Raw genomic sequence first — 129,781 nt, forward strand, 5'->3', positions numbered from 1 at the left:
ACTGAAAAGCCTCTCTCCTTCTCTGAACTCCCTGCTATTCTTCATTATTGCCACTAGAGGGCAGCAGAGACCCTGAGTTATCTACTCTCTGATGTTTATGCTGGGAAACCTCCAGAAAACTTTGCCAAATAGCAGACGCGAGTTTATCAGGAATTTCAGGAAAATGTCCAGGTTTACAAAATCTTTCTTCTCCTTGTTCCTGAAGTCTTCTCTGCTCTGTACCATTTATAGAATTTTATTTTTATTTTTAAATTTCAGGCTGACAACACTTCTCAGGAAATGAAAGCAGATGTATTGCCTAAGCCAAAAAGAAACCCAGTGGCCTGGAGCCTGTCCCTTCCTGCCTGACAAGTTAGTGTGGGATAAAAAGACACGCCGATCCTGACTGGCAGCTGTTTGGGACTTAAGGATTTACAGCTCTCCCTTATGGTGTGTGGGGAGGAGCAGGTACCAGCTAGGCAGCTGCTGCTTGTGTTTTGAGCACTTGCAAGTGCTGTGTGTGTGTGTGTGTGTGTGTGTGTGTGTTTATGGTTCTGCCTTCTGCTTGTATGTCTCCTCTTTTTGTTTAACAATCCCCCCACCCAGGGCAAGAACCTCACAGTCTTTGTGGGCTTTGTGGGCTCCTTCACTAAGAATGCCCACTGAACCCAGGTAATCAGCAGCAGAAATGGCATCCACACACCCTTAGAACAGTGTTTTCATTCACTGTCTGTCCAACAAATACTGAGTCCTATTCCGTTCTCTGTGGGTACAGGTACTCCATTTGATTGAAAGAACAGTCACTAGAATCAAAAGGGAGGCAGGGGTTCTCAATCTCAGCAATATTGACATTTGGGACTAGATAATTTTTTGTTGTGGGAGTATCCTAGGGTGTTTAACCACATCCCTAGCCTCTGCCCATTAGATGCAGGTAACACCGACCCCCTAAATTGTGATAACCAAAAATGTTTCCTGACATTGCTAAATGTCCTCCTGGGGGGCCAATCTTCACCGAAACCTTGCAAACCACTATCTTGAAGATCATGACGGATAACTTTGGGGATATCTTTCCAGCCTGGGTCAATGACCCCTTTCTCCTAGCACTGTTCCTCCTCCCTGTCCCATGCTTGCAAGTGCTGTGACCTGAAGCTTAGAGACTTGGTATATTGGTCATCTGACCCAACTTAGGCCTCTCAGCTTCTCTCCTCTGGGAATTTGAAACTAGGACCTAGGTACTGACTACCGCCTGGGTTCTTTGTGGGGCCAAAACTTTAGGGCAAATTTAGAAGGTGTGGGTGAATGTTTGATAACATAGGGCCAGCAAGCAGAGACATTCTACTGCAGAGATAAGAATGAAATCGACTCCACAGAAACACAGAGGAAGAGTCAGAGACAAGCCACCTAGTTCTAGCATTTTCCAGACAGGCCAAACTTCCTACCTTGGGTAGTTTAAGAAATTCCTGTACATTTATAAGTAATTGCTCTTTCATGCTGGGACAGTTTCTTGTTTGTTTGTTCTGTTACTGGCAAATGAGTCCTAACTGCTATATTCTCCGTGACCTGGAATAGAAATCATAACCAGGAAACGAGGGACCTAGGCAGTTGAAGAGCAGTATTTAGCCCTCAAGGCAGCTCCACTCTCCTCAGCACAGGTGCTGTTTTCTCCTTTCTCTCCCAAATGGCTTCCTCACCCTCTCTAGAGGGTTTTCTCTTGTCTTAACCTTACCTTGTACACAGCCTGCTGTGCCATGGCCTTGACTTAGCTTCTGGTTGTCCATTCATCACCAGCTTGAGTGCTAACAGCAAACCCAGGCCAGGTTTCTTGGCTCAGATTCCTGACCAAGTGAGTCTGATTGGCTCATATGGCAAACATGGTTGGCTGGCCCTCCAACAACCATCACTCTCAATCAGTTTTGTTCAGGTGAACAACCCCAAGTGGCAAACAAAATTAATTTGTAAAGCAAAAGATATAAGAGGAATCTTTAGGAAGGGGAGGCTTATGAGAAAGAATTTTATCCTTGATGTAAGAAGGCAAAGCCAATAGAAGAATTAGCCCATGTCCTTCCTGCTGGGTTTGGACATGTCACGTGAGGACGTGATACTTGAAGCCATGGCAGCCATTTTGCAACCATGAATTAAAGCCAAGAAAACTGCAGAGAAACTGACAGAGGGCTGTAACATCCCTGAGCTGACGAATCAACCAACCCTTGGAGCCATTTACCTTTAGACTTCTTGTTACATGAGATAATTAGATGTCCTTACAGTTTTAGCTACTTTGACTCAGGTATCCTGTTACTTGAAGCCAAAAGGATCCCAACAGATACAGGACAGCTCACCTTTTCAGGCCAGGTCACGCAGGTCCTAGGTCACTAGCTAGCTACCCTGCAGATTTATTGCCTTGCAGTCATGCCCCTACCTCCGGACCGTATGTTTGTCCCTCACCCTAGCCTTTTATGATGAAAATTTAAAAACCGACAGAAAAGTTGAGAAAATAATACAATGAACACTCAAATATGCTTCACCCATATTCATCAGTTGTTAACATTTAGCTCCGTACATTCACGGCACGTAATCCCCTCTATGAGGTTATTTTTTAACTGAATCATTTGAAAGGTGGTTAGAGACTATGAAGCTTCACCCCATAGTATTTCACCATATACCTCGTAAGACACAAGGACATTCTCCTACATAACCAGTAATGTCCTTTGGAGCTTTTTTTGGGTTTGCCTTTGTTTTTATTTTCATTCTTATCCAGGATTTGTCAAGAATCACATGCTGGTTTAGATGAACATAAGGGAACGGAAACAAAAATAATATAAAAACATGGAGGGGGACAAAACATAAGAGACTCATAAATATGGAGGACAAACAGAGGGTTACTGAAGGAGGTGTGGGAGGGGAGATGGGCTAAATGGGTTAGGGGCACTAAGAAATCTATTCCTGAAATCATTGTTGCACTATATGCTAACTAATTTGGATGTAAATTTAAAAAATAAAATTAAATAAAAAAAAAGAATCACATGCTATTTTATTTATTTTTTTATTTTTATTTTTAATGTTTATTTATTTTTGAGACAGAGAGAGACAGAGCATGACCAGGGGAGGGGCAGAGAGAGAGGGAGACACAGAATCTGAAACAGGCTCCAGGCTCTGAGCGGTCAGCACAGAGCCGGACGCGGGGCTCGAACTCAGGGACCGTGAGATCATGACCTGAGCCGACGTCGGACGCTCAACCGACCGAGCCACCCAGGCGCCCCAGCACATGCTATTTTAAAGTCATCTCTCTCTCTTGGGGCGCCTGGGTGGCGCAGTCGGTTAAGCGTCCGACTTCAGCCAGGTCACGATCTCGCGGTCCGTGAGTTCGAGCCCCGCATCGGGCTCTGGGCTGATGGCTCAGAGCCTGGAGCCTGTTTCCGATTCTGTGTCTCCCTCTCTCTCTGCCCCTCGCCCGTTCATGCTCTGTCTCTCTCTGTCCCAAAAATAAATAAACGTTGAAAAAAAAAAAAAATTTAAAAAAAAAAAAAAAATAAAGTCATCTCTCTCTCCCTCTCTCTCTTTCTTGGGATGCCTGGGTGGCTCAGTGTGTTAAGTGTCCACTTCAGATCAGGTCATGATCTCACAGCTCGTGAGTTTGAGCCCCGCATCAGACTCTGTGCTGACAGCTCAGAGCCTGGAGCCTGCTTCAGATTCTGTGTCTCCCTCTCTCTCTGCTCCTCCCCTGCTCGTACTCTGTCTCTCTCTCTCTCTCTCTCTCTCAAAAATAAACATTCAAAAAATAATAATAAAGTCATCTCTCTCTCAAAAGCCTCTCCTTTATTCTAAAAAAATTCTCCTGCCCTTCCCGTTTTTTGTTTTTTGTTTTTTCTTTTATTGGTCTTTCCTGTCATTGACTTTCAGGCCAGTTCTTTTACACAATGTCCACAATTTGGGTTGTCTGGTTGTTTCTTCTATAATTCTTCACAATTATATCCAGTTAAGATTTTTAGCAAGACTCCACAGAGGTGAGGCTGGGACCATCTCAGCACATCACAACACAAATGCCTGTCTGTCCTTTTATTGGTTACACTAAGCTGAATTAGTCGATTGAGGTGCTATCTGTCTGCTAGCACTCCTCACCGTAAAGGCATCTTTGCCCTTAGTGATGAATGAGTAATCTGCGGGATGGTACTTTGAAAATATGAGAGTATCTGGTGTCCCCAACATTTTCAGCGACTGTTTTAACAATCATTAATAAGGCTTGCCTGAATCAACTATGATATTAGTGATTGCAAAAATCACAATTAAAAAAGCTTTATCATTTTTCCATGTGTTTTAGCTGTCGTTCCACTGTTGAAGAAGAGCTTTCTCTTCCGTCACACACACTTCTGCAATTCTCTTGAATATCATGATGAACTCAGAATATTCATTACCACTGATTTTCTTTTTAATTTTCACTTTGTCCCAAATTTGTCCTCTCCCAAATGGGAGCCCCTTCAAATTGGTTTCTGGGTCCTTCTGACACATCCCTATCTGTTTTTGAGCACTTCCTTGCTCTTCCATCGGTGAAAGTCCCAAGCTCATCTTCTACTTTCCTTGACCCAGACCTGGAATCAGACCTGGGTCCTTTCAGTGAGAAAAGTTTGCTAGAAACCAAGAACTGAGTGATAAGAGTGCTCATTGTAAGTGCGATGTCACTGCTTCTAGGCCCTTTCAGTAGACACAGACAGGAGGTGTATTTTATTTTAGATCATTAATTTATCTCAATCCCCTCAATTCTAATAGAACATCACAGGGTTCTTCCTCCTTTCCCCACGTCCCTATTTTATCTCCTTTCTCTCACATTGAAAACTCTAATTTTCACCAACATCAGTATAGCTATTCATTTACTGCTCGTTATAATACACCCAATAGTATCAGAATTATTATGTCGATACCATTACCAACAAACTTACTAATGAAGTACAAGATTGTTTGAAGCTTTTATTTTATCCTTAGAGTCTAGCCCCCTAAAAGTAACGGTGTGTCTAAAGACCTTTAACCTTGACATAAGTTCATTTGTTTATCTTCAAATTAGGATTTTCCTGTCCATGTTGATTTCTTTTAATTTTTTTCTTTGTGGTAGTGGGTTTTTTATTATCTTTATTTTTAAAGATTTTATTATTTTTATTTTTAAAAATTTTATTGAGACATAACTGATATATAGCATTGTGTAAGTTTCAGGTGAATCACATAGTGATTTGATATATGTATGTATTGCAACATAAGTACAACAGTAAGTTTAGTTAACATCCATCATTAAAATATGGAATACCTCATGAATTTGCGGATCATGTTTGTATAAGGGCCCTGCTAATCTTCTGTGTATCATTCCAGTTTTAGTGTGTGTGCTGCTAAAGGTAGCGGTCAAATAACTTTATGAATATGTAAAATGTTCTGTAGTTCAAAAGTTAAAATCATACGAAAAGGTAACCCAGAGAAGTTTTCTTCAATCCCCATATGCATGAATTTTATTAGTTTCTGGTTTATCCTCTCTTATTTGCAAAAAAAGAAACATATATACATGTATGTGTATACATATGTATGTCCTTATTTTGCCTTTCTTTTAATTCAAATGGTAGTATTTGGTATACACTCCTTTGCACTGTATTCTTTTCACTCATATTGCTCTCTGTTATGTATACACCAGTCTTTCATAACACTAATTTTTCACTATACGGTCTATTTTATTTGCCCTATGAAATATATTTGTACTCACTTTATTTTAAGGGTTAGTTTTATATTAAAGCTAAAATAACCTTAGTCCCCCCCTCTTACTTTGTTATTTTCTATTGGTTTCCTAACAATATTTAAATTAGTTAATAATTTCTTTTCTCTTATCCCAATGCACCAGTTTCCCATGTGAATAAATATCCTTTTACCCTCACCAGTAACTATAAAATAATCAACAAGTATATTCTGTTTTATATCTCCGTTACCCTTCTGGCCCTTCAATTATTGTATAATATCTGCTGGGTATGTACTCTTCTCATAACCATCATAGTTTTATGGGTGATTACATAGTTATGCTCATCATTAGTCCTCTTGTCAAAGCCCTTCCCTTTTGGTGGTCTAAAACAACTTTCCTTAGGAAATTCCTCAGGAAGGGCACATGGAAGCAACAGTCTCTGGTTCCATCATGTTCATAACTTTTGACATATTGGCTAGATGCAAAACCTTTGCCTTAGGATTTCTTTCTTTGAATCTTTCCAGTATGCTACTTTATGTATTCAGGGATAAAGCCAAAGACACACTTAAGTCATTTGGTATTTTGACTAAACGCCCAAATCATTTTTTTTTTTTTTTGTAAACTTCAGACATCTCTTAGAATATACCTTGACAATCTTCATTCAGGATTGATTTTCTAGGTACTAGTGTCAGATCTCTTTATTTCAGGAAAGTTTTCTTAAATGTTACCTTTTTAAATTTCCATTGCTTTTTATTTTCTTCTTCGTGCATCTTCTAATAGATTATTCAACCTATGTATGTGTGTGTTGATTTTTTTTTTTTAACTTTCTTACATTTATTTATTTTTGAGAGACAGAGTGAGACAGAGCATGAGTGGAGGAGGGGCAGAGACAGAGGAGACACAGAATCTGAAGCAGGCTCCAGGCTCTGAGCAAGTGTTCAGCATAGAACCCGATGTGGGGCTTGAACCCACGAACCGTGAGATCATGACCTGAGCCAAAGTTGGACACTTAACTGAGTGAGCCACCCAGGTGCTCTAAGAAATCTTTTTAAATTGCCTTGTGCTTTCTGAGATGTGATTCCTCTGCTCTTTTATTTAGGCTTTCTTTTTCCTTTCCTCTACTCTTTTTCCTTTCTTTTGAATTGAATACTACTCTCAGAACTCCACCCTTTTTGCCTGAAAAGGAGCTTGTAATTTTGAAAGCTCTCACACCCCAGGCTATACTAGCTCCTTTAGACTCTATCTCGAACCCCACAGAGCCACAGCTTTGTTGGAGGGTGCAAGAGTCTTTCTGGTTCCAGTTGGTCTCAAATTGCTTTGCTCTGAATTTCACTGAGTCGTGTTGTCAGTTCTAGAATTGTGTTCTCATGTCGGTCAGATACCTCCCTGCTCCCTCCTGCCCTGACACGGATATGCAGAGCAGTGCATGTTTAGTAGTTGGTGGTGTTCCTCCACTTGCTCGTGTTTGGGGGTTCATGAAGATACCATGTTCATCTAGATTTTTGAAGGTGTTGACCTTGGGCCTTGGATTTTCCCGTTAGAGTTTATCTGTCTTTTTTTATGGGGGCAGGAGGATTTCAGAAGATTTAAAAACCTCGCTGCCCCTGCTACCGTCTTCCCACCACACCCATTGATTTATTCGTTCATTCATTTATTCAACAAATAATTTTGAGCCCTGAATTGTAATCTTATGCCTTTTCGTATTCTCTTGGTACCCTTAACTTTCAGGCCCCTGCTGCTTGTTCTGGCCTGACTGCCATTGTAATTACCTGTCCATTTAGGCGCATACGTATCTGCCACCTAGGGCTAATCATCCATTACTGGGAGAAGCCAAGGGCCCTCCCCCCATTACCTCTGCGCAACCATACTGAAGAGCTACATGCCCTATGTCTCTTGCTTCTCTTGCCACATCTGGACTTATAAAATAATACAACATAGCGCATTTAATCTGGCTTCCCAAATGGCTGCTAAAAGGGCATGAAGATACTTGAGGCATAAGAGAGTTAACTTCCTTGGGGCAACCATACCAGTGGGAAACAGAAAAAAGGTTGGACCTGGCCAGATAGATTCCCTCTACCTTCTTCCTACCTGAGACTATTACAAGGCACCTCTTCTTTGTTCTGCCTATCCTGAGACATCCATGAAGTTCACTAAGGCACCATCCGCCAGCCAAGGAGTGCTGCATAGCTCTGCACCTTCTCTAGGTGGAGGTGCCTGTTCTCATTCACACAAGAGTCAGGTACAGGCTAATAGCTGCCCCCTGAAGCGCAGACATATGTGAACAATGATGGGCACCTAGAAAAAGGAACAGGAACCTCAGAAATCATCAAATCATCACCTACCACCCAGTTCCTTCCATTACATCTTTGCCAGATGGTCTACACTCTGCTGGACTAACCTCTATGAGGAGGTGTTCACAATCTCATTTTCAGCTTTAATTGTTTGAACTTCTCTTTTCCTTTCTGTTTATTAATTTTAAGTTATACTTATTGATCTGTAATTTATATAATTAACAATATATATTGTTACCTTAAAATATAACTATAATTATATATAAAGCATATATAATTATACAAACTACAAGTAGAAATACAAACTCTAAATTATAGTTTACATTATAATAACATCAAATTGTAGTATATAATTCAGTACATTATGGATAACATAATTATAAATTATCATATATAATTTAAAATTATTAATATATGCTATAGAGTTATATATTATGTAGTATATAATATGTAATTATAATTATACTTAATTGTATTTATTAGTTATAATTATATATTATATACTATATTATATATAATTATAATATAAACTCTAATTTATAACTTAATCTATAATTTCAATTTTATTATTTAATCTATGATTAACCTTTTTTGGTATAAAGTGAGTTTTGATGAATGCACGTACCCCTGTGTGACCACCAACGCAATCAAGTAAGAATATTTGCATCACTCTAAAAAGATCCTTTGTGCTACTATATAATCATTTCCCTCCTCTCACCTCCAGCAACCACTGATCTGATTTCTGTCCCTATATTTTTCCCTTTTAGTGCATGTCATATAAATACAATCGTGTGTAACCTCTTGTGTCAGACTTCTTTCACTTGATCCAGCCATGTCGTTTCACCTATCAATAGTTTGTTGCTTTTTATTACAGAGTTGTATCCCCTTGTAAGGATGGACCACAGCTGTTCATCTGCTCACCTGTAGATGGACATATGGATTGTTTCCAGCCTTTAGTGATTACGAATAAAGCTGTTATAAACATTTGTATACAGACTTTTTTTGCGAACATAGGCTTTCCTTTTTATTGGGTGGATAAGAATGCAGTTGCTAGGTCACATGCTAAGCATATGTTTAACTTAATAAACAACTCCCAAACTATTTTCAAAAGTGGCTGTATTGTTTGATATTCCTAGCCGCTATGTATAAGATTATCTTTCAATAATTTTTACAATTTGACAAGTACTACACGAACCCATGCTCATTATTTAAATAAGTCAATCAATACAGACAGGCAAAATTCCCATTTGTCTTCTTAGCAACCCCTCTCCGCTCCCTAAATGCAGCCACTGTGACTGATTGGTGTGTGCAAAAAGTATTTCTTATTTTGAGAAAAATTAAAAACTCTTTGAAGCACCACATCCAAATTCTAATCCCTCCTAGAAGGCATGGCAGTGTAGCAAGACTGCTGTCACTGGTGTCAGCCACACCTGGAATTTAGTCCTGGGTCTGCCACTCTCTAGCTCCAAACAAAGTGTGGAAATAGCAGCATGCGTATAATTAAGATGGAGATATAAATATCTCCTTATAATTCATATATGAAAATAAAATATTTAAATATACATTATATATATTTGAGTTTCCATTTGCCATTCCTAATTAATATAGATTTCTAATTTCTCTGCCATTACTGGACAGTAAAGGTTAACACATTAATAATAGCAGATTGCCTTGGACCCTACACAAGGCACATTAGTGTAAAATATTCATCTGGAACTTAGTTGTCCAGAAAAGTCTGCAGGAAAGCCTTAGGAAGACGAATAACGAGAGCAGCGACTATATATAGCCCATTTCTAATATTTATAAATTCGCTGTGACTGACCAAATGCAATCATGAGCTTAAAAGTAGTGAAAACTTAGAATGGTGAGTGCCAGGGGCTTGGAGGGAGGGGGAAACGGGGGAGGTGCTGTTCAACAGGTATAAAGTCTCAGTCACGCAAGATGAGAAAGTTCTAGATCTGCTGTATGACATCGCGTTTATAGTTAACAACACTATACACTCAAAAAGCTAAGAGGGTAGATCTCAAAGTATGTTTTCTTAAGACAATAATCAAAAAGGGAGGGATGTTAGTGGAAAATTTGGTAAAATCCTAGTGAAATCTGTAATGTAGTCAATAATATTGTATTAATGTTAATTTCTTAGTTTTGACAAATAGATAATGGTTATGTAAGATGTTAACATTCAGGGAAGCTGGCTGAAAGGTATACACTAATTCTCTGTACTATCTTTGCCATACTTCTGTAAGTCTAAAATTATTCCAAAGTAAAAAGTGTTTTTTTTTTAAGTAACGAAAACCAAGTCACCCACACAAGGGTATTTGCTGTATGATTTTTATAATGACAAAAATTGGGGGGGGGGGGGCGGGGAGAAATCATTTAAGAAGGACTTGACAAAAAAAAATAGTATGTATCATATAGTTATTAATAAGATAAAGTTAATGGTGAATATTATGTAACAACATGGAAAGCAGTGAATAATATATTATTAAGTAGGAAAAGAAGCTTACCAAAGTTCATTTGTGTATGTATGTATGTGTATATATATATATACACATATATATGTGTATATATATACACATATATATGTGTATATATATATACATATATATAAATATATAAATTTTATGTAAAAGATATGTATGTGTGTGTAGGTTAGTATAAAAGATGCCTAGAAAATTAAACCCCAAACTGTTTACATGGTAATTTATTCAGGTACTGGTTGAGGGAAAAGCTATGTCCATTTTTTATATATGGGTTGTACATATAAGTTGTGTTGAATATTTTATTGAGCTCAGGACAGCCCTTGGTCAAGAGAGGCTCCCACCTCAGAACTCAAGAGTCTGAAAATCACAAGTGCACAATGCAAAGGTAAATTTATTAAGGGATCCGGTACCCTCTGCTGACACGGAGCAGCCACGGTCCTAGAGTCCACACTGGTGACTTACACCATTCAGGCCACAGGAAACGTTTCTCTGCATCTCTTGCCCTCTGTTCTAAAAACAGTAGGTGACTTTATCCAAACGTCATGAGGAATCGTGGGTTGTTCTGCAAACATCATGGAAGGACATCGCTTAGGACTGTCAGGAAAATCTGAGCTGTGGAAGCACTCCGGTAAGAGAAAAGACAAATTAATTAACTTGTCAAATCCTTCCTCTCACATATCATTGATGTTATAGATTCTTGCATAATAAAGTACCAATTCCCCACGAGTGTTTAGCATCTATTTTCTTGCTTTCTTGAAGTTCCAGTTTGCAGACCTATAAGTACTCACAAATCACTGCAGAATTTGCAATAGTCACATACAGCAGCCAAAGAACAGTATGCAATAATAAACCAAACATCCCTAATTCTTTTTTTTATACATAGTCTAGACACAGCATGCTTAAGCATGAAGCATAATCCCAATTTTTTGCATTAACAGCTGATGGTCACAGGACACAGGAATTGCCAATCATTTTATATTTATAAAAATATCTTCTAAGATATAATTAAATTTTAAAACAAGTAACTAAGCTTTATTTGAATAGTTTTCATTTAAATTTTACTGTTCATTAAATATTATTTCATTTTTGCTCCTTAATAATTTTTTGAGACATTATAGGAAAAATAATTTTAGCTTTTCAATATTTTAACATTTACTTTAATTACATTTTGATGAAATACAGGCAAACTTGGAATCTTTTGAATATGATTGCATTTAATCTTTTAATCCTATAGATCATGGAGAGTGAGAACATGCTGGCATTGGGAGAGAACCACACATAATGAACGTGGAGCTCAGAAAAGGAAGGGTTGAAAAGAAAACAGAAAAAAAGCAGTTTGCTTCAATTTTTTTAAATTGCAGGCAATGAAAGTGAGCAGACTTCTGCTAAGCATGACCCACATACAATTTACAAACATTATAAGTTATTTACTTAATGAAGACTTAGTGGCTGAGCAAAACAACAAAATGGGCAAGGAAAGTATTCCTAGCAAATCTACAACCTGAACAGATCAGATCAAACACTTGTGGCTTTATGTACTTGAGTAATGCACTGTTTTTTCCTGATCAAAGTTGATAATGAAAAAGATAATATAAAATTCACAACTTAGAAAAAAATAAATGTGATTCTGGCCTGCCCATCAGACAATAAAGAAATTACCAAAAAAAAAAAAAAGAAAGAAAGAAAGAAAAAGGCAAATTGGATCAGAAAACTAAAAACTTTGAATTTTTACTGTTTATTGGAAAGTCACCCTAGAAAATGTCTGTCGTGACCTTTTAAAATCATGAGAATGCATCCAGAACAACATAAGTAACTTCAAATTATTGGTTATGAATTCTCCATTGGATAAAGATGGGGGAAAATGTTATATTTCGTATTATAATAAAATGTTTTTTTCAAATGGAGAAACTATAGAAATTTTGTTGTATTTTTTTTTTTTTAATTTTTTTTTTTTCAACGTTTATTTATTTTTGGGACAGAGAGAGACAGAGCATGAACGGGGGAGGGGCAGAGAGAGAGGGAGACACAGAATCGGAAACAGGCTCCAGGCTCTGAGCCATCAGCCCAGAGCCTGACGCGGGGCTCGAACTCCCGGACCGCGAGATCGTGACCTGGCTGAAGTCGGACGCTTAACCGACTGCGCCACCCAGGCGCCCCAATTTTGTTGTATTTTAAGTTGAAAGACAAAATATTATGTTACAATTACCACACATTTCCCAGCCAATCTTCACAAGTCTAGCTAAGGAAAATGTTTGTGAGTGGAAATACTTAGTTTCTCAATTAAAAGAACACTCAGTGTTACTTGCAACCAAAAATAAACAAAACCAAACAAAAAACCTGTTATGCAAACACAAGAACTGTTAAAAAAAAAAAGTCTAAAGTAACAGTAAGTGAACAATAGTAATCTACAAAGAAACTACTAAACACAGATATAAAATACTGCTGTGATATTATTAAGAGAATAGTAATAGATGTTCCATATTTAGCCAACCTTGTGTGACAACAGCGACAAAATAGTCACAGATGACAATAGAAATGTTCGTTTAGTAGAAAAAAATGACTTTAAAATTTGACGCCAGAATAGCCAAGTCTGTAAGATAGATAAAAACTAACCTCTTAAAATCACATAAAAGGAAGAGAATGCAAAATAGTATTAACTGATGAAAGGAATTACGCATAAAAGTCTAAAAATTAATAACTTCTTTAACTAGATTATATTAGGACAGATCATACTCAACAACATTCATTATACCTACTGTCAAACTATCAGAAGATTAAAATAGAAGAAATCAAAATTAATGAGTATTTTATTGGTGATACCATTGTAAAAAAATAGAATTGCAAAAATAACTTTGAGTTTTAGTCACTGGTTTAAAAGAATAACGAGGGCTAGCTACTGAGAATAGCAGTTGGTAAAGAACAAGCATTTTTTGTGAGCCACGGACAAAGCACCAGTTGAATTTCTTATTAAGACATGTTCTTGAGGCACCTGGGTAGCTCCGTTGGTTAAGTGTCTGACTTCGGCTGAGGTCATCATCTCAGAGTTCTGGGAGTTTGAGCCCCGCGTTGGGCTCTCTACTGTCAGAGCAGAGCCTACTCCAGATCTTCTGTCCCCCTCTCTTTCTGCCCCTCCCCACACTCTCTCTCTCTGTCTCTCTCTCTCTCTCAAAAATCAATAAACTTTGAAAAAATATAAAAAAAAGAAACATGTTCTCATCTGTGCCAATAAGGGAGTGCATCTTTGAACAATTCAATAACTGCAAAGATATTCTCTGGATCTGTCCAAATAGGAGGCATCGTGAGGAAAACCATGTCATCTCTGCCATGACAACTACTTTTGGACACACAAAGGCAATCCTGATTAAGCACCATTAACGCAAGATTTAACTTACACATGCTAACAAGATGGGCTAGAATTGTGCAAGAAAGAAAAGATTCTCCTTATGTTAAAAAAAATCGTGATCTTCAACAGGAAATTATCTTTGATTTTGTAGTATCCACAGTTACCTGGTGTGAACTGTTCCTACTATTAATAATGTTAGGCAAAGCTTGCACGAACTCCAAAAGCTTGCACTGACAGGACTTGGGCTATTTTGCCCTTCTAAGATTCATTTGTGTTTCATTTAGAGAAAAATAGTTTAACTAAATTGAAATAAAGTGTATGTGACACATGTGATAAACGTGGCATTCCTAAAAATATTAGAAAATCAGAAATGTAAACAAAAACATTTGCAGCACTATAAAAGAGAATATTCAGAGACAAATAATCTCCAAACTAATTGCTACTGAGATTATTTTGGGGTTATTAGAAATCAACATGTAATGTCAATTCAAGAGAGATTTGAATAAGTCACCTAACATATTGCCATTTTTTTGATGCTCTTTATATTCCAGCTTTCAAGTTTTTTGAGAAAAAGAACTTAAGAAATAATTTATAGGGGTGCCGGGGTGGTTCAGTCAGTTAAGTGTTGGACTTTTGATTTCAACTCAGGTCGTTATCTCATGGTTCATGGGATCAAGCCCCATGCTGGGCTCCGTCCTAACAGTGTGGAGCCTGCTTGGGATTCTGTCTTTTCCCCCGCTCTGTCTGCCCTCTCCTGTGCTCTCTCTTTCTCTCAAAAATAAATATATAAACATTTTAAAAAGAAGTATTTTATAGTTCTAGATATTGCTCTTAGAGAAGTTGAAAATTACAGCAAAAGTGATAGTGATTTATATGATGAAATGAGAATATTTTATAACATTTTCAATGGTAATAACTTGTCATGAGAACCCACCACACTACCTGAACTTTAGTAAAATCCACTACTGATATCTGAACATAAATGTTACTACATAACTTCATTGACAACTATTGGCTTACCAACTTTTCTCAATATTAAATTAATTTAAAAACGAGGGGGCGGCTGTGTGGCTTAGTTGGTTAAGCACCTGACTCTTGATTTGGGCTCAGGTGACGGGCTCTCACACTTTGTGAGATCAAGCCCCGTGTCAGGCTCTGCACTGAGTGTCTGGAGCCTGCTTGGGATCTCTCTCTCTCTCTCTCTCTCTGCTCTTCTTGTGCTTTCTCTCTCAAATAAATAAACTTAAAAAAATGCAGATTTAAACAAATAGATTCTTCAAAAATTAAAAAACTTGTAAAAAGGACAAAAGAGAACTACACCCAATTAATTTTGTTATGAAGGTAGAAGGACAGGAGTGTGTGGGTGGCTCAGTTGGTTACCTGGCCAACTTGATTTCTGCTCAGGTCATGATCTCGCAGTTTGTGAGTTCAAGCCCCACATCGGGCTCTGTGCTGACAGTGTGGAGCCTGCTTTCGATTCTCTCTCCCTCTCTCTCTCTCTCTGCCCCTCTCGAGTGCTCTCTCTCTCAGAATAAGTGAATAAAACTAAAAAGAATGTTAGAAGGACAGAACATATTCTATTGTACTTAACAGTTTGTTAGCATGTTCATATCTTTTAAAGTTTTAGACATCTGGTTCCCCATTTATATCTTTGCACCTGGTCCACAAATTCAGGGATGGCTCTGATTGAGCATGTATTAATTTTATAATTAATACCACTAATAACTACTATTTACTAAGTGCTTATTATGAGCTAGGCACTGAGCTTGTTACTGTTTGTACAAGAGCTCACAACACCTCTGTGAGGTAAATACCGAATTTCACTTTACAGCTAGGGAAACTGAGGCTTGGAGAGGCAAAGACGCTTGCCCAAACACTGTCAAAGCTGAATTAAGTTTACATTCACGGTGCCCATCCTGATGGAGACTAGTGCTAAGGGCTGACGGAACACCAGGGAATGAGCTTTCTAAGTGTGGGGCCTACCTCTGGGAAAGATCTCTCTCTCCCCCAGATCATGCTGCCTGAAATGCCACTATTATGCACTGACTGCTTTTCATTTTCAAGACTTTCCAGTCCGCACCTAGGTGGCTCAGTCAGTTAAGCGTCAGTTCTTGCTTTCCTCTCAGGTCATGATCGGAGGGTTTGTGGGAACGAGCCCTGAGTGGGGCTCCATGCTAAAAAGCACAGGGCCTGCTTGGGATTCTCTCTGTCCCTCTCTCTGCCCTCCCACTCGTGTTCACATACACACTCTAAATAAATAAATAAGTATGTATGTAAGTAAGTAAATGGAGTCTGAATCTTGATTTCGGCTCAGGCCATGATCTCACAGCTTGCAAGATGGAGCCCTGCATTGGGCTTTGTGCTTGGGACTCTCTCTCTCCCCCTCCCTCCTTCACTCACTCTCTCTCTCAAAAATAAATAAACTTTAAAAACAAAACAAAGACTTTCTAGTCTCCGAAAGAAACCAGTGAAACTGGAAATACCCCCCTTCCCAGGGAGCCTTAAGATGATAACATATGAAGCCAGTAGTATTTCTCATATTTTTTCCACCAAAGCAACCTACCAGACCAAGAGTGCATTCCTAACCCCCAGGCATCTAAGGGCTCCACCCAAAAGATTCTTATCAATTTCTTTAAAGTCTGGTGCTGTCTCTTTAAAATCATACATATATTTTCCCCTATACTGTGTGGTGTGTGTGTGTGTGTATGTGTGTGTGTGCGCAGTTTTCCCTCTTCCTGTCTTCATGTATTTCCCGGCTTCAAGTAAAAACAATGCTTCAGAAGAGATTCTATGTTCACCTTAGAGTTCAAGGACTCTGGCATTCTGCCTGCTCCTCTGGTTTGAAAAGCAGAGCCTTAAACTGCTATCTGCGGCTACCTTGGTGGGGTTTACTTGACCCTTAGGGGAGCTCAGGGCCCTGCAGGAAAGGGAGAAGCTAGATTAACTTCTTCCCAATTTAGTCCAGGACCTGTCCCATTTGTCTTTTATTTTAGTCAGCTTCATAGTCTACCTCTGATTGTTTTGAAGGGAAGTGAACACTCTGTCATTACAAATGTGTAAGCAGACTGGGCACCTGTTTGCTTGCAAAGCTCTGGGAGTTGGCAGGGGTGGGGCAGGCAATGAAGGAAGGAAACTTTCAAATTTGATATCCTATGATGCTGAAATTATCTAAGTCCAATGCAGCTGCAAGTTCAAGGAAAATGTACTTGATTCAGTAAATATTTATTTAGCTCTTCTTAAAGTGCCAGATACTATACTAGGCAGTGATGAACAGAACAGTCTTCTTGAAACTCAGTTTCCTAGGAGAGATATAAGCAAGCAGGTAACTGTAGTACAGCCTACAGCCTCATACAGGAGAAGAATGGGAACTCTGGAAGCTCAAAGGAGGGTCAAGCCTGGAACAGTAGACATGGATCCTGGCAGGCTTCTAGGAAAAGGTGACATCTCAACTGAGGTTTGAAGAATGAGTAGGAGTTAGCCCAGGTCCTTCTGAAAGTGAAAACTCCTTCTGGAGTTGGCACTAATTTCAGCTAGCCTCAGGTTGCTTCTCTGCCCTGCTACATTTTGTTTACCCATTCTACTTGTCAACTGGGATATTTAGGAACAGAGATGCTAACTTCTTTTTTTTTAAGTTTACTCATTTTGAGACAGGTGCACGTGTGTGTGTGCATGCACACACACACACACACACACACACACACACACACCTGTGAGGAGGGGAGGAGCAGAGAATCCCAAGCAGGGTCTGCCCTGTCATCATGGAGCCTAATGCAGGGCTTGAACCCATGAACCACAAGATCATGACCTGAGCCAAAATCAAGAGTTCATCGCCTAACCAACTGGCCACCCAGGCGCCCCAGAAGTGCTAACATTTTAATTATCACTTGGAACCATGGAGGTGAAGAGAGAAAAAGGAGTCCATCCCATTACACAAAACTACATCAGAAAGGCAGACCCGACTCCAGGTTTTTGGCATCAAAGTTACGGGGCAGATCCTAAACTCAGTTTAGATATTCACAGCTGTTTAACAAAGGGGAAGGGGGGTGTGATTTGTGCTGTCTTTGCCTCATGGACTGTGAACACAAAGGAAAGAAAATATTATTCAGTGAAGAAGCAAGTTTCTCCCTCTAGTAGTATGTTTTTTGGTCATCACACAGTAGACAGCCAAGCCAATAATCCAGTCTGCAAAATTGCCAGCTAAAAAAACCAAATCCTTTGAAGTGGCTAATGAATACGCTCTTTTTAACTTACTCCGATCTCATTGCTGAGAGCTGTACAGTTGCTCCTGGGCAGAACTTTCACTAATGTAGGGATGTTGACTGGCCACTGCATCAAATATTTATCAAGTCACAGATGGGAATCTACAAAGAGTTTGCAGAGAGGTTTAGTGTCTCCCTTTGGTTCTCAGGGAGGCACGTCAGCACCGCAAAAAGCAAGCCCACAATCACACACCTTTAAGCTGATGCTGATGGCAGCTGACCCATTTTAAACAGGTTAAATGGGGCTCCACTTAAAGAAATCACTGTTTCTTCTTAAAGTAAAAGTAGTACATCTTCACTGTGGTCGTTTTCACAAAATACCTTTACATTAGAAGAAGAAAGCTCACCCTTAATTTCACCATCCAGACATATTGTGCCCATCTTTTAAACAAAACTTAAATCCTACTGTATCCCATGTTCTAAGCAAGTTTCCCAGTTTTGCTTTTCTCACTTAACAATAGATTCTTAACGTCTTTGCCCAACATTAGCACTTCTCTACAGTATATTTTTATATATTTATACAAGATTCTAGTTCATGAATGTGCCATGATTTACCCAACCAATTTGTTGGGGTTGGACATTTAACTTGTTTCCGGCTTTCCACTACTGTAAGTGATGATTTTGCCAAGCATCCTTATAATTAATTATTTGTGCCTAGTGATGGTGTTTTCTCAGGCAAATGAGTGGGAAAGGAATTGCTGGGTCAAAGAGCTAGTCCGATACACCAGTTTACATTTCCCTGATCAGAGTCTGAGAGGGCGTGGGGCTGTTGCTTTGAGTGGGCTGTCTGCTCATCTGTCCCAAGCGGGGTTGGTCTGTGAGGTCACCAAGAGCTACAAATTTCTCCAGGAGTTTGGGGGTGGTTGGTTTGTACATTTGTTTGTTTTTGTAACAGCCTCCTTGAAACTTGAACTTTTTTCCTCTTTAATTTAACAGCTATCTTATTTCGCTAATCTCCCATCTTTATTTGGTGACACTGGAGAGAAAGAAGGATCTCTTCAATGATAAACAGAGCCCTTGGGTTCATAGGGAGTTATGGCTTGCTGTTTGGCATTACCACAGTTATTATGCCGGGCTCTATCAGTATCTTTTTCCTCTAACAATAGAAGGCAAGCTGCCTCCAGCAATTGAAGTCTCCTGCAACAGAGGTTCAGTGATATGTAGAAAAAAGTAGAGGAGGGAGGTGTCAAAATAAGATTGCCAGCTTTTTGTTTTGGGCAAATGAAGACATTAACTAACAGTAAACACTGGTCATTTACTATCATCAAGTAATCACTAAAGAATGTGCATTTAACACACCAGAGAAGAAGGAGGAGGAGAAGCAGGGTGGGGGGGAGGGGGAGTGGGAGGAGGGGGGAGGAGGAGGGGAGGGGAGGAGGAGGGGAGGGGGAGAAGGTAATTCCAGAACAAAGTGCATTCTTACCTAGGAAAGAACAATTGACATTCTTGTGCTGACATACACATTACCCTTATTTTTCTTCTCACAAAGGGTTTGGAGACAAGCCTTTGGATCAGTATCAGTCTGTGGACCCTGGCTTGAGAACCACGGTCTTACAGGCTTGTGACTATGTCTTCCACAAGGAGTGGTATCTGGCCCGGTCCCCTTCCTCCCTGGACAAGAGAGAAGTGAGAGAAACCCTCTATTCCTTCTGGAAGTCTATTCCTACTTGCTTGGTCTCTGTAGTGTTTCCAGACTGCAGTAATCTGGGTATCATTTTTTATAGCTAGCACATCTCCATAAACCACCTATATTGTTATTTATTTAGCATTTGCTTTAAAGCAATACTTTCTTAAACCTCAAAAATATTTTTTAGTATTTATTTTTGAGAGAGAGAGAGCGAGAGACAGAGTGTGAGCGGGGGAGGGGCAGAGAGAGAGACACACACAGAATCTAAAGCAGTCTCCAGGCTCTAGGCTGTCAGCACAGAGCCCGATGTGGGGCTCACCCCCACGGACCGCAAGATCATGACCCAAGCCTAAGTCACACGCTCAACCGACTGAGCCACCCAGGTGTCCCCAAAATACTTTGTTTTTGATAAAGAAACTTGGCAAATGTTAAAAATAATATCATTTGTCATAAATGCAGTGAAATGTGTTATTAGATTCTAGATCTAATTTACTTGCCAAAGATTCCAGGACCGAGTCCTGTACTTTCTTGGTTTCAAAAGAGAAAGAGATAGAGAGAGATTTAATAGCAAGTGAAAGGTGTTAAAGATATATTAGCATGGATATGAGACTCTGCCCTGGGCAGAATTATAGAAATTGAGGGACAGTTGGCATGGAAATAAACTTCTCACTATGCGAGGTCATGTGTTTTAATGCTTTGTATACCACTGGTAGGGGTGCCGCAGTTTGGAAAGGACCCGTAAAGTAGAAAGAGAACCGAGCTTGGTTTCGAGCCCTGGCCTGGCTGTTTTCTGACTATGAATCCTCAGGCAAATCACCTCTTCTTAGAAACCTCAGCTTCCCCTGCTGTAAAATGAGAAGATCAGACTCTCCACCAGGGATATCGCAAGGAATAAACGAGAATAAAGCATTTTATCATGTCTAAAATGCTATACACGTCATGGAGGACTGGCCTCACTTGTGAGAGTATTTTTATTTATGGGTATCTAATCTTTTCTCCAGTGGCCCAGAATATACTTACTTCCAGGCTAAACTCATCACAATAAAATTAGTAAGTGGTAAGCCTAAAATTAGTAGGTGGATTAAAGCCTTTAAAAATGAATTACTGGATCCCCTATCATGTGGGATAGAACCGGGTAGGACTGAACTAAGCATTCCTAGGAATTCTGATCACTTGATCAATGGCTCTAATCAAGATGGCAGGAACCACTCCGGTTGCTTCTAGTCCCTTGCACCTAGTTCACACCTAGTTCACGGTGTGGCACATTGGGGATGCTCAGGAAATGCTGAGTGCGATGAATGAATGAACCTGAACCGATAGGTGAATGAGATAGCATCCCTATGTTACACTTCGGTCTTGGGAGTAGCTATCTGTGGCTTTTTGCCACCTAGTAGCATATTAATCATGTTTTTTAGTTTTCTATATTTTATGATGCTTTGACATCTTGAGACCTTGCAGACCCAGCAAGGGACAGCCCCTCCCAGGGGTAGGTAATTCAACTTGCTAGTGAGCACTCTTTTAATATGCAAACCAATCAATCCTGAGTCCGTACCCCCCATCTGCCTCTTTTCTCAGACTCCTGCAGTGGACGCTATCCTCCTGCCTTAAATCACCCTAAGGCCAGGTATGAGATAGCTAGGGACCACCTCATTAGCCCAGAGACCACTAAAATAGTTCAATTATTCGAACTATCCAATCTTAAACCTGGTCAGCTGGTTACCCTTTCTTGCCCACTCCTTCCCAAGAAAACCACCGCAAAGGCTTTTGCCCTGCCTTTTTTTTTTTAAGTTTATTTATTTATTCTGAGAGAGACAGAGACAGAGAGAGTGGGTCGGGAGGGGGGGAGGGGTGGGCAGAGAGAGAGGGAGAAAGAGAATCCCAAGCAGGCTCTGCATTGTTAGCGCAGAGCCAGACATGGGGTTCGAGCTCACGAACATGTGAGATCATGACCCGAACCAAAACCAACAGTCGGGTTTTTAACCCAGTGAGCCACCCAGGTGCCTGGCCCTTCCTTCTTTTCTTTACTCTTGCCTCCGCCCCCTGATGCTTCTTCCCTGTGGCCCTGCTTGGTGTGGCTCACCCCTTCCTCTTCGGAACTGTGGGTAACAAACTGTCTTTTCAATGGCAATCCTCTCTTGCTGTGTTGACCTGGCCATATCTGAATAACCAACTCCAGGTATACTTTAAAACAAGGATCAACCTTGAGAACACTTCAGTGGCAATTCATGGTTAAAGGAGAGTCGATCCCCACTCCGACTCAGGGAGGAGAGTACAGGGGGGTCAGGTCTGAGCCCACCAACTCACGGAATCACGGTAGTCTCAAAAATGAACACATGAGCATATTAAAGTTGGAACAAGTGTTTTGCTAGGACAAAAACTCTTGATTTTTTTTTTTTTCCTGCTGGATTAGAAATTGGGAAAGCTTTAGGTCTGGAGCTATGCAGCCATTTTGCTAGCTGGAGGCAAAGAGCCTGTTTGAAATGGGGCCAAGCTGAGAAAGCAGTGCCAAAGGAGGAAGAGAAATCAGTTCCTCGAGGCTTCATTTGAGCCAACCCCACCCCCGGACTTTCCTGTTCCCTATTTTTAAGACAATTTAGATTGGGCTTTCTGTTCTTATAAATAAAAGAACCCTAATTTACAGGGTTTTCTTTCCCCCTTTCTTGATGCCCAAAGCCACATTTGGAGACATTTATAATTGCAATTTTAATTAATTCTGTTCCATAGTTAGCGCATGCCAGGCACTGTGCTGGGCCCTAGGGACACAACATCTACCAAAACACTTGAAGAACTTGAGTTTTTATAGGCAGACAGACATGCAGACCACCAGGAGAGGGTGGGATAAGCGCGTTCATAGAGGTTCATACAAAGGCTGTGGAGCAGGGAAAGAACAATCAGATCTGCCTGGCACTTCTCCTTCTTCTGTCCTGGATTAGCCACAGCCTTGACTCAGCCCAGTCTTGTGGGGTGTCTCTCCCACCTGCAGGAGCCTCAGCTCCATTGAGTGCTAGCATTCAATGACGACTGCCTGTGTCACTGTGCCCATGGTCGTGTCATTCTCTTAAGGCGGATATTATCCTCTCCATTTTGGAATGAAGATTCCTCTATTCAGAGACTTAGCTAGGGTAAACTACCCCAGTCAACCCAGTGGTCGACCTTGAACTCAAATGTAGAATATATGACTCCAGAGGCCCCACACTTCATTGTTAAGCCACTCCTCCGTATTTGCTGAGGACTCATGCATGCCACGCTCCACCCCAAAATTGTAGAGGGGCTTTCCAAAAGCATTCACTACTTTACAACAGAATTGGCTATATTCTAGTAGATGGCAAACGGTAGTCAATGGAGAAAAATCTTTTTAACACACGTTATTTTGCGAACCGTGGCTAGTGAGTAAAATGAAGTCCACCTGTGTCTGTGCACATATTTGCTCAAGACCCCAAACTCTCCTTTGAGACGTCTCTCTGCCTGGTGGTCCTCTGAGAGGGGGGCAGCCAGACGCAGCCCTAAGTGGAGAAGAACCCCTCGGGCCCCAAGATCAGGACTGCCTGTGGTCAGAAGGGACAAGGGGAGATTTCCGACTGACACCGGTCAGCAGCGAATGGTGTCTGTGCTTCGAGCAGAGCATGTGGGGCTTTTGAGAATTTCACTGTGCCTGATGGAGGCACCGGAGGCAGCTTGAGCCCCAGGCATATCGGCCACCTTGGCAGATTTCCTTTTTAAGCTTCATGTTGGCTTGTCAGCCTCATCGTCCCAAACCAGTTAAACAAACAATTTATTAGACTGGCAGCCCCTCTGGATGCTGCAACTTTTATATAAGGGACCGTTGGCTTTTCCACTTTCAACTACACTGTAGTGATTTTCTTTCCAGAGGAAACAGCGTGGATCCTTCAACTTGGGTAAGAAGTGTATTACATGGGTGTGGCTATGCAATCCATATACCGGCTATGAATATTCATAGGCTCCCAGAGACATATCACATCAAATCTGTGCAAGGGAAGAAGGATTTCACTTTAAACTCAAAGCTGAATAAGATGCTTTTAAATCATCATTAGGTTTTTATTATAAATGAATGCATTTATATTACATTTGGATTCGAATTAGGAATAACTCACACAACGCATAATTAGACAACTTGCTTTCTTCCCTTAATGGTAGTTCTCAAAGATCTTTTTATGATCATTTAATTTTGAGTCTTCTGAAATACATGTGAACAGACACATTGGATTTTGTAACACATTACCGCCTCCTTTATGTCAAAATCGCTGCTCTAGTTTTCTTGACAACTAAGAATGGTCTTATTTCTTTCTGGCACTTTTTCCAATGATTGGTCAGGATCACTGGGACTTCACTGCTCTGTTTTGCAATCACAGATCTCCTTGGAATTTAGTGTTTGCTCCTACAAATTCCTAATTGTACTGTTCACTTGTCACAAGAGAAATACAAGTCTTAATAATGACAGTTAGTGCCATCTGCTCCAGCTTACTCTGCGCTGCTCACTGTGACCCACTGTGCTGCGTGCATGGTGTCTTGTTTACATCTTGTAACAAACCCAGGGGCAGGGCTGCATTGTTCCTCTCACTTTAGAGTTGAGGAAACTGAAGCTCAGCACATTTAAGGTACCTTGCCCAAGAAACCTCACTCAGGAGAAAAGGATCCAATTTGCCACTCGTCCAAGTCGGCACACTTACCCTGCCCACTGGATCTTTCATTCCACACACACCTGAGCCCCTTCCAGGTCCCAGCCACGGTCTACACATCTACATGCTGGAGATACAGTGGGGAGAGGGGCAGACAAAGCTCCCTGAGAATGGCTGGCAATCTCCCCAGGTTCCAGATTAAGGCTGAATGGTGACTCTGGACTTCCCACCCCGCAGGTGTGGTGTCAGGGCCACACCCCGGCATGACTGCATCCCCTGGCCAGTTGGAACCCACAGCTGAGCATCTCTCGATCTGGGGCTGGGATTTATTTCCATGCTAGTTCTGTGTCTGCACCACTCCAAGTTCTTTAAAAAATTTTTTTTTTCAACGTTTATTTATTTTTGGGACAGAGAGAGACAGAGCATGAACGGGGGAGGGGCAGAGAGAGAGGGAGACACAGAATCGGAAACAGGCTCCAGGCTCTGAGCCATCAGCCCAGAGCCCGACGCGGGGCTCGAACTCACGGACCGCGAGATCGTGACCTGGCTGAAGTCGGACGCTTAACCGACTGCGCCACCCAGGCGCCCCTGCACCACTCCAAGTTCTTAATAAATATTTGTAGTTGTTGCTTGACATCTGGGCCTCCAAAAGATGGGGAGGGAGAGTTGCTTCAGAGGAGAACACCTCATTTAAATACCCCTTTAAAAGAGTTCCCGCTTTGATTTCAGGGGATGACCTGAATTTGCTCTCCTTCCTTCTTCTCTTGCAAGCGCCTGACAAGACTCTGAGGATGGTTCAGAAGGCACCGGCATCTGACGCTGCACACAAGTGTTTCCATCCTTTCCGAGGACCAGGGCTATACTCCCTCTGGCCTGATCCCTCCCCTTCTAAGGCTGCCACTTTCCAGGGGTCCGGCTGGCTTCCCACCCCTTGGGTCTCCAAAAAAACAAGAGGGGAGTTAAGGAGGGAGCTGCTAGAATCTCAGGCCTTGCCATCGGATTCACAGCGCCTGCCTCTTGATCAGCAGAGAGGGGGAGATGAAAAGACTCATCAGCCCCTCCTGCTCTCTCCTGTCTCTGTCAGAACTGCTTCTTCAGCCTCCAAAGCATTTGGAGCTTTCCCACGGCAGGAAACTAAAATGCTTTTTTCCCAGACATGATAGCTCAGGTTCTTCCCAAGCCATGGGACCTGTCTGTCTTCCATTGGAATCTTTCATCTTCATTTACATTCCCTCCTTTCAGAGCTTCTTCAATAATTGATGGAGTTCTGAGTGGCACGTTTGGCTGTGGCATCTGCGTGGCTGAGTCAGGCTGGGGAGGGTGCAGGAGAGGAAGGTGGCGTTGCTGTGGTTCCTGCCCAGCGGTAGACCATGCTCCCTTCTCCACACCCCCTCCTCCAGTTCCCTTGCCCAGCACAGTGTCAGGCCGAAGGGACCTGTATTGGGTCAGGTGGTGTAGACACAGAGGCTGCGATGGGAAGACTTACTGAGGACCACCTTCAGAAGAAACCTGTAATGGAGGGACAAGGGGGAGAGAGAAACAGGGCAGGGCAAGGGGAAGAGTCGGATAGATGGGGCTTAGGAAAAGTCCAGCCCAGACCTAACCTCCCCTGGAGCTCTGCAGGATGAATTGCATCTCAGAGGTTGTCCTGCCCAGGTAAAGGGGCTGGGCTCTTATGCTCCCCTCCAACCCCATCAGTCAGCCAAACACCACACCTGCCCTTCAGCTGGGGTGTAGACTCCCAGGCATGTCCCACCAAGAGGCTCTCTGCAGCCAAGAATGACCCTTTCGAGACAAATACAAGTGTGAAGGACAGTAGCAGCCAACACGTACAGCAGCTGGGGACAGCATGTGGAGGCCTGGTAATGGGACCCAGGCTGGGTGCTAACAGCAGGTGCCATGGTGCTCAAGATCTAGTTTCTGAGAATGTGAGGGTGACTAAGCAGTTCTATTCATGCTGGAGATACTGGGCTCCCTCTTCCCTCCCTCCTTCCTCCCCTCCTCATCTCCCATACTCCTCCCCACTTTTTCCTCCACCCTCCCCCTGACCTTACCTCCCTCCCTCCAACAGATATTTATTGGCAAACCAGTCCTCAGGTAGCTTAGAGTCTATGTAAAGAGACAGGCAGTGGACAGGCAAATGAATAAACACTCAAGATAATTCCAAATTGAGATCATTTCTCTGAAGGAAGTAAATAGAGAATAACAGACAAGGTGGAGAGGGATATATTTTTGGTTAGGTAGTCTAGTCATTTTCTCTGAGTAGGTGACTTGTAAGCTGAACCTTGAAGTTAGAAGAGACCTCGGTAGTGAGAACTCAGGGCCCAGGGGATCCCAGGGAGGGCAGGTGGCCATGCGAGTCCACAGGAAGGAGGTCTGCAAGCTCTTAGAGTTGATGCAAGGTCAGACAGACGCTGGGGGAGTAGGACTTGGCCCAGATGATCCCAAGCCTTGTGGGCCATGGGAAGGGTCCTAGAAGTGATTTACTTGTAGTTGGAAACCTTACTCAGCTGCATTCAGATGTGCCAAGAAAATGCAGTCTGTTTACTTCCTCTCATGGATCCAATCTTAACTGTCTCCTACCTCCAGCAGAAAGTTGACTTGTCAACATTCATCTCTCACTCTGATAGAATGCCAGGACATGCTGGCCCCTTTCCTCCCCAAGATGACCTCCGGGGTATGGGCAGCTTACACATGGATCCTGGTTGTGGCCAGAGGAGGGCATTGGCCCTAACGTGGGTCCTTGTGAGGGTCTCGGAGTCATTTTTAGGCCCTGCAGCAGGACTGCTTGCCCTCCCCTTATTACGTCCCTGCTGCAGAAGGCTATAGCTGGTGAGCATGCCTGTGTTTACCCCCAGTTGTATTCTCTGACCTCCAACACCCCAGCCCAGGTCCCTGGCCCCAGTCTTGATCTTACTGGTGCTGCACACCTGCATCCTGCCTTTGACTCCCATTCTTCCCGGGACTTGGAGGTCAGCCTTGCATCTTCAGCTTTTCTGAGGTCACTGACCTTTCCAAACATCTCTACCACATCCATCCACAGAGCACATGGGAACTGCTGGACACTGTTCGTGCTGTAAGGGGCCTATGCTAAATTTTTTGTGATTTAGCTCTATGCGTGCCATGACATCAGTTCTACCCTGATGTGGCAGTTCCACACATGCCTGGATGGTACCCTGCAAAGTAGAGACACACTCCCCACTCTCCGAGTCCAACTCAGAATCAATTAGCCAGGTGAAAATGCCCCCTCAATCTACCTAACAGAAGAAACCAAGCACACGTGTTTCACCATCTCTGTCCCCTAATCCCTCTGGCGTGGATTTCCTGCCTCACTTTTCCCTTCCTCCAGGAATGGCATCACCATTCACTACCACCAGAGGCAGCAAGTGCAGATTAGTTGTTTGAGACTGTTTTAATGGGCGAAAAAATGATACATTGGTTTAATATTTTCAAATTATTATTCCCATCATAAATGGTATAAAAAGATCATTGTAGTTGCAGTATAGAAATTCAAGGGGCCAAGAATAGAGGCAGGGACCATTGGAAGCTGGTTTGTAGTTCTCCAGGGCAGATGTTTGTAGCTTGAACTGGATTTGCAGTACAGAGGAGGAGAGTGAACAGAAGTGATGCATAGTGTGGGTGTAGATGTGCCCAACAGTCTATGGAACAAGCATTTACTGAGCAGATGCTCTGAGAAAGGGCCTGGAAAGACATAGAGATGAGAAGGACATGGTGCCTGTCCTCAGAATGCTTGCAAAATAACAGATAATAAGAAAAGACATGTAAACAACTAATGTCACACTAGGTTGGCACTGGAATTATGGATACAGGAGATGAGAAATAGGAATCCATAACAGTAAACCTCCTAGGTCCAGTAATGGTTAATGCATCTCAATACCATCATTCCCATAATAGTTACGTGACCTTGAGTAAGTTGCTTAACCTCTCTAATCCTCAATTTCCTCAAAACACAAAAAGACAAAACAAAACAAAGCAAAAAAAAATGGGGGGGATACAATAATAAAGTCTACTTCGTAGGGGTGTATGAGGACTCAATGAGATTGTTTGTAAAGTACTTAGGATATCGACTGGCTCATAATATATATATATTATATATATGTATATATAATATATATAATTATATAATTTATTTTACATTATAATAAATAAATATATATGTATTAATAATTTAGAATAATTATTATTACATAATTTATAACAATATATTTATTAAATATATATATATATATATATATATCACCCAACAACCTAATTGAGCACCTGTATTACTTCACTTCCCTGAAATACACTGCCCTGACTGTACACTCTATTTCCACAGAAGGGCTTCCAGATGGTGCAATCTTCCATGGCAAAGACAATCTTAATCAGCCACTGGTATCCACCCAGCACTGTCTGCCTAACACTTGTACTGAGGATGAGAGCTGAGCCCCACTATAGTAGAATATCACGTCTGATGGGAAACAAAAGGCTTAAGTGTGTTAATAAGGAATAATACAAGGCATCACTTGAGTTAGTGATTCATTCAGCAAATAATTTTTCAATGTATATAGATTGTTAATAGTCGTGTTCAATCCCCCCAGATGCCCTCTCAGAGAGGCATTAGCAATCTGTTTCACAGATGAAGAAACTGAGGCTCAGAGAGAGTACATAATTTACCAGAGATCATGCAGCTAGTAATGCGCAGATGTCTGACTCCATAGCCCAAACTTGTATTTAAGTGTTATCAGGCAGTCTGTAGCTACCTCTTGAACACCAGTTACATACCAAGACATTGTGCTGAGCTCAAGGTGCTCACTTTGGGCTGGTTTCAGACTGTGATATAGACTTGCAGAAAACAGAAAGGTTAAATGTGTGCTAGAGCGGCTAGGAGGAACTCCGGGCATGGAGGAAGCCCAAAAGACCTTCTTCACTGTATGAGACTTTAGGCAGGTCTCATGACTTCTGTGTACTCTTAGGTAGCTTTGGTCACTTTCCTTTATAAAACGTTGCTCCAATTTGATAATCAAAATGGTCAGCCACCATGTTTTAATAAATATGTCTAATATGACTTAAAGTTAAATGTTTGCCTCTCCCCCCTTAGACCTGGAGTTGGGGGTGAGATGGGATAGGCTTCTGTAAGTGCCTCTAATTCTCCACCCCCACCCCAGCTCCTGCAGGGCCAGGCAGGCTGAGGAAGAAACTTTACTTCTGTTCTCACTGGATATAAAGTAAAGTAAAGTAAAGTTCTCACTGGATGATGTTAATGTTAGACTTGGCAGAAGGGTAAGGCTGACTCTCCTGGGGGGCTTTCATGTGTTCTTTGGAGACTCCATCAACATAGATTGCTCTTTCAGTTTCCTTGACATGAATGAATGCATTCCTCTTCTGTTTGAATGCTTATGACTCCATCCATAGCCCTGGGTATCTTGGATTCCACTCCCTGTACCGAACCCCCATTTCCTCTTCTGCTGGTCCTCTTGAGCAGAATCTAAGAAGGTCCCACAGTGATGGTCTCTTATACACGGCCCATATCTGATCATGGAAAACACTCATGCATTCTTTGTTCCACTACGCTCTAAAAGAGCAATTACTTCCCAAGTTTCAGCCCTCCATTCAGCACTAGATGCCACTTCAGCCAACCTCAGGCTCTTGGATTTCTTGGACACAGTTCATACCTCTCCACTGCACATCAGAAGCAGTAAAGCACTCGTTTTAAGCACTTCTAAAAAATTGTTTATTTATTTATCTGGAGAGAGAGTGAGAGAGAGAAGAAAGAGAAAGAGAGAGGATCCCAAGCAAGCTATGTGCTGTCACCACAAAGCCCAATACTGGGCTCGATCTCACAAACTGTGAGATCATGGCCTGAGTTGAATGAAGAGTCCGACGCTTAACAGACTGAGCCACCCAGGCATCCCTCATTTTATGCTCTTTGAGTGGTCTCCTTGAAGTCTTTGTCCTTGTGCTCCCGTGAAGTGTAGCCCCACTCCCCTCCCCTTGGGGTAAAGAAATCCTCTTCAAAAATCCTCTAATCTCCAACTAACAGTGCTCATACACACCCTTGAGGTGAGGGAGGGGGTTCTCAGGCACCTACTTTGAAAATGTTTGGGGGCGCCTGGGTGGCTTGGTCGGTTAAGCGTCCGACTTCAGCTCAGGTCACGATCTCACGGTCCGTGAGTTCGAGCCCCGCGTCGGGCTCTGTGCTGACAGCTCAGAGCCTGGAGCCTGTTTCAGATTCTGTGTCTCCCTCTCTCTCTGCCCCTCCCCTGTTCATGCTCTCTCTCTGTCTCAAAAATAAACGTTAAAAAAAATTAAAAAAAAAATGTTTGTATCTGGTTCCAGCACCTCACTTTAGAATGTGCCTCAGCCAAAAGTTCCCTTTTAATGTCTTACTACACTTACAACTCAGTGAATGAGCTAATGACTCATTCTCCCTCGGGGTGGGTGGGGAGGTGCCCTTAAACAGCCATTACAAGCCCTTGGTTCTTCTCCTGACCTCAGCCCAGTTCCTCCAGGTGACCTTGGAGCAGCCCTTCGTTGCTCTGGGTCTCAGCTTCTCCTCTCAGTGAAATGGAAATCAAATCTCTGTTCTCGCCCTCTCTCGAGGGAGGTATTGTGAGGAATAATAAGGCAATGCCTATAAAGTGCTTTAAGTACTTCGGGGAAAGACGTTGGCTAAATACCAAATGATAATAATAACACCGGCATCATCCTCCACATTATTATTCATGGGTGGAGAGGAGAGAGCGGTTGCTGATGGTGTCTTTGCTCTGTGGGAAGGAGGACTTCAGGCCCCAGGATGCTCTATCAATAAGTCAAAGACAATAAACCCAGAGCACGGGAGGTGGGAGCTATCTAGTCACAAAGGCTGAATGTACACACCCATTTGTATTTGAAATGACAATCACCAGCTCCATTTCTCATTTTTTATTTTTATAGTTAGTGCTCAGAGCAGCTAGAATTGAGGGGAAATTGTATTCCTTTCTGGGAGATGGGGGAGCAAGGAGATGTTTTTTTACATGTTCAATTTTGCTACTCATCCCTCTTCTTAGCATAGCTTTTATATGTGTGTGTATGTGTGTGTATATGTGTGTGTATATATGTGAGATATATATATACTCTCCCCACATTTGCCTCAGCTCTGCTCTCCATCCCACTCATTCCTGAGCCGGAGCTCTGACCAGCAGGCAGGACAGCAGTCTGGTGGGAGGTAAGGAGCAGAGAGGTCCAGAGATGAGCCTGGCAGACAACCAGACGTGTCAGCATGGGCAAGGGGAAGAAGGTGGTTCCCTAAAGCTCCCCTAGAGCTGATCCAAACTCACTCATTCTTTTGTTCCTCAAAAAAAAGAGCATCACAGTGTATCATAGATGTGCTTGGTGCCACAGTTGAACCTAGAACATGGGACAACCCTTGCCAAAATTCAGTCCCTTAAAATCCTACGAAATCTTCATTGGAGGTCCAGTAGGACAGCACAATTCATTGAACATCTTTACCAAGCAGCGCATCTAACAGAGGTCGATAATGCATTACCTTCAGAAGCCTTTGTCCCAGATGATTCCCAAGTTTACACTTTTGGTTTTAAAGGAAAGTTTTTACTCACCACCACCCCAGAGGAGCTGGGAATGGTCAGGAATGCACAAGATTGTACCCAAATGTACACGTATCTTCAAGTCTGTGGCACTTAGTGCTGTGGACTTCGAGTCTGAAGACCAGCTTTCAGTCCAAGTCTACTGCCTACATCCTGTTTCTCTAAGCCTCAGTTTCTTTATATGCAACTGAGGGGAAAAAGTGGCTGTTCCGTGTATCTCCCAGAATTGCTATGGGATCACATGAGAGGACGAAGTCAGTGGTAAACAGCGAAGCTCTGTTCAGAGGAAGCAACTCTTACTGAACTCTTGCTCACAATGTGCCCAGCACACTGCTGAGTGAAGTCCCTCCCTATACAGCTGGAAATGTGAGCAATCAATCCAGCTGCGTAGGCATTTGAGGATCTGCTAGTTTCTTTTCCTTTTTTTTTTAATGTTTTAATTTATTTTTGAGGGAGACAGAGTGTAAGTGGGGAAGGAACAGAGAGAGAGGGGAGACACAGAATCTGAAGCAGGCTCCAGGCTCTGAGCTGTCAGCACAGAGCCCAACATGGGGCTTGAACGCACGAGCCGTGAAATCATGACCTGAGCCAAAGTCAGACGCTTAACAGACTGAGCCACTCGGGTGCCCCAAGGGCTTGCTATTTTCAATTCTAGGAACCTGTGGGCGGTGAGATAACAGGAACCCAGTTTTGTTACCTTCTTAATTTTAAAATTTCACTCAACTTAACATTTTTGTGTTTATAAACTATATAGATCTTTGCAAAAAAAAAAAATCCAGACAACAGAGAAAGATATAAAGAAAAAATTGTAAATATGATACAATCTTACAACTATGAATTTTTGGGGTTATAGCCTTACAAACTTTTTGCTATGCATTCACACACATACTTTTTTCCAAAGACGGTGCCTTTCATACACACTGTTTCACAAACTGTCCTTTTGTCACTGAGCTTTTCACCTAACAGAACTGGACAGCTTTCCACCTGCCTTTGTTTAGAAGGCTCTCTGACCAACTCTGGAGGTGTCTTCTTGAGACACAGCATCCCCTTTGAGCTGTTCTGGCATCCCTTAGGGTCCCTTTGATGGAGTAGAATCACTTTCAGCAGCCACAAAAAGCGAGAAACTTCCCCAGCTTAAAGCAATCCCAAATTGGGTACATTTACAAGCCCTACTTGCTAGGTTCCGAGACACTGACATCTTGTCATTTTCCCCCTCTTTTTCAAATTTCAAGTTGAAGTTTGATGTTGAATTAAAAATGTTGCCAGGGGCTGCCTGCAGGGCCCTCAGGCTAAAACAGTGGCAGCATCTGCCAGGGGAGACCCACAGGTCCTTCTTCGGACCATGGCAACCCACAGCTGGCATCTGAGCCCAGCAGAGGAGGGGAGAGACGTGCATATGAAGGGAAATTCAAGGATCACTACTTTTTTAAAAAAGCCAGACTTGGCACACGCTTCTCCACTTTATTTAGGTTTTATGATTAAATACCTGTGAGACATTTAATGATTTTTCCAAGAGGGTGGAGAAGGAACAGTGGCTTGTAGGACACATGCCAGACCTCGTTAAATGTCTCAGGACCCGGGAGGAAGGCTGTGAAGGGGACATGCATGGAGCTGGTCAACAGATTTCTTTCACACAATTGGGCTGTTTGCATGTGGATGTGCTCTGGAAACAGGAAAACTCTACAGATGGAGGCTTGAATCCACCCACATGCCTGTTTAAGCAGAGAGCTAACTGCTAGGACTCCTACAACGGAAAGGACTGGAGTTGCCTCTGGAAAGAGGAACTGGGAGATTAGAGAGGGATGGAGACTGACTTTTCACTCTAGATCTGCACCCCCCCCCCCCCGCCTTTTTAAATTGCATACCATGTGCATGATTTGCCTTTCAATATCATAGACACACAAACAAATTCAAAGGATTCTTGGCTCCTGGGACCCATCCAGTAGCAAAAATATCCATTGGGAAGGGCACTCTTTCCTTAACTCTCAAATCATGCTAAAGCCCACTGAGTCTTCACTGAACAGAACTGCTAGCCTCATTCTTTCCAAAAGGAAAGAAAATTCAAACCAAAGAACCAGCAAAAATTCTTTAATTATTATTGTCATTATGATTTGGTGTGCTGTATATTTTCTGATTGTGGAAAAAATGGAAAAGAAGTATAATGACCTCAGATGGCATATATAGCTGTCAACTAATGAGAGTGACTTTTGAATGGGTCTGTGACTGTACTATATTACCTACTATCCTTATTATTTATAACTAATATTATATATAATATACTTCTAATAGACTTAAATTAATATACTTACTCTATCATTGCAGCTTGGTCTCAATCCCAGCTGTGCTACCTTAACAAATTACTTAACCTCTCTGAGCCTCAGTTTCTTCATATGGAGAACGGGTGCTAACAACAGAACCTGACTCACAAGGTTGTCATGAATTAGATGACAGTGCATTAGGCCTGGCACAGCAAACATTATTCTTATTATTAATATTTTCTTCGTTACTACTATTTTGGAGAGAACTGGAGGTTAAAACCGATTCATAGGCATATTGAGGCACAAAGACCGCTGCTAAAAAGGAAATGGAAGCAGTGTGGAAAATGCTAAGTCTCCCAAGATCTAGAAATCCTATTAAGAAAATCCACACAGCTCTCATAAGCAATGCCTATCTAGGTGTCGTGCCCCCAGTGTGTCTTTGTTCTGATGTACAATTTTATTTTTACAACCCTTAACTTCACATCTTTCTCCCCCAGATGCCATCTTGCACAACAATAACGGGGCCAGCCATTGCATCCTTTGAGTACCCAAGATTTAGCTTTTCTTGCTCTAGGGTGAAAGCTACTCCTGGTGATGACTATGGTGAAATGAATGCTGGGAAAATCCTTGAGGGAAAGATGGACCTAAAACTCCTCATCCTTTTTTTTTTCTTTCTTTCAACAAATAATTACTAAGAGTGGCAGGCACTCTTCTAGAACTGTTTTTCACAGCTAGGGATGATTTTGCCCCCCACCCCAGGGGACATTTAGCAATGGCTGGGGATATTTTTGGTTGTCACAACTAGGTGCTACTCCTGGCAACTAGTGGGTAGAGGCCATGGATTCTGCTAACCATCCTACAACACACACAGTTATACAGCCCAAAGGTCTTAGTGCTAAGGATGAGAAACTCTGCTCTAGTAGTTTGGGAAAGTTACATCCCAAAACAATGATCCTTGACCTTTAGAATATAAATTCTACAAGGAGTCAGAAAACAGACTATAAAAATAACACATACATTAGAAATAAATAAATTAGAAAATTTATTGATAATAATACAAAAAAGACAAAGTTGAGCAAGGTAAAGAGAATCAAGAAAATTGGGTGTGGGAGTATTGTCCAGGATGATCAGAAGGTGAGTGGTTGGAATTTGAGTAAATATTTGAGGGAGGTGAGGAAGATAGGCAAATAGATATCTCTGGGAAAAGCATTCCAAGCAGAGGTAATACTTACAGCAAAGACCCTAAGTCAGAGTGGACTGGCGGGTTTGCCAGATTGTCAGTGAGCAGGGGATTGTAGTAGGTGAGGATGAGGTCAGAGAGGTAGCAGGAATCTAGACCATGGACCACTGTGAAGACTGATATTTACTCTAAGGGAACAGTTGTGAGCATAAATGTGACATGAGCTGACTTATCATAGCAGTTTTGTTGAGAATGGATGACTGAGGGGCAAGGGAGGAAGCAGGGGGACCCCATTTGTCAGGAGACTATTATAAGATATAATGACAGCCTGGATTGGGGTGGTAGCTGTGGAGGCAGTGAGAAGGGGGCAGATACACTTTGAAGGAAGAGCAAACAGGATTTGCTGATGGGTTAAACTGAAGAATGACACTGAGGCTTTTGGCCTGAGCCCCTGGAAGGACATAATTACAATATACTGAGATGGGGAAAGCAGGGGCTAGAACAGATTTAGTGAGCAAGACAAGGAGTTCAGCCCTGCACATATTAAGTTTCAGGTGTCTATCAGACATCTGAGTGGAGATGTCAAATCAGCAGTTAGACACAGAAGTCTTTATTTTATTTTATTTTATTTAAAAAAAAATTTTTTTTTCAACGTTTATTTATTTTTGGGACAGAGAGAGACAGAGCATGAAGGGGGGAGGGGCAGAGAGAGAGGGAGACACACAGAATCAGAAGCAGGCTCCAGGCTCTGAGCCATCAGCCCAGAGCCTGACGCGGGGCGCGAACTCACGGACCGCGAGATCGTGACCTGGCTGAAGTCGGACGCTTAACCGACTGCGCCACCCAGGCGCCCCGACACAGAAGTCTTTAGTTCAAGACAGAGATGAAGGCTGGAAATGTACATGTGTGCATCAACAGAACTGAGATGGGATTTTTTAAATGTTTCTTTTTGAGGGAGAGACAGACAGAGACAGAGACAGAGACAGAGACAGAGACAGAGTGAAAGCAGGGGAGGGGCAGAGAAAGAGGGAGTCACAGAACTCAAAGCAGGCTCCAGGTTCTGAGCTGTCAGGAGAGAGCCTGACGTGGGGCTTGAACTCACAAACCGCGAGATCATGACCTGAAACAAAGTTGAATGCTTAACTGACTGAGCCACCCAGGCACCCCCTGAGATAGGATAGGATGAGATGACCAGCAGGGTGTGTGTCAGTGGAGAAAAGGTCCAAGGCACTGCAGTTAGGAGCTTGGAGAGAAAAGGAGAAACTTGCAAGGAGAATTGTGAAGGATTAGCCAATGGTACAGGAGAACAACAGAATGTGTCATACTGAAAGCAAAGTGGGAAAGTATCAAAGAGAAGGGAGCAATCAACTGGTCAAATACTGCTGATGGGTTTAAGATGCTGGGAACTGCTTATTAACCATTGGATTTAGCCAAGTGGAGGTTACCGATAAACATGATAAAGCAATTAGAGTGGAACCTGACTGAACTGGGTTCAAGAGAACTTGAGAGAAGAGGAATTGAAGACAGGAAGTATAGACAACTCCAGAAAAGTTTTGATGAAAAGGGAAACAAAGAAATGGGACATTAGTAGCTGGCGAGGGGAATGGGGTCAAGAGCAGATTTTTGTAAGATGCAAATAATCTATAGAGGGCAAAAAACTGATTATGTGGGGAAGCAGGACAGACTCACTGGAGTTATGTCTTGAAGTAAGCAAGAGGAGAAAGGATTTAGTGCAGAAGCAAAGGTATTGGTGTTAGATAAGAGTATAGAAAGTTCATCTATTCTAACAAGAAGGAAGGCACATTAGGCGGTGAAAGTGTTGGGAGGTTTAGGTTTGGTTACAGATTACTTCAGTTTTCTTATTGAAGGATAAAACTGACTTACCAGTTAGAAATGAGGATTGCAGAGGGGGAATGAGAGACTTGGAGAGGACATGTGTGAAATAACTGTCTAGGTTGTTGTAAGAGTATAAATGAACCAAGGTAAGCACTGTGGTTGTCTGGTGGTGGCCCACTTGAGTTTCAAAGTCACCCTTTTAAAGTGAGATTTTAAAGTGTGGTTATGGGATTCTCTCCAGCACATTCAGCTACAAGGATACAGGCTCAGAGTAGGTCAGTGTTAGAACCAAAGTCATGGTTTTCACTGAGTATGATGAAGTAAAAGAATAGCAACGGAGGATATATGAAAAGGAATAATTATCATAATTCCTCTCAGAATTTGAGCTGTTCATCTTTTAATAATACATGGTTTTATAACGTGGGGGTAATCTTGTAACACTTTGTTGAGTCAGCCAGATACCAAATTTGGCAAGCTTTTTGAAATGAATTCTAAGGTCTAGAGATATTATCTAGTCCCTTCTTCTGTCTGCTTCCTAAGCAGGTAAGACTCTTGTATTCTGTGTCTCCCAAGGAGATACAACCATACCCACAGAAAAAGCAAGACTAATGTTTACCAACCCAGCTTACAGAAGTATTTCCCAAATAGCTCAATCAAACTCCCCTTGCTACCATTTAAATATTTTCTCTTCTTGCATTCTTGGTAGTAATAAAGAACTGTTTGCTCACTTTTCTTATTCTCTTTTATGTTATTAATTAATTCGTTGAAGAAATGCTAGTACTATCTACTAGAAGTACTATGAACTAGGTACTCAGTGTAAAATGGTGGGAAGCTGTGATCTTTTATCTCCCAACTATACAGCCATGTGCTGAAAGCAGGTAATTTCAATACATGATAATCAGGGACATGACTGGAGAGAAACAGAACCTTATATGAACACAGAGCACCAAATTAGAGGCACTAGCCCAGTCAATGGGCAGGAGAAGAGGGGAAGCTCATGGAAGGCTTCCAAGAAGAAGAGATGTGAAAGCTGAGTAGAAGTTAAGTGAAAGTAGGAGAGACAAAAACCATTCCAGGCAGTGTGAACATGTGTGAAAGGCTGGTGGAGAGAAAGAACAGGATGTGGGAAGTTCACTGTGCCAGCAGCATAGGGAGGCAGGAGAAATCAAATAAGGCTGGAGAGGCTGGCAAGAGACTATTAGGAAGGGCTAGCCATTTATACCAAGAATCTGGGCTTCATTCTAAGGGAAGTGGAAGCATTGATGGGCTTTAGACAGAGGAGTGAGATCACCAATTTGTACTTTGAAAGGTTTGCTCTGGCTGCCTGGTAAAGAGCTTCTGGATAGGATAACTGTCTAGAAGGCTACTGCAGTCATAGAGTGAGAGATGATGATGGACAGGACTAGGGACATGGCAATGGAGCTAGAGAGAAATGGATGGATTTAAGAGATGTTTTAGTTGGTTGAATTGGTACATCCTGGTGATTTCTTGGCTTTGGAAAGTCAATGAAAGGGAAGAATCAAAGAAGATGCTCTAGTTTCTGACTCTGAAAACTGGATGTCTGGTGATGCCATTTGCCCAAATAGGACACACAAGGCAATAAGTCAGTTTTGGAAATGTTGGGTTTGAAGTGCCCGTGACATATCCAAAAGAATATTCTTGAGGTCTGTTACATATAAAGACCTGGCAGCCAGGGAGGTCTGAAAGACAAAGAGAGAGAGATGCACATTTAAGAATTATCTGCAAATAGACTGTAATTGAAGCCATGGGAGTAGATAAAACAATCAATCATCTGTATGGAATATGAAGAAAGGAAGATCTCAGAAGAACACCTACATTTAAGGAATGGGCAGAGGAAGGGGACTCTCAAAGAAGCTGAGAATAATCAATCAGACAAGCAGGAGAAAAAAAAATCAGGAGAATAGGAAGTCATGGAAGCCAAAGCAAGAGAGTAATTTAAGAAGGAAGGAGTGGTCAACAGTGTCAAATACTGTCAAGAGGCTGGATAAAAGAATATCTGAAAAAGGCCTATTGGATTTGACTATGGCAGCCATGAGGAGAGCAACCAAACTGCAGTGACTTGAAGAGTGAATTGAATAGGAGGTGAGGAATTACAGACAACATATTTAAACAGTTCTTTGAAGAAGTTTGTTATGTCTACATGTAAAAAAAAAATGGAGAAATGGGTGCAAATCTTCACATGAGTTGTCTTTTAAAAGACACATTGGTCCTAGGTGTTAAAATATTTCAGGAGAAATATTTTCACATAAGGTTCCAAGATAATGTCCTCAACTCTCCATCTTATTTAAAAGCATAGAGTCAGTCAAAGACAACGAACCCAAATTTCTTTTCTTGGGGAACAACTATGTTTCTTTAAGAAGGCCCCACAAGGGGCACCTGGCAGGCTCAGTCTGTGGAGCATGGGACTCCTGATCTCCAGGTCATGAGGTCAAGCCCTGTGTTGGGTGTGGAGCCTATTTTAAAAAAAATTGTAAGAAAGTCCACAAACCTATCACCCATTAAACATTCTTATGAGTATCCTCAGAATTCTTTCCAAATCCTTCCAAGTTCTCTTCAGCCCCTGAAGCATCATGAAATGGAAAGTTTATATAGTAGGAACTCATCAGCTAGGTGAAAGAAATTGACTGGTTAACTTAAAAAAATGGAGAGAATTTGCCAGAAGGCCATGGAGGAGCCCACACAACCATACAAAGCTACAGAACCAGGAAGAACAGAAAGCAAAGCAGCTTGGTACGTCTATGTTGCAGGAACGGAAAAGAACTATCTCTCGTAGGCAGCACTCTTAGTGTGCAGCGTGGACTGCTTTGGGCCAGGAGAAGGAGGGATGCCTTGACTGACCATACCATCAAGAGGGAGAATGGATGGCCCCCTTCCCAGCCAAAGAAAACTGAAGTCCCAGAACAGGGAATAGAAGCTAGACATTCACCACAACCTCCAGAGTACCTAGCTGTATGCAGAAGACCTGAATGTTGAGACCTGAATAATCATTTAACCAGAGATCCCTACAGTGTAGCTTTCCCCACCAGCAACCTTACTTCTTTGGCTATGATTTGTATCTGCCTCTCCTTTCTCTATCTCCTTCATAGGCTTAAACACATAGACAAACCTTCATGCACTACAACACAGCACACTGTTGCCATCTTTCTGGCCAATCTTCCTCCTTCCTCTGATTTAGAGTTTCAAATCCCAAAATTCAGGCTAGGACATTGATGGATGGAGCATCTGAGCTCTACACCTCCCTTACCTGGCTCATTTGATTAGTGGCAACAGCTCAAATAGAAAATTCAGACCCCAAAGTATGTTTTGAGTCTAGATGATTCCATTTGGCTGAATCCCCAGACAGAGGAACTGGAGAGCTATCAAATACCCACTTTCCTTTGTGCTGGGCACATGCGGCAGGCTGAGAATCCTAATGCCTTTACAGTAAATAACCTCACACACTTTGTTTTTATCCAGGGCTACAATTGTCCTTTATGCATCCCAGGTATCACTTAATCATGTGTGAAAAGAAATGTCAAGATCTTTCTCTTTTTACCACATTCATGGAGAAATAGCTGCTGAGCAAAAAGGTCATAGGCAAATATGACCTTCCTGAACAGGAGACTTGTTTGCAAAACAGATGTGTTTTTGGAAAGATACATGAAAACTGATTTGGGGGACTTGTTTTATTGTTGTTAGATTAACTATTACCCCTTTTCCCCACTGGCAAATAAGTTCAGAATGGCTTCATTTCAACCTAAGCTTCAGTCTTCAGAAGCATGACAATGTAGCAGTTAAGTGTTCTGGCTTTTGAAGCAGCCAGGCTGAGCGAGTGTGAATTCTAACTTCATGTTTTCAAAATCCATTTGTTATCATTGTTAACCAGAGACTGTCCTTCTCTTAGTGAACAATGCACAACAACACACAGTGCTTGACATAAAGTAAAAACCCAGAAAACTGTAGTAGTTATTATGACTTTGAGCTCTTCTTTAAATTTCTGTGCTCTCCAGCTATGTTAAACTCCACTTAAATACAGTTCTTTAAAAGAAAAAAAATGGGGCGCCTGGGTGGCTCAGTCGGTTAAGCATCCGACTTCAGCTCAGGTCATGATCTCACCGTTCATGAGTTCAAGCCTCGCATCGGGCTCTGTGCTGACAGCTCAGAGCCTGCAGCCTGCTTCAGATTCTGTGTCTCCCTCTCTCTGCCCCTTGCCTGCTCACACTCTGTCTCTCTCTCTCTCAAAAATAAATAAACATTAAAAATAATAAATAAATAAATAAATAAATAAATAATTGTCTACTCTGAAATTAGAAAATTTGTTGTAGAAATTTTGGAAAATATAGAATAAAAATAAAGAAAAATGTATGCACAAAGAATGACCCCTAATCCCTCCTCTGAGAGATAACCATCCCTAATGCTCTGATGTTATCTATGCATATAGATGCCCTTTCTTGTACTCAATTCTTCAAAGTACTAAAAGAACTGTTAATTTAAGGGACCTTGCTCATATAGGTGAATCCTTTTTTAGGAAGTATTTTTGTTTTATTTTTTTAATGTTTGTTTATTTTTGAGAGAGACAGAGGGGGGGGGCAGAAAGTGGAGGAGACACAGAATCCAAAGCAGGCTCTGGGCTCTGAGCCCAATGCGGGGCTCAAACCCTCGAACCGTGAGATCATGACCAAAGGCGGACATTCATGATCATAGGCCAAAGTCTACTTAACTGACTGGGCCACCCAGGTGCCCCAACCCTTCTGACATCTTGATCTAGGACTTCCAGCCTCTAGAATCTGGGTGTTCAAAACACCCAGTGTGTGGTACTTTGTTGTAGGAGCCCCAGGAAACTAATACACATTGGAATGAGTCATCTTGGCACCCAAACTAAATATCAATGACATCAGGTTAATGTATATCTGCTTGACATCAGTTTCTCTTCCTTTCTGTCATCCTAGATGACTGCTTTTTCGTTTTTGTCTTGCTTTGCTTTGTCTTTTTTAGCGCTTTAACTATTGTGGGTTTTTTTTTGTTCTTTAGGCCTAATTCCATCCACTGAGCCCTTCAATTTCCTTTGATCTTAAAACATTTGTACAGCTCTTTTGTGGTTAGCTAATATTCAATATAACTGAGAGCATTTCCCTTTTCCCTGCTTAATACGTAAGATTGGTTTTCTAGTTTTGGTATTCAATGATTTATGTTGCTTATAAGGAATATACATTAGGTTTAAGAGACACCCTGATTCTTTTTTTTTTTTTTTTTTTTTTTTTTGAGAGAGCATGAGTGCGTCAGCACACAGGAGTGGAGAGGGGCAGAGACAGAGGGAGAGAGAGAATCCTAAGCAGGCTCCATACTGTCAGCACAGAGCCTGATGCAGGGCTCCATCTCACAAAACATGAGATCATGACCTCAGCCAAAATCAAAAGTTAGATGCTTAACTGACAGAGCCACCCAGGCGCCCCCTCTTTTATAGTTTAAAAGACACCCTGATTCTGAGGTGATCCTGGATTCAAGGGGAGACTCTTAGAGAAAACTTGCCTGCAGAAAGTGTGTGGGAAGAACGTATTGGTCAAGACTTTTTATTTTATTTTTTTACTTCTCATGCCTAAGACATGTTAATCCAGGAGCAAAGATACTTCCGGGGATGTGGTGTGGGGTCCTTACTAGAAAGTTGACTGGAAAATCCACAAAAGAAAGAGTGGAGGGGAAAAGAAACTGATGGTTACCAGAGGGGAGGGGGTGGGAGGATCCATGGAGAAGGTGATGGGGCTTAAGGAGGGCACTTACTGTGATGAGCATCCAGTGATGTATGGAAGTGGTGAATCACTATATTATGTGCCTGAAACTAATACAACACTGTATACTAACTAACTGGAATTAAGAGAAAATCTTTTTTTTTAAATTTTTTAACATTTATTCATTTTTTGAGAGACAGAGAGAGAGCACAAGCAGGCAAGAGGCAGAGAGAGGGGGAGACACAGAATCCAAAGCAGGCTCCAGGCTCTGAGCTGTCAGCACAGAGTGTGATGCAGGGCTTAAACTCATGAAACATGAGATCATGACCTGAGCTGAAGTCAGACACTTAACCGACTGAGCCATCCAGGCGCCCCTGGAATTAAGAGAAAAATCTTAAAAAAAAAAAAAAAAAAGGAAGTGTGGAGGGAGATTCAGACAGAGTGGGGTCAGTAAAGCAGCAGAATTGGAGTGGCCTACCGAATAGCCAAAGTAATTTTGAAGACGAAGACCAAAGCAGGAGGCATCACAATCCCAGACTTTAGCCTCTACTACAAAGCTGTCATCATCAAGACAGCATGGTATTGGCACAAAAACAGACACATAGACCAATGGAATAGAATAGAAACCCCAGAACTAGACCCACAAACGTATGGCCAACTAATCTTTGACAAAGCAGGAAAGAACATCCAATGGAAAAAAGACAGTCTCTGTAACAAATGGTGCTGGGAGAACTGGACAGCAACATGCAGAAGGTTGAAACTAGACTACTTTCTCATACCATACACAAAAATAAACTCAAAATGGATAAAAGACCTGAATGTGAGACAGGAAACCATCAAAACCCTAGAGGAGAAAGCAGGAAAAGACCTCTCTGACCTCAGCCGTAGCAATCTCTTACTCGACACATCCCCAAAGGCAAGGGAATTAAAAGCAAAAATGGAATTACTGGGACCTTATGAAGATAAAAAGCTTCTGCACAGCAAAGGAAACAACCAACAAAACTAAAAGGCAACCAACGAAATGGGAAAAGATATTTGCAAATGACATATCGGACAAAGGGCTAGTATCCAAAATCTATAAAGAGCTCACCAAACTCCACACCCGAAAAACAAATAACCCAGTGAAGAAATGGGCAGAAAACATGAATAGACACTTCTCTCAAGAAGACATCCAGATGGCCAACAGGCACATGAAAAGATGCTCAACGTCGCTCCTCATCAGGGAAATACAAATCAAAACCACACTCAGATATCACTTCACGCCAGTCAGAGTGGCCAAAATGAACAAATCAGGAGACTATAGATGCTGGAGAGGATGTGGAGAAACGGGAACCCTCTTGCACTGTTGGTAGGAATGCAAATTGGTGCAGCCACTCTGGAAAGCAGTGTGGAGGTTCCTCAGAAAATTAAAAATAGACCTACCCTATGACCCAGCAATAGCACTGTTAGGAATTTACCCAAGGGATACAGGAGTACTGATGCATAGGGGCACTTGTACCCCAATGTTTATAGCAGCACTCTCAACAATAGCCAAATTGTGGAAAGAGCCTAAATGCCCATCAACTGATGAATGGATAAAGAAATTGTGGTTTATATACACAATGGAGTACTACGTGGCAATGAGAAAGAACGAAATATGGCCCTTTGTAGCAACGTGGATGGAACTGGAGAGTGTCATGCTAAGTGAAATAAGCCATAAGACAGATACCATATAGTTTCACTCTTATGTGGATCCTGAGAAACTTAACAGAAACCCACGGGGGAAGGGAAGGAAAAAAAAAAAAAGAGGTTAGAGTGGGAGAGAGCCAAAGCATAAGAGACTCTTAAAAACTGAGAACTGAGGGTTGATGGGGGGTGGGAGGGAGAGGAGGGTGATGGGTATTGAGGAGGGCACCTTTTGGGATGAGCACTGGGTGTTGTATGGAAACCAATTTGACAATAAATTTCATATATTGAAAAAAAAGAATTGGAGTGGCCTAATTATTACCTATTTTGAATAGCAATAGAAGATTGGAAAAATCAGCGGTGGGGTTCTATACAACAGTTCATAAATGAACCAGCACTACCTGTTGCAACATGGACAAATCTCAGAAACATACAGTTGTTCACGGATACTCACAGTCCAGAGCAAAAGCAAGTTTTGTAATGTGCATGGGGAACATACACATACCATGAGCATAAGGGTTACTTCTGGGGGACGTGAACAGCAGACAAAGAAGACTGAGTTTGGAAGAACCCAGAAGGCGTTGACAGCTAGTGCTTACCAACAACCACACGCTCCGTTAGGTGAGCTTATGTGGATTATTCCCAAATATCCCGAGAGTCTCAAGAGGCAGGTGATTTTATCAGCTCCATTTTATAAGTGAGGAAACTGAGGCACAGGAGAGGAAGCAGGTGTCCCAGATCTCACCGCTGCCGAGTGGAACCTCCAGGCCTGTGCTCTTAAAATCCACACTGCCGGGCCCTCTGCAAATGGTACAAATACTAAATTGCTGGTAATGTTAGGACAAGAGAATGGAGCCGTTTTGATTCCTCCGTAGGAAGCTTCAAAAGAGCAGGCAGCTTCTCTGGAAGGATCAGATGCCCACTTGAACCTCAACTATTACACTTGGCTTACAGGATGGCTAAGCTCCTCCACAAAGCTGGGAGAGGAGGGGTAAATGGCAGCATTTAGCTTTTGTGACTGAACTGTGGGGGCCTTGGAACACTTCCATCCACTTGAAAAACGGTCGCCCATCTGACATTAATAGAAAAAGACCATTAAAAAGCTTTATGCTATTCTGTTCTCCTGGTTCTGGTCCCTCTTTGCCTTTGTTGCTGCTGGCATTTTATAAATTATGGATGCGCCTAGGTGCTGCTGTTCCCCCGTTTCCTCTGTAGTGCCGCTCGCTCCCCGCGCCTGCATACATCCTTCCTCTGAGCGAAGGACCGCGCAGCCCAGACCCCACATCAGTGTAATTAGCGCACCGCACACAGCTCGAGTGTCAGGACCGCTTCCACTCACTGCCAGCCCTCCGCCAGCCCCTGTCACTCATGACAAAGTCAGCCAGGCAGCGACAAGGCCAGCAGCGTGGACCCTGGCTGCAGAGAGGGGATGCTCAGGGTGGACACTCAGGGTCCCTTGCCGCCAGCAGGGTCTGGGGATAGTGCTGGGGTTTGACAGCAGCTTCAGACAATATGTGATCACAAAGGCAGACAATGTGGAAAGGAGGGGCATTCGCGTCTGCTTTTGGACGGGCTACAGAGGAGGTTGGGGAGCCGGTGATGGAAGATGGGTGAAAAAAACCTAAGGAACCTACAGCTAGATCGGTTTTGGGGGAACCAACGGACCAGGGTCTTCTCAGATATGCTTCAGGAGAGATGCACAGGGTTGGGGGAAACAGAGAGTATGTGGAGTGGTGTGCTAAGGAGAACTTTTTATTTAATGGCTTTGGAAGGTTTTTTTTTGTTTCTGTTTTGTTTTGTTTTGTTTTTAAAGTAGATAAATAGAAAGAGAGAGATGATAGAGACAGAGACAGAGACAGAGATAGAGATGAGACAGAGATAGGGTTCCACTCCTCAAGCCCACACTCACAATTTCATGGGCATTGTTGTTAAAGTACATATACTCTCACATCCAGCTTTATTTTAGAGAAAAATTATGCACCAGTCAAATGCAGATACAGCAACTATGACAAGGGGCACAAAAATGACAGAGGTGTCATTTGGGAAGAGATGGCAAGAGGGCCAGGGATTCTTAATTGTTTGGAGGGCCATGGATCCCTGACGAAAGCAGAGGACTTATGCCACTTAAACACACACACACACACACACACACACACACACACACTCACAGATTTAAGGGGCAAAGGCAAGGGTTTTTATCCCTTGAAGGGATACACGGACCCCAAGCAGAGACCCTCTCAGCTATACTGTGAACTCCTCAAATGCAGGAACTGGGCCTCTAACCTCACTATATCCCGGGCACAGAAGAGCCACTCAAAAATGGTTGCTTAAGATGTGAGTGAGCTGTAGTTCAAATCCTTCTATTTTCCCCAGAGCCAGAGAGATCAATGGATTTGCCCAAGATCACAAAGCTAAAGGCACAAACTCATGTCTCCTGGCCCCAGCTGCTTCACTACATGTCCCTGTCTCCCACCTGCCTCTATCCTCTCTTTAAGCACCCCACTACTGCTTCTGCCGCTCATCTGTACCCACTCCTGAGAAGCCGGTACTTGGGGATTCCAGACATGGAAGAAACAGGAGAAGAAGGAAAGGAGGAAAGGGTCAAAGATCGTGTCAAGTTTGGCCCTGGGCCCCGCTCCTGGCACTCCCACCCCACCGTCCCTGGCGAGCACCCGAGGAAGGGCGATACAGAGAGGGCAGCAGCCCCAGGGCAGCCCTCTGTGCCATTTGTCAGCGATGGCATGGAGCAAGGAGACAGGCGAATAGATTTAATTTCCTTGGAGTGCTCTACCTAAGCCCCTTTCCCGGATGGTTATGAGATGCACAAAGTTTACATAAGAGACCCGTTAATGCTCCGTCTCTGGGGTTAATATTTAATCAGACAGTTTTAAAAAGTGCACACTATTACCAGGGATACTGCTTTGGTGCTCTTTCCTTTGGGATACAGTGTGCAGACACAGAATTCTGAGCCCCTCATGGTTTCCATGGAAACTCTTGTCACTGGTGACTCCAGGCCAGGCACAGGGGCCGGCAAGGGCCCGGCAAAGACCCCAGATGCAGAAGACTTAAAAAGCTCTTCAGTCTCCTCTAAGGGTTTGGTCAGAGACCATATGGCTGATTGTCTACACCATGTCAGAAATCTCACTATTCCAAAGGCAGCCTATACATTTTGGCAGCCCATTCGGAAGGTGACAGAGGCCTTATGTAGATTAAGATCAAATCAGTACTGAACTAGTGGCCTTAGTTCAGTAATTTGTGGCCACAGAGACCAAGTCTAATTCCCCTTTTATGTAAAGTTCTAATTATCATCATTATGTGAGCACTTCTATGTGGGTAGGTACTATGTTCAGCAATTTACATACACATCTCATTTAATATACATGCAACCATGTGATGTCGGTATCATTAGTGTTTTCATTTTGCAGATGACCTGACCAAGCCTATGTAGTGAGTTAACAGCAAATGGGATTCCAATGAAGGCATGTGTGTCTGGCTCCATATACCATGGTCTCCACCACAATGCCACACCGCCTCCTACTGCTTCACCTCAAGAGCCTTTGAGATATTTGAAGCACTCATGTTCCTCCTCCCCTCCTGCCTCTTTCTTGGCTAAACCTCCTCAGTCCCTCCAGCCCAAAGTATGTAATTTCTGCCTCCCCACCACCGAGGCCAACACTGGTGATTCTCCCATACCCGTGTTCCACTTGGTCTATGCCTCACTTCAACAGAGTGCTCACAACATAGCCCAGCATCCCTGCTGGCTAGCTGAGAGTACATGGGCCTTTTATCCTGCTTATTCAAGCAGAGATTGCCATGCAAGATGGAATGAAATTTCTCTTGGTTCCTATTTTATGTTTAGGCTTAACCCAAACCCACATGTATTCTATTGCATCAAATTTTCTCTGGTCAAGCCATGTTTTCCAGTCCTTTGCCTTTGCATGTTTGAAGCTATGTATACATTTTTAATTTTTCATTTCTCATTATTTATATTCCATCTTTAAATCTAGTGTGTCATTTCAACCTCTTGAGATTTGTAAGAACTCGAAATCTAGCTTGTCATTTTAACCTCTTGAGAGCTGTAAGAACTCAGTACTCATTCCATTTGTTCTCAGCTCCCAATTCTATGCTGTTCCCAACTGTGATAGACCTGCCTTCCAGGTTTCTGAGTTGTTGATACACCCTGAACAGAAGGAGGGAGAAGACCCGGAAGTTGAGACATGTCTGGATATTGCAGGGGTTTTGCGTGCCCTGCCCATGCCTTCTGTGCTCCTGATACCGGTGCAGAGCTGGATTGCTCAATGCTCATGGTCAGTGTCTAGTGAACCCTCTGGTGTCTCTCTGCTATTCTGCCTCCAGACTTTCCCCAAGGCCAAGGATGGCTACTTCACCCAGGCACAGTACAGCCTGAAAATTGAGGACAGTTAGAGCTCCCAAGAGCAACCCACATTTACTGGGGCATAGGAGTCAATGGATAAATGCCCAACTTCCCTCCCACCTTTCAGAGCCACGGTTCAGCTGTGGCACTGATCACAGGGTTCCTCAGAGGACCCCCAGGAAGGCCATGCTTCAATTGCTCCAGTGGTAAACAGCTCACAAGGCCACCCCGTATGTATTGGCTTTTCTTCACTGTGCCTCGTCTTCCCCATTCTTCCATCCAGCCTTCCTAGGATCACCTCCCAAAGAAAATACCTGCACCCAAGCTTGTGTCTTGGTTGTTGCTTTCAGGAAACGTAACCTGAGACAGATATGAAGCTGAAGGTAGCAAAGAGATAGAAGATGGATCATTTCTGTCATATTTCAGGATATCTTTTGAGATGTATTGTGTTTACATTTTACATTAAGAAAATAATATATTTTTAAGATGGAGAAACTTTGGAAACTAGAGAATAGAAAGGGGAAATCTAGCCATAATACCACCACCTTAATAAAATTACAGCTGTTGAGGTGCCTGGCTGGCTCAGTCTGAAAAGCATGGGACTCTTGATCTCAGGGTCATGAGTTTCAAGCCCCACATTGGGTGTAGAGATTACTTACATAAATAAATAATTTTTTAATTGTAGCTGTCATTTTTACATGGTGTATTTCTTTTCAGTCTTTTTCTGGGCATATTTTAATATCAAGAGAATTATACTCTATTTGCCACTTTGTATCATACATTTTTAACTCAGTATCTCTTTATTCTTTCAATGTTATCAAATACTCCTAAAATCCTTACTTTCAATAGTACTACTTAATAATTATCTCTCTTTTGTCAGTGTCCCCAGGGGCCCCTGACCTCTGGAGGGCCGGGTCTATATCTTTTTATCTTCTTCATAAAACTAGCTCAGTGCCTAGCACATGTGAGGTGCTCATCAAGGCTCATTAAACTGATGAGCAGATACACCATAGTCTCCTTTGGCATTTTTGTACGGCAACACATGAATTGTTTTCAAATTTTCAAGATTGTCATTCATGCTATTGTCAACATATGGTATTTAGAACATTTGGATTTTCCATCACCCCTTCTTTCCTTTCATCTATGTTGGCCTTATTCATGCAACAAACTTTGGCCATCCAGTTCACACGAAAAGCGGTAGAGCAAAAACTCAGAACACGTTACCTATTTCATTGGCCCTGCAGCTTACAGGCAGGGGTTCGGTTTGGATAAACAAACCAAGCAAGTAACACTAAACTTACCATCCTTATTGGAAATTTCCATTAAGGTTATTCCATGCTAAGCGGCACTCCAAGGTTTCCTGGAGAGGACACATTTTAATTCCTTCCACTGGTCACAGACTTGAGCATGTCCAATTTATTTATCTGCTGACGTCACCTAGTTTTCAAACAGCTTTTAAACGCTATGCCAATGAATAAACTCTAATTCAATACTAGTAGGAGATTCAATTTATTTTTCACCTCTAATGTACCAGATACTTCACAGATGTCATTAGTCACATACAATTGTCATAGTACAATTCTCTGAGGTGGTTACTACTATCATCCCCATTGATGAAATGAAGAAATGGGGATTCAGAGAGGTTAAGTAATTTGCCAAGGATTACACAGAAGAATAGAGAATAAAATATAATTTCATGTCATAGAACAGAATTATTTTTTTACTAACAATTAAATATTAACTGCTAGAACTGGTTCTATGTATAAGTGGAAAAGTCACCTGCTTGAATGGTATAACCTGAGTGATGTTAAAATATTGTCCTGACCCCAAAACTTTACCTATCACTTTATCCTGCCATGGGGCCCAAAAATGCAATTATAAATTTGTTTTTTGAATTACAGCATTGCCTGAAAAGACCCTAGTGAAAAAAAAAAAAAAGACTCCCCTAGTTGGGGTGGTATATTAAGACATTTGCACCCATTGACATATCAACTCAAGTTAGGCTGTCAAATTAGATAACCCTGTGGTTCTTAACTCTGGCTGCACATTATTCTTTCTGGAGAGCTTTAAAAATTGCTGCTGCTGAGATCTCACCCATACCCCCTGAGATTTTGATTCAGTTGAGGTGAGCTAAGGTCCAGACAGGTTTGAGAATCCCTGAGCTAACTAGCCATTTTATAAGACACTGAAAAAAAATGAGATGTAGAACAAGTAAGGTTTGTAGAGAATGTCTACTATGATCCCAAGTGAGAGGGGAACTGGTAAGCTCAATAAGTAAGTAGAAAACACTTAACAACAACAAAACAGGGGTCAGAAGACAATGAAGATAAATTTTCTCTCTATGTATTTGCCTTAGACCAACCTGCTTGGTTTGAGCTCTATCTTGGAATTCTCAGTACTTTAATCTAGCTTCTACCTAATTATTTATAATTTCTTTGAAGACAAGTGGGGTCTTGGGCCCCATCCTCAGTACAAGGTTCCAAGCCCGGGATCGTTATGAAGTGGGAAGAGTACTGGCCAGAGATGAAATTGAGACCAAGCCAAGCAATTCGTTCTATTCAGGTCTCACTATGAGAGGGCAATCAGAGAAACAGAAATTTGGCATGAAGGAACAAGATGGGAACTGTAGAGTCCAGAACAGAGGGGAGGGGGGGTTTGAACAGAGAACAGGGGGAATAGCCTGGAAAGTTTTTCTCAAGCACTGGCAGATGGGCAAGGAGGGCTTCTAGAGATACTTGTGTTATGACCTCTGGTTGAAAGGGAGCCACTGAGGCCACTGAGCCAGGTAGACAATTCTCCCATTCTCTCAGGAAATTCAGCCTCACATATGAAAAAAGAATGATTCCCTTTGGGTATTTTTAAAAGAGGAAGCAACCAGGGCGCCTTGGTGGCTCAGTCAGTTAAGCGTCTGACTCTTGATTTCAGATCAGGTCATGATCTCACATGTGACATTGAGCCCTGCATTGAACCCTGTGTCAGACTGTGTGCTGACAGCACGAAGCCTGCTTGGGATTCTCTCTCTCCCTCTCTCTCCACCCCCTTCTCTCTCACTCACTCTTTTCCCCTCCCCCCCACTCTCACTTATGCTCGTACTCTCTCTCAAAATAATTAAACTTTAAAAATTTTTTTTAAAAACAGATGAAGCAACGAATCCCACTACAGTAGCATTGTTAGATGTAATTGATTTATTAATTGCCTATTTTTTCTTAGATTGTCTCCAAATCGCTTTATTATCTTACTTCATCCCCACAATAACTCCATAACATAGTTACCATTATTATTTTCTGGGTTGGATACGGTCAATCAGTACTCAACATCAATTCCCATCTTCTTTGAGGTACCATCCTGTTTTTAAGAGGCTAGAAAACTAACAGGGCATTTCCAGACGCCCTTCCAGCTACGGCTCTACAGGTGAGAGAGATTTCACAAAGTAGATTCACTCAAGCAAGATTTGGAAGGCAGGAACGAAGTGAGAGGCAATTCCCTGCTATGTTTGCTGTTTTCAAACGGCAGGAAAAAGTATAGAGATACTAATGTCTGATCTCCAGTTTCCAGAGACAGTTGTAGTGGTAGTGCTTTTCGTGGTCCAGTGTTCAGACTGGACATTGCAGGACATTGGAGACTTTTCTGATCTCTGGATAGCAGCCAAGATGGTGTGGTCCAGACTGCACTTGTTCCAGTGGTGAGCTGCCAATTACTCACTGTCCTGATTGTGATAAAGACCATAGCTCCCAGAATATTCCAGGAGCTATTCCTGCATGTTCAACTACAGCCCAAGCCTTCAGCCCTCACAAGAATTTTGTAAGTACTTAACTCCCAGTATCAAATCCCTGTGCTTCAAAATTGCTAGGGTGATTTTAGTTTGTACTAAAACTTTTTTAATGGATAAGGAAATTGAATGGATAAGAAAATTACACTCTCTTAATAGAATATAAATAGATGCCCAAGATTGCACAGCTAGTAGAAAATAGATCCAGAATTGTATACTTCATTAGACAAAAAATGCTCCAGAATTTAGAATAAGAGCGAGGGAATTCACAGGCTATATTTCTAATAGATCTGACAAAGCAAAGCACTGCAAAGCCAAGTTCACATATACTCTCTTCCCACTTTTAAACCTATGAGTTGCACTTGTGATTGCGGTAAGTGCTTAACTTAATTGGTTTGCATCCATGCCGGGACCTCTGGGATGCCACTTACATAACTCATCCACAGGAATCTGTCTTGCCAATAAGTACTTGCAGAGGCCCTCACTCAATAGCCACATTAAACACAGAGCTCTGTTCCCTGTAACTAGCTACATGCCTACCCCCAATTCTTGGGGGTCAAAGGAAGTAAGGGCAAAGCACTAAGAGTAGTTGACACATATTGAGCACTTACCATGAGCCAGGCATTGTGCTGCTACATGACATTACCACCCTGGGAGGTAAGCATGATTATTATCTGGGTGTTAAAGGGCAGGAAACCGAGATAATGTCACCTGCCCGAGGTTTTAAAGGGCTCGAAACTGAGGCACACCAAGATGATGTCACCTGCCTGAGGTTTTACAGGGCAAGAAACTGAGGCACACCGAGATGACGTCACCTGCCTGAGGTCTTAAAGGGCAGGAAACTGAGACACACAGAGACGATGTCATCTGCCTTAGGTCATGTAGCCAGGGAGCGGCAGAGCCTAAAGACCAGCCCAAGTGCTCTCTTATTTCTAACGCTATTCTGCCTTCTAGTCATGCTCAGAATGCTTTAATTTTAGGTACCACAGCAAACTGCATGAAACCCTCTCTGTACTAGGGAGGCCAGATCTGAATACAGCCACCCCCACACTTGGGAATTAATTCCTTCCTTTGGGATCAGTCCTCTTGCGCCTTGGCTCATCCCATCCCTGCTCTCTCAGGGCGCAGCCTCTTCCAGGTCTTTCCAGCAGCTCCAAATGAGCCAGACCAGGCGTGACCGACCTCACTGTGATTGCTCGGAGGACTACATTTGTTTGCTCCTCCGTTCATCTTTCTGTCAGTATGTCAGTGGTCACGTATGCAATGGCTCCCCTTTCCACGGACATACATGGCACAGATGTGTCTGGTTAGGGTGCAAGTGTGTGGGCACAGGGAAAGAAATCAAAGAGAGTACTAGAAGATGGTCAGACCTTACCCTCCGCAGTCTCATGAAAGTTTAAAATCAGAGTAAACACGAGGCTCTCTAATTAGACAGTCCTCTCTCTCCTGACCAGCATTTCCACCCGACGCTCACTTCTCCTAGAAATAGATCGTCACGAAGGCGAACATCTTTTTAAAATTCTGTGCTACAGAGAGCCAGACTAAGATGGTTCTGTCGAAATTACAAAACACTATACTTTCAAATAGCTGCTGAATTATTTAGTGACTTTACACTGTCCAAATGCTAGGCTCTTTGGGTAGACGATGTCTTGGTTTTCCTCCTATCTCTTTTGTTATGACATTCAGTAAATGGAGAGATATTGCTCTTCTTAATAATTTATAAAATAATAATCCACATTAAGGATCAAGCTCCTCTGATAGATTTGGGGTTTCAAATCGGGTAGTCAAAAGAATGAGAAGCTCAAAATTCTCTTTTAGTGAAGTGTTTGGTCCTGGCATGCTCAAGCTTAACTTTTCAGTATTTGCTTCACTCTCCTGTCAGCTTTTCCCCCTTCCTACAACTTTTACTTCCCCTTATTGTGATGGCTTGGTCTATAAACTGTACTTGCTATCACTGCTTCTTCAGATCTATCTGCCAGGGACTTAGAGTGGAATATGTCCTCTTGGCAGCAGAAAGCAGGACTGTGTGTTTTTGTCATGCACCTCCCATTTCAAAGCTTACCATTTACTTTGGCAAAATCATTTTTTTCCTAACCTGTTCCTAAAGAAAGGACAGAAGGGAGGGAGAAAGAAGGAGGAAAGGAAAGAAGGAAGGAAGGAAGGAAGGAAGGAAGGAAGGAAATAAGAAAGGAAGGAAGAAGGGAGGGAGGGAGGGAAGGAGAGAGGGAGGAAGGAAGGAAGGAAGGAAGGGGAAAGGAAGGGAGGGGGAAGGGAGGAAGAGAGGAAAGGAAGGAGGGAGAGAGGGAAGAAGGAAGGAAGGAAGGAAGGAAGGAAGGAAGGAAGGAAGGAAGGAAGAAGGGAGGGAGGGAAGGAGGGAGAGAGGGAAGAAGGAAGGAAGGAAGGAAGGAAGGAAGGAAGGAAGGAAGAAGGGAGGGAGGGAAGGAGGGAGAGAGGGAAGAAGGAAGGAAGGAAGGAAGGAAGGAAGGAAGGAAGGAAGGAAGGAAGGAAATAAGAAAGGAAGGAAGAAGGGAGGGAGGGAGGGAAGGAGAGAGGGAGGAAGGAAGGAAGGAAGGAAGGAAGGAAGGAAGGAAGGAAGGGGAAAGGAAGGCAGGGGGAAGGGAGGAAGAGAGGAAAGGAAGGAGGGAGAGAGGGAAGAAGGAAGGAAGGAAGGAAGGAAGGAAGGAAGGAAGAAGGGAGGGAGGGAGGGAAGGAGGGAGAGAGGGAAGAAGGAAGGAAGGAAGGAAGGAAGGAAGGAAGGAAGGAAGGGAGGGAGGGAGGGAGGGAAGGAGAGAGGGAGGAAGGAAGGAAGGAAGGAAGGAAGGAAGGAAGGAAATAAGAAAGGAAGGAAGAAGGGAGGGAGGGAGGGAAGGAGAGAGGGAGGAAGGAAGGAAGGAAGGAAGGAAGGAAGGAAGGAAGGGGAAAGGAAGGCAGGGGGAAGGGAGGAAGAGAGGAAAGGAAGGAGGGAGAGAGGGAAGAAGGAAGGAAGGAAGGAAGGAAGGAAGGAAGGAAGGAAGAAGGGAGGGAGGGAGGGAAGGAGGGAGAGAGGGAAGAAGGAAGGAAGGAAGGAAGGAAGGAAGGAAGGAAGGAAGGAAGGGAGGGAGGGAGGGAAGGAGAGAGGGAGGAAGGAAGGAAGGAAGGAAGGAAGGAAATAAGAAAGGAAGGAAGAAGGGAGGGAGGGAGGGAAGGAGAGAGGGAGGAAGGAAGGAAGGAAGGAAGGAAGGAAGGAAGGGGAAAGGAAGGGAGGGGGAAGGGAGGAAGAGAGGAAAGGAAGGAGGGAGAGAGGGAAGAAGGAAGGAAGGAAGGAAGGAAGGAAGGAAGGAAGGAAGGAAGGAAGGAAGGAAGAAGGGAGGGAGGGAGGGAAGGAGGGAGAGAGGGAAGAAGGAAGGAAGGAAGGAAGGAAGGAAGGAAGGAAGGAAGGAAGGAAGGGAGGAAGGAGGGAGGGAGGGAAGGAGGGAGAGAGGGAAGAAGGAAGGAAGGAAGGAAGGAAGGAAGGAAGGAAGGAAGGAAGGGGGAAGGAAGGAAGGGGAAAGGAAGGGAGGGGGGAAGGGAGGAAGCGAAGGAGGGAGAGAGGGAGGAAGGAAGGAAGGAAGGAAAGAGAGAGGCAGGGAGGGAGGAAGGAAGGAAGGGGAAAGGAAGGGAGGGGGGAAGGGAGGGAAACATTTAAGATGGGGATGGGCTTGTGTGTGTATTCTCTTCTCTCTGGGGCACACACACATTCCCTCACCTCTGTCTGCAATTCACTGCAAGGTCCATGTGCATTCTGCGACAGCTATAGAATTTACTAATAGGAGCAAGTGCCCACTTTTCTAGAATCAGAGAATTCTAATAAACTCTGAGAGTTCCTCAAGAGCAGGAATCCTGCTGTTTTTTCTCATTGTTTCCCCCAACAGAGTTTGGTGTGGTATCTTACATGTCCACCCAGTAAATATTAACTGTGAGCTTACAGTTCTCACTGAGGAAACGCAGATGAGTAAGACCTGAGTATAAGTACACAAACAAATATGACATGTGTGGTAAGGGCCCTAAAAATGGTGCGTGGCATGGGAGGATAGAGGAAGAGGCCTGAGTGCACCTAAGGAGGACGGGAAAGCGGCACAAAAGTGGCATCAAGCAAGGACTTGAAGGATAATGGCATTCTGCCAGGCAGAAAGGTGGCATGCGAGAGTCATGGCAGGTGGGAGACGAGATGACATGATGGGAAACACTGATACTTCTGAATGTTGGGGGCAGAGCATCCATGCGGCATCTGAGCACATGGAGCCGTGGTTGAAAATACATGTAGAGGAGCTTGTGGGGGATGCTGAGGATGCCCCGGGGGTGTGGGCCAGAGCGGGGGTAAGAGGCTCATACTACTGCTGGGTACATTCAAGGCACAACCTTTCTGGAGAGCAAACTGCCAATATCTATCAAAAGGAAAAATGCACATCCCCTCTGACCCAGCAATTACACATCTAGTAATTTATCGTAGAGATGTCTTGTGAAATTACATATGTATGAGGTTGCTCATCACAGCATTGCTTATAAAAGCAAAAGTCTGGGGGGCAAGGTGCAGCGCTTGGGTGGCTCAGTCGGTTGAGCATCCGACTTCAGTTCAGGTCATGATCTCATAGCTCCCCAGGGTTCATGGGTTCAAGCCCTGCATTGGACTCTGTGCTGACAGCTCAGAGCCTGGAGCCTGCTTCAGATTCTGTGTCTCCCTCTTCCACTAATGCTCTGTCTCTCTCTTTCAAAAATAAATAAACATTAAAAAAAAAGTCTGGGGGGGAAAACCCAACTGCACCAACAGGGATTGGTTAAGTAAACTATGGTATATCCCTAGAATGGAATACAATCGGCAGCAGTTTGAAAAAAGCAAACTCCTTATGTACTCACAGGGAATAAGCACTAGGATATATTAAGTATAATTTAAAAAGTATAGAACTGTATGCATACATCATCTGCCACCATCTTGAGAAAAAAGAACACATGAAAATACATATGCATAAATACATATTTATGCACACATATACACAAGCAAACACATATGCTTATAATTAATAAAACTTCTCTGGAAAGGTATACAAGACATTGATACTAGTGCTGCGTGGGTGGGAGGAGAAGTGGAAGGAGGAATTGTCACCTCTTCAATTTTGAACCACGCGAACGTACCACCTCGTCAAATAAATTGAATACCAGGCAAACTAACAACAACGTCAAGAAAAAGGAGTGACACTAACCAACATACCTTTGAGAAAGATGACAACTGTGAGGAGCAACAACCAAAGAGCTAAGAGGCCAGAGGCAGGAGGACTAATTAGGAGCTACTGCACACGTCCAGTCATGAGGCTGTGAAGCCCTGAAGTCAGAGGAAGCGAGCATGAGGCACAGATTTCAGGTATCATTGGAGGGTGACTTAACCTGCCTTATTCTAAGCACTTACTATATGCCAGGCATTATACACATCAAGTAGTTTATTCCCTCCTATCGGCTTTAGAGATTTTGCTGGCTCCATTTTACAGATGAGGAAACTGAAGCTCAAGAGGTTAAGTGACTTGCCAAGAATCATACAAATAGAGCAGATGGTAGAACCAGGATTCAAAGCCCTGCCCCCACGCCATTCTGGGGGCTTTGTAGCACCACAGTGAGTGGCCAGATCTGGGGGCAACTTGCTGTGAATAGAAAAAGGGAGGCATCGGGGCGCCTGGGTGGCGCAGTCAGTTAAGCGTCCGACTTCAGCCAGGTCACGATCTCGCGGTCCGTGAGTTCGAGCCCCGCGTCGGGCTCTGGGCTGATGGCTCAGAGCCTGGAGCCTGTTTCCGATTCTGTGTCTCCCTCTCTCTCTGCCCCTCCCCCGTTCATGCTCTGTCTCTCTCTGTCCCAAAAATAAATAAACATTGAAAAAAAAAAAAAAAAGAAAAAGGGAGGCATCTCAAAGGATGGCCACCTTTTGGCATCTCTAAAAGATTTCTGGAGCCCCTGTGGCCAAAGACAACTCAGGAAAAGAACTAGGCATGTATGCTCATCTGTGGGCTGGAAATCAGGGTGATCCTTGAGGGGCAGATGGTCCCAATGTCCTGAGACTGACTCTGGACTTTGAGAGAAGCCCAGACCTCATGAGGACCCACTGAAGCCAGAGGCTCCATGACACACAACACTCCTGGTGCCCTCCGCGGGGACTCAGCTTAAGGCTCCTGGGGCCTGCTAGGGCAAGATATGCCCATCCCTCTCCAGCAGGAAGTGCTAGGAAGGGGTTCCCCGGGGGGCCATTTAGCTGGAACAGCCTCCATATTTTCCTCTCCCATCTCCCTGCGGTATCAAGTGTGTGACTATTGATTTCCTCCCTGCATTTGTTTTTGTTATCCATTATTTATGGGATCATTTTTCCATCCTCCGTGCATGAAGGCAAATTTTGTGTAAAAATCAATTGAGTGAGTGCCGCCGATGGCTTGTTGCATTTTCTTGGCTTTCATCTCTGAGGCACCAGTCCTGGGAGATGCAGAGCGAGATATCAGGGAGCACACCAGACTGGGAAAGAGAGCCGGAGGACGGTGCAGGGTTCAGAAACCCGCTTTGAGGGACCTAGCCCCTCAGTTGCTTTGGGTCTTTGGAACAATACACTCTGTTGAGCTCACCTGGACGTCTTAGGTAGGGATTAAAGTCTTCCTGACCTGACCTGATCTCTAGTCCCCTTGCCCATTCACTGGGTTGAAGACAAGAAAGGGGTAGAGTCCCAGCTGCAGAACATCTTCCATTTCACATAGATTTATTTCCATGTAGAAACCCACAGGACTCTCCAGGAAGAAGGCTTGGGGGGGCCCCAGCCTCTACTGGCTTAACCTGAAGATTCCAGGAAAGTCACCCTGAAGGACTGAACATGGAGGAGTGGGAGTAAGGGCAGGGCTGACATTTAAAAAGCATTCCATTCTATGTCAGGCTGAGCACTTCACATATATTCTCATTTGAGCTTCAGCGTATGTTGTAAGGTGAGTAGGGCATAAAGGAAGGAGCAGGAGATTTGATGTCACAAAGTCCTAAAGTCCCTACTTGGCCCCTTCCTAGCTGTGTGCTTTTAGGGAAGATATTTAACCTCTCTGTGCTACAGTTTTCACACTTGTAAAATGGGGATGACAGATGGCTAACCGACACGTGAAAAAATGCTCAACTTCACTCATCATCAGGGAAATACAAATCAAAACCACCATGAGATACCACCTTACACCTGTCAGAATGGCTAAGATTAACAACTCAGGCAACAACAGTTGTTGGCATGGATGCAGAGAAAGAGGATCTCTTTTGCACTGCTGGTGGGAATGCAAACTGGTGCAGCCACTCTGGAAAACAGTATGGAGGTTCCTCAAAAAACTAAAAATAGAACTACCCTACAACCCAGCAATTGCACTACTAGGCATTTATCCAAGGGATACAGGTGTGCTGTTTCGAAGGGACACATGCACCCCCATGTTTATAGCAGCACTATCAACAATAGCCAAAGTATGGAAAGAGCCCATATGTCCATCGATGGATGAATGGATAAAGAAGATGTGGTATAGATATACAATGGAGTATTACTCGGCAATCAAAAAGAAGGAAATTTTGCCATTTGCAACTATGTGGATGGACCTGGAGGGTATTATGCTAAGTGAAATTAGAGAAAGACAAAAATTGTATGGCTTCACTCATATGAAGACTTTAAGAGACAAACAAATGAACATAAGGGAAGGGAAACAAAAATAATATAAAAACAGGGAGGGGGACAAAACAGAAGAGACTCATAAATATGGAAAACAAACTGAGGGTTACAGGAGGGATTGTGGGAGGGGGGATGGGCTAAAGGGGTAAGGCGCACTAAGGGATCTACTCCTGAAATCATTGTTGCACTATATGCTAACTAATTTGGATGTAAATTTAAAAAAAATTTTAAATTAAATTAAAATTTTAAAAAATGGGGATGAGAGTGCTTATCTCAAAGCAGATCCTACATTTAAAAGAAGGTGACTGGTTCATGGTAAGAAATCAATCAATAAAAATGTCTTCAGGTTAAGTCTTATTCCCACATTTTACCCCAAGTAACTTGATACATCAAACCGTAGCAGTTACTGTCAGTCATACTCTTCGGTCTCCATGAGGGCAGGCACCTCACCTGTCTTTACCCAGAGCCCGGTAGGGTACCTGGCTGGCACATCGTGGATGCTCAATAAATGTTAGTTACTAGTACCATCACTCTCGTTTTTCAGACAGGGGCTGAAGGGCCAAGTCATGGGACCCGCCCAAGTCAAGTTCAAGTTAATGGTTGGCAAAACAAGAAACTGGCAAGGTGTCTCCTGCAATGCCGCTTCCTCTATCCAGCCCACTGCCTGTTGTTGCTTTTTTTTTTTTAATATTTATTTACTTTGGTGAGAGCACAAGCAGGGGAGGGGCAAAGAGAGGGTAACAGAGGATCTGAAGTAGGCTGACAGCAGTGAGCCTGAGGTGGGGCTCGAACTCATGAACCATGAGATCATGACCTGAGCCCAAGTCAGAGGCTCAATCAACTGAGCCACCCAGGTGCCCCTGGCTGCCTGTTTTTATAAACAAAGGTGTCTAAGAACACAGCCATGCCCATTTGTTTATGTATTATCTAGGGCTGCCACTGCCCTATAATGGCAGAGTTAAATAGGGGCAACAGAGACAGTATGACCACAAAACCTAAATTATTTACTTTCTGACCCATCAAGAAAAACTACGCCACATCATTTCCAAACTAGGTTCTAAGGAACACTAGCATCCCTTAAAACATGGAGGCCCGTGAGAAAAAAAAAATGGACAGCCGACATTCCCTGGTCAATTATGTGTGAGAAATGCTACATTCTGGATTTCTGTCTTGGAGATTCACGTTCATTCCAACTTATAATAGACTCTGAAAAGTTCTGCAGCTCAGCAGCAATAACAATAACAACAAAACTCTTTGAAAATTGCCCAAACTTATTTAACTTGTCCATGGGATACTTCTGATGGTGACACGATGTGAGTGACCAGTGGTGTGTAGTCCACAATTCAGTAAATATCTATAAATCTCATTGATTGCCAAATTTCAGTCATTTGTATGACCTTTATAACTGCCATATATACTTTGTAAATGCTATTTATTAGATATGTTTACTAAAAATGACTCCTAAACATTTTTCTTAAATTCGCTCCCTTTTTAAGCTCCGTCTCAGTCAGGTAACAGTAGCCATGAAATCATGGGCTGAATGTGTGTGTGTGTGTGTGTGTGTGTGTGTGTGTGTGTGTGTGTGTAGGGGGTGGGTGTAGCTACAAAGACATGGTTTTCTGTCTTAATTATTCACATGCAACCCATGAAGGAAGACATAATGCATGGTGGGATATAATGATCCAACTGGCACTGCCCCGTTCAGTAGCCAGGAGTCCTTTTGGATTTAAATTAAATGAAGAATTCACTTCTTCGGTTGCATTAGCCTCATTTCAAGTGCTTAGCAGCCACGTGTGGCTACTGGCTACCGTATTGGACAGTGCAGATATAGAAAACATTTTCATAATTATAAAAAGTTTTATTGGACAGCATTGGACATTTCTAAAATATCTTAAAAGTACTCAGCAGTTTTGCCTACCCAACCCTCATTTCCCCCCAGTTTTGTACAACTTTTTAATCAAACTCTGAGAAGTATAGCTATTGGAGCCTAAGCCAACACTGTCTCTTCATCTTATCTCTTCACCAGAATCTTCCCTTCCTTCCCCATATACCCTGCCTCCCTTTCTCTCTCTCTCTCTCTCTCTCTCTCTCTCTCTCTCCCTCTCTCTCTCTCTCATATGCACTCCAATGCCACCAATTTCCACCCTTTTATACAGGAAGGACTCACAGCCGCCCTGTGAGATCCAAAACCCAATCTCTTGGGCCCTTCTTTTGGGCAACACTGACATGGAAGCATCCTCATTCTGGGCCATGGGCTCCAAGAATGCAGAAGAAGACTGGAGCAAATGAGGTATCACAAATTGGTGGTCTGTGAGTTCAATCTGGCCTACATATGTGTGTAGTTTAGCCTACTTGGTTGTTGTTGTTGTTGCTTTAACTTTTATTTTAAGGAAGGAAAGGCAAATAGGTATCACATGGTAGAAATTTAGATTTCCAGGGTCTCTTGAAAAAAAATCACAAGATTTGCTTACCTTGGTTTCATTTCCCCACACAGCAGTCACGGATTGATGCTGGGTAACTTCTGCCTCTTTTAGGGCGGCGACAGACCCTCCGGTTCCCCGCAATTCTGCAACCACTCTGCCACCGACATGTGGCTCACTGTTCTCATCTACTTGCCCTTCTGGCATTTGGATCTGTTGGTCTGCAAGGATCATCTCAAAGGTTACATCACTTACTTTCCACCTGTAATTTCAAACACGTGAGTGCTCTCTCCTCAGGCCTGCTGCATGGTTCTTGGGCCCCAGACAAGAAAGATGTGGCACAATGAATAGGAATGAACTGGTCTTCAAGGGCTGTTCAGTCCCAGTGATTGAACCTTCATCTATTAGCAGGGCTGGAAAGTTTGGGCTGGTCTGCTATTTCCCAAATTTGAGGATCTTTAAGCTTATGCCACTTTCTTCACAATGTAACATAAACTTGGCCTCTGGAGAGACAATACTGAGATTTTGAGGACAGATCACTTTGAGAATTTGATAAAACCTATAGACTTAATAATGGTGGGAATATACATAGAAAGACACTTAATTTTGCATAAAGTTTCAGGGGGGTTATACAAAGACGCCCTTCAAAGTACATCCATGACTCTTCCAGGAATTCCTCAGGCCTTCGTTCAGAATCCCCGCTCTGGAGACTTCCAGTTAGAGTAGGAGACCGAACACATACATCAGCTCCCTTTCTCCCAGAACCTAATTGTAAAATGATAATTAAAGGATATTTAAAGCCTAAGCCTACAGGGACAAAGAGAATTAAAAAAAAAAAAAGACAATTACCAAAAAATGTTTTTTGGAAACTGGACAGCAAGTAAGAGGTAAATGATAGTAGACACACGAAAGCTGAATCCTAAGTCAGCAGGGGGGAATGCTGAGAAGCAACCCCAAAGGCATAGCAAATTCCTGAGACTTGCAAAGTGACAGTACCTCTTATCTCTGGAGGTTGGAGTTAAGAGGCAGCTGCAAACAGGTGACTTGGCCGAGAGCGTGTTTACAAAGCGGTTAGACCTTCAGATGAGGACTCAGACCTACCTCAACCACTTGGTGCAGGTGGGCAACTGTCTGACCCAAACTTGGCAGAACGCTGGCAGTTTATTCACTAGAAAAGTGTACGTGGGGTTTTTGGGGACACCGACCACAGTTAAGGGTGGGAAACTACATTGAAAACAGAGGAATTATATACAATTTTACATTCTAAATGTTGAAAATCACATTCCTTTTCTGTCACTCGGAACCATGAATGTGAACAGCCAGACATACATGCTTAAAACAGGAAACAGAGATTTTTCTCTGGGAATTAACCAATCCAAAGAGGAAAAGCAAAAAAAGTAGCATTAGAGAATCTTCAAGGAAGCCGCCCCTTCAATTTAGCCACCTTGCTAAATTATTTGAACTTTGAAATTATGGACACATACAGCTTTTTTTTTTAAGTTTACTTATTTATTTTGAGACACAGTGAGCAAGCAAGGGAGGGGCAGAGAGAGAGAGAGAGGGAGACGGAGAATCCCAACCAGGCTCCACACTGTCAGCGCAGAGCCCAGTGCAGGGCTGGATCCCACGAACAATGACAACAGCACTGCGCCAAAGTCAAGAGTCTGATGCTCAACCAACTGAGCCACACAGGTGCCCCACATACAACTTTCATTTTAAAAAGAAGTTTGAAAGAAAAGGAATCTTGCTCTGATTCCTGGGAGTAACACAAGCATTACCTAATTTCTAACCAACCTAGTTTCTGACTATCCTAGAATGTAATCAGTGTTGCCTTGTTGCCATCAAACCTCTCCTCTCTCAGAAAAAAAAAAAAAAAAAAAAAAAGCAGCTCTTCTTATGCTCCCCCCACCCTGTGTAATCATTTTAACTGGGCTTAAACTCTGAAGAGTCCAGCTGCATAGAAATCGGTAGTTGGTCTGTTCTGGAGAAGATGTGTCCATCTCAGTGCATCACGGACATAGAGGAAGGCTATATGAAATGTGAATCCATGCGATCAGTGGCCCAGAGGGAGACAAAGGAAGCGGCTCCAACAGTGTAGTGGCCAACTGTGATTGCCAGGAACACACACCATCCTCTCCAGCCGATTGTTACTTCCTCTTGTCATTTTTTGAAAAAAAAAAAAATCATGGTTGAGTTCCATAACTTGGTGCCAACTGATGTTAAGTCACTAGGCTTTGGGGGTTATTGTTTATCTCTTCCTTTCAATTTCTGTGACTTTTCTCTCCAGACAGGGGTGAGAAAGGAGGAGAACAGTATTCATATATTATATACTATGTGAACAGAGATACTCAGAAAGGTTGGGACCGGCTCCCAAACACTACAGACAGGTAAAGGTCGGGTTAACTTGGTTAATACTTAACGGTTTGGTCCAGAGTCCCAGGAATGAGATATTGCTAGTCTCCAATGTGCGTGTAAGCTCCATGAGCACAGGGAGAGAGTCCCAAGTTCCCTGCTCAGTCCCCGGCACCTTAAGCAGGACCTGTCACATAGTGATAACATAACACATATCTGTTCAATGAATCCATTATATTTCTAGACCTCAGCTATTTCTCATGAAGCCAGGCATACACACAGAAATTAGAAGACACTCTACTTTTCTTCAGTTTTTTTGTCAAACTGTGCTAGGGAATGAAAAAAAAAAGTCACAGTTCAGGGTATTCATAATTAGTCTTATAATTGTATTTATTTTATGTTGGGTCAAAGGAAGATCTTGAGAAGCCTTAAACACTTAATGCTTTGCTACCCTTTCCCTGTATGAAGTTAAAATCACTACCTCAGGAAGTCTAACACAATTCTGAACTTGACTGTAAGGATGTTTTTTTAAAATAACAAAAGTTGAAGTCTTCCAAAACATTCTTTCTTATTTTGGTATGTCTTCCCTTCACATGTTCTTTTAAAAGTTTACTTATTTTTGAGAGAGAGGGAGAGACAGAGACAGAACATGAGAGGTGGAGGGGCAGAGAGAGAAGGAGACACAGAATCCAAAGCAGGCTCCAGGCTCTAAGCTGTCAGCACAGAGCCTGACATAGGGCTCAGACTCACAGAGTGCAAGATCATGAACTGAGCCAAAGTCAGAGGCTTAAGTGACTGAGCCACCCAGGCGCCCCTTCCATTCATATGTTTAGTCTGCCTTTTGGCAATTGAGCCCTGGCTTGGGGCATATTTAGCTTCATAGCCTGCTGCCTCTGGAACACTCAAGGGTCCAAATGATAAACTTAAAAACAGTAACCAGTCCTCCCAAGCACTTTGACACTGTGATAGGGAAAAGAAAAGGAGACAGGGAAAGAACTGAAGGAACAAAAGAAGCTTTTTTTTTTTTTTTTTTTTAAGAAGGAAAATACGTAGGGCACCTGGGTGGCTCACTCAGTTAAGCATACAACTCTAGACTTCAGCTCAGGTCATGATCTCATGGTTCATGAGTTCAAGCCCCTCATCAGGCTCCATGCTGGCAGTGTGAAGCCTACTTGGGATTCTCTCTCTTTTTCTCTCTCTCTCTGCCTCTCCCCAGCTTGCTCTCTCTCTCTCTGTCTCTCTCTCCTTCTCTCTCTCTGTCTCAAAGCAAATTAAAAAAAAAAAGAAGGAAAAGATGAGAGAGAAGATAAAGTGATGGCAGTGGAAAAAGGCACTTAAGGCCCCCAATCTAGTCCCTACTCTACAAAAATATTTTTCAGTGACAGCTCCCATTTTCCTCAAAGACTCTAGTGAGCCTCAATAACCTGAGTTCTTCTTTTTTTTAAGTTGATTTATTTATTTTGAGAGAGAGAGCACACATGAAGAAGGCGCAGAGAGACAGATTACAAAAAGAGAATCCCAAGCCGAGCTTCAACTCACAAACCATGAGATCATGAGATCATGACCTGAGCTGAAATCAAAAGTCGAATGCTTAACCAACTGAGTTACCCAGGCGCCCAGACCCTAAGTTCTTCTAATATGGTAAGTTGGTCAAGGAGCCAAATGTAATGTTTTTATTATTATTGGCTTCAAGTATATATTTTAGTATTCTAAAAGGCAAATTCAAGAATAAAAATATTAAGATAATATTTATTTTCCAAGCCTCTTTAAGGAAGTTGTACATTTTTTAGAGGAGACAGTCCTTTATATTTTTTTTTCAACGTTTTTATTTATTTTTGGGACAGAGAGAGACAGAGCATGAACGGGGGAGGGGCAGAGAGAGGGGGAGACACAGAATCGGAAACAGGCTCCAGGCTCCGAGCCACCAGCCCAGAGCCCGACGCGGGGCTCGAACTCACGGACCGCGAGATCGTGACCTGGCTGAAGTCGGACGCTTAACCGACTGCGCCACCCAGGCGCCCCAAGTCCTTTATATTTTTCACAGGAGGTATCTAAGACTGAACAAACATCCAGAGCAACAGTAGCTCTCAGCTTGGAAGGGGACATGACCTCATTCAACCGAACAGCTGATGCTGAAACCCACCATCTACACCACTCCCCAGCATCACTCACTAACATCTCTGCTTGAATGCGCCAGAGCAGGGACTCACAGCACAGCCCACTCCTTCGGCCATATTGACTACCAGAGCCCTCTTCTTACAAGAAACTAAATTTTTCTTACCGTGATTTTCATTTCTTACCTAATTACACCCCTTCGGGGCCCATAGAACAAGCCTCTTTCACATAAAAGTCCCTCAGATATCATCTCTAAAAATGTAAGTCCACAGGAGCAAGCATGGCATAGTGGAAGAGTACAGCCCTAGAGGCAGACAGCTCTGGATTGAACTCCTAGGTTCTATGATTTATAGTTGTAGGACTTTGGACAAGTTGTTTTACCTTTCAGACACCTCATTTTTAAAATATGGGTTATGATATATGTACTTCACCTAGGTTTGTAGAACATCTTAGAGCAGTACTTTTAAGATAGGAACACTCTGTACCTTTAAATTTCCTGCTTTCCTCCCTTCACCTTTGGGGGAGGGGTATGGTTGGGAGGATAATAATAAAGAATAGCTCATTCATAGACTTAATTTCAAGATGTGTTAAATCTTCCTGTTCTAAAGTGATCATCGAAGCTGTCGCTTGTTTTACTGTTATTTTACTATATACCTACTGCTTTGCTTTTAGGTCTCGTTTTTGCCCTATAATAAAAGAGGTTGCACTAGAATTTACTGGCAATCTAAGCTACTTGTTCTTATGAACGACATGTAAGTGTGCAGGGTGTGGTTGTACCACAGGTTCTGGTGCTGCCCCAACTTATTCCTTAAGTAAAGTAACATTGCGATGGTGGGGAGGGCAAAACAGTCACAGATGTGTTGTGAAATGGATGGTAAATTTTATACTGTCTGTAACGAAAAATGTATTGAAAGCAATTTTGTGATTAAGGCTATATACCCAAACTCCAGGGGTGGGGCACCTTGGCAGGGAGAAAAAGGTGTGTGAAACATCTTCCTGTATCTGTGTAAGTAGGCAGAGGCAGAGTCCCACGGAGAGGTTGTGAAAAATATAGATAGAAGAGCCCCCAGAAATACAACACGATGTTCTCCAGAGGATCTCCATAGAGATCCAGAGGATCTCTATGAACTCTCTTTGCTTCACATTCTAGGATTTCATGTGTCTAACATAGATAATATAAAGCATTTGAATAGATAATGTTAAAACTCTTCTCGTGATGGAAAAACCCTACTGTGACAGTCAAGAAATACAGACCCTCCCCCTGAATGACCTAATAGCACTAGAAATCATAGGGCCATCCTATCCAAAGCCATGACCAATATTACAATACCATCAGAGAAAAACTCAAGAACTAAAAACTATAGAAGGTAGGAATTAGGCGAAGGTTGTCAAAAGTTTCAAAGTTCCAGATATAAAATAAATAAGTATTGAGAACGTAATGTCCAACTTGATGACTATAGTTAACAAAACTATATTATATATTGAAAGTTGATTAGAGAGTAGACCTTAAAAGTTCTCACCATGAGGGAAAAAAATGGCAACTATGTAAAGTGATGGGTGCTAACTAATCTTACTACAGTGATCATTTTCAGTATCTACATGTAACAAATCACTTAGTTGCACACCTTAAGGTTATGCGATGTTATTTGTCAATTATCTCTCAATAAAACTGGGGCAAAACAAACTATAGGACAGGAGACACCTCATGAAGCTGGAGACAGAAGAGTGGAAGGTGGCCAATGCTCTAATCATTTTACCTGAACCATGTTACCAGTAAAACAGACCCTCAAAGGCTGAGTGAGCTCACAGCAGCAAGCATTGACCCAAGTCACGGGGGTGGGGAGAAAAAAAAGAAGAGCTGAGAGCTGAGAACAGGAGCTCTAGTCAGCATTCTCTTATCTGTGGATTCCAGCCAGAGCTGGAATGGGCTTGGGGACCAGGTACTACCCTGCCCAGCCCATAACAACCCCTAGTCCTTCTACTATCTCCTGGGCTGGAGCTCCCCAGACCTGCTGTTGAACTGGCTTGACTGAGCCAGGACTCTTTAGTCTAACAAAATGTTTTCATTTCATCCTGCCTCCTACAACCCCCCCCCCCCAATCTGCCTTTAATTTTTAAACTTACAAACTGTTGGTGTTTTTATTTTTTCATTAGGAGGTGGGGTTGTGTTTCTGCCACACAGTTGTAGAAGCCTCAATGCTGGGAACCCGGCAGACATCACACTTGGTAGCCTCTCCTTCGTTCTACTTTGATTGTACAACTATCATTTTGAAAACAAATTAGAAAATTAAAATAAGCCAAAACAAATGTTAAATGTAAGACACGCCCACGCAAGGGACACCTGGGTGGCTCAGTCAGTTAAGCCTCCGACTTCGACTCCGGCTCAGGTCATGATCTCACAGTTCATGAGTTCGAGCCCCATGTCGGGCTCTGTGCCGACAGCTCAGAGCTTGGAGCCTGCTTCTGACTCTGTCTCTCTCTCTCTGTGTCCCTCCCCCGCTCACATTCTCTCTCTCTCTCTCTCTCTCAAAAATAAATAAACATTAAAAAAATTTTTTTAATGTTAGACATGCCAATGTCTACACACATGGAAGCTCATATAACGTCACAACTTGAAGCTTCAGAAATTATCTGGCCAGACTCTCTCATTTCACCCGTAAGAAAAGAGGGGGTCAGAGCAGGGAAGTCCCCAGCTCAAAATCTCAATTCTACGTGTTGGCAAACTGATTTAAAAAAACAACAACACTAGATTTTGACCCCTAATGTGGTGCTTTTTTTTTTTCACTCCACTACATTGTCTCTTGGGAGACTGATTATTGATCTGAAAAATAATTTTGCTGAAGCCATTTGGAGTCTTTATTGACAATTGGCTCATACTCTAATTGACACTTTATTTTTACCTTCAGTAAAGTTCTTCCCAGTTTGCTAAGCTGGTTTCAGTGCCTATGGGTATTTGAGCATACACTCAAATGGTCATATGAAGAGGAGTCTTTAGATGACCTCCTCGAGGGGGTCTTAACCTGGAACTCATAAACTCATGGGGTGCTAGCAGATACATGGTTGATCTTCAAGAAGTTAGCAAAAATTTTGAGTGTACAGATGTACCTTTTTCTGACTTAAGGAAATAGACTTCCTCAGATTCTTAAAGGAGTCCATGAATCCTCTCCAGAATTGAACTATTATCTAATTCAATTCTCTACATTAGAGTTGGAGAAACTGAGGCACTGAAAAGTGAATAGAGTAGCCAAGATCACAAAGAACAGAGTAAGGCCTGGAACTCAGACCTTTCTGTGTACATTTCAGGTTCTTTTCCACTGCACCATGTGGCCTGTATGCTGACAGAGGTGACTCTGATTCTCCTAGTTAACTCTTTCAACCCATGCTTTTCACTACAAGAGGAATTTATTGAGAGAGTATGCAGGACTCAGTACAAATCAATCCCGCCCCCAGAACAATGTCTCCTGTATATCATCCATCAGTCAGGATCATCACCTTGAATTTCTGTCAGAGACAGAATTTATGCTTTGAGGTTTGCAATTCCCTCACATACAGGAGCTCAGCTGCAATTTCTCCAGTCTGGTGTTCAATTCCCAACCCTAGGCAGATTATTCAATGATGTCACCAAGGTCTTTCCCAGTTCCATCACTGCTGTGTCCACCAAAGAAAAATTCTTCTTGATGCAAAAATGAGCTCCGATTCCATAGAAATGCCAAAAATGACTACTGATTCCATTGTAATTACAGATAGGCTGCTTTAAATTCTATTTGGAAGGAGGTGTGGTAGAATGTAAACCAATCTATAAACACTCTTTTGTTTGCGAGTAGACAGTTTTTACACATGATGGAGTCTGCATCTCCAAATTAATTTTTGGTCAAAAAAAATCAGAATTTTCAACTGCCCATTCAGTTCATATTTTTTAAATATTGATTTTGTATATTTCCTAGGTTTCTTGGTATGAAAAGATTATTCAAGATTATTATCATTTCTAGTTCTCTGATACCATAGCAAGAAATTAATGCACCATGATCAAAAACGACAAGCCAAAATATGACGGCTAATAAAACGTCTCTAGAGTGTACACAAGAAATTGATAATGTTATTTGACTTCAACAAAGGAAATTGGGTAACTTGTGTCAAGGATGGGAGAAAGACTTTTCACTGCAAATCTTCTAGTTCTTTTGAATTGGAATTGTGTATTCTTTAATCAAAACATGAAGACATAAACTCTGAATTTTAAAAAGAGAAAAATAGTATCAAAATGATACTATTTAGGCACGTAACTGGCTTCCAAAAGAAATCTCTAAACATGGCTGAGGTTGGGGATTGGTCAAATTGTCATACTGTGTTCAATTTTAAACTAAATGCATGAATTACTCTGACAAAATATAAAAATAATTTTAAAAAGAATCACCCCAACCTACTCATTGTACAGGTAAAGAAACTAAGGCCCTGAGGGTGGAAAAGATTAGTTTCTGGGGAGTGGGGGGGGGGGGGTACAGAGCATAGATATATACTCAGGTTACTGTGTCTCAGGCCAGACCTTTCCTTAACATGGAAAGACTCTTGGAGTGGCTGGTGTCTAAATGCCTTCAGTTGTTGTTGTTGTTGTTGTTGTTGTTAGATTAAGACATTTTTAGAATATTTCAATAAAATTGACGTCTCCTTATTCTGATCCTCTGTGCTAATAATTGTACCCTTTTTTATTCATTCAATTACAAGCAAATTGACAGGAGACATTTATATGAGGCAGCTTAAACCCCAGCTAATGGAGTGCCTAATGACTAATTGATCAGATCCCAACCCAGAGAGCAGCCCTGAGTGGCCTAAAGGAATTTATGCAATTAGTTTAGGTTTGGTAGAAATTGAGTGCATATGAAAGTAAGCTTTTTATGGTCTTGATTTATGAGGGCTGGACATTAACTATATCTGCCAAGAGGTGAGCTGCCTAGCAAGGCCCCAGGCACTGGGAGGCTCTGCCACAGGAAGGAATGGTGAGGTTTTGGAGCTGGGCTGGTGTGTGTGTGTGTGTGTGTGTGTGTGTGTGTGCGCGCGCGCGCGCGCGCGCGCGCGCTCAGGATGAGTAGAGGGCCTGTGAGTAGAGGAAAAGGAGATATGGTAATGGAGGTGGGATTCGTCCAGAGACCTCTTGAAACTACCGTGATGCTCCCTCCCTAGATAATTCACAGTAAAAACAGTATCAATCCTAAAAATGTACAAAGAAGTCCAGCAAAATTTGATTATCCCAAAGTGAACACTAGGATTTTGTGTGTGTGTGAAATCCTAAAACTCAAACTCAGAGAAAGACAGTGCTGTTTCGGTACCAGTTTGCTTCCAGTGCCAGGCTGGGCAGTGCTGGGCTGAATGAAGAGGCAGAAAACCGACGTCTCACGGAGACAAGTCCTCCACGCGCTGGAGACAGAAAACAACGGGTGGGGAGGACTCCCCAGGAGGCGCCTGGGCCTGGCCGCCCTCCAGTCTCTTTGCAACGCCCCTCTCGCACGCCGGGGGGCTCCCCAGGCCGGAAAGCCGCGTAGAGGAAGCCCCCTCCGGAGGCGAGGGGAGGAGCGGGGCGAACCCTGACCCCGCCGGGGAGTCCTGGGAGCGGAGCGAGTGCGGAAGCGCCGTCGGGGGGGTGGAGGGAAACCTGACCTGCTCGGAAAAGAGCGATCGAAGAGGCGAGGCTAAATCGTCTGCCGGGGTCCTCGCTGGCTCCTTCCGCCCGCCGGGACGGGGTTACCGCAGGAGGCTCCCGCAGCTCGGCGGAAGAGACGAAAGAGGGGAAAGGGGCTTTCTACGCGCCCAGAGGACGCAGCCAAGTCGCTCCCGCGCTTTGGGGTCAGGCTTTGGCGCCCGCGAGGGTGAAGGGAAGCTAAGAGCGGGTTGCGGGGGAGACGGGCAAACACACGGTCACCGATAGTGACCGAGACATGGGAGGCGGCGCAAAATCGCGAGGGAGAGACCCGCAGATGGAGCGCGAGTGGAGGTCTCCAAAACCCGGCGAGGACGGCGGGCTTCGTCGGCTTATGCCACGGCCCCGCCTGCTCCCTCCGCACCTTCCGCCAAACCTGACGCGCCTGCTCCACCTCTAATCCAGGCGGCCGCCCCTTCCCTGCCCCCTGACGCGGCTGAGTCTCACTAGGGGACCAGTGAAGCTAAGAAGCAGGTGTTTGGCCAGATCTCTCCACCGAATTGCCATATAACGACTTGTCCCGGGCAGGTTACATAAACACTCTGTGCCTCCAAGTTCTCATCTGTAAAATGGGGTTTAAAATGGTACCTGCTTGTGTTGTTTAAGGATTAATGCATTAATGCTCATTACGAGCTTGGAACACTACCTGACATACAGGAAGCCCTTAATACATGTTAGATATTATTATTCACTTTTCCAACAAACGTTAGTGAAGCGCGCACTCTCTGGGTGGCTCTGCGCAGGGTTCCAGGAGGCGGGTTATGGAGGTGGTACTTGCCCCAAAACTCATTTACTGTTAAATAAATAAACAGGGTGCTAACAGGGAATGATAAGGGCTAAGAAAGAAATACAACAGGGTAGTAAGATAGGGTGACTGGGGAAAAGAACAAACTAAGGTAGAAGGAGCCTCCGCCCCAGTCTGGGCCTCAGTCTCTCCTTCGGTAAAAAAAGAGGGCGCTCTAAGGCTGACGCACTCTGACGCCTAACCCAGAGGTGGGAGCTGGGCCCGGGAGAACGAGTCAGAGACCCCACCACCCCCCGACCCCCGCCTCCTCTGCCTACTGGAGCCCGCCCCTTGGGAGGGAGGGCTGTGCTGAGTTTCCCAACAATCAAAAGGTTGATGCATGCCAGGATTCTGCAAAGGAGTTCAAGGATTCTGCTCCAGTTCAAGCAGCCGAAGTTGGGAGTTCAAGCAGCCGAAATTGGGGTCAAGTTTCTCAGTGGGAACTCGGATTCTCAGGGTGGACTCCAGGAGAGCGAATTACATCGTGCCTTCTGCGCCTGGGACACACCGTTTGCAAAGAGATTACTTCTACCCTTTCTGGTTTACCACTAACAACCACATCGGGAGCTGGTAGTCCCTGTTACTGCTCTCGTTGTATAGATGAACACTGTGGCGCAGCGAGGGAAAACGTTTATCCCGGCCGAGGCCAAGCCCCTATTTTGTCCCTGGAACGCCAACTCTCACTTGTCTAAGTTATGTTTGAAAAAGATTAAATATCCGTTAATGCCTATTATGTGTCGGGCCCTGGCCTTGTGTGATACTCATCACAGCAATCTGAAAGATAGCCTTTTTTCCTATTTTATGTATGAGGGCACTGGGGCTCAGGAAGTTAAAGGGTCTAAGAGATGGAGTAGGTGTCCCACCCCAAGTCCGTCCACCCCAGCGCCACAGTTGTTACCATCTCAGCAGGAAAGTAAAATAAACCAGGCTGAAGGGCCAAGAGAGTGTCAGGCACATTCAGCAGGGCAGAGGTCACCTCCTGATCCTCCTCCCTGAGTCCCCCTCTAGGTTCTGAGGGCCCATGTCACAGAGGACCCCTTCTGTACCCATGATAAACACAGAGTGAGGCAAGGCTTCTTCTAATTTAAGTAGGAAGGAAACTGGCCACCTTTGAATGGACTCTGGAGATGCAGATCACCACCTTGACCCTGACCTCACTCCCTTGTCTCTACCTGATGGTCTCTGTTTTCCCCTACAGTCCGCAGAATCTAGAAAGGATTGGGCTGGAAAGGATCCTTTCAGTTTACAAAACCAAAGCCTCATTCATTCATTCATTCATCCATTCATTTGACAGATACTTATCGTCTGCCACTCTGGGCCAGATCCTGAGCTGGGCAGTGGGTATAAAACAGTGAATAAAACTGGTAAATATTAGGCACAGAGAAAGGAAGCTCCTGGCCAGAGATCACACAGCCCAGACCCAGGAGCCCAGGATTCCCACATGCATGTTCTGCCCATCAAGGCTTCACCTATGTGGGCCTTTGTATGCATGGTTCATTCAGCGGTCACATCCTAATTCCAGACAGCCACGTGCCTAGAAGCCTTTCCCTAGTCCAGAGATGACTCTCAAAATCCCACCTTGAAAGGCCCAGTGCACCTTTCCATACAAACAGTCCTGAACGTTGGCCTTCCTTTCTCTTGGCCCAGTTTAAAGAAACTCCCAGCTGGGCGGGGACAGTGAATGTTGCAAATTGGCAGTATTTTGCAAAGGAAAATCTGCTCCGGAGTGTTTTTCAGTTACTCTTCAAAAATTATGTTTGTGGTTTTGCAGCCATGGAGAGAGGCTTCCAGGGGTGATGTGACTTGCCCAAGGTCACACAGTTAGGAAATGGCACACCAGGATGCAAACCAGGCCTATTCGAACCCCAAACCGGCTGGTACCTACCCACCCTCCACTCTTGAGAGGACTATGCCTCCGCCCCGGAGGAGGGGCAGAGGCGACTGCACAATTCCGGAGAAACCACAGCTCCCGTTGCTTCCTGAGAGAGCCCAAGGAGAGAGGCAGCGGCGCCGACCCGGCGCACTCAGTGGGTGGGAGAGGGTGGGGCGCGTCGTGGCCCGGGCCGCAGCTCCCGCCCGCAGGTGCAAACTGGTCGAAATACCGGTACGCTTGGACAGTCCCGGCGCCTGAAGCGGACCAGGCGCAGAGGTGAGCGTGCGACTCACAACCCAGCCAGTCCAGTAATAGCGCAGATCTTATTTTCGGGCTGCTCATTCCGCCCTCTCCAAAAAAAAAAAAAAAAAAAAAAAAGTCTTCCAAACTTTTGAGGTTATATATATATATATATATATATATATATATATAATCTCAGCAGGGAACTTTTCAGAAAGGAGATGGAGGCGGCGGATATCGGGTTCTTTCCCGGACCAGAAAAGCTGAAGGCTCTTACCTGCAGGAAATCTCGCAGCCCGCGAAGGCGCGTCTGTCTGGAGCGCTTCACTTCGGCGCGGGACGCTCACGGCCGCCTCCTCTGCAGCCCGGCTGGGCTCCGGCCCTGTGTTTTATACCACTATAGGCAATTAATATTGCATCAGCCGTATTTTAAATTTTCAAAACCCACAATATAATGTAATGGCATAAGGGCATTTATTATTAAAGGACACCCGATGGAGAAGGAGGTGGAGGCATCGCTGGGGTTGTTGCGCTCGGTGGGGGCGAGGGATTGAGGCCCAGGGGCTGGGGGCGATCCCTAGGTTTGTTTTTGCCGCAGAGGGAGTGCACCGCGCGGAGGGGAGACCCGCTCTGCTCCGAATTTCGGCCGGGAGTTGATGACCCAGACCTCTTTGAAGACACAGAGGGGAAGTGTGCAGACGACTCCCTGACTTGGAACATTAATTTTTAAATCATGAAGGTGTTCCTGTGGCTCACAAATAAAAAGGTTTCTTCCCCCTTTTAGAGGGAGTGAAAGAAAAGGGAATGGCCATCTTTTGAGCACCTACTGTGCGCAGGGCACTAGGCTAGGATCTTGACAGACGTACCATTTAGCACCCCCTTCCTCATAGAGAAGATGAGATAGACCATGAATTGAGTAAGCTCTTGGGTGACAATTTTAAATGAATTTCTGAAATGACCCCGAAGGGGTCCCAACGGACTCTGTCCCAGGAAAGAGCACTTTCCTCCCTCTTTGCTTCTATCCACCCACTTCCTGCCAGGCCACTTGAATCTTTTAAAATAATGTTTCATCTTGAGCACCAAGCGCTACCAAATGCCTCAAATAAACAATCTTATTTAATCTTGACAATAACTTTGTGAGGTAAATATTAACATCTTAATCCTGCAGGCGAGCAGAGCAATCCGAGCCTTAGAGAAGGTAAGAAACTGGCTTCAGGATCATTCAGCCAATGAGTGCAAGTACTAGGCGCTCCTACTCTCATCAGTCAGGCTTCAAAGTTTGCAGTGGATCTGAGTCTAGTTGACCGAACAGAGGCTGATAGATTCACATGCAGGGAAGTGTGGAGGGAAGTGCCTTGTAACCCCGAGGTCCAGAGAAGAACGGCAAGCTCTCCCTAGAGGAGATCTGCATGAGAAGGTGCAGCTGCGTGGAAGAGGGGAGAGATGGCCAGACACTGGCCTGCCAGAAGCAAGAACCCAGCCCTTATGGGTCCTCACTTTTAAATCCTTTCCAAGACTAGTACTCCTTAGCCTCTGAGAAAGAAAAGCACTGTGATTCGGGTTGAAAAATAAAGCATTTATTTTAGGAGTTAATTCAAGGGGTAAATAGAGAAGAAAACTTAATATTTTATTTGTATCTATTTGGAGAACAAAACCAAGGTCACACAGCAACACGCGAATTACATGAAGCAACGAAAGATAAAACGTGGTGGGGCCAGAGGAGGGGCGGTGAGAAGGGTCCAGGCCAGCAGTCTGGCTCCTCTTTCCGCTCCAAATCACAAGTGAACCTCCACCAGGAGACACCCATGTAAGGGGGATGGAAAGAAGCAGAGTTAAATAAATAATAGCCAATAACAATGCTAACAACAACAACAATAATAAAATCGCAATGAGGTTAGATGTGTTAGAAGGACTTGCATATGATTCAGAGAAGTTACAATTACTTTCGAAAAGCCGCCTCTATGCTGCGCTGGAAATCTGGCTGCAGGAGCGAGCTGGGGGCAGAGAGTCCTCAGTCCGACCGGAACACTACCAATCCCACCCCTCCAGCAGGCAGTAATCACCCCCTCAAACACCATCAGATCTTGGAGGATGCGCTAGAGCAGTTGCCGGCAGTTGCTTGCAACCAGCTTTGAGATCCCGGCATTTTCAGTCGCCAAAATTGAGCCCATCTTTTAGGGAGCCCGACTTACCGCAGAGAACAGCTGGGACCTCGCAACTTCACGCACACTTTCCCTGAACCTAGTCCGTGCTACCTTAGAGAACTTACAGCAAACCAAAGGATGAGATGGATAGAATTTGGGAGAGGAAAGGAGTATAAGGCTATCCTTTGGAAACATACATGTATTTTATATACTCTAAATAAATCTCCAGTACATGTTTGTGCCCCAGTTAGACTTTGTATTAGTGTTTATCACTGCCTTCCCATCCCTTCACCTTTGTCTAATCACGCTTAGCAAAGTGGCGCCTTCACCCCGGAGTAGTGTGGTCGGCGCCAGTTCACTGTCCCCTGCATTGGGGCTCCTGCCCTGTGGTTTCGCAGTCCAGCGCGCGAGGGAGATTTTTCAGCACCACGGACAGCGCCTGCCACTCCGGGCCTGCCCTTCAGGAATTTTTGTCTTAGCGCCATAACTTTTCAGGTGGCAATGGAAAGGAAAGAAGAGAAAGAGAAGTCCGGGAGGCAACCAGGTAGGATAAAGGGGAAAGTCTGTGGCATCGGGGGAGACAGGCTGACCTGCCAGGAAACGTCTTGGAGTTCCCCATAACCGTTCCCCCCCCACACACTCTGGGGGGTGGCATACACTCTGCTCTCCCGGCCCCGGCCCCGGACGCCGCGCCCCGCCGCAGTCAGTGGACCGCCGAGTACTTCATTCGTTTCTGTTTCTGTCTCTGGTTGCAAAACCAGACCCTCACCACGTTCTTTTTAAGGTCCAGTTTCTCAGCAATGGCCGCGATCTTCTCGGATGAGGGCCGCGGCTGGATAGCGAAGTAGGCCTCGAGCGAGCGCTTCTCCGGCGCTGCGATGGACGTGCGTTTGCGCTTCCGCTCACTGCCGTTGAAGAGCTCTGGCTTGCTGTTTTTTTCTCGATAGGCGGCCTCGGCTTCCTCCAGCCAGGCCTGGAGCACCGGCTTGAGCGCGATCATGTTGTTGTGGGAGAGAGTGAGAGACTCGAACCTGCAAATGGTGCTCTGGCTGAGCGAGCCTACGCCGGGGATCTTGAGGTTGGCTAGAGCCGCACCCACGTCCGCCTGGGTCACTCCCAGCTTGATGCGCCGTTGCTTGAAGCGCTCGGCGAAGGCCTCGAGCTCTCGCGGGTCCGACTCCACGTCGCTGAGGCACGCGGGCATGGCGGTGTGAGGCGCCACGGCGTGTGGGTGACTCATGCCCATGGCCTGGTGCAGGTGGCCCATGGCGCCCAGGTGATGCGGGTGGATCTGTGCCGGCATCACCGAGTGCTCGGGGGCGCCCAAACCGCTCACGCTCAGCGTGGGAGAGATGTGCTCTAGCAGGTCGCCCTCGAGGCCCTGGTGCACGGCGTGGTGTGGGTGTGAGGTGAGCGCGGCCGGGTGGGATATGGGCACGGTGGACGAAGTGGACGTGCAGGGCACGCTGCTCATGGTATGATAGGTGGCGTCGGGCTTGAACGGATGGTTCTTGCCGTGGGAGACGATATCCACCGCCGCCAGAGCTTCGGCGCGTGCCAGCAGGCTCTCATCAAAGCTTCCAAATATATTACCCTGCAGCTGCAAGCGAGAAGGCGCACAGCACGGTCAGTGGGGAATACTGTCAACTCAGGATTAAAACACATTTTCAAGCAACCGAGATGCCTCTCCTCAAAGCCCAGGTCATAAAAATTAATACGGAGACAGAGGCTTTGCTGGAACAGACGTGTGGATCAGAGAGACATGAATGAGAGAGAGAGCGCGCCGGGAGAGAGCGCGGGGGAGACAAGGAGAGGGGTTCAGACAGCGGCGATTGTTCTGGGCGACATGAAAAAAACATGAAGCTAGTGCCTGTCAAAAAATGTGCCTTAGAGCGGTAATTATGCTCCAGTACGTACCTGCGGGGCTGGGAGACAGACTCGGCGCATGGCCTCGGAACCGGAGTGCAGGCTGGAGAATTTGGGTTCTTGAAGCACCGGATGCATGCCGAAAGGCTGCTTGGCGTTCATGGCCATCATCTTCGCGCGCCTGGCAGGGAGGCAGCGAGGGACATGGATCAGGCTCGTCTCGCTCGCTCGCCGCGCTCCAAGTGAGCGCCGCTCAGCGCCCGCGCTCCCCTCGCCCTCTCGCTCGCTGCCTCCCCTCTCCCCCACCTGCTTCTTCACTCATCTTACAAGCAGCCTGCCAGGAAGGGCCCGGGCGCGCGCAGGCGTGCTCACGCGCCCGGGACTCGCAGGGGCGGCCCGGGAGGCGAGGCCAGGCAGCAGCTCTAGGCGCGCGTCTGTGCGCCCGCCACAGCCGCCCCCGCCACAGCATTTATACCCCGGTCGGGCCTGGCCTCTCCGGGCCTGCCCCGCCCCGCCTGGCTCCAGGCCGGCAGACCTTCCGGATTGTTTCTTCTTGGTGGACTAGTTTCCCCCAAAGTCTCAAACCTCTCCGTCCTGTCCCAACTCGCACTGCCCAGATCGAAGGGCAGCCACGGCCTGAGTGGGTCCAGGAAGCTGACCCTTCTATACACACACACACACACACACACACACACACACACTCCTTGTCGGCCTCGCTGCCGCCAAACTGCCCATTTCCAGGGCGCTCCTGGCCCCACGCCCGAGCCGTCCACCAGAGTCCGGCCCCGCGGCTCAGCGAAGAGGCGCCTCCATGCGCCCAGACGGGCTCCAGGGAGGGTGAGGGGCTGCCAGAATGAGCCCCAGGTGACCCCAATCGCCCGGCGGGGTGGAAATGGGGGAAATAAATGTCTGCCGGGTCCTGGAGACCAGCGGCTTCCTCCCAACGCTGGCAGTTCTGGCCTTCGCTAGAGAAAGACAACTTGGCCCCCTCTCCCTTTCCCCAACCCGTCAGTGGAAGGAAGCTTAATGAGTTCTGTTTAGAATAGTAACAGTTCAGAACTGCCCACCGGTCTTGTGAGTCAGTCAGTGCACTTCCACTCGGCTGCCAAACCTCACAAGCCCCATTCGCCAGAACAATAGCTACCATTTTTGAGCTCCTAATACGTGGTAGGCTATTTAGAGACTTAGTTCATGGTATCCGCACACCCTGCGGAGTAGATACTGTTATTCTGCTTTCCAGGTGAGGAAAACGAGGGGGTTAAGTGACTCCCCGAGACAACAGAGCTAGTTGGGAAGAGAGCCCTTGGCTCACTCGTTCCGTTATCCATTCCACGAATATTTACGGATGGCCGGCCTATTGTGTGCCGGGCGCCACATCTGACTTCCCAGCTCTTCATCATTTCGCACTTTTCCTTCCGAAGTTTTGGGACCCGAAGTGCCCCAGGGTTAGTATTGCTCCGCCCCCGCCTCGCTCTGATCCCCTCTCCTTCCCCCTGGTGTCCTCTCCTTTGCCCGCGCTAGTAAACATCGTGAATAATGGATAGGGAATCCTGGGACCGCGCCGCAGCGCCGCCCTCCGGGCTTCGGAGCCGAGACCTGCACGCCCAGCTGAGCCCACCTCACCTCGGACGCCGCCACCGCCGGGGAGCGACCTTCGAGTTTCAGAAGTCTCCCCAGCCGGAGGGCTGGGCCTTGCGCGCCCGCGTATGGGGGCCGGGTCTCTCAGAATGTGAACACGGCGGTTGGGTGTGGAGAGGTCACCTTTGGCCTAAGAGCAAATCCTGCCTAGATCTGGGCTCCCCACCCTCGGATCCTGCCAATCCCTCTTCTCCGCATTGCAGCCAGCCCCCTTGCATGGGTCCTGTGCGTCCTGTAACCGTTCTGTAACCTGTAACCGGGGAGGAGGACTGAGCCTAGGGCCCTGAGGCCAAGGGCTGCCCTCCCACTAAACCTCTCTTGAGCCTTGGTTTCCTCGTCTGTAAAACGGCACCTGCACTCCTGTTTGCCTTCTTGGGTTCTGGTGAAGGTGTTTTCAAACTAGAATAGAAAGGAAAGCATTGAGCACCATATCTAGTGCTCGGCAAACCTCACAACCTAATGTTTGGGCGCAGCCTTGCCCTCAGATTCAACATGCATCTCTGCCTCTTGCTGACTTAGAGGCCATGAGCCGCCTCAAACATTGTTGGACTGAACTTTCATCATACATGAAATAGTTTCCCCTCCACTAACTGTTGCGAGCAGTGCACTGAGATAAGCTTTCAGCATGCTGCCTGGCACAGTGAAATCATGAAATAAATGTTTGTTGCTCTCTTCTTCCCTCAACACTTAAAGCTAAAGCATTTGGGAGCCGGGGTGGCTTAAATAATCTCCCTGCAGAATGACTGATCTAAAGGTGCAATCTGGTTCCCTGCTGTCCTTCCTTTGTTCAACACCTGCTTTGTGCCAGACTCCACACAGAGGACTGGGCCCCAGATGTGAATCAGACTCCATCCCTGCCCTCACGGAGTCACCAGTCTAAAATCGACTGCAGGAAATTGACTATAAACTGCACTGCAGTGGAGAAGATGTAGACTCACGCACAAGACCCAGAGCAAGGCTGGTGGAATTCTTGAAATACGGAATACACACCAGAACTGTGGGCCTTAGGACGGCTGGCTTTTAGACAGCATTCTAATATTGGGCTTTGTGTGACCCTGGCCAGGCCTCAGTTTACCCACAAGAAGAGGGCTGGACTAGATGGTAGGAACTTCCAGCTCCAGCCAAAGAGTACCATTCTGGTTAACTTAAATGAAACACATTTTAAATGAGTCAAGAGCTTCTTTCCTAGGACCTTAACTTCCCAGAAGCTGAATGCAGCATTATTTCATCACTTCACCAGCGTTTAGGACCACTCATTCTCATTTTCTGCCCAGTGCAGGAAGGCAAATGGAAAGCGGGGAAGGAAAAGAAGGGAGGCTGGATCCTCTAGGGAGAAGATTTTGGAACTTGCCTGACCCCATGGTGCCCTGAGACCCACAATCACCTAATCATACCCTAATTGTCTAAGAAGCTGAACCCCTAGAAACAGAAGGAAAGGCCCATCCACATCCATCCTTCTCTGCTTTGTCCCCTTGGGGGCTGGGAGACACTTGCCAGGGTCGGTCGAGGTCAGGCAAGGGTCAGAGCCAGAGCAAGAGTAACTGACCTCCTTAGACCTCCGTGCTGGCCTTCAGTTCACCAGCCCCCGTCCTAGCATCCCCAGGCATTAGGACCACAAATCAAAAGCCACTCTTGCATCAGACAACCTGTGTTCTTTGGATTTTTCTCATCCTTCCCTTCAGTGAAGGTCCACTGACAGGTCTATGCAGCCAGCAGTAAGGTGACACCCATCCTTAGGGAGCAGTCTTTCTGAGAAGGCCCTGGAGAGAGAGGAGATGAGGTAAAGACCACAGAGAAAAGAATGAGAACTATGAACACTGTATACTTTATAGGATTTTCAAGCTTCAGTTCTGTCAGGATCAAGTCCAGTAAAGCAGATCAGTTGGGTATATAACAGGGAAGACTGGGACTGACGTAAAGTGGAGACCAAATGCCCCATCCTCACCCCTGTGGCATTAAATTACAATTAAAAAGCACATGCACATCCCTCCCCCCTCTCCATGCACACACCCCACATAAAGGCCACACGAAATCTGTCTGAGGGTCCAAGTAGGGACCACATGGGCATTTATGTGAGTGACACTAATGGGGGCACTTTCTTCATTCCACGGTCATTTCAGGATACCTACTGATGGCTGGATCTTGTGATACGTTCTGTAGGCATAGAGCACACTGCTTGGAGAGCTCAGACTCTAGTGGGGACATAAAATTGCCACATGTAACTCTAAATCAGAACACAAAGCACTCTGTCCCTCCGGAAGGACTAGCCCTGTAGGGAAGCTAGGGCAGAGGGGCAGGGGCATTTTCCTGTGGGCCAGTGGTTTTCAACTTTAGCATGAGCAGGAATCATGCAGGAATCTGCAGCCTCTTAAAACACAACATCCTATGATGACGACATGCAGAGATGCTACCCATGGGAGTGAAGTGCCTCTTTTGGGGGGGAGGGAGGGGCAGAGGAAGAAAGAGAGAAGGAAAATCCCAAGCAGGTTCTCTGTACTGTCAGTGCAGAGTCCCTTGGTGGGGGGGGGGGGGGGCAGGAGACTGCAGGGGAGAGGGGAGAGCAGTGCGAGGTTTTGAACCCACAAAACATAATATCATGACCTGAGCCAAAATCAAGAGTCAGACACTTAGCTGACTGAGCCACCCAGGTGCCCCTGAGGTGCTTCTTAATAGACATTTATGATTTGCCAGCAGGTGACCTGGGACTCTCAACTTGAAAACCTTGATGTGAAAACTTGTTACTTGACATTATTTTTTTCAGACCCTAAAATAATTAAAGTTTAAGTTTCACTAAGACTCCAAGAGATAAATTTTTCTTCTTTGAGTCTTTTGTGTCCTCCTCTATTATGTCTTGGTAAGAACACAATGTTTCATTGCCTCAGCTCCTTGAAGGACCCTGGGACTTCTTTGAGGATGGGTCTTATTTGTCCCTGTGTCTCCACTGCCTATGTCTACAGGCCAGGTACCACATAGGAGCTTAATATAACAATGTGCATTGAATGAATGAATGCATGAATAATATCTCCCCTACGATTTTGGCAGTAGGATGATGGTAATAACAAGAAAAACCAGTTATGGACTGCCAGCCTCTGGGTTATGTGCTTTAGAAAAGAATTATAACTGAATCTCCACATCAAGACTTTGACATTATATTATTATCTCCATTTCCCAGATGAGAAAACTGAGGAACAGAGAGACTGATTTTTTTTTCCCCAAGCCACACATTGAAGCATGGTAGGGTGGGCATTAGAACCCAGGTTTTTCTAACTTCTGAACCTGCTTTTAATGAAGGTCTTGGGTTGGCACCAGAATCTCCACCCCACCCCACCCCCCAAGCCCAGAGGCTGAGACTGGGAGGAAGAGCAGGCTTTACTTCTCTCCCAGAAGGCGAGGTGGCCTCTATTCCAGAGGCTCAGAGGCTGGCCCCGCTCGAGGCTTGCTTCCAGCAGAGGCGGCTTCCAGAAGCCAGTGGCTACCAGTTCCCACCTCCATCCCTGGCCAAGCTCCACTTCGGAGAGAAGGGGAGGACAGGGAGGAGGGGTGGAATGGGAGATTGCCCGATAGGACTGCCCGAACTCGAGATGCCATCGCGGGCAGGCAGCTGGCGGGGCTGCCCGGCCAGGTGTTCGCAGCCGCCCGCCTTCCTCTCCCTTTCTCTCAGCTCCTCTCACAAACTTCTCACATGTACCTGCCGCCTGCACAGCTGCTGCGGCCGTGCGCCTCACATTGTCTGCGTGGGGCTCTGAAGATCCGAGATGCCCAGAGGGACTCGGGAGCCCCAGGCCCAGCACCCCTGAGGGGTCATCGCCACGCGCCAGCCCTCCCCTGCCCTGGCGTCCCCTGATGACTGAGTTCTGACACTCTGGCAGTACCGCTGAGAGGTCTCTGACTCCTTATGGCCTCAGTTTCCTCATCTGAAAAATGAGGGGACCAAGCGAGGGATGTCCTAGAGCCCTTGTCCACCATGCATTCTTTCACCGAATACATTTATTGAGCATCTACTCTGTGGCCCTCATGATGTTAGCAGATAAGAATTCAGCTACAAACAAGGCAGACCCCACCCTCCCCAGGGCCCCTCCCCCCATGGAGCTGATACTTCAGCAGCAAGTGAGCATCAAACAAGACAGCCTGGAGTCCAGATAACTGCTGCAGAGGAGATAAACCAGAGAAAATACAGGAATAGAGACTGCCTGGACAGAAAGCAAAAGAGTCACCTTTGAGTGAAGGCTTAAAGCATAAAACGGAAGACAAGAGAAACAGCAAGTGTGAACACCTGATGTGGGAGTAAGAATGGCGTGTTCAGGAACAAGCAGACGTCGAGGGTAGTTGGAGTGTAGTAAGGAGATCGCAAAGGTAGGAAAGGACAGAATCAAAGGTAGGCACCAGATGTTGCAGGGGAATTGGGTTTTGAACCATGGAGGGTGGGGGGGGGGCACTGGAGTTTTAAGCAGGGTGGTGATAGGATTGGAGGTCTACTTCCTGCAGCCGTATAGGAATGGGGTTGCAGTGGTCCAGAATGGATGAGAGAGACCCCACATTTTCTGGTTTTAGTCTACTGCTTCAAGGAAAATCAGTCAGTAGTTTGGATTTGACACGCCATTCCCCAGGAGACTCTTCCTAACAACTTCCTACGTCAGTGCGTGACTTTTTCATACTCTACCCCCCACCACCACTGCCACCAAATAGGTCCTGCTGTGTCATCATCTTTGAGCTCAAGACTTTAGAATATCTGTGCCATCAGTAGCATGGCCATCTCTCTGCTTGTTCTCAAGAATCTGGACTCAATCATCACGTGGTCCTATTCCTGGCCCACGAAGACTGGTTTTGACTTTCTCTTCCCCGGTTCATAGGCATCCTAGAGTTCAAAGTCATAAAGTCAATCCCCATGTCACTCAGTTGGTTGTTAGCTCTTCTGTGGCCAAAGGATTAGGCCATTTCTCTTACTCAGTCAGCTTGATTGTGAAGAAGCAGCAAGGGGAAAGGTCTGGATTCAAACATGGATACATAGCTAACCTGCTGTGTCACCCCGGACAAGTTAGTCATGGGCTCTGGGCCTCTGGTTACTCAAGACTAGATCCACAGGCCCTTTCAATGTGGATATGTCAAGGTTCTAAGCAGGAATCTTGGAAAGAGTGTAGAGGTCAAACCATAGAGGGTAGAGGTCCATCACCATAAATGGAAACCAAGTTCAAAGCAGAAAACGCTGTTGTTTCGTGTAGCCATCACATGCTTGCCAAAGCTTCTTCTGAGCTGGGCACTTGCTAGGTCTAGGGATGCAATGATGAACAAGGTTTACGTGGTCACTGGCTCAAGAAGCTTAGAATCTGGCTTTTGTCTTTTTCATTCCTTATAATAACTCCCTCAAAGTGAATTATCTTTCCACCTTTTCTTTATAGATGAGGAAACTGAGGTTCAGAAAGGTGAAGTAACTTGTCTGCCAATGTACAGCTCATTGTCTTCCTGAGCTCCTACTCTGTCCGCCTGGCTGTGTGCATCATGTCAGTTCATCCTAACATCTACCCTGTTGATGTAGGTGCTATTGTTACCTATGTTTCGCCTACAGGACTGCTGAGGCTCAGAGAAGTTGTGTTCCTGGTAGCCCCACCAGGAGCAAGTGGCAGGGATAGGATCTGAACTCTGGTCTGCTGAGCTTTCCCACAGACACCAGGCAGCCTCCATCCAGGAAAGGGGGTGAAACTTCCCGCCACTTGTTCCCTTCCCCCACCCCCCACCCCACACAGCAAAGAGAAGCAGAGCCACTAACCAACCTCTGTAAATCAAAAGGAAGAAGAAGGGGAAGGAGGAGGAGGAGGAGAAGAAGAAAAGTAGCAAAGAAAAAGAAAAAGGGAAAACAAGCAAAGGCTCTGCTCCCATCAGGGGGGAAATCGGCGTCTTGTCGCCTAGCTCCATGCCCTGATTTATGATAAAAAATTTAGAGGAAATCATTTATATTTTAAAGGATCTAAATAGCTGCATGAAAGTTTTATCTAAAGTGCCACTGTATTTATAGGCAGTTCTTCCAGGCTGGAGGTAATTAATAGATGTATAAATCGCAGGGATCCGGGCTCCCCTGCCCGCCAGGCTGGATGGCGGCGCGGGCCTGGGCATGTGGGGCGGGCACGGGGAAGGGAGCCGCAGAGAGACCGGCTCCAGACCCTCCCCACCCTCGCCCCCCACCGTCTGTGAAGCTTCTGCTGGGCCCGAGCTCATTCATGTTGGACTAGGGTACACGCAGCCCCGAAGTCTGCAGACTGCACTTCCCTGCTGCCCCACTTCTAGTCCCCTACAAGAGTTGTCAAAGGGAGCTCAAGAGGCGACCCTCTTTCCCTTTTCTGGTCCCAGGTCCCCAGGCCAGCGCCAGGGAATTTACTCCAGTGTCCTGGCGGGTTTATAACTCTGGGAAGTCTTGGTCTGTGAAATCCCGGGCTCCCTCCCTCCCTCACCCAGCTCTAGCCAAAGTCCCCTTTCTGTGTCTGTGGCCCCTGTTCAAGATGCCAGGCGGTTGTTTTTTTTTTGGAAAAGGAAGCCAGTTGCAAGAGGCTGACAGCTCTCGGCTTACTTTAATTAAGGCTGTGAAATATTGATGGTTTTGGCACTCTCTGTGGCTGCCACACCTTACTAGCTGGGAGAGAAGCCCAGGGATGAACAAGCTAAGGTAGGCCAGATGGTTTCCCTTCAGAACCGCCATTCAGACCTACAGAGGTGTCACTGCCTGAGATCATCACGGAGCCCTACATAATTGATGGGTCTCCTGAATTCGAAAAAGAAAAAATCCACCAAACTGGAAATAACAGTGATGACTCGTTCAGAGTTGAGGAGAGGGTGTGTCTACCTCCTGGGCTGAGGGTGGACAGGCTGAAGGACAAAGGGCAACCACCTTGGCCCTTTTCTTTCATTGGGTTCCTTCCTGCAGGGCCATATTTCTGTCGGGATGTGGGACAGACAGAACCTTCCCTACCTGAACACCCTCCTTTTTCTTCCTTGGAGGACTGAGAGCAGGCACTCCTCAATGAGGAGAAACTATCCATCTCCCTTTTTAAAATCCTGTAGTTCCCTGTGCTGTGATAAAGTACCACCAAAAGTGGGTTTAAAAGAAAAGTACACAAGTCACCTATTTACTCTACCATTAAGTTTGAGCTGGATGATAAATGCGTGTCTGTGGTTTTTTGCTGGCCAGTGATTCCAAACAGCTCTACAAGAGAGCTGCCATCTTGAGACATCAAGATATTTTGACCCAGTAGATTCTTTCATTTATGAGTTTTGAAAGAGGAGTGTATTGGTGTTGTTTGTGGTGTGGAGACGCCATCTTCCAAGACCCACGTCTTCTGTGTGAACAGGGGTAAAACATTATTTTTGACATGAGATGACCTTGTCACTGACATATTTCTTTTTAATGTTTATTTATTTATTTTTGAGAGAAAGAGAACAGGAGAGGGGCAGAGACAGAGAGAGAGAGAGAGAGAGAGAGAGAGAGACAGAGGATCTGAAGCAGGCTGTGAAATGCCAGCACAGAGCCTGACGCGGGGCTCAAACTCACCAACCCTGAGATCATGACCTGAGCCGAAGTCCGACGCTTAACTGACTGATCCACCCAGGCACCCCAGCCATTGACATATTTTAATACGTCAGTCCAGAAAGGTTTTATAGACAGTTGCCTTCTCTTTACTAAAATTCATCACTTTGTAAACAAAACACTATAAATATATGCTATCCCATTCCATTTCTTCCCATGAATATCCATAATTTATTATCTTTCTCAAACAATTCTTTTAGTATAACAAAAAAGACAATGAAAGCCTGGCTCCATCACGGGGTTCAGCATCCAAGTTCTAGTGGGTTAGAAATATAGAGAAGCTGGAAGCTCTTGTCTCCTGTATCCCCAGACATTTTACTTTCTGTGAAAACGGCAGTTCATCCATTTCTTTTGCTCTTGCATTCTCTTTCCTGAACAGGGGAGAAATTTTTGCATGCATTTGTAACTGAACCTTTCAGAATTCGAAGGAAATCCCGTCTGGCGGTAAATAGAAGGTTGTGGAAGTGAATGTCATATTCCCAAGGGCTGTAAGCATCACAGTATGGCCACTGGTACTCTGTTACATTTCACTTCACATTTATAACCTCCTTTTTCTCCAAAGAACATATTACACACGAAGGGCCAGTTTGGGGGCAGTAGGAAATGACCACATCCTTTGTGAATAAGTGGTAAGCCTTTGATAAATTCTATCATTGTGAGGAGTGGCTGGTCAGAGGATTAGGACAGTCAGGGAAGCTTTCTCTAAGTTACTAAGACCTGAGTGGGGAGAAGGAACCAGTCATATGACAATCTCTGAGAAGAGGTTGTAGGCAAAGGACAAGGATGTCCCGCATTCCAAACTGGGAAAGGGTTTGCATGTTTATAGACCAGGAAGAAGGATGCTCTGCTGGGGCCAATGAACAAGGGAGAAGAAAGAGAGATGAGTTTGGAGGGGTGAAGGATTAAATAGGACGTTATAAGCCATGGTAAGAAACTCGTGCTTTGTTCCAAGGGCAGTGGAAAGTTTTAAGCAGGAGAGTGATAAGCATTTTGATACAAGTCTCCTAAGAGGGAACGCAGCCCAGGCCAGAGGCAGGCATGCGGAAGGGAGGTTTTCTGGAAAAAAGTGGTACTCTTGCTGTTCCCTCTGTCTGGAAGGCTCTTCCTGCAGACAGTCACACGGTGCACTTTCACACCACCTTCAAGCATCAGCTCAAATGTCATCTTCTCAGTGAAGCCTTCCCAGATGACTCCATTTACAATTTCAACTATCTCATCCCTCCTACTTTTATGCCCTTCTCTGCTTTGTCTCCATAGCATTCAGTATCTTACACACTTTATAGCTGTATTTGACTTTTTTTATTAGTTTATTGCCTATTTTGCTAATACAGTGTAAGTTTGACAAAGGCAGGGACTTGGCTTTAGTCACTTCTATATTCCTAGTGTCACAAACACTGCCTAGAGCTCAATACATTTGTGTGGAATCAATGAATTAACCTGAGCTGAGTTTTGACAACATCTGGGTTTTTTTAATTTTTATACAAAGAATGACACTATCTGTACCGTTGGTGAGGCCTATATTTGGGCCCCTTCCTTCAAGGCCCCCATGGCTAAGGGGAGGCTACACAGTTTTTTTGTCATCTTGGATGGTATGCAAGGTAAGCTGCCTATGTGGGCATCCACCTTGCCTCATACTGTGCTGCCCATCAATCTGCTCATCATGCTAAGCCCATTCCCATCTCAGAACTTTTGTCTTCATGTGCCTCTATCTTATCCCCACATTTCTTCACCTGGCCAGCTCCTCCACGTCTGTCATTGAGTTCACATGTCACCTCATCAAAGACAACTTCCCTGGCCGTCCCAGACCACCCAATCAAAATTATCTCCATATACCTCCTCCCCCCTTGGTCACTCTCTGCCCCATTATCCCATTTTTGATTTTCAACCTGGCACTTAGCACGATCTGAAAATTACTTGTCCTCTTCCTTGTTTATGTGCTTATCACCCATGTGTTTTCACTAGAACATAAGCTCCATGAAAGCAGACAAGGCCAACCTTGTTTTTCACAGAATCGCCAGTGCCTGGCACACAGGAGGGGCTCCAAACGTGTGTTGAAGGAATGCATAAATGAATACATAAGTCAGACGAGCTAAGGTTGGCCTGGAGCTGCAGAGTGACTGATTGGCATTGCCCAGGAAACCCAATTCTCAGTTCCCTCCTCCCCTTTAGACCACATTGCCTTCCCGATGTATGTGGGAAAAGATAGCTGAAAAGATACACAAGCAGAGCTGAAAATTTTTCTAAGCCCAGACTGAAGGGGAAATGCTGAGCTTTTGTGGAGGAAAGAGGAAGCATGTCCCAGCTTTGGGAGGATCATTGCTTCCATTGTTCATTTGAGCCTTTGGGTCAATAAAGCAGATTTCTGACATCATAAAACCAATTAAGACCAAAAAAAAAAAAAAAAAAAAAAAACGCACACACAAAACTTGACACTGGCTATGACATGACTGTTCCATTGTACAATCTGATCGAGGAAATGTATCTAGGATTACCCAGACAGTCAATTATTCATGAGCTAAACGTCCAGGCATCAATTACCTGGCTTGATGCTCTTATTCATTAAGGAGATTGAACAGCCCAACTTAACAAAGCAGGAGAAGGTTGCTAAGTAACAGAAGTTACCTGACCAGCCCGCAACATGGCAACTTACACAATATGAGGCTTTTCATAGCAAGAGAGGCCCAAGGATCACCAGCACCAAAGATCAAGTGGTAAACCCCCATGGGGCTACTTTCAGCCTCGACAAAGGGACGGGGGCTAAGAGGAGATGGGTTTGATTTAGACCTCGGAAGGAATGTACAAGATACAAGCTAAGTTCCCTTTATCAAACGAGGTGGATATTTACCAGGAGAATAAGAATATTTCACAACACATTACTTTTTAGCGGAAAGCCAAAGATGCCTATCTAGCATATAATCGAACAAAAGTAGACTACAAGTATAACAAAAATTCCCCCTGGTGCTACAGATTCTTAGAATATCTCTCCAGGCATCCATCTGAGAGTGAGTCTAAAAAAATCATCCTAAGGATAAAAATATTTATATATAAGGTACAAAAGTTTATATAGAGGACACAGAGCTTTATATACTCAACATAATTAAACTTCTTCTTATAAAAAGTTATTCCACTACAGATAAAACTGTAGTTCCCTTGACTACTACTTCTAGTACTTGTCTGTATTACTTTTATAACCAGAAAGAAACACTCACGTATTTTCAGATTTGAACATACAGATCTTGAGGGAAGAAGCCCCTGTTTGGGGCTTCAGTGCATATAGGAGTCTCTGTTTAGGGCTTCAGGGACAAAGAGGTTTCCAAAAACGGGGGTGCGTACCACATCCAATGTATTGTTATGAGAGATGGTGTGGTGTGGGCAGGACAAATTACATAGTTTGCAGGGCCCAGTGCAAAATGAAAATGTGGATCCCCTTGTTCAAAAACGTATTAAGAATTTCAAGATGGCAACAACACACCATTAAACCAAGCACGGGGCCCTTCTAAGCGTGGATCCCTGTGCCACTGAATCGGCTCCACACCCATGAAACTGGCTCTGGGTTGCAGAGTTAAGAGCCCAGGCTTCCAAGCGAGACAGACTCCAGCATGAACCCTGACTTCCCCTTTACTAGCTGTAAGGTCTTTTATATTTTTTTTAAGTTTATTTTTATTTATTTTTTTTTTTGTTTTTTTTTTTTTTTTAATTTATTTTTGGGACAGAGAGAGAGAGAGCATGAATGGGGGAGGGGCAGAGAGAGAGGGAGACACAGAATCAGAAACAGGCTCCAGGCTCTGAGCCATCAGCCCAGAGCCTGACGCGGGGCTCGAACTCACGGACCGCGAGATCGTGACCTGGCTGAAGTCGGACGCTTAACCGACTGCGCCACCCAGGCGCCCCTTAAGTTTATTTATTTTGAGAGAGAGACCACAAGTGGGGAAAGGGCAGAGAGAGAGAGGGAGAGGGAGAAAGAGAGAGAGAGAGAGACAGAGAGACAGAGAGAGAGAGAGAGAGAGAGAGAGAGAATCCCAAGCAGGCTCCACACCACCAGTACGAGCCTGAGGCAGAGCGGGGCTTGAACTCACAAACTGTGAGATCACAACCTGAGCCAAAGTCAGACGCTTAACCAACTGAGCCACCCAGGTGCCCCTACCAGCTACAAGGTCTTGATGAGTCTCCATCCTCTGAGAGATAATAATAGGAGCAAAATGAAGACGACGTGAGACCATGCCTGGTGCATGCTGACCTCCCCGTAGGGAATAATTATCTTTAATGCCGTAGAAATATTAATGACAAGTTAGTGACAATGAGTAGGGCTGCTCCTGGCCCTGGTGGTATGTGTCTGCATGGGCTGACTTTACTCAAGCATGCAAACTCTAAAACAGGGCAAACCCTGACTGACTGACATTCTGTCTGCACTTGGGTATCACCAGCTCGGGTTCAGTGGAATTCTTTTCTTCCCACAGCTATTAGCACCTGAGGAGGGCCTGATTTGGGTTGACGTGAATATTTCATGCGAGGTGAGGCTGTTGCAAGTTTGATAACTGAAGTTCCTTCTGAGCCAACATAATCTGGCTCATTCATTCATTCATGAAATACTTTTTTTTTTTTAAAATTTTTTTTCAACGTTTATTTATTTTTGGGACAGAGAGAGACAGAGCATGAACGGGGGAGGGGCAGAGAGAGAGGGAGACACAGAATCGGAAACAGGCTCCAGGCTCCAAGCCATCAGCCCAGAGTCCGACGCGGGGCTCGAACTCACGGACCGCGAGATCGTGACCTGGCTGAAGTCGGGCGCTTAACCGACTGCGCCACCCAGGCGCCCCCATTCATGAAATACTTTGATGGTCATTTGCTGGCACTGGGGAATCAGTTCCTATTCTGGAAAATACTGCCACAGCCTTTTGTGTGACTGACTTGCTTTCCTCTTTTTAGGCCTCAGCTCAAACATCAGCTCCTCAGACAGGCCTTCCTCCCTACCCTCCCTAAAGAAGACTGCCAGTGACTGTCTTGTCACCCCATTTAGTGCCTTCATAGATCCTGTTGACCTAGTTGTAAACAACAGAGACCGTATCTTGTCTATTCTGTATTTCTAGAACACAGAGAAATCCTGGTTTGTAGTAGGAACACAGTAAATATTTTTCTTTTTTTAAGCTTTGTTTATTTATTCTGAGACAGAGAGAGGCAAAGAAAGAGAGGGAGAGAGAGAGGGATCCTGACAGTGCAGAGCCCGATGTGGGGCTCGATCCCATGAACTGTGAAATCATGACCCGAGCTGAAATCAAGAGTCAGACGCCTAACTGACTGAGCCCCCAGGTGCCCCAGTAAATATTTTTCAATAAATTAACAAATAAAGGAGTAGAGAAATTTGATGGTGCTGTGGAAACACAGAGGAGAAGCCCTGCATTCTGCCTGAAATTGTTGCTGACAGCTTCCCAGAGGAGGTGCCGTTTCAGATGAGTTTTAAGGGATGAAAAGGAGTTTGACAGGCAAACAAAGGTGGGTAGATGTTCTAGACTGACAGGACAGCATGTGCCAAAGCAAGCAGCCCAAGAGAACTCAGGACTGCAAAGGTTTTAGGGGAGAAAAAGTAGAGTGCAGGTCATACAAGGCAGTAATGAGGCTCAGAAGTTGAGGTGGAAACCAGATCACTAAAAACATCACACAGAATTCTAAGGAAGCTGGGTTTTATACTGGAGGCAGTCAAACTCCATTTATCTGCCTGCTCAATGGCTGGCCCCAAGCTAAGTGTAACAGGCACAGCAGTGAATAAGATATACATAGTCCCTGACCTTAGGGAGCTTACCTTCTGGCAGGGAAGACAGACATGACATAAATACGTAGTATTTATCATTTCATCATTAAACAAAACTACGAGAAGCACTATGATTAAATATTACAGAGAAGAGCAGGGTGTGATGAGAGTCCATAACAAGGATATCTAACCTCAGTTAGGGATTGGAGAAGCCTCTCCTTTTTGACTCTCAAACCAGTCCCGGAAAAATCCATTGCTTGATGTTAAAAGTTAACTTAAACTACACGTACTAATAGAAAAAAAAAAAAAAAACCTCACATACATACTGAGGAGTTCAGTAAGTACATTCCCAGAAATAGACATTTGGTTTGATGCCATTTGCATAATATTTCTTAAAAGTTTATTTATTTTGGGGAGGGAGAGAAAAGGGGGAGGGGGAAGGGAAGGCAGGGGGCGGGGTGGGGACAGAGGATCCAAAGCAGGCCCTGTGCTGACAGCAGCAACCCCAGTGCTCAAACTCATGAACCACAAGATCATGACCTGAGCCAAAGTCAGACACTCAACTGACTGAGCCACCCAGGTGACCCTATATAATATTCTGAAGCATGCGAAATATTATTATCTATCACTACAAACAAACAGCATGGAGACAGGCCTGGGAATGAGAGACACCAGAAGCAGTGTAATGTCTCCCTTGGGAGTAGGGGTAAAGGTTGGAGTAAAAAATGTCGCTGGAGAGGTTGAAATGCATTTTTAATGGTGTATATCTCAGCTGGGTTTATTTTATTCTCTTTTCATATTTTTGAATTATTCCACTTAGAAAAAATAAAGTCAGGGGTGCTTAGTTGGCTCAGTCACTTTTGTCCGACTCTTGATTTTGGCTTAGGTCATGATCTCACAGTCTGGTTCGTGGGATCGAGCTCCAGGTCAGGCTCGGTGCTGACTGTGGAGAGACTGCTTGGGATTCTCTGTCTCTCTCCTTCTCTCTCTGCCCCTTCCCCCTCAAAATAAATAAATCAACTTAAAAAAATAAAGTCAACTGAAATCTATACTATTTTTTATTAGTCATCATTGCCATAAAAAGGATTGTAACATCCATTCTCTAAGACAGTACAGGAAATGGAAGTGCATAAGGCAGTACCAATTCTACCCCGTATTGCAAAGTAAATAAACAAAGACCACAAAAGTTTTTATTAGGTCAAAAACCTTCCTCAGTCCTGTAATTTCTTCCCAGAGATTCTGTATATAAAACAAGAAGTAAGTAAAGGAAAGAACTGCCTTTTTTCTTTTTACATCTGTCCTTGTAAAAGCAGCTTTTCTTACAAGCTAAGACTCTTTAGTGACTGGCTGGACTTCTTGCAAATTCAGTTGATCTTTATTTGGGAAAGAGGCAACTAAAATGAAAAGCAATCCAGAGAAGGCAGAAGGATCTGGAACCTCAAATTCTCACCAACGGTGCCAAAGTCCAGGCGCCAGTGGAACAGCATCCTGATCGATGGCTAAGTGCACGGGAATGGCTGGTCGCCTGTCCTACTGCAGATGGTTTTCTGTGATACCCTCTGAAAGGACTCCTGGACTTGCATGCATCTCTGGGCTCTGTGACCAAGGTCAAAGTTGGTATAGGGAGGAAGCGTGGGCTTCCTTGTTTCAGAATATTTTTTCATGAGTCCATGGTGGGTCTCTGCTGGCAGTTCTTAAAATAGCCAGTGAGGAGTAATGGGACTGGCAGCCAGTTATTGATCATTCAGCAGAGTGCTAACAGCTGTCATCAGGCCAGAGTAATAGAGAGACCATGTACCTTCCCTCCCCTGGCAGAACACATTTCCCCAAATCCTTATCACCGACGCAGAACAAAAAGCTCTACCTAATGTGCTACCTCAGCAGCACAGTGATAATATCCTCTGATAAATGGAGACAGATATGTTTGGAAGCTGGACAGTGCTTTCTAGATTGACGGCCCACTGCTAGGAGACACGAAGGCGTGAAGTCATCATCCGAAGTGAAAGTCTATAAAACCATTGGTTGCGGAGGCTCTTTTCTACCCTAGACATGTTTCTATGGGACTATTCAATCGCTAAGTCCATTCATCCATCCATCAAAACGTGGTTCAATGTCTCTCTCTGTCAGGCTCCATTTCAGGTTATGGGATATGAAAATGACCAAGGATCTAGACTGGAGGAGCACGCAATCAATGTTGACCACATACCTGCTGAAAATAGGGCCTGGCAACAGATTTCTAAGGAAAAAATTCTCCCTCCAGCTTTGATATGCCAAGTGAATTAGTTGATGAGATCAGTGGTGAAGGCCACTGTCCAGGAATGGCCAATATGTTTGTTATATTCTTGTGTCATTTATACTCAACTGGTGATGGCTATCTGGAACACCGTGGTAAGAATGGCTCTGAGTCTAAGTTCAGGTGGTGGGAAAGAATACTGTGGTTGATTAGCAATGTCTGTTGCAAGTGATGAATGGGGGAGTGGCTGCACATATTTGCTTTCTCTGGAGCAGTGGAAAGATAATGGGCTAGAAGCCTATACACAGACACCCGGATTTTATTTCTACCAACAGCTGTGTAGCTCAGGCAAGTTCACTGCTTTCTCTCTGTTCCCTTATCTATAGAGCAAGGATGATAATGTATTCTTTGCTCTATTTTCCTCCCAAGTTGGCGAGTAATAAGTGAATGCGATAAAATATGAGAAGGTCTCATCACCATGTAATTATTTTATAGGTTAATATTGTACTGAAAGAATTGGGCTTTAATCTGGGTGGGGTGGGTATAGGGTAGAATCAACCAGTTTGTTTCCTTTCTTTATGAATTTGATTTTGTTTTTCTATGTGGTCCATACTTGGGTAAGGTTGGTCTTTTTGATGTTAAAGAACATTCAAGATAGGAGAAGGGTAACATAAGAATTCCATTAAAATGAGGAAAAGAGTTTTCACAAGAACTCAGGATAGTGGGGGCTCACTGGTTCCCAGTTCAAGATAAGGAGGATGGCTTATGACCAAAAGTAGTCCTATGGACTTATCACTGTCCCAGCACCTGCAGTCTGATGCCTCACATCATGCTCACTCCTCTATGTGATGTTGGTGATGATAATCATGATGAAAAAGATAGTCATTATGGATGCTGTGTCAGACATTTAACCCAAGGCTTTGCTAAGGTATCCTCATTTAATCCTTCCAACAATCCCGTGAGGTATTCTTATTTTAGAGATGAGATGGATGACCTCTTAAGAGGCTAAGCAACATCAAGGTCACAGAGCTCGCGAAGACCATCTGAAAGCAAAATCTGGGAAGAGTTAAGATGGCAGAGTAGTAGGGGGACCCTAATCTTGCCTTGTCTCCCAGACACAGCTTGATAAGTATGAAAGCAAAAGCTGTTGAGGTCTTACCCACTGCACTCCACTACCACCCATCCCACAAGTCTCTGACTGAGATGATTTGACCAGCCAACAAAGAGTAATTCATGCCCCACGCTGGGAATTGGATTAGAATCCTGAGTTCCTCAACAGCTTGGAGTTCTGGGATTCTAGCCCCATGAACAGCGGTGGAAAGGACTATTGTTTTAAGTACAAGGGTTATTTTTCAGCAACAGGCAGCCTGATAGAGTCAAAGTGAGCATAATTAACCCAGAGGTGTTGTAGTTCTACTATTCATTTTTTTTTCAGTACTTTAGATTAAGTTCTAGCAAAGCAGCAAAAATTAGAATTTTCTCCCATTTCACTCCCATCAACTGTTTCTGTTCCCAGAACTCGTAAAATTTCCATTTTCTAATATCACATTTTACAAAGCCCTTGTCCATAATGTAGACCACATCCTTTTAGCATTTACATCCTAGCAGGTAAATAACATTAATTTTAAGAAGTTCCCATCACATGCTTCTTAAGAACTAGCTAAAGTCTATATATAGTGCAAGTACTTGGGCCTGTCTAGACCACCAAAAGGAACTATTCCTCCATAGAACATCGGCTAACGTTTGTTCAGTCAACAGCCCCCTTATATTCACTGGTTTCACAATATCTTGCTGAAACCTCACATCTTACATTGGGTCCATTTTGCCCAGAAGTGATTCCAGGAACTTATGGATGGACAGTGTAGCCAGATGGAGCTTGGCTGTTTAGTCCCAAATTCAGTTCAAGCTTATGGGCCAGAAAGTCCCACGCTTAGGCAGAAAATGTACAAAGAGAAATTTATCTGCATTCAGAGTGTAATATTTGGTATCTAATCATAGGGTTGTTTTAAGAGGAAAAAATAAATTAATGTGTCCAAAGCGTTGAGTGCCTGAAACATTTACAGTCTCATTCATGGTAGCTCTAGCCACTGTTGTGGTGATGGCTGTGGTTATAACACTCATCTTGCCACATCCAAACATAAAGCTCTACCTTAGCCTTTTCATGATCACATAGCATTCCATTACGAGGACATTTCATTATTTACTAATTCGTCTGTATTTTCTGAATTTCTTAGAATGATTAAAATGTATCACATAATTAATACAAAATTTTAAAGACTGGTACTTGTAGTCACTTGATCTTGCGACTAGGTAGATGATCATCAGGTATTGAAAGAGCTCATTAAAGACACACATTTGTGGGTGCATGAGTGGCTCAGTAAGTTAAGTGTCTGACTCTTGGTTTCAGTTCAAGTCATGATCTCACAGTTCATGATTTTTAGCCCCACATCGGGTTCTGCACTGACAGTGTGGAGCCTGCTTGGGATTCTCTTTCTTTCTGCCCCTCCTGTGTACATTCTCTCCCTCTCTCTCTTTCTCTCTCTGTCTCTCTCAAAATAAATAAATAAACTTTAAAAAAAGACACACATTTGGGTGCCTGGGTGGCTCAGTCAGTTGAGTGTCTGACTCTTGATTTTGGCTCAGGTCATGATTCCAGGGTCATGGGATCCAGCCCCATGTCAGGCTCTGCACTAAGTGTGCAGCCTGCTTAAGTTTCTTTTTCTCTCACTCTCCCTTTGCCTCTCTCCCCCACTTATGCTCTCTTTAAAATAAAATTTAAACATTTAAAGACACACTTGTGGGACGGTTAGAAAGTCTCCCCTGGCTGATCTTTAAATAACAGAGAATTTCCCTGTATTATTACTAATGAAGCATCCCGCAGAGACCTAGCACAAGTAACAAATCTCTAAACTGAGAAAATTAGATCTCTTCGCTTATTGTTTGCAATGTTAAGTCGTATTCAGACTGCAGACTGTTATGTTTGACTATTAACCAATGTCATTAAGAGCTTGAGTATGAATTTTAGTTCCAACCCTTGTATAAGAGTGATGCCATCAACAGTCCTTTTACAGTGGAGTGTGCATGTGGGCTGTGTTAAAATCCACACATAGGAAGGATGACTGTGTGCCATCTTGATTTTGGGAGTTGTGGGGGCACTGAAGGGAAGTTCCTTATGAAAAGGCAAACTTTTAAAAAATTTTTTTCAAGTTTATTTATTTTTGAGAGACAGAGTGTGAGTGGGGGAGGGGCAGAGAGAGAGAGGAAGACACAGAATCCAAAGCAGGCTCCAGGCTCTGAGCTGTCAGCACAGAGCCCAACGCAGGGCTCGAACTCACAACCTGTGAGACCATGACCTGAACCAAAGTCGGATGCTTTACTGACTGAGCCACCCAGGCGCCCCTGAAAATACAAACATTTAAAATACCACATAAACTTTTTTAAGGTGTATAAGAATTTCAAACCTATTATAATAGGTCTCTTCTCTCTTTCAAGTATTTATACGTAATAGATAGAATGTCTTGCACAGCTGGTTCTGAAATGAAGCAGAAACCTTTATTTTTCCCTGGAGCATTTAAGGCTTTCTCCAAAATCACTGTAATGGGAGCAAGGATGCCTGTGTTTCCCTTCCAACCGTGTGAATAAGTTACAGCTTTGCCCTACATTTTGTCCTGTCTTCCCCATACTTACGGTGTGGTGTTTGTGTGGTTCTAATGACGTGGTTACCCCGTGGTTACCCCAAGGCTTCTGGAAGGCAGGAATGCGGGAGAAAGAAGATTTTTCAGGAAGCCTAAGCAACTCTTTGCAAAACACCGTTTCAGTCCGCTGAAGGGACCACGGGACCAGGGGAAGTGTTTGTGCACGCCGTTCCTCAGGGATCCCTCTCACTCTTGCGGATGAAAACCTAAGTGTTGTCCACTTCACCTGTGGCATTCTGACTTGCGAACGTGTGAGCGTGTCACGAAGCAGCAGTTACGGGTACTCTCAGCACAACGATGGCCTCCAGTGTGTTCCTTGAAGCAGAACGGCATGAGAGAGGACTGATGTCTCCAACTTCCGGAAAAGGGCTTGTAATATGATAACAACCTCCAAAAAGGCTTTAAATTCTCAGGTTTGGAACACAGAATGTTTGGATGAAACCCTCTCAGCAGTTACAGAGCTGGTCCCCCAGGGCCCCACCCCTGCTTAGCCCACAGTAGTGGCTGGTGCTGAAAACTGGAGGCGCATAGGAGACGGTGAACCTTCCATCACACTGGCTAACAGTCTTGCGGCTGGGTGTGTTTGCAACAATCCGAGTGGCAAGTGGGTAACAGGGAACATGCTGTCCTAAACAGGGGCCTGTGGGTATACAGAACCCCACAGAGTCAAGACAAAGCACTGCACCAGCTCCCTGGAGAGAATAACTGAAGAGTGTCCATTGTAGTATTGGACACACAGGAGTTGGAATCCAAGCTTTGCCTCTTCCCAGCTGTGTGACTTGGGGCAAATTAATTAACCACTCTGAGCTTCAGTTTCCATGTTAAAAAGTTCTATTCACACCTACCTCCCAGGGTTAGGTGTGGGCATTCATTACGATTGGTACAGACAAAAAAGTGAGTCCTTACACGTGGAGGATCTTCTGTCACTAGTCGTGCCCCCCCAAATGACAGATGATAAAGCCAACAATGGCACTACTAGTAACCAGCATCTACCAAGCATGCACTCTGGACAGGTATCGAACTGAGCGTTTATGGGCACTGCCGACTTTGGTCCCCATGACGGCGGGTGCCAGGTACTATTCGGATCCCTCTGTACCAGCGTGAAAACAAAGTCGTAGATTGTCAAGTAACTATGGTAATGGAGACCAGGAGTGTCACAACGTGGACTTCCACCCGTGTCTGAGTGAGTGACTTCAGAGACATAACGTTGTTATAACAGGAAGAAAAAAAATATGCATAGTTGGTAGGCTCAAATGTGGGCTATGCTTAAGCAATGTGTACTTAAAAGTTCACCTTTGCCCTCCCCCTCAAAAACTATTCCTGTACCTAACACTTTCTCCCTTCCATTTCTTCTTTATTAAGCCATAGTGATCACTCCCTAGGGCAACCTCAGAGAGAATGTGTGCATTTTCAAAGGTTGCAGCACTGGTGAGGGCTGCCGGAGAACTTTGCTGGGCTTCCACAATCCCCAAGTTATAAATGGAAAACACAACTTATCTCTGTAAAAAAAAAAAAAATTTTATTGTGTGCTTAGTATAAAAACATTAGATAGTATAAAGAAGCACAAAGAAGGCAATAAAATCTCCAACATTTTAGTATATTATCCTCCTACTCTTTCTTTCCCCCAGAGCGCTCAGAGGCATTTATACAACTGTTGATTTATCCCACATTCACCCCAGGTCTCAGTCATCTCATATCACAAAGAATAGCTCCTCTTTCACAATACTTTCCATCTTACATCAGTGGGGACGGGATGTGGTCCCTGCCCCGGTCGCCCTCACTCAGCAAAGAAGACGGACTGAATCTCTACCCCCGGACAGTTGCAAGACCAATGCAGGGAGGACAGATTAGAGCATATTGGACTGTTCCATGCAGGCTTCTACAGGGAATTGATACATGTCGTTTCTGTGTCCTTTTCATGAACCAAAGCTAGTCAGGTGGCTACACTTAACTCCATGGAGACAAGGGAAGCATGACCAATGATGTGCCCAGACAGAGGGGGACCGCAGTACAGGGCGTCCACAAAGTCTGAAAACATAAGAGAATACATAGTGAATAGTTTGTTGATATTATAATTCATGAAGGAATTATATTTTGTCTCCAGACTTTTGAATACTCTGTATTTGGTCAACAGCACTGATGACTCCCACAGTGCTATGCAGAAAATGTCTTTCTCATCTCTGGGGATCCTGAGAACTTATACTGGGGATCTGACCCCTATTTGTGGAAAGCGATGTTTGCTGAAGGATGAGTTGCTCCCAGGGAGAAGGAAGATCTTCCAGGGAAAGCGAACTTCTTGGGCGATGTGTGTGGTAGGGGGGAGTCGCTGAAAGACTCAAGGGGGAGAATAGCTCGCGATGGACAAAGAGAGGCTGGCAGGACCAGGACTCTGTGTGCGTTTGTATGAGGGTAAGGGTATGTATGCATGTAGTGTTTTTACAAAATGGGCATCAAACTCATTGTTTCATCGCCTGTTGTTTGTAACTTAACATTATATCATAAACAACTTCCCTGGTCATTTATAAGCATTAATACAGCTTATTTTTAATGACAGCACAGAGCCATTATATAACCAAATCATCATTCATCTAACCAATCTCCTATTCAGTTTTGAAATGGCTTCAATTTTTTCACCACTGTAAACGATGCTACAGAGAAGATCCTTGTAATTTAGACTTTGTCTCTTCCACCATTATTCACTTTGGATGAATTACGCAAAGCACAATTGCTGGGTAAATGAGCACACGCATTTTTTAAGTTTTTCTTAAAAATTTTTTTTAAATGTTTTTATTTTAGTTTTTGAGAGACAGAGGGAGACACAGCATGAGCAGGAGAGGGGCAGAGAGAGAGGGAGACACAGAACCTGAAGCCAGCTCCAGGCTCCAAGCCGTCAGCACAGAGCCCAACATGGGGCTCGAGCCCACAGACGCGGGATCACAACCTGATCCAAGTTGGATGCTCAACCGACTGAGCCACCCAGGCACCCCTAAGCTTTTCTTAATAAACTGAAAAATTCATCCTCTGGACAGCTTCTGCCCCTCTCTACTCACACGAGTGCGACTTTCCTTTAAATGTTAAGACATTTGTAAATTATCTTATTTCACTATTTTCTAGCCCCACAGGTTACACCAGAGCTGAAGGAAGGAGTAGTGAGGAGGGAGATCTCCAAGTGTGCAGAGATACCTCATTGAGACAAAACAGCAAAACGCATATATCAGGCAATAGTTTCCAGTAAGTACCATCATCTCATCCACGGTATAGATCTCTCCGGCAGCAAACATTTAGGGGCCCTATTATTCAGGAGTCGTTGTTGAAACAGATCAATGGGTCCTGCACACGATAACAAGCTTTCACCCGCAATTGAGAGCTGGGGAGTTTGCATCTCTCCTGACAGAGCAACCTGGCCTGTGAATGGCAAATCACCATTCAGCCCTCCCAGGGAGGCAGCCCTTTCCTTTCCAAGCCCAGCCCTGAAGCAGCGGAAAGGGAAGCAGTGTGGCTTTGTGGTTTGATTACAGGGCTGGGCCATTAGAACTTCTCTTTTGGGCTCTGCCACTGACTTCTCCCGTGGCCTCAAAACTGTCTCCTTTTTCCTAGTGGTAAAATAGACAGCAGTGCTCGCCAGCTTCTTCCACATGAAGACTATATCCAAGCGCTTAAGGACTTTTAACACCTCTGCACGTCCATAAAGGAAACTTGGTCGCCCAGGGCAATTAATTTTTTTTTTTTTTTAACCACCATGGTGTCAACAGATTGTGTTGTAGTACTTCAGAAAAATCTAGGTTTCAGGGCACCTGGGTGGCTTAGTGGGTTGAGCGTCTGACTTCGGCTCAGGTCATGATTTCACACTCTGTGAGTTCAAACCCCATGTTGGGCCCTGTGCTGGCAGCTCAGAGCCTGGAGCCTGCTTTGGATTCTCTCTCTCTGCCCACCCCCACACCCTGCTTGCACTCTGTTTCTGTCTCTCTCTCTCTCTCAAAAATAAATAAACATTAAAAAAAGAAAAATCTAGGTTTCATAGTCTCATAAAGAAGGCAAATCAAAATGAAGGCACCAATAAGAAGTAAGAAACGTGGCAAATTGTCTTGTCCTTGTCTGTGCAATGAACCAGTAAGCTAACATGATACTAATATATGAAGCTTGTTGGAAATATGAAAACAATGTAGAGGAAATACTTTTATAATTATGAAAAGGTAGTAACTTATTATTGAATGAAAAAGATCATGAAAGCAATGTAATCAACATGATTCCATGTTTTGAAAATTGTGAGCCTTGAGTGAAAGAAGTCAGTCAGAGGAAGACAGGTATCATGTGTTTTCACTCATATGTGGATCTTGAGAAACTTAACAGAAGACTATGGGGGAAGGGAAGGGGAAAAAATAGTTACAAACACAGAGGGAGGGAGGCAAACCATAAGAGACTTTAAACACAGAGAAAAAAGTGAGAGTTGACGTGGGGTTGGGGAGAGGGGAAAATGGGTGATGGGCATTGAGGAGGGCACTTGTTTGGATGAGCACTGAGTGTTGTATGGAAGCAATGAATCATGGGAAGCTACTCCCCAAACCAAGAGCACACTGTATACACTGTATGTTAGCCAATTTGACAATAAATTATATTAAAAAATAATAATAAAATAAAAGCTTTATAAATTTTTTTGAGCATAAATATATGTAAATACATCATCACAGACAAAAAAGTCTAGGGGTATACACACAAAAATGTATCTAGTGGTTGTCTGTGGGTTTTCATTTTTCTTCCTTTGGCCAGTCTCTATTTTCTGATTTTTCTACAATGAACATAAATTACTTGAGCGCTAAAAATTACTTTAAAGTAAGTAATGAATATTTTAGAGGACAATGATCTTTGTGAATCTAAATAGAGAATAAACCGGGAAGCTTTCATATCATACATATGGACATGATCCAAAACTGAGTAATATGAAATATTTGTTTTCAGTGGAAAGAAGTAAGTAAATCAAGGGGAGAGAGCATTTTCTGAATTGAAGTAAACATATTTGGGGACCTGATTAGGAATACTTATTGACTTTTGTGTCACCATTTAGAAAATTATGTCTCTGAATGTTGTTACAGATCAGATTCTCCTTCTCTGCACATGATGTAGATTTTAGTTCCATAGAACCTATTATCTCTTCAAATTACACTAACAGTCACCAGCCTAACACCCAGCACCGTGCAGTCTCATGTAAGTCTGGAGGGATCTCATGGCACATCACCCGTGTCCAGATGTACCAAGTAACAGAGCTAAGTGGGGTCTATCCATGACTATGATGGTAACAAGCCTATCTATATATGGCAGCTCTTCTTAGAGACTCCTTGCTCATATCACCCCACCCTTGGGGAGGGATCAGACGAAATGTTGAAAGTATATAATGTTACTCTGACCATCATCCCTTCCCCCTTCTACTAGTATACACTCCAATTTTGCCTTGGGGAACGAGCCCTTCTTGAATGGATACCATCTTGGTGGGACTGGCAATCAACAGTCCTACCATCCTGTGGTTGATGGTTTGGTATATGACTCAGGGTTGGCCAGGCAAGTGTTCTCATCATGGACACTGAATGCTGAGTGGGCTGACAAGGGTTGTGGGAGCTCATACAACACCTGAAATTTGGGTCCTTTCAATTCTGCTGCCTCAGAACTGCCTGGCTCCAGCCATTCCCTGAGCTCTTCAGTCTTTTCTTCAATTCTGTGTGTTACTCTATATTTTCAGTAAGTTTCTTTTTTACATGAGCTAGATTATTTTTTGTTGCTCACAACCAAGGAACTCAAAGAGAGACAAAGACCCTTTATCATGGAAGGGCCCTCCGCAAAGTCACAGGATGATGCTGGATAATTATACATGTGTGCCTGGAGTCTGGTGACAAGAGGTCAGAAAATCTCTATTATTCCCTGGAAATGAAATGAAATGAAATTAGACACACACACACACACATACATATATACATATATGTGTATGTATATGACATAAATATAGAATTTATAATGTTCATGTATATAAATATATAAAAATATATATATTTAGTAATACGAGACTCTGAAAATAGCACACTTTTGAGATTAAATGAATCCCCACCACCACTGCCATAAGAAGAAGAAAAATATTCTGAAGTATAACTAGTGCAAAATAAACTAAACTTCTGGAAAACATAACCCAAAGTGGTGATGATGTAGCGGCAGAAGTTTTAACAGTCTCTGTGTACAGAGTTCTGAGAAGGGAGAGCAGGATAAAAGAAGCAAAGTTGGGACAACATAAGACAGACTGCTGTAGGCTGGGACTCAAAAGGGCTGGTCTTTAGGATGTAATTAGGAAGCTGATGACTCCAGGCATTTCTTTCTTTTTTTTTTTTTAATGTGTATTCACTTTTGAGGGAGAAATACAGAGACAGAGCATGAGAGGGGGAGGGGCAGAGAGAGGGAGACACAGAATCTGACGCAGGCTCCAGGCTCTGAGCTGTCAGCACAGAGCCGAACGTGGGGCTCGACCTCAGGAACCACGAGATCATGACCGGAGCCGAAGTCAAGATGCTTAACCCACTGAGCCACCCAGGCACCCAGACTTCAGGCATTTCTAAACAACATCACTCAGATCTAGGAAGGAGACAGCATTATTTCTCGACCCTCTCTTTCTTTGCCCAAATTCCCAGGGGACAGTCTGGCTGATTCTGTCCACCAATGACTGCTTTCCCCTAGGTCAGGTGTCCATCTAGAGTTTAATCTCCTGAGGTCACAGAAGGGCAAGGTCATGTCATAGAAAAAAAGAATGAGGGAGCCCAGCCCTGGGGGAGTTCAGGACAGTTATAAAAGTCAGGCGCAAGAGCTGGCAAAGGCGTGTCTGCTAGAGCAGGACAATTTTAGAATAAGATGAGGATTAGAAAACAGGTCCCCAGTGCCCAGACTGATGTTCCAGCTACCAGACCACATTATTACCTGGAATACAAGCTTTCTGAGAGAGAGGGTCACATTAGATAATTTCCAAAGCCCTGCCAGCAACAGAGCCCTGTGGTAAAGTTTCAGTGGTTTGAGGATGGCTCTGTGAGTAAATAAAGAACATTTCTTTGCGTATTTGTGTCAGTGGGAGTAGGTATATTGCATGGCGATCCAGGGGAAGTTTTGGAGTCAGACTCCCTGGGCTCAATCCTGGCTCTCCAGTGTACCTCCCACTTCACACAAGCTCTCCAAGCCACCTCGTGTGTTTTTTTATGACAGACACACACAACAGCCGACGCAGACAACTCATTGCGATTCCTGGCATTTTCCTTTTATGAGATATACAAATACCACTGTTGTTATAGCAGAAAAGGATGGATGAAGAAAAGCTTTTCTCTCTCCAAGCCTGATGCCAGTTTTTAGTCCGTAACACATTTATAATCTGGTATCAACCTTTTGTGATATCCACCTGATCTCAGAAATAATTGTTTATCAGGAAGACCTTTTAGGATACAGTCAGACGAATACAACACAAATCACTATTTCATCATATGAGCATTGATAATTGATTTTTTTAAGTGGTGAGGGAAAAGGCACTTCTCAGTAAACCCCAGTTCACGCAGCGAATATTAACATAGCCTCCCCCCTCCCCCCTCCCCCCAGCCTTCCCCCACCCCAACTTTCTCCCTTCATCCTTCCTGTGAGCATCTCCCTCACATTGTCCTAGCTCCTGTGATGTACCCTCCCAGGACTATCTTCAATAGCAGGAAAAAATACACTTTTTATTGATTTCATTTCATATACATTTATGCTGTTGGTTGCCTGCTTTTATGTTACATCCAACCTTCAGAATTCAGGTTGAATATGTCATGCCATGATGTGCAGGAGACCTGCAGAGAGAGCGCCCCTGGACTTTAATGGGAGCCGAGTACATTCAAAGGAAGAATTTTGCTTTCAGTGTATTTAACACTGTTTGCCTAGAGTTCTATCTCCACAGGGGCTAACATCTGTGTAAAACAGCAGGGAGGAGAGCTCCTGGCCTAGGCCCTGCTGAGAACAAAGCCAGGACACCTGAGAATTAAAAGGCTCCCATCCTTCAAAGCTTTCCAGAGACTTCTCATCCCCCTGCATATCTTGACACTTTCACTACCTACGTGTGCACCGCGAAACAATGAGTACACAGCATCTCTGTGCAAGTTGATAAACTTGAGGTAAATGGCATCCCATCGTATACATCCTATTGCCACTCGCTCTTGTGGACCAGAATTATGTTTCTGAGATTTAACCACCTCGCTCTAGTTCATTCATTTTAATAGCTGTATTGCATTTTATTGTTCAGAATGTTTTATTTCTTAAGCTGAGCGGTGGGTACTCTTGGTGTTTGTCATATTCTTTTCTAAACTTTGCAGGAAGGCTGAAATATTTCACGATTTAAAAAATGAAGTGAGCGCTGCCTTTCAGGTCTCCCCTGACACAGAATGCTTCTTGTGGCAACGTGTGGCTGTCCCACTAGGTTGCAGACTGCAGCTCCCCATTCATCTGCGTGCCTGGTTCTGTAGACTTGAGCCCAGCATCTAACAGTCTTACAGTGATGCTAGTTGTGTTTCCTGAACATCGATGCTGTGCCCGGCACCATGCCACGTGCTTTGAGAGGGTGATCCCATCGAGTCCTCGTAACAATACTACAGGGTGGGGGTGTCATGATTATCCTGCATTTATAGCTGAGAGAGATGAGGCTCGGAAGTTTGGTGTCATGGCCAAGGCCTGATGGCTAGGAAGGTGAGAGCCAGTGTTTGTAAGCAGGCCTCTCTGACTGCCAGATTCATGTTGATCCATATTCTCACCACCCTACCATATTTCTCCATAGTTGGGGAGGGAGGGATGCCTTTGGCTCGGTCTGGATGCTGTCGGTTTGCCTGTCCCCTCCTCAGAACACGCTCATCCAGATATCCATGGTAGGATGGAAAGACGAAAGCAGCATTAGGGTTGGGACCTCCACTCAACTCCTTCTTCACACATTCAGATGGTTTCACCTGCAGGCTAAAATGGTTCAAAGGACTAGAAACTACCCCACACCCACTGCCACACTGCACACAGGCATTTGCCCAGTGGTTGTCTTCCCACACTAAGGCTTGGATTTACCCCACAGGTTGGCCAAGGGGCTCTTTTGGGAAACGGCTTATTCAGACCTTTGAAATTTTTCTCCAAACGAGGGTAAGCTTGAAGTCTGTAATTTTTCTTCTCTATTTTTTTATCCTTTCTTCCCTTTCCTTCTTCCTCTTCCTTGAATACGAAAAGCATTTACATTATTTAATGTGGAGGATTTTAAACATGCCAATTTCATATTCTCATTTGTTTAAGTACAACAGGAACCTTTAAAACATGGCAGTGGCTGGACTGCCGAGAAGCTCTCTGGGGCTCTGTTGGGGGGGACCGGGGGGGTCAGGGTCTTGCAGATCAAACCCCCCACCCCACCCCGTGTGCCAGGAATGCCCTCTGCTACCCTGGAGAACTCTCGGAGTTGCAATAGTCATGCAAAATGAAGCCTCTTATATGGGTCTGCATTCACTCTCAGGAGAAGACCTAAAAAAAAGTAACATGAAAGATATCAGGAGTTGTTTTTTGCTTGTCTTTACCATATTTTCAATCCAAATTGGCACTGGCTGTGGATGAATAACTTTTGAAGATGAGGGGTGGCAGGACCGTGCTGACAGGTGGTAGCTCTCGACCACAAACTTCCCCCCAAGCCTTCTCCAACAGCCCCCCAGCAGCGGTGAATTCTATTCTGCGGCTGTGCCACCAAAATCCAAACCAACAGGTGAAAAACAAGAAATCAACTGCGTGCCTCTGAAAGAATCAGCACTTTATTCATCAATGCTAGCCAGGAAGCTGCTCCACTGTTTTAATAATTCCAACCGCTTCCAAGGGGGACAGCTGCTCCCAGGAAAAGACTGCCATAACTTCAGGCACTTGTGACAAAACCTAGGTGAATTACTAGACAACTTCATGCTGGTTCGCAGAGTGATGAAAACAAGTGGCCTTGAATGATAGCACATGTTATAAAGAAATGGAGCCTTTCAGTTATAAAAGATGTATCAATCGGGGGAAAGCAAATACAAATTAAAGTTTGATGAGCAATTGGATATTAATTGGTACTAACTCTGCTTTTTATGTCACTTTGATGTGGAGTGGATCATAAACATGGTGAGCGATACTAATAATGTACATTCACTTCAATACAACTTTATGGCGCCATTTATTAAAGAAACCAATATTGAGATTGAGTGGTTCGTTCACTGGCGTGCACTTTTCCTACTGCGTACCTTCACCTCACTCTTGTCACGCAGGCTCTCAGCCCCAGCCTGCGGGGGGCACCATGCAGTTGGTTAGACACGGAAGAAGCATTGCCTGGTTTTTGCTTTATGCACCAATTCTAAATTATAGTGGAAACAGATTTAACAGCAACCTAGGGCCTTATCCTTTTTTCCAGAGTTTTTTTGTTTTGTCTTGTTTTACAAGTTGCCTGCTCTTTTCTGAATTTAGACAGCAAGTTCAAGAAAAGGAATGTCATCTTATGTTTATTAAGTAAACACTAAATAGACATCGTAGCGTACTTCTGTAAATAGCCATCATGTTTTACATCAAGTATAATTCAACATACTTTATTTCAAATATAAAAGAAATTTTTCCAAGTCACAAAATGCAAAAGTGATGCATGATTACTAAGAAAAGAAGAAAATAAAAATTGTCTTCTTAAAAATTAAAATGGGAGGAAAGTGGGTAAGTTTCATCATGTCCTTTGTCCCTTTAATAATCAATTTGCACAATGTTTCAATTTTATTTTACCTGGGTTCATAGCCCAGTTTTGCCATGTCTTCACTGTATGACCCAGGGCAAGTAACTTAATCTCTCTGTGCTTTCTCATCTGAAAAATGGAAATAATCATATACACCTTAAGCAGTATTGTAAAGGTGCAGGGTGCCTGGGTGGTTCAGTCAGTCAAGCGTCCGACTTCAGCTCAGGTCATGATCTTGCAGTTTGTGAGTGTGAGTCCCGTGTCAGGCTCTGTGCTGACAGCTCAGAGCCTGGAGCCTGCCTCAGATTCTGTGTCTCCCTCTCTCTCTAAAAAACAAAGATTTTTAAAAAAAATTAAAAAAAGTAAAGGTGAATGAGACATTTTTAAACACATCCTTTAAAACTATTATTTAGCACTTAGCACTATGCCTAGCATGTTTCAAAAGTTAGCTATTTTGGGGGCACATGGGTGGCTTGGTTGAGCTTCTGACTTCGGCTCAGGTCATGATCTCGCGGTTTGTGAGTTCGAGCCCCTCATAGGGCTGTCTGCTGTCAGCACAGAGCCTGCTTCGGATCCTCTATCCTCCACTCTCTCCCCCACTCCCCTGCTCACACTCTCCCTCTCAAAAATAAATAAAACATTTTTTAAAAAGTTAGCTATTTTTATTATGGCAATATTGTTTATAATGGATGGGGTCTAATCAGCAGCATTGCCAAATGCAATCAACGGATAATGCTGGTCTTCAGGCTGACACCAACATTTCATTAATACCTGAAATTATTACCTTGGAATAAATATTCAGGAGCCCACATGGCTAAGAAAACAGCTAAGAAATATGGCCTCCCTTTGCTGCAGTGGTTGCCATTACTTAGAATTTTAGCACAGCATATAGGCACAGCATGATATTTTATGATTACTTTTGAAGCACTTCTGTATTACAAAGTTACTCTACTAATTCTGTGGGTTTTTTTTTTTTTTTTTTTTTTTTTTAGTTTATTTATTTATTTTTAGAGGGGTGAGGGGTAGTCCACGTCAGTTTAGAGCCCCATGCGGGGCTTGAACCCATGAACCCTGAGATCATGACCTGAGCCGAAATCAAGAGTCTGACACTGGGGGCGCCTGGGTGGCTCATTTGGTTGAGCATTGACTTCAGCTCAGGTCATGATCTCACGGTTAGTGAGTTCAAGCCCCGCATTGGGCTCTATGCTAACAGCTTGGAGCCTGAAGCCTGCTTCAGATTCTGTGTCTCCCTCTCTCTCTGCTCCTCCCCCTCTCACGCTCTGTCTCACAAAAAATGAGTAAATGTTAAAAAAAAAAAAAAAAAAAACTGACACTGAACCAACTGAGCCATCCAGGGACCCCTGTTGTTTTGTTTTTAAATCAACCACAATTTCCCTTTGGTTGGGTGAAGGGCAGGCCAGCTTAGAGCTAGGCTGAATAATTGTTTGAGATCCTTAGGAAGTCTAAGAAGTTATTTTGTTGATATTTGGGGTGATAAGCTTTGCCTACTCTGGGGGTCAGAAGCAGGCAAACACTGACGTGCATTTGATTTTTTCATAGGAGGAAATCTAACTTTTAATTAGGCTAACGCTCTGAGGGAAGTGTTTTACTGAGCTATATTTTTATTTTCTGCCTATTAATTTGAACATATTATTCAAAGGCTGTGTATTAATAGATAGCAAGGGAGGGAATTAAAGCTAATGTGGGGCAAGGCTTCCACTGTGGGTACATGAACTTAGAGAAATCCCCAGCAAGTAGTGAAATGGGCTGTTGTACAAAGAAAAAGAGTAAGGGAGGCAAGGGCAGACATAGAAGAGATCCTTCTGTTTTACATTTGCTTGATTAAAAGGCAGGTTGACTGTCATATTTTGTAAATATGTCAATACAATAATTACCGCTTGCACTAAATGGGGAGAAAAGGCAGGTTTGTGTGAAAACTAGAGAAACAGATCACAGAACGGGCGCCTTGTAATAGAAGGCTCTCAGCAAACAAAAGACATGTGTTACACCTCATTAAAAGAGGATTTCCTTTCGTTGCCATTGAGAGACTCAGATGCCATATTTTCCCTCAAAAGTAAATGGTCTATTTTCGAAATAGACAGAGAGTCCCTACTCCTTGTATGTGCTCTTAATTCAAGAAATATATCTAACAGTCGTCTAACAAGAGTCAGTTTCAGAAGAAATTAATGAGGAACATCCATTAATTATTTATGCTCTGAAACAGTAGGTCTGCTAATGTTTCTGCTAATCACCAAAGCTAAACAGATGTATCTTCATAAAGACAACCTTGAAGAATAGAATGAGTATAAAGAGGTGCAAATAGGAAAAATATGTCTATGTATAGCGATGACAGGAAACAATAATAGTGATGCATCAGTGCCCCCGAGACAGTATTTGTTTAAACAGCAAGGCACAGTGAAATCATCAGAGCACATCGTTGTCACATTGCCCAATGTGTAAGTATTGTATTAAGCAGGAATAATAGAAGTTGAAGGTATGGGTAGAGGACAAAAAGAATGAGACCACTACTCTTTGAAACAGCCTCGAAAGCTGCCCCCTTTGCATAAGCATTCCAGAAGCAGCTTCTTCCACGGCTGCTAAGGAGTGGTAAGGCTGTGAATTTTGAAATCATCGCATAAATCTGAATGATTCAAACCTTCATTTTTGCTTTCACATGGACCAGGTCAGACTATACCCAGTCAGTTCCTTTCCTGGGTTGTAAAAGTTGTGTCAGAAGAGCCCCCCCTGCAGAATGGAGAAACAGTTACAGTAGGGCCATATCTGAGGGCTGGGCCATCTGGATGTAAACCCTGGCTTTCCTACTTACCAACTTCATAATTTGGGCAAATTAACCTCTCAGTACTTCACTGAGTTTCCTCAGTTTCCTCACTGGCAACATCCACCTCAAAAAGCTGTAAAATGAGGGGCACCTGGGTGGTTCCATTGGTTTGAGCATTTGACTCTTGGCTTAGACTCAGGTCATGATCTCACATTTTGAGTTCGAACTCTGTGTCAAGCTCTGTGCTGACAGCAGGGAGCCTGCTTGGGATTCTCTCTCCCTCTCTCCCTGCTCATGTGCTCTCTTTCTCTATCTCTCTCTCTCAGAATAAATAAACATTTTTAAAAAATTGTTGTAAAGTGAGTTCTTAGGACACCCAAATATATGTACTCAGTTTTTGTGAGTTATTATTATTATATATTATTGCATATTATCATTATCATTATTTTCAACACAGCTTTCTTGAGTTCAGTTTATGAGTATGACAATGGTGGGGATCTTACAGACACCTGACATTCTGTAGAGCTACCGCTTTTTTTTTTTTTTTTTTTTTTAATTTTTTTTTTTTAACATTTATTTTTGAGACAGAGAGAGACAGAGCATGAATGGGGGAGGGTCAGAGAGAGGGAGACACAGAATCGGAAACAGGCTCCAGGCTCTGAGCTGTCAGCACAGAGCCCGACGCGGGGCTCGAACTCACAGACCGCGAGATCATGACCTGAGCCGAAGTCGGACGCTCAACCGACTGAGCCACCCAGGCGCCCCGAGCTACCGCTTTTAAGATGGAATGATAGTGACAGGTTCCACCTTGCCTCCTAACTCACATTCTCTGTTGTGACGATTTCTCAGGATCCTTTGAGGAGAGCCCAGTTCCCTCCATGTTCCAAGAAAGATGTGCAGGATGGTTGGTATCAACTAAGGGACAAAAATGGCGGCCACAGGAGACTGGTGTTCTAAGCCCATGCTTTCTCCAGCACTCCTCTTACCACCTCCGCTGGGGACTGAGGAGGAAGGAGTTCCCTTCAAAGGCACTGGTAGTCCTCAGAACTTGTATCCAAAGGGTCACAGGGAATGACCCCTCTTTGGGAAGGTCATCTCTGTCCTGCCTGTTGAATCATGTGTCATCAACGTATGGAGTGAGCCTAGGAAACATTTCTCACACCGCACGCAGAATCACTCGGGAAAGTTTGAAAAACATATATGTAGATTTATGTATGTATTTATTCATATTGAGTGTGTGGTGTGTGACTGCGTGTGTGTACGTTGTGTGAGTGCACATGAGTGTGTGTGTGGTGTGTGCCTGTGGGGCGGTGTGTGGTGAGTGTGTGTGTGTCTGTCTACTATAAAGCCTTTCTCTAGAACTACAGACTTAGAATCTTCACTGCTGGGGCCTAATAACCTGTACTTTCTAAACTATTTTTAAAATTTATTTATTTTGAGAGTTGGGGAGGGGCAGAGAGAGAGAGAGAGACGGAGAATCCCTAGCAGGCTCCATGCCAAAGGAGGCTCTATCTCACAAACCATGAGACCATGCTATGAGCTGAAATCAAGAGCTGGAGGCCAACCGACTGAGCCACCCAAGCGCCCCAATATGTACTTTCTAAAGTTCACTAGGAACCTTTTGGTGTGCAGTTGGATTTTGGAGTTACTATTCAAAGGCAGGGATACTCTATGTCCAGTGTCACAGTGCATTTGCGTGCCTCATATACCTTGCTGTGATGTAAAGAGTATCAACATTTGGTGCAGTCGGTTCAGCTCATGTCATGATCTCGTGGTTTGTGAGTTCAAGCCCTGCGTTGAGCTCTGTGCTGACAGCTTAGAACCTGGAGCCTGCTTCAGATTCTGTGTCTCCCTCTCTCTCTGCCCCTCCTCCGCTCTCACTCTGTCTCTCTTTCTCTCTGTCTCTCTGTCAACATTAAAAAAGAATTTTTTTTAAAGCGTATCAACATTTATGAAAGACCCACTGTCATAAATCAGGGTGGATTTGAGCTTAACGCGGTCACTATTCCTCCCTTCTGTGCTCGAACACTTTCTGCACAGAAAGAAGAGGAAGTTAAGCCATGAGTGCAGAAACCAGCTTCCTGTTTCCTCTCTGCAGGAGTCTGTAGTGAGGGAGGGCCACTGATGGGCCGTTAGTACATGCGGTTGAAATAATGCTTTACTTATCAGGAAAAGCTGGGGGGTGAGGGAAGAACTATTTTCAGTAGCTAGCACAATACAGTCCTGGGAGTGCATTGCTCAGGGGATTATGCATTGCCCACCAAACTGCTCTACAACAGACCAACAGTGTGCTCTCGCCTGGCAGAAGGACTCTCACCTCTCCAACAAGAACGTGCCCCTGGCATGGGTCCACTCTCCTTCCACAGGCAACCTCTTGTATTGCCTGTGAACATTTTCTGCTCTGTCCCTACTCAGCTGGGATGGCTTCAGCCAAGGACCCACAAGAGACTCTCTAGACGAGAGAGTCATGAACCAAGACAAAAACAATAGATTCCTTTAGTATCCATCCTCCCCCTGCTTCCCACCATCCCCTGTGCATATTCCCTTAGCATCAAGGATCCCTGGACCAGTCATTAGGTTGTGAAATTAAAATAGAAAAGCCACAAAGAGAGGAGAGCCTATTACCTAAAACCAAGCTCTCCGGAAGTGGCACATTAGCTCATTTCCCCAAATGTGGGGGACGTGTGCAGGGGCTGGGCAAAGTGTGCGCGTCATTAGCCGCTCTAACAAAATCAGACCCAACGTGCAGCCAAAGATCTCCATGTCACTTCTGTGTTTTATTAAACAACACAACCTGTCAGGTCATGTAAATGGCACTGCTTCCTATACACAGACCAAATGAATTAGAAGAGGCATTCAGGTGTATGGCAATATATTCCACACTGGTCACATTTCTTCTTCTCTGTTTTTAATGTTTAATCTTTTTTTTTTTTTTTTTACAGATGGCAAGTGAGGGAGGGGCAGAGAGAAAGGGAGAATCCCAAGCAGGCTCCACACTGTCAGTGCAAAGCCCGACGCAGGACTTGAACTCACGAATCATGAGATCATGACCTGAGGCGAAATCAAGGAGTCAAGACGTTTAACCGACTGAGCCACCCAGGCACCCCCACCACTCACATTTCTATTTCCTTCTCCACATATTTCTAACCCGAATGACATGCTTATTTGCTACATGACCTGTAAAAACACATAAACTCTCACAGAGCAGAATGGAATTAATCCGAAATAGAATCACAAACACCTTATAAACCATAAAATGAAAAAAGGTGTGTGTGGCGCGGGGTCGGGAGTGAGGAGGAGTGAAGAGATGAGTAGTTTGATTACCAGACTGACAATTCTCACGTGTTTTGTGCCACATTTCAACAAACAAATTTAATTTGCCCACGAAGGTATCGACAATTACAATTTCCAGACCAATCTTTTGTTTAGCTGCCCTACACACACTTCTGCTCAGATATTTTTACTTTAGGACAGGTGCTACTACCTTTAAAAAGAAACACCTGGAATAGTACCCAGTACTAAAATACCTGCAGAGTGCATTGTAATCACAATTAAACCAAAGGAAAGAAAAGGAAGATAATTGGTCATTCCAGAATTTCTCTTCTTCCCAGTGTCACCAGCCTCTTACTGCTCAGGAGGAAATAATCCTTAGAAAAATCTGAGCTAATAAGGCTATACAAAACCAACTTGTATGGGGGGAAAGGGCAAGGATGTTTCCTCTGTGTTTATTATATAATTTAATATACTTCTGAGACAAAAGGGGGGTGACACTCATTTGTTTCCAATGCAATGCAGTAAATGAGTTCTTCAAAAACTCCCCCAGTCGCTTTTCCACATTACTACCAATGCAGAGAGTGACAATAGCAAATGATCTTTTCCTACAGGAAAGCTCAAAACTCTCCTGTAATCTGTGATTCCCATGGTGTAACGTACTATAACATTGTAAAGGTTTGAATAATTACATAATCCTTAAGTTTGCTGCCTGAAAAAAGCGCCTTGTTGGTTATAAGACAGGTTCATTTTTTTCCCTGCAGGTGCTTATTCTTTTGGATTACAGCCTAGCGTTGGGACGGAATCCACAGGTTATATTCATTACTAGTGGAAAAGCCCCTTGCACCTATAATGTTCCAGATCTAGTCCACATAAGGCCGTTATCAAAAATTTTGCACCTGCTGTCTATCCTCTGTTTTGGTTTTAAATTTGAAGTGCAGCTTCGCCTCTGGCTTCTGGGTAGTCACATTAAGTTAATAATCCCAACAATAAGAAAGAATACGGCAGAAAAGAATGAAGGCCAAGGCAAGCATACTACCCCTTGCGATCCCTGAGGGAATTCGGTTGTCAAGACCTCCTTTCTTCCTAAAGTGAAATCCTTTGCTACAGGAAATGGGTTTAAAAAAAAAAAATCTTGCCATTTTATGAATAAAGAGATGATGTCCTGAGGAAGTATAAAATAGAGATATAAAAGTCTCAAAGAAGACAAAGTCTCCCACTGGTTAATAGTGTGGTTAAGTTAGACATGAGGAGGGGATGCCAGCAAGGGGAAGATTCCATCCTTTCCAGACAAAACGTGTCTGTGTATTTTCAACTTGAGTGTTTAAAACATTTTTTATCTTCCAGAATGTTCAATAAATCAATACATTTGCTTAAATGGTTACAAGAGAACCCACTAAAAACAGAAATGTTCCATAGTTTTAATAACATGATTCCTTTCAGTGTGTACCATCCCAATGATTTTATGAAGAGATGAAGAAACTGACAGCTTGCTTTTAAATATCTTTCTGCCTTTTATCAAGAAACACAAAGGGAATAACCGGGAAGTTACCACGAGGTACCTCTTCAAAAGCTGAGTCTTGTGTCCCCAAAGGATTCCATATGCAAAATAATATAAACAATTTTCTATTTTAATTGTTTTCCTTTGGTCACACCCTGAAGCATAATTCACTCACCACCTTGTCACACGCGGGTATGTGCAGTATGCACACATGGGAAAGCAAAGAAAAGTCTCATTTTCTACAACTAAGAAATTCACGCGAAAGGATTTACTGGGGCCCGAGCAAAGTCACGCGGCAAATACCACAGCAGCCAGGGAGCACCCTCGCTGGAGTACGCCTGTTAAATCAATTCCCAGGTCAAAGAACTTGAGACTTTGGGGTGATACTTGTGCTCTTCTGTGACAGATTCTCTAAGCATACAAAAAATACCTAATTTCTGCAGGGGAGGCTGCTAGGGGGTCCTCATCCGGAAAGTGAGCCCCTTCAATCTAAAGTAAGTGACTTGCACAAAGCCGAAACCTACCGTATCTGACGCACCTCACAGCTACATGTAATGTGCATTTACAACTGCTCAGACATCAGGAAACGTCCTGACCTCGAGTCTAGTTGTCGCTATCGAGGTGATGAGCGTGGCCTATTAAAGAAATACACAAGTGCCAACTCGGGTATGAAGTTTTCCCTTGTCTCCAACGTGGCAGGACACATTTACTTAGGTGATGCCAGAAGGTTTAATGTCCAAAGTAGGAAATTCCGTTGTAGTTGAAAATAACTCTGTTCAGACAATCTGATGAAGCTCAGAAGATGTGTTAATAATAGCGGCTTACATTTCGCAGAGGCTTTTGGAGATTTTATCCAGTTAATGCTTATTGAAAGCGTGTGAACAATAAATCGGTGCTGATAGTGAAAGGCCCATTCTATAGAAATGAGTTGAGCATTTAAGACTAATTAATCCTAGCCTGCACAGGTAGCAGGCATTGGGACATGAATACCGCATCAAGCGATGTTTGAAAGTCTTACTGTGAAGTCAGTTATAACATGACTTTAAATCTTAACTTTGCTTTGAGACTCTGGGTAACACAGCCTGTCTGTGGCTCACTTTTCCCTTGCACACACAGAGAAAAATCATAGTATATTTTACCACGTTATTGAAAGGACTAAATAAGAATGTTTGAAAACATGCCACATAGCAAGTCACGTTAGGAGCCTTGAAACGACAGCCAGTATTATTTTGACCTAAGGCTGGGGCTTTCTTGCCCACCCTATGGCGAGGAATGCTCCAGTTGTGGGAGAGGACCTGTGGGTCCTCAGAGCTCTGCTTGTCATGTCTCTTCACACAGGGAACACTGACATTAAAAGCACTATATGAGGGGCACCTGGCTGGCTCAGTTTATGCGGTGTGCAACTCCTGATCTTGGGGCTGTATGTTTGAGCCCCATATTGGGTGTAGATATAACTTAAAAATAAAATCTTTAGGGGCGCCTGGGTGGCGCAGTCGGTTAAGCGTCCGACTTCAGCCAGGTCACGATCTCACGGTCCGTGAGTTCGAGCCCCGCGTCAGGCTCTGGGCTGATGGCTCAGAGCCTGGAGCCTGTTTCCGATTCTGTGTCTCCCTCTCTCTCTGCCCCTCCCCCATTCATGCTCTGTCTCTCTCTGTCCCAAAAAATAAATAAACGTTGAAAAAAAAATTAAAAAAAAAATCTTTAAAAATTTAAAAATCTTTTAAAAAATGGTACCATGCTTAAAGAAACCAGTATTTAAATTAAAAAAAAATAATTCACAGGAAATATACTGGGAGGTAACAATAGTCTTCACAATTCCTTTTCCAAGTTTATAATCAGTTCTTAACACCATTAAAATTGTGGTGAAGCGAAATGAAAATGAACCAAATAAAGAGTACAGATAATAGATTGTTATTATCTCTTCTAGTTCTCCTAATCGTTTACTCAACAGTTACTATAGGGCTTCTGTGTGCAGAATATTCACCCTGTCTGATCAAACATGTTTTCTGAATTTCTTATTTATGGCACACACACAAAACTGCATCATGTTTCTGGGCCAGAATGATCAAGGAGCCCCAATTGACATGTTGAAGAGAATTAGGGTGCCAGAGTGGCTGTCTGTAAAGTGCCCAACTGTTGATTTCAGCTCAGGTCACGATATCACTGCTTCTGAGCCCAAGCCCCATGTCGGGCTCTGCACCGACAGTGCAGAGGCTGCTTGGGATTCTGTCTCTCCCTCCCTCTCTCAAAATAAATAAATAAATAAAACTAAATGTCAACGAGAATCGAACTTGTACATCTCTCCTTTTATTTTAGAGAGAGGGCGTGAGCAAGGTAGGGAGAGAGAGAGAGAGTCTTAAGCAGACTCCACACTCAGTGTGGAGCCCAACTCAGGGCTCAATCCCATGACCCTGGAATCATGACCTAAGCTGAAATTAAGAATTGGACGCTCAAGTGGCTGAGCCACCCAGGCACCCCACTCTTCTCCTACTTTAAGTGTGCAAATTTTCTTGGGAGTCTGACTCATGAAGTCCACAAAGAAAGAAGAAAACAAATGAAACCATCTACTGTAACCAGTTCTGCCACCCAAAGTCTATGAAGTAGAAAACCCCTGCCAGTGACGATCACTGAAACCAAAATGAATGAAAACACAATCCTCCTGGGCTGCAAGACAGGAGATGCAAAATATGCTCTGTGCTTTGTTTGCAGACAACGTTCAGAGTCTTCTGAATGTGTCATAATGTACCTGTTAGGGTTTTTTTCTAGATATGGCCATTTCTGAAAAATTGATAGTTGTCCACAACTCAGGTAGCTTTGAAAAATGTTAAGAGCTCAGCACAGAAGCTTGCCATAAAGAGTCGTTACATACGGGAATGCAAGCTGGTGCAGCCACTCTGGGAAACAGTATGGAGGTTCCTCAAAAAAACTAAAAATAGAACTACCCTACGACCCAGCAATTGCACTACTAGGCATTTATCCATGGGATACAGGTGTGCTGTTTCGAAGGGACACATTCACACCCATGTTTAAAGCAGCACTATCCACAATAGCCAAAGTATGGAAAGAGCCCAAATGTCCATTGATGGATGAATGGATAAAGAAGATGTGGTATATATATATATATATATATATATATATATATATATATACAATGGAGTATGACTCGGCAATCAAAAAGAATGAAATCTTGCCATTTGCAACTACATGGATGGAACTGGAGGGTATTATGCTAAGTGAAATTAGTCAGAGAAAGACAAAAATCATATGACTTCACTCATATGAGGACTTTAAGAGACAAAACAGATGAACATAAGGGAAGGGAAACAAAAATAATATAAAAACAGGGAGGGGGACAAAACAGAAGAGACTCATAAATATGGAGAACAAACTGAGGGTTTACTGGAGGGGTTGTGGGAGGGGGGATGGGCTAAATGGGTAAGGGGCACTAAGGAATCTAATTAAAAAGAGTCCTTGCATAAGCAAGTCCTTGCTTCTAGTAGATTTTAATCATATACTTCAATCTTTAAAGCCTTCTCTTTAGCTTTATCTCACTTATCAAGGATAGTCACCAAAAATATAAAACTAAGAGTGGATCAAACTTCTCTGACATATTTGGGGCCTCAGAAGACCACACAGCACCAGTCTATTACGAGTACTCCAAATAATTCTCACATGAGCGGCTAAAGTGCAGAAATGTATAATTTATTAGGATTTAAATAAATCACAGGGAAAGAAGTGCTTTAAAGTTATTGGTAGAAAATTTTCAATAAGTAAAAAAATCATAGTTCTAAGAAATTAGGTTCTGTGTATAAAATTTTTGCCCATCTTTATATATTTCGAAGCAAAATATGCTGATGATGCTTTAAAAACAGCACATATGCATTGTGTGACCATGGAATATTTGTCAAGAATGAAAAACTTTTTCTGTTATATCTATGAGAACGTGCCTAGTTTTCTCATGGGCTGCCAAAGGGAAAAAAAAATTCCCTTTTCTCCCAACGGTGCTTACATCTGGGGGGTGTGTGTGTGTGTGTGTGTGTGTGTGCGCGTGCGCACGCATGTGTTTTCCTGCAGGTGACAATTATCACCATGCCATTAGTAGTCAATAAACATTTCATAGTTGCCAAAAGAGCTAAAACAGAAATTCCCCAAGGATGTAGAAAGACATTACTAAAATAAGAAATCCAAACATGTAAAAAATCAAATAATTCTATGAACAATAGAACAAAGACATGAACATCAGTTTTATTCACTGAGAATATATTCTTTAAAAAAAAAAACTATGGCATAAACATAACTGTAAACGAACACTGCTATTCTCAGCACTTTTTGCCTAGAAAATTCAGTATACTATATGAAAACATCATTAAATTAAAGCATGTAAACTTATTTATGTACAACATGATTTTTTTAATGCCAAGGTTAAAAGGAAGAAGGCACCAGAAATATTGAAAAACACAAAGAGGCAAGGTAGAAATACTGCAAGATTATCATAATTCAGTTTGCCATGGGGAAAATATTTAAGATAAAATTGAAAATAAAATAAACATAGGTTATGAAATAGCCAAATTAGTGTGAAATGTATCAAATTGGCTGGCTGTACATCATGGAGGTCACAGAAAATTACTTTAAAATGTTTCCCCACAAATTAGCATATATAAACACTGTTCTCCATGGTTTCCAATATGCTACCTAAAAACACAGTGTTGCTCCCCAAGGGAGCTTGGTTCCAATCCAAGGCAGATGAGCTAGATGGAGCCAGAATGGCAGTGTTTGACAGACACTGATAAAAAAAGGCCAGTGACATTCTACAGACTTGCAATATTCCATTTTATTAGAAGCAGCAGAGCACAGAGGTTAAGGATGTCAGCTCTGGAGGCCGACCCGTGTTCAAATCCTGATCCCACCACTAAAGGCTGTGTGACCTCCAGGAAGCCACTTGACCACTCCAAAACTCAGTTCTCACAGGTGAACAGAGGAGGTTAGAGCACTCTCTTCAAAGGGCAGCCACAAGCACAGAATGCAGGCAAACTTCCCGTTACCCGGTACACACCCTGCATTCAATATTTGCCGGATATTATGTTTAAAAAGTGAACAGTTTGAAATGATCAACCAGTTTAACTGAAAATATTTACTTGGGACTATTGGCATCACAGGAAGCCACACTTTATTGCTTAAGGACTCCCACAAGGGATGTACAGAGAGACGAGAGAATAAGAATACTGAATTGTACCAATAGCTTATACTTGCATGATTAGTACCCTTTTACTTTGCAGACTTAATGGGTTTTCTTCTGGGGCTTTCTGAAAATATGGCAAGTCTCATCCACATGCTTCCAGTCTTTCTCTTTACATTTTAGGAAATGAAAAAGCTCAGGCATGTAAAGAGACAAATGACACACTTGCCCAGAATTAAGAAAAGTGGCAAGGATTCGGTAGTAACTTTTTTTACAGGGGTTTATCAACATCTGTTACAAACCTAGAGGGCAATGTGTTTGAAAGGGTAAAATTCAATGGCGCAATGTCAGACTTCATACAGTGTTCTCACAGAGATAGCATACTCGATTGTTTTGAATGCTTAATAGCTAAGGCAAACTCTAAATGCAAAACAAAATTCAAAGTCAAATAATTTTTATTGATTCACAAACACTAAGTAGTTGCAGTTGTATGGACTTCACAGGCAGGGCCTCCCCCACCCCACTTTTTAAAAAATAAATGTCTGCAAAGTGACTTGAATTTTGTAAAAAGTAGCACCAGTATAACTCCCTTCCCAGGAGAAATAATAACAAAAATATAAAACACTGCAGGTATGTTTAAAAAGTTGCTCACAGTTGTCTATTTTAAAAAATTGAAAATTATAAAACACCTTCATGTTCAAGAGCATTCACTCATCAATAAAGATGTTGATGCATACATTCCTTCCACCTTTATTTTTAGGCTGATGGTCAACTTCACATTCCAGACTACTTACTTTTCCAAGCAAAACACAGAAGATAAAACTGATACCATTTAATACTCAAAATAGTAGTGATGATGTGATAGCAAGGGAGAGAGTGGTTTAAAAATGCAATTCCCCCTGCAATTCAAAAGGCTTGTTTTCCAAACTGCAGTTCTGAAAGCCAAATACTGGGTCCTGACAAGAATTTGTAATAAAAAGTATCAGGTCATACTGGGTAGTAAAGGTACATATTGTTGGTAACCTTTTTTCTAATATGTGCGTGCGTGTGTGTGTGTGTGTGTGTGTGTGCATCACAATGTGTCTGGGTCACAATGCAAAGTGTGTTTTTCACTGTGAGTTGCTGTGAAAGATTTAGTCACTGCTCTAAGGCCAACTAAATTTTGCCTTCTGGAGCCCCCTACAGGCTCTACATGTTTAAAACTTCAACCCTGCAGTAAATAAATCATCTTTCTGTTGCAGGGTGGTTCAGAAACTACAACTCAATAGCTTGCACAGGAACATATAGATAGGCAGTGTTTGATCCAAAAGACGTAAACTGAACACGTGTGCAGCCTCATCCTTGAAGCCAAATCCTCAAGAAACCAAATGAATTTAGCAAGGTATTAGCTCTTAGCATCTAATTTAAAATTGGAAGGGCACCTAAGTGGCTCAGTCAGTTAGGCGTCTGGCTCTCGATTTCAGCTCAGGTCATGATCTCACGGTTTATGAAATTGAGTCCGGCATCGGGTTACACGCTTGAGAGGGCAGAGCCTGCTTGGGATTCTCTCCCCCACTTCCCGTTTACAGTCTCTCAAAATAAATTTTAAAAAATGAACTTTAAAAAAATATTTAAAATTAGAGGAGACATTATCCATATTTCACAATAACAGCTGTCTGAGGGCAAACTAAGAGATGAAATCACAAGGAATGTTCACCATTCACTTTTATGAAGTTTTTCCAAAGCAATGTTAAGAAAATCAACAGGAAGATGGCTAGGGTCCCTGAAAGGCTTTTCACAACTCCATTCCCCAACAAAGGATTGAGTAAAGAACAATTCTGAAATACCAAGTACTAGTAACTCTTAAGAAGAGATCTGTATACCAAAGTAGAACTTTAGAACTTTATGAAGGGGTTAGAAACCTGAGGTGATGTGGGAAACCCCGGCTGATTTTCATTGGAAATTAGCTAATAGGCTATTAGATTAGGGCTTTCTTCCCTTGCTCCTGTATCATAAAAGGAAAGATAACAAAAGTTACAGCAATGTTTTCTCATGCTTAATCACCACCACTACCAAAAAACAAAACAAAACAAAACAAAACAAAAACAAGTTTGCAGAAGCCCAAGGAAAGAGTAGACTCAAACTACAAATACCTTGGCAAACAATCATCCAACACTATTCTGACCTTAATTTCAACTGTATCAAGTTGCCTGTATCAGAATGCTGGGATGGTTTAGTTAACCTAAGGTCGAATGCAGAACCAGGTTAAGAGGCCAAATGGTAGATGATCTGGTAGAAATGAGATCACTTGGCAATAAGATCAATTTATAAAGCATAAATGGTGATTCGAAATACAAGCAATAGCAGTGTAGTCTTTTTTTTTTTTTTTAACTCTTTGTTAATCCCTCAAATAGATCTTTGAGACCACAATTGAAAAAAAGTGCCCTGCCAAGCGTTGGCTCACGTGTCTACGGCAATCCTGACTCATCTAAAGTGATCCCACATGCTGACATACACACTCACAACTTGTGTTTACAGTAACACTATTAGATCCAGACTAGATAGTACACTGGACTCATGATGCAAAAATGTATCCTTGGCTTTAGGAAATTAACATCAAAATCAGTAGAAACATCACATGAAACCAGTAATTTCTGTTGAGAGTTCCACTTGAGCACAAGATTTGATTTGCCACCATTAAGCAGAATTATGTTTAGAAGTATGCTGGCTATTCCAAACGTCCCAGAACTAATGTTTAATATAAACATAATGTAGGTTAAATGAAACAAATGGTCACACAGACCTCACTTTACCTAATTCATAAAATACAGATAAAGTGTATTTGAAGAGAATGAAAACAGAATGTTCCCATTGTTTAGTATTTTCCTGTACAAGTTGAGAACTAAAGAATGACTCTTCTTAGACAATGCCTAATCATTTGAAGGGGAATTCAGAAGAAAAGCGATTTTTAAAATGAGAAAATAAGCCCAAGTGGTACACCTCTCTTTCTCGTCACCATCCAGGACGTGGTGTGTAATGTCACTTCCCTCTCCTGTTATTCCTTACAAGCATTCATCACAGTTAGAGCTGACCGATCTTTAGGTCACCTCTTCAAGGTGTTCTTTCCCTTCTCTGTACTCCACTTAAAGAAAATGTCCTTCCTCATCACTGGCAGGCATACTCAATCATCTCAAGCTAACATTAAAATAATTGTTTTCATAACATTGTTTGTGCTTTGTTATCTGAAATACCAAGACCCATCCATGAACAAAGGAATAGGGCTTTCCAAGGTTATTTACGACTAACACTTCAATACCCTTCTCATTCATTTTTAAGACCACCCTGTTCATGAAATATTCTCCTGAATACTTAATACCCAGTGACTTCAGTACCCAAATTCATATTCAGTGCATTCTCTCATGTACATGAACCCAACATGAAACACATGCATATCCACTGCCCACTCATTCTCACATACAAGCAAGCATACACACACATTTTCTTTCTTTCCAGAACAAGCCAGAATTACAGCTCTTTTGGTGATTGTTAGAATTTTTGGAATGGTTCATAAATTTTCCAAATTATTTTGAATTTGTAATACTTTTATCTTTTTTCTTTTTTTTTTCCAATTGTGAACCATTCCATATTGCATCTTTATTGCAAAAGTCAACATGCTTCTTAGAAATTCAGATTGTAATTGATAAAACAAACATTACATATATGAATTTAAATGTATAAACAGTTAGAAATTCAACAATATCTCCTATTATACTATTACACAAGTTCACAATTTTGTAAAAACTATAATACAGGCATACTATACATCAAGAGGAACCACTATTCCTTTTCACATGATTTTTTTCTTTTTCAAATAATGATCCATCACCATGGACCTACCTATAGCAAGACTGTTGCCCAATTTATCATCATAGCTGCTGACAGTGTTTTCCCAATGTTACAACATGAAGAAATTGAGGGAAATTCTGCCTTCCCTAGGGTCACCTTTTTAAGCCTGGGCAGCAATCCACTAGTAAACCAGGCTAACCCAGCCAGACTGGTGGCTGTTACTGCTCTTCAGCTACTTAGATGGCATCCACATTAAACAGGACAAAATTTGCCTCAGATGCTGTATGTTGTTTCTGTAAGTGAAGATGCCAAGAAAACAAGTCATGGTAGTAACTTACTTTTCAGGGCAATTCTAATGCTTGGGGATTTGAAGGTGGAGGTAAAAACTCCTAAAGGAAAAAAATACACTCAACTATTTTATGCTGACCTTAACTAAATTTCCCAATATTATATTTTACCCATATTTTGAATTCATTTTGGAGAGTCAGACATGTTTTAGAATTCGTAGGACATTTAAAAAGTGTATCAGTCCTATTTTAAGGTGTATCTGAAAACTACCTTTTATAGAAGGGCCTCCAATCTCCCTGGAACAAGGGTCTGCCTATTCTTTACTTGAATGCCCTTCTCTTTCATCCCCTCTCCCCCAGTAACTAAAAAAAGTCAAATCAATCTCCAACTCTCTCTACACCGAGAGTATTATAATACGATGTCAATTCTGAAGTTAAAAAATCATATGAAAAGGAATCTCATTCTGCTGAACTGTCAGTCTACTGAAAATTTTCTTACAGCTCCATTAATTTACTGTAATTTTCAGTTTCCAAATACAAAAATACAACAATTCTTATTGAAATCTATACGCTGGTAGTTTTAGTACACAAAAAAACCAAACAAATTATTTACAAAATTATACAGTTTAAGAAAAAACTTTGTACAAAAAATATATAAATCCTTTGTTCCCTCTATCACGTTTAAACTGTCAGGACTCAAAATATTCACCACAATGAATCTTTCAAAATATATACCGACTGAGCCACAGACATCAAAATTTCATTAGAGATGATGGAGGAGGAAGGAGCAAGATTGCTTATTCTAGGTACCCCATTGTAAGGTTTTCCTTCTTTTATAAGCTTATTTTTTAGCTTCAGTGTTACCAGAAAATATAATAACAACCTAGAAAAAGGAGGTCCTTATTATAGTGAAGGGAAAATTACATGAACTTAAAAATGATCCTGGTTTGATACATCATTCCAGGAAAATACGGAGAAGAGAAAAGGTAATCAGAACGTGGGATTTAACTTCTTAGAGCTACGTAAATCTAGAATCCTGATGGTTTTAGGTTTCTTAGTGAATAGTTTCTATTTTGAGAAACAGCCTTTACCTCAGGATACAATATCCTTGATACAGTGATCACCAAGAACCTTCTGAAGCCAACAGGAAGTTTCAAATTTTCACACCACACATATATAAAAACATAGATGTGCATATCCTTGAAAAAGTGACATCCTATGTACATTAATCACTTTATTTTCCCAGGGGTCAATACAGTGTAGTGTTGCTCCTCTGCTTTTCCATCTAACATTCAGAACACAAGGACATAAATTTACATATATATTTTACTTAACAGATACTCTACTCTATACAGTGTACAGTAAAAATGCACACAGTGAAGGAAACTGTCTATTGAAGGATGCATATGTTCATGGATAGCAACAAGCTACAAAATTATGAAAA

At 43.6% G+C, this 129,781-nt stretch overlaps 1 protein-coding gene, 1 long non-coding RNA gene and 1 other non-coding gene across 4 annotated transcripts; all 3 read right to left on the bottom strand.

Moving 5' to 3' along the window:
* Positions 1-5,254: 5,254 nt before the first annotated feature.
* LOC112861821 (U6 spliceosomal RNA) lies at positions 5,255-5,361 on the bottom strand. Its single transcript, XR_003223711.2, has one exon. It is a non-coding gene; the product is annotated as a U6 spliceosomal RNA (small nuclear RNA).
* Positions 5,362-10,830: 5,469 nt separating this feature from the next.
* LOC147584391 (uncharacterized) lies at positions 10,831-76,212 on the bottom strand. 2 transcript variants are annotated; one of them, XR_015255432.1, is made up of 3 exons: positions 76,138-76,212; positions 62,859-63,069; positions 10,831-11,080 (listed from the first exon to the last, which is right to left on the bottom strand). It is a non-coding gene; the product is annotated as an uncharacterized LOC147584391 (long non-coding RNA). The 2 variants fall into 2 exon arrangements; XR_015255426.1 differs by lacking the exons at positions 62,859-63,069; positions 76,138-76,212 and adding an exon at positions 18,052-18,162.
* A 1,203-nt stretch (positions 76,213-77,415) lies between these two features.
* On the bottom strand, positions 77,416-80,177 carry POU4F3 (POU class 4 homeobox 3). The gene is made up of 2 exons (XM_025924606.2): positions 79,922-80,177; positions 77,416-79,604 (listed from the first exon to the last, which is right to left on the bottom strand). Exons 1-2 carry the CDS (start codon positions 80,039-80,041, stop codon positions 78,708-78,710), a joined length of 1,017 nt encoding a protein of 338 aa, XP_025780391.1. The 5' UTR covers positions 80,042-80,177; the 3' UTR covers positions 77,416-78,707.
* Positions 80,178-129,781: the final 49,604 nt, after the last annotated feature.

This window comes from Puma concolor, chromosome A1, assembly GCF_028749965.1.
Source record: "Puma concolor isolate L17-30 chromosome A1, mPumCon1.1.hap2, whole genome shotgun sequence".
Taxonomy (NCBI): Eukaryota; Metazoa; Chordata; class Mammalia; order Carnivora; family Felidae; genus Puma; species Puma concolor.

Bases quoted from the DNA above. Each gene is read 5' to 3' on its own strand.
- POU4F3 (XM_025924606.2), bottom strand. From the start codon at position 80,041: ATGATGGCCATGAACGCCAAGCAGCCTTTCGGCATGCATCCGGTGCTT. The intron at 79,605-79,921 runs GTACGTACTGGA...TCTCGCTTGCAG, and splicing joins TCTGTCTCCCAGCCCCGCAG to CTGCAGGGTAATATATTTGG.